Source organism: Xenopus laevis, chromosome 7S, assembly GCF_017654675.1.
Source record: "Xenopus laevis strain J_2021 chromosome 7S, Xenopus_laevis_v10.1, whole genome shotgun sequence".
NCBI lineage: Eukaryota > Metazoa > Chordata > Amphibia > Anura > Pipidae > Xenopus > Xenopus laevis.
In genome coordinates, this window is record NC_054384.1 from 54,122,076 (window position 1) to 54,266,254 (window position 144,179).

At 39.4% G+C, this 144,179-nt stretch overlaps 1 protein-coding gene across 2 annotated transcripts; it reads right to left on the reverse strand.

The window, feature by feature from the left end:
- Positions 1-25,049: 25,049 nt before the first annotated feature.
- clmp.S (CXADR-like membrane protein S homeolog) lies at positions 25,050-91,228 on the reverse strand. Of its 2 annotated transcripts, XM_041571266.1 has the most exons (8): positions 91,058-91,228; positions 90,810-90,959; positions 49,246-49,403; positions 39,771-39,966; positions 38,082-38,249; positions 36,819-36,935; positions 27,899-28,040; positions 25,050-25,909 (listed from the first exon to the last, which is right to left on the reverse strand). In XM_041571266.1, the coding sequence occupies exons 2-8, from the start codon at positions 90,835-90,837 to the stop codon at positions 25,720-25,722; spliced, it is 999 nt and encodes a 332-aa protein (XP_041427200.1). In that variant the 5' UTR covers positions 90,838-90,959; positions 91,058-91,228; the 3' UTR covers positions 25,050-25,719. The 2 variants fall into 2 exon arrangements, with proteins under 2 accessions (XP_041427200.1, XP_041427199.1); XM_041571265.1 differs by having other exon boundaries at positions 90,810-91,228.
- Between the last annotated feature and the right edge of the window lie 52,951 nt (positions 91,229-144,179).

A 144,179-nucleotide genomic window follows, 5' to 3' on the forward strand; every position in this document is an offset into this window, starting at 1 on the left:
CTAGAGACGATAATATTATCAATATTTAGACAAAATGTGAACAAGCTCACACAGCTCGATGGCGGGTTGAAGAAAACAGTGTGTAAATAATGCCTACAAGGTCAACGTATACACTACTACAGCGGTGGATACGGATTACGTAAAATATATGAATGCTGCTTGAAAAAAAGTAACTCAAGTGGTTTTTCTAGAGACGATAATATTATCAATATTTAGACAAAATGTGAACAAGCTCACACAGCTCGATGGCGGGTTGAAGAAAACACTGTGCAAATAATGCCTACAAGGTCAACGTATACACTACTACAGCGGTGGATACGGATTACGTAAAATATATGAATGCTGCTTGAAAAAAAGTAACTCAAGTGGTTTTTCTAGAGACGATAATATTATCAATATTTAGACAAAATGTGAACAAGCTCACACAGCTCGATGGCGGGTTGAAGAAAACAGTGTGCAAATAATGCCTACAAGGTCAACGTATACACTACTACAGCGGTGGATACGGATTACGTAAAATATATGAATGCTGCTTGAAAAAAAGTAACTCAAGTGGTTTTTCTAGAGACGATAATATTATCAATATTTAGACAAAATGTGAACAAGCTCACACAGCTCGATGGCGGGTTGAAGAAAACAGTGTGCAAATAATGCCTACAAGGTCAACGTATACACTACTACAGCGGTGGATACGGATTACGTAAAATATATGAATGCTGCTTGAAAAAAAGTAACTCAAGTGGTTTTTCTAGAGACGATAATATTATCAATATTTAGACAAAATGTGAACAAGCTCACACAGCTCGATGGCGGGTTGAAGAAAACAGTGTGCAAATAATGCCTACAAGGTCAACGTATACACTACTACAGCGGTGGATACGGATTACGTAAAATATATGAATGCTGCTTGAAAAAAAGTAACTCAAGTGGTTTTTCTAGAGACGATAATATTATCAATATTTAGACAAAATGTGAACAAGCTCACACAGCTCGATGGCGGGTTGAAGAAAACACTGTGCAAATAATGCCTACAAGGCCAACGTATACACTACTACAGCGGTGGATACGGATTACGTAAAATATATGAATGCTGCTTGAAAAAAGTGACTCCGGTGTTTTTTCTGGAGACGGTAATATTATGGATATTTAGACAGAATGGGAACAAGGTCACACAGCTCGATGGCGGGTTGAAGAAAACAGTGTGCAAATAATGCCTACAAGGCCAACGTATACACTACTACAGCGGTGGATACGGATTACGTAAAATATATGAATGCTGCTTGAAAAAAGTGACTCCGGTGTTTTTCTGGAGACGGTAATATTATGGATATTTAGACAGAATGGGAACAAGGTCACACAGCTCGATGGCGGGTTGAAGAAAACAGTGTGCAAATAATGCCTACAAGGCCAACGTATACACTACTACAGCGGTGGATACGGATTACGTAAAATATATGAATGCTGCTTGAAAAAAGTGACTCCGGTGTTTTTTCTGGAGACGGTAATATTATGGATATTTAGACAGAATGGGAACAAGGTCACACAGCTCGATGGCGGGTTGAAGAAAACAGTGTGCAAATAATGCCTACAAGGCCAACGTATACACTACTACAGCGGTGGATACGGATTACGTAAAATATATTATGGCTGCTTGAAAAAAGTGACTCCGGTGTTTTTTCTGGAGACGGTAATATTATGGATATTTAGACAGAATGTGAACAAGGTCACACAGCTCGATGGCGGGTTGAAGAAAACAGTGTGCAAATAATGCCTACAGGGCAAATAATGCCTAAAAGGTCAACTTATACACTACTACAGCGGTAGTAAAATAAAAAAAAGTAAAATAAAAAAAAATGAATATTAAAAAAAAAAAATTAAAGTTGGTGCTGCTGAACTACTAGGAGCAGCAGATTAGCACACCAGTCCCACTCCCCAACACTGCTAGACTAATAGCACTGGGCTCTTATAGTAGTAGTAGTAGTAGTAGTAGTAAAACAACAAAAAAATAAATAAAAGCAGTCCTTACAAGGACTACTGTTATTGCAGCAGTCAGCAGATGAGATCAGAAGCAGGACAGCTGCCCACTGCAGCTACATACAGAGCACTGCAGTAGAAGGTAGATTACTAGCCAGCAAAGCTACCTAAGCTTAAATGTCCCTCAAACCCCTGCAGACTTCTGTCCCTCCAATAACAGAGCAGTATCAAAACGATTACTAGCCAGCAAACTTTCAACTGTCCCTGAAATCACTAACAGGCAGCAGCTCTCTCCCTACACTATCTCTTCAGCACACACAGGCAGAGTGAAAAAACGCTGCAGGGCTTCGGTTTTTATAGGGAAGGGGAGTGGTCCAGGGGAGAGCTTCCTGATTGGCTGCCATGTACCTGCTGGTCTGGGGTGAGAGGGCAAAAAAAAGCGCCAACAATGGCGAACCCAAAATGGCGAACGTCGCGCGACGTTCGCGAACTTCCGGCGAGCGCGAACACCCGATGTTCGCGCGAACAAGTTCGCCGGCGAACAGTTCGCGACATCTCTACTGGACACGTGCACCGCCAGAATCATTAAGAGGTTAAACAGTGGGTGAGTGCTGACTAAATAACTTATTTAGCCATCTCATCAATTTATTAAGTCTATTTAAATCAGCTGCCTTCAGTTGACTTCCCCAGCATACCAAAAACACAACACCAGCTACCACTGAATGATAAAACATTAGCATCATTTCCTTGCAAACATTGAATGATCTTAATCTTCTAAGGAAGAAACCTACTCATGCCCTTCTTATATAGTACCTCAGTGTTTTTGGCCCAGTTCAACCTATTATCAATAAAAATACCCAGGTATTTATATTCCTCTACCATATCCACAACAACCCCATTTATACAGATTGGTTATAGATCAGTTCTCAACTTTGTAAAATCTACTACGACTCCCTAGTTTTGGGCACATTTAAGGGGCAGATTTATTAAGGGTCGAATATTGAATTAGAATTTGAATTAGAATTTTCAAATATTTTTTGGTGTCTGTAGTCACACATTCAAATTTTATCACACCTCGACCATGGATTTGTACGATTCAAATACGATTTTAATTTTTGGGTCAGAACTATTCAATCTAATATTAGACATGTGATTTTTTTCTTAAACAACCTCCCAGTCGAATTGTGAGTAAAAACTTACATGAATTAGAAATTTGGCCTTTGATAAATGGGCCTCTATATGTAGACCGTTTGCAGCACCCCACAAAACTATCAATTACACTTCTATATTCAGCATCCTGTTCCCCCCTGATACTGGCCACAATTACAGAGTAGTCTGAAAACTTTTGTAGGTGACATAATTGTGAAGAGTACCTAAAATCAGAAGTAAATAGTGTAAACAGTAAAAGAGATAAAACTGTCCCCTGTGGTACACCCATACTTCAAAGTACAGAATCAGACATAATACCTGATTTTCTTACATATTGGGGCCTACTGGTTAGATAATTAATAATCCAGGCCACTAAGTGAGCATCAACCTTCATTTGTAAAAGTTTAGGCCCAAGCAAAGCAGGATGTAAGGTGTTAAAAGCACTTGATAAATCAAAGAACATAATCCAAACATCTAATCCAAACAAACTATTTAACAAGAAGATAGTGTGTTCTCTACCCAATATGAGATTGGTAAGCAAACTGCAAAGGATCAAGGGATGACTCCACTACCTTCCTAAGCTGTTTTAAAGATATTCGCTACAATACTTTCATGACATGAAATGTCAGTGCTGTAGGTCTATGGTCATTAAGGGTATTAGGGTGCTTGCACTTTGGTACAGGAATCAGGCATGATGTCTTCCAAAGAACAGGGACAGTCATACTAGTCAAACTCAAACTAAATAAAAAATAAAATACTTCACTCAATTGGGTAGCACAGCCCTTTTATGCCCTATGAAAAAAGCCATCAGGTCCTGCAAACTTTGCAGGACAGCTCTATAAAGTTCCCTCCTAACTTTATCCCTAGAAATATTAATAACTATGCCCTCATTAAAATTATACTTTTCTAACGGAGGACATTCAGAAACATTATCAGCCTCAAACCTATTGAAAAACTGATTTATCTCATTAACCTTTTCAATTTCACATTCAACTTTCTGTTCACTCATCTTTCCATAGCCATTGATAGCATTCATACCCCACACCTCCTTGACATTCCTTTGCTGGAGTTTCATCTCAAGCTTCCTTCTGTACATTTCTTTCCCCTCCTTAATTTTAACCTTTAAATCCATCTGAACATTCCTTATCGCTTCCCTATCAACCCGACAAAAAAACCCTTTTTTCCTATTCAATAACACCTTAATATATGGTTACGCAAAGTTTATCATTAGAGAAACAGTGTACTTTCTAAGTAGGGATTACAGAGTCTACAAAAAACGTGGTGTGTCCCTAGAACACTTATCTTATTTCCAGGAGACTACTTGGTATTGGTATTGAGAACTGAGCAATTTATGACACATAGCCACGGAAAATAGTACACCATAATATCCCATTTAGGACCTGCATCACAGTAACTGATACAGTGGAGTCTAAACAAACTCCAATAATGGATAGAAGGGATAGGTGTCAACAGTAAAGGATAACGAAGTGTTATCACCTAATGTGTTTGTGTTTCATTCACATCCCTGAGTTTTATTTATTAGCACTAAAAATCATGGATTATGCTAATTACATTAAACCACATAAAAACATAATCACCATGACAAACATTCATAGAAAACATTGCTTAAACATTGTTAAAGCTGTTAAGGTCAGGTAGAAGTAAATGGGATTTGTCTTTTTCTAATTGTAAAATCTTTGTTTAATATAGTAATGGGATCTGTTATCTGGAAACCCATTATAAAGAAAGCTCAGAATTACAGAAATACTGTTTCCCATAGACTTCATTTTATCAAAATAATCCACATTTTAAAAGATTATTTCCCCTTTCTCTGTAATAATAAAACAGTACCTTGTACTTGATCCAGACTAAGATATAATTAATCCTTCTTAGAGCAAACACATTTGGTTGGGTGTTTTTCATTTCTACATGATTTTTTAGTAGACTTAAAATATGAAGATCCAAATCTGGAAAAAAAAGTCTGGAAACCCCAAGTCCCAAGCATGGATAACAGGTCCCAGACCTGTACAAGCTTTTGACACTATCAGAAGGGACATTACACTACTCAACCCCCCTAGACTTCCACCACCCTCCCTCCACACTCCCCAATCTCTCCTGTGCTCCTTCACCCCTGTCACTGATGAGGAAGTCTCCAAGCTTTTCGCCTCTTCTCACCTTACCACCTGCCCGCTTGATCCAATTCCCTCAAAACTTCTCCGCAATACCAATCCTTGTCTAATAAAAGCCTTAACTTACCTATTTAATCTTTCGCTCTCAACTGGGCTGTTTCCTGCTCAACTAAAACATGCTCTTGTCACCCCCATTCTGAAAAAACCCTCTCTTGATCCCTCCAATCTTGACAACCTCCGACCTATCTCTCTGCTACCTTTCATCTCTAAACTACTTGAGCGCCTAGTCTACAACCGTCTAACCTCATTCCTCTCTGACAATAACCTTCTGGACCCCCTACAATCTAGTTTTAAGCCACAACACTCCACAGAAACTGCCCTGACTCGACTAACTAATGACCTTTTAACCGCTAAAGCCAACAATAATTTCTCACTACTAATACTGCTTGATCTCTCAGCCGCATTTGACACTGTAGATCACCATCTCCTCCTCCAGTCCCTCCATTCGCTTGGCCTTCGTGACACAGCCCTGTCCTGGTTCTCTTCTTACATCACCAATCGTTCCTTCAGTGTCTCCTACAATGGAGTATCATCTTCTTCCCTACCAGGCTCTGTCCTGGGGCCATTACTATTCTCCCTCTATACTTCCTCCCTCTGCAAATTAATCAACCCGTATGGTTTCCACTACCACCTATATGCTGACGATACTCAGATCTATCTCTCATCTCCTGATCTCAACCCAGAACTCCTAACTCGCGTCTCCTCCTGCCTGTCCGCTATCTCTACCTGGATGTCGCAACGCTACTTTAAATTAAACCTCTCCAAAACTGAAATGGTGCTCTTTCCTCCAACTAACACCAGTAACATCCTGGAAGTATCCATCATAGTTAACAATTCCACTACCACCCCCTCTCCCCAGGCCCAGTGCCTTGGGGTTATCCTAGATTCTGCCCTGTCATTCACTCCTCATATCCAGTCACTTATTAAATCATGTCACTTCCACCTAAAGAACATATCCAAAATAAGATAATTTATCACCCAAGATGCTGCCAAAATTCTTATTCACTCTCTCGTCATATCACGTCTAGACTATTGTAACTCTCTTTTAACTGGCCTTTCCCTCCAGAGACTGTCACCTCTCCAGTCCATAATGAACACTGCTGTGAGGCTCATACACCTCAGCAACCGCTCCTCCTCTGCCTCGGCATTCTGTCAATCCCTGCACTGGCTTCCGTTACCTTTCAGAATCAAATTCAAATTAATGACACTGACTTTCAAAGCACCTCATAACTCTGCCCCACCCTACATCTCTGAACTCATCTCTATATACTCACCCAACCGCTTACTATGCTCCTCTACTGACCTGCTACTCAACTCTTCTCACATTACCTCCTCACATGCTCGCATTCAAGACTTTGCAAGGGCTGCACCCCTCCTCTGGAACTCTCTCCCACGGTCTGTCTGACTTTCTCCCAACCTGTCTGCTTTCAAGAAATCTCTTAAAACGCACTTATTTCGAGAAGCATACCCTCACTCTGCTTAACTACCAAATGCAACACCACATACAGTAGCACATTTCTCACCCACTTAATTCGACCTTGCCCACTCCCACACCTTGTGTATTACTCCCTTCCCTTTAGAGTGTATGCCTATGCATAGGGCCTTCCTCACCTTTTTTGTACCTGTATTGACTGTGATGTATGTAACTCCATATGTTCTATGTATATAATTCATGTCATTTAGTTGTATAATCACATTTACTTTACAGTGCTACACAATATGTTGGCGCTATATAAATACGTGTTAATAATAATAATTAATAATTAGAGATTTTTGGTTTTTTTTCCATTTGTATCTGCATGAATATTAGCTCTGCATTTTTATTTAATCATGCTTTTTAAATTAGGCTGTTTGTGGTTTCAAAAACCTCTAAAACCACTAAAATGAGAATGAAAGTGTAAGCAAGACAGCATCCAGTATCAAAATCCCTCCACACAGTGTTGGACTGGGATGCCACGGGCCCATTACAAAACCTTAGACCATGGGCCCACTTTCCAAACTATTATTTATCCTCTCTTCACTCAACCTCTTTATTCTCCCAGTCTTTTATATCTACTTACTATATTCTTCCATTATTAAGAATTAGTTTCCCATTAGGAAATAGGGGATGACCATGAAATATGCTAAATGATTAGAAGCAAAAGGGCCCAATGACACCTGGGCCCACTGGGAGTTTTCCTGGTATCCCAGTGAGCCAGTCCGACACTGCCTCCACATATGACGAGAGGACAGTTTAACATCTTGCTAGTATATCACATCTACCTCAGAATAAACAAGGTTCCAGGGCCTGATGGCATACACCCCTGGGTTCTAAGAGAGCTTAGTTCAGTTTTAGACCAGCCCCTATTTCTGATTTTCTCAGATTTGCTTTCATCTGGTATGGTACCTATGGATTGGAGAAAAGCCGATGTCATTCCAATATTTAAAAAAGGATTACGATCTCAGCCTGGCAATTATAGGCCAGTACGTTTGACATCTGTGGTGGGCAAAGTATTTGAAGGCTTGCTAATGGATCACATTCAAAATGTTGTCCTAGTGAATGGCATTATGAGCAGCAATCAGCATGGCTTTATAAAGGATAGGTCATGTCAGACAAATTTGATTGCTTTTAATGATGAGGTAAGTAAGATGGTGGACAGTGGGGGGGGGCAGTAGATGTGATCTATTTGGATTTTGCCAAAGTGTTTGATACTGTGCCCCACAAATGACTTCTTTCTAAACTAAGGTCTGTTGAGCTTAATGAAGTTGTTTGCACACGGATAGGAAACTGGATACAGGATAGGGTGGTTGTTAATGGTACATTCTCTGCTTTGAGTAAGGTTCTTAGCGGGGTCCCTCAGGGCTCGGTATTGGGTCCACTTTTATTTAACTTGTTCATTAATGATTTAGGGGAGGGTATTGTAAGTAATGTATCTGTCCAGCCTAATTTATTCCATCCAGGATGCGGCATCCTTTTTACGGGATATTGACAAACTGGCAATCTGGGCAGCTAAGTGGCAAATGAGATTCAATGTTGATAAATGTAAAGTCATGCACCTGGGATGTAAAAATAATCAAGCCACTTATATCCTTAATGGGAGTGCACTAGGCAAATACATTATGGACAGTGTCGGACTGGGGCACCTGGGGCCCACCAGAGAACCTGATCTGAAGGGCCCCTCGATACTCACGAGAGCCTACAAGGGGAAAAAAAGGAAACACATACCAAAATGAACATTTTTCTTTCCCTGATAACGTCAGGGTCCAATCTGCCTGCCTGTCATTGAATAACTTTTTTTTCACACCAAACAGTCTTACTTACACCAAGCAACTGAATGATTTCACAATTGTGCAAAAAGAATATGTTATATTTAAAAACACAGAACTGTAATTTGATGATGCAAAAAATCAGTAGCAAGCATGCAATTGCCCAAATAAATGTATATTTAATATATACAAGTTTCGGCATAAACGGATTGCATTAATAAATAAACATACATTGTAAGCTCATTGGGGCAGAGACTTGTGGGAATGTGATAGGGACCTTAGATTGTAAGCTCATTGGGGCAGAGACTTGTGGGAATGTGATAGGGACCTTAGATTGTAAGCTCCAATGGGGCAGGTAATGATGGGAATGTGATAGGGCCTTCTGATAGTAAGTTCCATTGGGGCAGAGACTTGTGGGAAAGTGATAGGGACCTTAGATTGTAAGCTCCAAAGGGGCAGGGAGTGATGGGATTGTGATAGGGCCTTCTGATAGTAAGCTCCACTGGGGAAGGGACTAGTAGGAATGTGATAGGGACCTTAGATTGTAAGCTCACTGAGGCAGGAACGGATGTGAATAAGATGGGGACTTTAGATTGTAAGCTCAATGGGCAGGGACTGATGAAAAGGTGATAACACCTGGTATGCAAAATCCACACAACTGAAGCTTGAAAAGCAGCCCATGTGCAAATAAAGTAAGAAAACTACACATATTTTTTAAACACCAGTACTCCGTAAGCTTTATGAATTGCATTCAATTTAATTAAGTGATAATTAATTGATTAAAAATTCATGTTATACTGCATTAATCAAGTAAAAAAATCATTGAGAATTAAATTTATTTTATCATTTTTATTTTAAGCATTCCCACCCAAGTCCCAGTAAAATAATTCATATCACAGCTTCAACCAGAGATAGACAGTTAAAGCAACTACTGGAAAAGATTGGAGAATGGAGATGGTCAGCTTATGGGTGTAATTAAGGCCAACATAATTCATAGACCTTGCCCCCCCCAGGGTGATTAAGGCCGACATAGTCCATGTGTGTCCCTTCAACCCCCCCCCCCTAAATCTTTTGCTCACCAGCACTGTCTGTAGCTAGGCTGGCAGAGGAGACAGGGAGAAGAGAAGACTACAATAATCACTAATCACTTATCGTTATCAGCACAAGTTACTTGCCCAGGCAGCGAAAACGAATGCAGCCAGCCAGGATCCACCCCCCACCGCACCAGCAGTACCGATCCACCTCCCTCTCTGACGCGTCACGCACCTCTCTCTTCCCCCACGTGAAGGATGCCAGCCAGTCCGTGTAACATCATCAGGCACAGACGGCCCATTGAACTGCGCACTGTCGCACATCAAAATCATATGCAGGCGCATCGCACGACACAACGCCCCGGAGCACGGGCACAGCAGAGGGTCTCAGGGAGCAGCTTTGCTTCTTTGGTACTAGTAGCCAGCCCAGGTGGAGTACCGGCAGCGCTGACGCTGAGGGGCCCATTGCTGTAGAAATAGTAAATGCAAAACTAGAGCGCAAAACCGGAGCGCTGGCAAAAAATAGATATTAGAGTGTGGTCGGACTCGTGGGGGCCCACAAGGACTGGGGCCCACCGGGATTTTTCCCGGTGTCCCGGTGGGCCAGTCCGACACTGATTATGGAAAAGGACCTTGGAGTCCTTGTAGATGATAAACTTGGCTGTAGCAAGCAATGCCAGTCAGCAGCATCAAGGGCTACTAAGGTCTTGAGCTGTATTAAAAGGGGCATAAAAAAAGGCCCCATCTAGAATATGCAGTACAGTTTTGGTCTCCAGTGTTCAAACATGACAACTGAATTAGAGAGGGTACAGAGAAGGGCACCTAAGCTGGTAAAATGTATGGAAATCTTAGCTATGAGGAATGACTGGCTAAATTGGGGATGTTCACGCTGGAGAAGAGTCGCTTAAGGGGTGATATGATAACTATGTATAAATCTTCAGATGGGGTTTTTTTTGCCTTATTCTTCAACTAGCAGTTAGGCAGGTTTCAAAAAGTTAAAAGGTTGAACTTGATGGACGTGTGTCTTTTTCCAACCTAACTTACTAAGTTACTATGTTACTATGTAACTGCAGTACAGTCTGCAGCAGTCTTGCCCATAAGTCTAGAAAAGTATATATGAAATAGAAAAGAAAGACAGCAGGAAATCAGTAGTACATACACAAGCCACAATGTCACCATATTATAAACACATAGGAAGTCACAAGTAAGAATACAAAATTACAAATAAATAAAAAAGGAGTTGCTAATATTGCCCTCTAGAGGGCAACACAATCCAGGATATAGATCCTATGTCATTTCATGTGCAGCAAAGTTTGGACATTTTTCTTAATTACTATTTGTTTTGTCCTACAGGTATATAGCACCACATATGTATACAGTGTATATATGTGACCTCTCATACCCTTACCTATATGTCACCACAATTTTGATACATTTTTTCAGGAACCTGTATTAGGGTTTCATTTTGTGCATTGGAATCAATCATCACTTTACAGTCCAAGTAGAAACCCTAAAATGCTGATTGGGCCCGCTGTCCAGCTTCTGATTTCTTAGTTCTATTCTGTGCAGGTAAAACCTGATCCAATAGTAAACAGATAATCCAGAAATTTGGCTCTTAAAGTTACAGGAGCAGCATTTTGACACCCCTGGTAACTAGTAGTTTCTCAATTTGCCTCATTGGTGCAGCGCCCCTGGATATGTGCTTGCACTAAGAAATGTGGAGAAGCTCCTGAGCAGAGCTGTCACAGCACGTTAGAATTCACATACCTGGCAGAAAGGGTAGCGATATAGTTTGATCTTTCATACTACTTGGGCCCACAAAAAGGAGATAGGCAAAAATAAAAAGGACATTATTGACTGGCTGGGAATTTTCGAATCAGCAAAGGTGTTGTACATTTGTGTGTGCCATCTGGAGAACTGGTCAGAAAATTATCTGGTAGAATATAGTGGAGTGGGGATTATATGTATGCCTAATTTGACACTCTCAATAATGTTCTCTTAGCATTTTAGATAAAAAATTCAAATACGAATTTGTACACTCTAAAAATATATTTACAAAGAACTCATTACGAGAAAATAGTGCATGCCAATGAATTTCAATCCCCCAGGGGGGGTTCATCAGGGACAAAAAATGTTAAGAAATAGGCAGGAGCAATTTAGAGATTTACTGACAAACGGAGGGAAGCAGCTGTTTTCCTCAGGCCACTTGCTAAATATTGTTTACTGTCAATCACCTGACATGGACTTGATATCAACTACTTACCTCTGGAAAATTATTTCTCCTGCTTAGAAATTTAAAATTGCTTGGACAGCAATTTGGGACACAGCTAAAAAAACATCTATATGTGCAGTCTCTAGTGAAAGAGCTTATGAAATCAAATATCGCTGGTACTATACCCCATCACGCATTAGTAAAATTAGTGGTAATCCGGATCATTTAAACTGCTTTAGAGGATGTGGAGACAGGGGATCTTTCTTGCACACCTGGTAGCTCAAACATTCTGGAAAATGGTAGCGACTCTGCTCTCTGAGGTTTTGCTTTGCTCTATACAAGCAACACCACAAATATTCCTATTAGGAATGAAGATTAGAGACATACACTCTTCACAATCTCACAAATTCTTACAGCAGCATGGTCTCTATTAGCAGCAAATTGGAAAAAAACAAATATCCCAGGGCGACAAGCATTGATATTGAAGGTAAACTGGATCAGAGCAATGGAATCCATAAGGAACAGACTTCATGACAGAAGCTACGAGGGGGAACTGGATGCAGGTCCGGACTGAGAATTAAAATAGGCCCTGGCATTTCAGGTACACAGAGGCCCAATCAGCCCACATAGAGGCCTAAACAGCCCCCACCAGCCCACTAAATACTGACTTTCTATGGCACCTTATAGCAGCCCCTCTGGCATTTGCCAGAACCCACAAATTGCCAGTCCTGGCCTGCTGGAGTGGTATCTGTGGGTCCAGCACCTGGATGATTTGCAGGCTAGAGGTACCATTTGTTGAGCATGAGATGTTACAATCTTTTCCTTAGTTAGAACCTGATAACTATACCACTTTCTTTCCCTTTCCTTTTTCTCTTTTCTTTACCTGATTCTTTCTTCTCTCTTTTATTTAAACCCCCCATAATGACCAATGACACAAAATATGCTGAATCAAGAATATTGGGATAAAAGGAGTTTCACTCCATCATAGATAGATAGCAAAGTATGAATAATATGTTTTGATACTGATTGATGTTAAAAACAGACTACTGTTTTGTAAACTATACCTACCAAGTTCGTGTTTGCTCCATTTGTTGACAATATTCTTTTCTCTGTCTATTTGAAAATTAATAAAAATTTTGAATTACAAAAATAAATTGAAATTTACTGACAAAAGCAAGTTTAGAAAGGATGTCTACAGTGAAACCTAAATTTTACATACCCTGATTTTAAGTTTCCCCACATTTTACATGAAATTAAAGTGAGAGGTTTAAAGGAGAAGGAAAGCTCCAAGACAGTTTATTGCCAACAGATTAGCCACAATAGAGCAAGCTAGAATGCTATTCTGCAGAATGCTTTACCATACCTGAGTAAACAGCGCTAGACACTGTCTCTGTAATGGAAGATGGTGAACTTACCCCACGAGATGTCCAAGATGGCGACCTCCTGCTCCACCATGCGGTTCTTCCTGGTCGCAATATGACTGCGTCCGAAACGAGTCGCCCCCGGATTGGTCGCCGGCGACGGAATGGACGCCGGCGTCAGAATGTGCGCCGGCGTCAAGACGCTAACGTGAGGACGCCGGCGTCGGCGTCATAACGCCATTGCGTCAAGTTTGGCGCCAAAATTGGACTATTTATTCCTGACTGCCCTTTACCTCCTTGCCCAATTATAGGTCTATCTTGCATAGTTCCTGGGTGTGATTTACTGCTTTCTGATTATCTGTGTACCGACTTCTTGCCTGTTTTACGACTCTGATCCTTGCTGCCTGTATTTGACCATTTGCCTGTTTACGACCATCCTCTTGATAAATCCTTTTGTACCGCGAACTTGGTGTTATTGCCTCCTCCTTGGTCCACACTACAACAGAGCCTTCGGGCCCTGACAGTATAATTGGGCCATGGACCCCTCGGAGGAGCCTCAAGTTCCAACTGATGTCGGCAGAGCCGTTCGTGGATTGGCTTCTCGCATGCACTCCTATGAAGCCCAGCAAACCCACTTCGGCCAGGCACTAGAAGCAATCTTGGAGAAATTATCTGCTTTATCTCCTGTGGCTCCAGTTCCTATGCCAGTTCCTGCAACCCCGCTCCAGGTTTCCGAGCCTCGCATCCCTGCACCTCCTCTCTACAGCGGTGATCCGGAATCATGCCGTGGTTTCATCAACCAGTGTGAAATCCAATTCACCCTGCTTCCAGGTCAGTTTGTCTCGGAGCGAGCAAAGGTGGGCTATATTATCACCCGCCTGCAAGGGAAAGCTCTGGAGTGGGCTTCTCCTCTTTGGGAGAAGGAGGATCCGGTAATCGATGATGCCAGGGCCTTCATCCGGGACCTTCGCACAGTATTTGATGCTCCTGGTCGGGCTACTTCTGCCTCTGCCCGTTTATTCCAGCTGCAGCAAGGGACTCGTTCAGTTCCTGAATATGCCATTGAGTTCCGAACTCTCGTAGCAGAAACTTTATGGAATAATGATGGATACCATGCGGCCTTTTACAACGGTCTGGCGATGCGCATCAAGAACGATCTCGTATCCCGTGAGATTCCACCTCGATGGGAGGACCTTGTTGCGTTGGCTATGAAGGTTGACACCCGACAGAGCGAGTTTCAAGTCGAACTTGACAGGGATCGTGCTAGGAAGTTTTCCAGGTTCCAACCCACCCTGGCTCCACGCTTCCAAAGACCCCTACTCCCCAGTCCGGCTTCTAATCTTCTTCCTCCTCCTCCTGTGGCACCTGCTACTTCTTCTTTGCCATCTGAAGAACCAATGCAGATCGGTCGGGCTCGCCTTTCCGAACAGGAGAAGCTCCGGAGAAGGGCTGCTGGGTTATGCCTCTACTGTGGGGGAAAAGCTCATTTCGCCCAAGAATGCCCAGTGAAGCCGGGAAACTCCAAAACCTAGGTAAGCTTGGGGAGACTTACCTGGGTGGAATTTGTTCTTCTCCCCATTCCTCTGCTCAACGTTTTCTCCTCCCTGTTCAAATCCAGTTCGGCTCCAAGAAGATTTCTTCTCAGGCATTCCTCGATTCTGGTGCTGCAGGCAACTTCATGGATCGTGCCTTTGCTGATAACCATGTCATTCCGCTTCTACCTTTGGCAACCCCTCTTCGAGTCCTGGCGATTGATGATCGTCCCCTTTCTTCTGCCATCATCTCGCAGTCTACTCAGGAACTTTCCTTCAAGGTGGGCACTTTGCATTTGGAAAGACTGTCTTTTCTCCTTATTGATTGCCCTTCAACTCCTGTGGTCCTGGGACTGCCTTGGCTATGTGTTCATAATCCAGTTATTGACTGGTCCATCTCACAAATTTCCCGTTGGAGTCCATTTTGTGTACACAACTGTTTGCCTGCTGCTCCTGTCATCAAAGTTTCTTCAGTGTCTTCGAATTCTTCTCTTCCTCCTGTGTACCAAGCCTTTTCCGATGTCTTTGATAAGAAGTCCGCTGAGACTCTCCCACCTCATCGTCCCTATGATTGTCCTATCGAACTTTTACCCGGCTCAATGCCTCCTCGAGGCCGCACTTATCCGCTTTCTCCCTCCGAAACTTCTGCTATGAAGTCCTATATCCAGGAGAATCTTCAAAGAGGTTTTATTCGTCCTTCTACCTCCCCTGCTGGAGCAGGATTCTTCTTTGTTGAGAAGAAAGACGGATATTTGCGGCCCTGCATTGACTACAGGGGGTTAAATAAAATCACCCTAAAGAACAGATATCCCCTTCCTCTCATCTCTGAACTTTTTGATCAGCTCAAGGGGGCTAGTTTCTTTACCAAGTTGGATCTACGTGGGGCCTACAATCTCATTCGGATTCGCGAGGGAGATGAATGGAAGACCGCTTTTAATACTCGTGATGGCCATTACGAGTATCTCGTCATGCCTTTCGGCCTTTGCAATGCTCATGCGGTCTTCCAAGAATTAGTTAATGACATTTTTCGTGATCTTTTGGGACAGTGTGTGGTCGTGTACTTAGACGACATTCTTATTTTTTCCAAAAACCTTTTTGATCATCGTTGTCAAGTGCGTGAAGTTCTTTCCAGATTGAGGAAAAACAATCTCTTCGCCAAGCTGGAAAAATGCACCTTCGAAGTATCTTCTATTCCTTTTCTTGGCTACATCATTTCTCCTCAAGGTTTTAAGATGGATCCCGCCAAAGTTTCTGCAATTTTGGATTGGCCTCTTCCTACGAGCGTTAAGGCAGTCCAGAGGTTTATCGGCTTCGCCAACTATTATAGACAATTTATCAAAAACTTCTCTTCCAAGATCCATCCAATTCTGGCCTTGATCCGTAAAGGGAGTAAACCTCAATTCTGGCCTCCTCTAGCTCTCGAAGCCTTCAAGACCCTCAAGGAAGCCTTTTCTTCTGCTCCTATTCTTCGACACCCTGAACCCTTACAACCCTTCTTCATTGAAGTCGATGCCTCCGATGTGGGAGCCGGAGCAGTTCTATCCCAAAGATCTTCCTCTGACGGGAAACTCCACCCGTGTGCTTTTTTCTCTAAAAAATTTTCTTCCCCTGAGCAGAACTACGATGTGGGCAATCGGGAGTTACTTGCCGTTAAGTTGGCCTTGGAAGAATGGAGACATTTGCTTGAGGGTTCTTCTATTCCAGTGACTATCTTCACCGACCACAAGAACCTTGAGTTTATTCAATCCCTCAAGCGCCTCAATCCCCGGCAAGCCAGGTGGGCACTTTTCTTCTCTCGTTTTAATTTTATTATCACCTTTCGTCCTGGCTCCAGAAACAGGAAGGCTGACGCTCTGTCCAGAAGCTTTGCCCCTGAAGATTCCTGTCCTGAAGATCCTGTACCCATTGTACCCTCTACCAAGATTATCGCCGCCATATTTCCCTCCTGTGCTTCTCAGTTACTTTCTGCCCAGTCTTCGGCTCCTGCAGAGACTCCTCTTGGTGTTGCCTTTGTCCCTCCGGAATTTCATCATGACATTTTATCCCAAGCTCACAGTTCCAAACAGGCTGGCCATCCAGGGATTAAGAAGACAACCGAACTCTTGTCTCGTTTGCTCTGGTGGCCGTCCATTCTCCCCCCAAGGGTTTACTCTTGCCACTTCCCATTCCATCTCGACCTTGGACTCACTTGGCGATGGATTTCATTGTCGATCTCCCTGTTTCATCTGGCCACACTGTCATCTGGGTGGTGATCGACAGATTCAGCAAAATGGCTCACTTCACGCCCCTCCGGAAACTGCCTTCTGCTCCTGAACTCTCTGAACTTTTCATCAAACATATATTCCGTCTTCATGGGTTTCCTTCCGAGATTGTGTCCGATCGGGGGTCCCAGTTTATTTCCAAGTTCTGGAGGTCTCTTTGCAAAGCCCTTAACATTTCTCTTCAATTTTCTTCCGCCTACCACCCACAGTCGAATGGAGCCGCTGAACGGGTCAATCAGGCCTTGGAACAGTTTCTTCGTTGTCATGTGTCCTTGTGCCAGGATGATTGGTCGGATCTTCTTCCCTGGGCTGAATTTGCCCACAACAATGCCCTGCATTCTTCTTCCCAGAACTCTCCTTTCTTCTGTGTTTATGGTCTCAATCCTTTGGCATTTTCTCAGGATCTTCTTCTTACCAATGTACCTACGGCCAATGACCAAGCTGCTCACATGTTGGCTATTTGGCATGCCACTGCGGCAAACTTGGAGAAGAGTTCCCTGGTGCAGAAAAAGTTTGCTGACAAGAGAAGGATTTCTTCCCCTCCATACAGTCCTGGTGATAAAGTTTTTCTTTCCACACGCAACATTCGTCTCAAGATTCCTACACCTTGGTCTTAAATTCATCGGCCCCTTCCCTATCATCGAAATCATCAACCCTGTGGCTGTTCGTCTTCAACTCCCTCCTGAACTGCGGATACCCAATGTTTTTCATGTTTCCCTGCTTAAACCTGCTATGTCTTGTCCTTCTTCTTCTTCTTCCCCAGCTCCTGTTTTGGTTGACGATCATATGGAATTTGAAGTCAAAAGAATCCTGGACTCTCGTATTTCCCGGGGCATTCTTCAATATCTTATTGAGTGGAAGGGGTTCGGTCCTGAGGAGTGTTCTTGGGTGAGAAGTTCCGACGTCCATGCACCTGTCCTGGTTCGTAAGTTCCACAGACTCTTTCCTTCTTCCCCTAGCCTCGGTGGTCCTGAGGCCCCCCCTAAGGAGGGGGGTACTGTAATGGAAGATGGTGAACTTACCCCACGAGATGTCCAAGATGGCGACCTCCTGCTCCACCATGCGGTTCTTCCTGGTCGCAATATGACTGCGTCCGAAACGAGTCGCCCCCGGATTGGTCGCCGGCGACGGAATGGACGCCGGCGTCAGAATGTGCGCCGGCGTCAAGACGCTAACGTGAGGACGCCGGCGTCGGCGTCATGACGCCATTGCGTCAAGTTTGGCGCCAAAATTGGACTATTTATTCCTGACTGCCCTTTACCTCCTTGCCCAATTATAGGTCTATCTTGCATAGTTCCTGGGTGTGATTTACTGCTTTCTGATTATCTGTGTACCGACTTCTTGCCTGTTTTACGACTCTGATCCTTGCTGCCTGTATTTGACCATTTGCCTGTTTACGACCATCCTCTTGATAAATCCTTTTGTACCGCGAACTTGGTGTTATTGCCTCCTCCTTGGTCCACACTACAACAGAGCCTTCGGGCCCTGACAGTCTCTCATTGCAACATTAGTGCTGCAATGCTTAACCATTGTCATTTACACAGTAAATATTGTATTTCAAAGTAAATATGACTCATGTGCTTATATCTTTTAACTACTTGAAGAATACATTGCTTTAGCACATTTACCTGGTCCCTGAACAACATAAATGGGGGTTCTACTGTATTTAGTTATTTATTCTTTATGATCAGCTTGCAGTTTAGCAATAGCCTCTGTTTAAATTGTATACATCCTAATACATTTAAGACCACTAAACAGTGTGATTGTTAAGTTAAGTTTCATCCATGTAAATCATGTTTTTAAGGATATTTATTTGAAAGTTTGATCAGTGTGAGTTCCCCAACAGGTAGCACTGGGCCAGACCAGCCAGGCACCCTTGGCATCATGGCCGGTCACGGCGCCCAATAAGCACGAATCGCAGTGTGCACTGAACAGTCCCACACAGCTGGCAGAGTAAGGATAGAGGGGACGAGACTAGAGGTAGGACTCAGAGAAGGTATGTGCCTGGCGCCTCCCAGCACGTGCCTACTCTGCCTACCCATAGTTCTTTCCCTGCCAATAGGGCTTGGGCTTTTAAGAAAAGAAAACAGCATGATAAAACCATGAAAATGCATAAACCAAAATAAAAAATTGTATGTTTATTACACCTGCCATTCAGAGACTATTATATTTTTCTACATGATGAAGCTGTACAAAATAAGGTATACAGACATACCTACAAGCTTCAGTTGAAGGGAAAATTTCTCTCAAAAGACTGCAATGGGGAAATCAAACCTTATCAAATAAATTAGGCTTAAATGAACAATGACACAATTGTAAAGTATGAGTAATAAGAGGAAACAGTTTACAGAATGATGTGCAGTGTAGCTTATATAAATTTATATGTAGTCTGCATGCATTATTTTTGGGTTCAGAGAGATACACAAATGTGTCTGTACATCAAGCCCTACACTTTGCATTACATTTGAGCAAAATTTCCTTTAAAATGCATCATTTGAACAAATCACCTCCAAATATCCAGTGCTTTACTGGATCACAAGTCACATGTAGCCAAAAACTAAGAATTTGCTTGAATCTACATCTCGTAACCTTGATTCAGTGCCCTTCTAATATTTTTATATATCTATGAATGAAATCATAAGTATTTTTTGGTCATGCATGCTCTTAGATATTGCATGGAGAACAACAAAACAGATTCAGATCTGGCCGCAGCTAAATATTTTCCTCCCTTACTCTCCTTGTGATGTCACTGATGTTCACTGGCTATTTCTATTTATATACTGCACCACAGATGCAAATATGACTTTAGTGTGATGTTTGTAAATAAAATGTTGTACAGCCAAGGACAGTTAAAGGACTAGAAATAGAAAAGCAATAAAAAAAACACATTTCCTGCATAAATATGTAAATATTTTAAACCAGTGATGTGCCTATTCTTACAGGTTAAAGGGATCCTGTCATCGGAAAACATGTTTTTTTCAAAATGCATCAGTTAATAGTGCTATTCCAGCAGAATTCTGCACAGTGTCGGACTGGGGCACCTGGGGCCCACCAGAGAACCTGATCTGAAGGGCCCCTCGATACTCACGAGAGCCTACAAGGGGAAAAAAAGGAAACACATACCAAAATGAACATTTTTCTTTCCCTGATAACGTCAGGGTCCAATCTGCCTGCCTGTCATTGAATAACTTTTTTTTCACACCAAACAGTCTTACTTACACCAAGCAACTGAATGATTTCACAATTGTGCAAAAAGAATATGTTATATTTAAAAACACAGAACTGTAATTTGATGATGCAAAAAATCAGTAGCAAGCATGCAATTGCCCAAATAAATGTATATTTAATATATACAAGTTTCGGCATAAACGGATTGCATTAATAAATAAACATACATTGTAAGCTCATTGGGGCAGAGACTTGTGGGAATGTGATAGGGACCTTAGATTGTAAGCTCATTGGGGCAGAGACTTGTGGGAATGTGATAGGGACCTTAGATTGTAAGCTCCAATGGGGCAGGTAATGATGGGAATGTGATAGGGCCTTCTGATAGTAAGTTCCATTGGGGCAGAGACTTGTGGGAAAGTGATAGGGACCTTAGATTGTAAGCTCCAAAGGGGCAGGGAGTGATGGGATTGTGATAGGGCCTTCTGATAGTAAGCTCCACTGGGGAAGGGACTAGTAGGAATGTGATAGGGACCTTAGATTGTAAGCTCACTGAGGCAGGAACGGATGTGAATAAGATGGGGACTTTAGATTGTAAGCTCAATGGGCAGGGACTGATGAAAAGGTGATAACACCTGGTATGCAAAATCCACACAACTGAAGCTTGAAAAGCAGCCCATGTGCAAATAAAGTAAGAAAACTACACATATTTTTTAAACACCAGTACTCCGTAAGCTTTATGAATTGCATTCAATTTAATTAAGTGATAATTAATTGATTAAAAATTCATGTTATACTGCATTAATCAAGTAAAAAAATCATTGAGAATTAAATTTATTTTATCATTTTTATTTTAAGCATTCCCACCCAAGTCCCAGTAAAATAATTCATATCACAGCTTCAACCAGAGATAGACAGTTAAAGCAACTACTGGAAAAGATTGGAGAATGGAGATGGTCAGCTTATGGGTGTAATTAAGGCCAACATAATTCATAGACCTTGCCCCCCCCAGGGTGATTAAGGCCGACATAGTCCATGTGTGTCCCTTCAACCCCCCCCCCCTAAATCTTTTGCTCACCAGCACTGTCTGTAGCTAGGCTGGCAGAGGAGACAGGGAGAAGAGAAGACTACAATAATCACTAATCACTTATCGTTATCAGCACAAGTTACTTGCCCAGGCAGCGAAAACGAATGCAGCCAGCCAGGATCCACCCCCCACCGCACCAGCAGTACCGATCCACCTCCCTCTCTGACGCGTCACGCACCTCTCTCTTCCCCCACGTGAAGGATGCCAGCCAGTCCGTGTAACATCATCAGGCACAGACGGCCCATTGAACTGCGCACTGTCGCACATCAAAATCATATGCAGGCGCATCGCACGACACAACGCCCCGGAGCACGGGCACAGCAGAGGGTCTCAGGGAGCAGCTTTGCTTCTTTGGTACTAGTAGCCAGCCCAGGTGGAGTACCGGCAGCGCTGACGCTGAGGGGCCCATTGCTGTAGAAATAGTAAATGCAAAACTAGAGCGCAAAACCGGAGCGCTGGCAAAAAATAGATATTAGAGTGTGGTCGGACTCGTGGGGGCCCACAAGGACTGGGGCCCACCGGGATTTTTCCCGGTGTCCCGGTGGGCCAGTCCGACACTGATTCTGCACTGAAATCGATTTCTCAAAAGAGCAAACTGATTTTTTTATATTCAATTTTGAAATCTGACATGGGGCTAGACATTTTGTCAATTTCCCAGCTGCCCCCAGTCATGTGACTTGTGCCTGCACATTAGGAGAGAAATGCTTTCTGGCAGGCTGCTATTTTTCCTTCTCAATGTAACTGAATGTGTCTCAGTGAGACATGGGTTTTTACTATTGAGTGTTGTTCTTATATCTACCTTATATCTACCAGGCAGCTGTTATCTTGTGTTAGGGAGCTGCTATCTGGTTACCTTCCCATTGTTCTTATGTTTGGCTGCTGAGGGGAAAAATGGAGGGGGTGATATCACTCACAGTAAAGAGTGATTGAAGTTTATCAGAGCACAAGTCACATGACTTGGGGCAGCCGGGAAATTGATAAATTGACAATATGTCTAGCTCCATGTCAGATTTCAAAATTGAATATAAAAAAATCTGTTTGCTCTTTTGAGAAATTGATTTCAGTGCAGAATTCTGAAGGAGCAGCACTATTAACTGATTAATTTTGAAAAATTTTTTTTTCTCTATGACAGTATCCCTTTAAACACAGGGTATTTGGAAAAGATCTAAACAGGAAAATAAAATGCACACTGGTGATCTGGTCTCTCTTTATATTGCTGAACTTAAAAATTCAAATGAATTTTTAATTCTGTATCTATTTTTTGTAATAGTAATATTGAACTTGTTTGATGCAGTATATTGATGCAGGGATGACATTTGCCACTTTATAGGTCACTGATTGGGACTCACCTTGAGTATGCAGTTCAGTTTGACCCCCTCCCCCAGTTCCTAAGAATGATATTAATGAGTTGGGGAGAGAGTGCAGAGAAACACAACTAAACTGATTAGAGGGATGGAAGAATTAAATTATGAGGAAAGACTATCAAGGTGCTTTCTCTGGGGAAAAGGAGCTTGTGAGGTGACAGGATTACACTTTACAAGTACATTAGCAGACATCATAGACACATAGTAAGGGTTTTTTTTTTCAAAGAACCAGAGGTAGCCCCTTTAGATTGTAGAACAGGGACTCACAACCATTTTTACCCATGAGTCACATTCAAATATAAAAAAGTTGGATAGAAACAAAAGCACATGCAAAAAGTTCCTGGGGGTGCCAGTTATGGGTTGTGTATATATATATAAAGGTTATGATAAAGGTTCCCAGGAGGAACCGAAACGTTGGACACAATGCTGTGTTGAAATAAAATACACTTTGCTTTTCTACAAATGAGTGTGCTGATCCTTGTATCACCTATATATATATATATATATATATATATATATATATATATATATATATATATATATATATTTTTTTTTTACTTTGTAGATATCCTGCACATTTATCAAAAAATGGACTCTCACACCGTCGTTTTTATTCTTTAACACCGGATGTTCAGACACTTTGATTGTAAAGTAGTAAGTTCACTATATGCATATGAAATGCACTTTGAGTAATAGGATATGGAAGGTGTTAATTGATACCGTAATGCCATTGGCTTGTTTATGTATGAAAATTTTGTTGTCACTAATTGCACCTAAAGCTTTTTTTGTATGTTGGGTATTTAAGCCCACACCAAACACTTGCACAAAATCCTTGATAAAGGTCCAAACGTGGACCGAAACGTTGGTATGCACAGTGGAATAAATGATTATTGACCAGTAATATTGGAGTGCTTATCTTCCTTATCGCTATATATATATATATATATATATATATATATATATATATATATATATATATATATATATATATATATATATATTTAATCGTTTGAACTTTGGTCATTTTTCAACCCAAATTAACTATGTAAATATATATTAACTATGCTTGTTTCATTTGAAAACTTTGCGTAAACAGTAGTGCATTAGTGCATAACTTATTTCCCATTTAACAGGACTTGTGCCACCAGGGGTTGTTGCTGGCATCACAAAGTCCCGGAGACTGCACCTCCTTTCTAACTTGACACATAACTTAGGGTTGAGAAGGACTGCTATGTGCCTCCCCCTGTCTGCCTATTTTTATTGTAGCATGGCCTAATGCAGGCTGCACTAGATTCAAACAGGTCTCTGTACTCTTCTATTCGCAAAATGCCTCACACAATGTACAAAGTACAAAAAAGGGGTGATTGTGGCCTATTTTGCACTTTGCATACTGTGTGGTGCATTATAAATAACCCCTCTTGTCACTTTTTAGTAACATAAGGGAATATTTTCCATTCTGCCTTCTTCCAGTCATAGGATTCTTGCTATCTCTATCGACACAATGCTTATCTCTAGGCAGCGTACCCCTTTGTTTAATAGGGCTTGTGCTTGACACACTTTTTGCTTATTGTTTTAATCACAATCTATGTCAGTAAATATGTGCCAGTAAATAACAGAACAGTATTACAACGTAATTTTACTGGGGGACCAGTGAGTGAGGCAGGGGCCCAGATAAGTCCTGCCACCCTGCCTATCAGCACTTGCTATGATCTGCACCCATATCTTCCCCGGGCCCTCCTTATCACCCTCTCTGCACCTATGCTTGCCTGTAGCTGTCAGCACAGGAATATGAGGGTTCAAGGGGAAGCCCTACAGCAAACCCTTGGCCCTTTCATAGTGGCAGGTTCTCATAGTTGCATAGTTGCATTGGGTCTCATAGTTGCATAGTTGTAATTTTACTGGGGGACCAAATGAGGCAAGGGTCCAGACTCCAGATGAGTCCTGCCATCAGCACTTGCTATGATCTGCACCCATATCTTCCCTGGTCTCCTTATTGCCCTCTCCACACCTATGCCTGCCTGCAGCAGTCAGCATTATGGATATATGATCAGGGTCAAAACAACCATTACACAAGACATAACACAGGATTTCACTTTAGCTTAAAAATTGATTTACTGCACTGATGTCTGCAGATGTATTAAAGTTTAGTTGAGGTGTAGCAAACAAATCCATTGAAGTTTAAAATACATGAATATAAATCTCTTATGTGACGAAAATAACATTGCTATGAGGCAATAATCAATTACTAAGTTAGTCTGTTGGGGCTGTTTTGTTAAGTTTAATGCCAGGATTACTAAAAAATGTGGCACTTAAATAGCCTTATGTGCCATTACCATTAAAGTATGACTTTTTTTTAATATTAATTTCTTCCTGCCTAAAATATACACTTGTAAAGTGTAGACAGTGAATATTTAGTTTAGTGCCATATTCTGCAACTGGGGTTGTATGGTCAGTTGTCGGATATCAAGAGAGTAGATATTTAAATACATTTTTTTATTAAAAATAGGTTTTCTTGTAGGTAAATATGGATCAGGTAATAGGATCTGAACCACATCTGTCAGCTGTCCTAGAAATTTGGTATGATTTGTAATCCCAAATTCTTGAGGATATAAAATACACACACATATATAAACATGATAATAAGCATAAAAATGTCCCTTCTTAAAATAAATTGTATTGTAATATCAACTTGTACTTTTATTATAAAATAAGACTTTTTGTGGTTTCCCTTATAAAGCAATTCACATTGATTCCATCCCAATGCTTTATCAAGTTGTTGCATCTCTGAAGGCAAATTGTTCAAATATCAGAATGCATTAAAAGCATTGTAGTTATTATTCACATTCCACTTTGTAATCTTATCTAGGTTCTCCATAAATACATCCTATTATTGAAAGAACATAGGTGTAACTGTTTAGTATTGTCTCCAATATATGTAATACTGTAGAGCTCCAAATTGTAAAAAGATTTAAAATCTAAGTGAAAGATTATGTAAAGTCAACCAGCCTACTCAAAAGTTTCTCTTTTTTTAAATAATGTGCATGTCCACAATATTTCCGTAAATCACATCCAGGTTGGAAGAGAAAATGGCTTTATTTTGTTGCTTTAAAAAGTTTATTTCTTTTTCTTGTAGCCCAACCAATTCTTGCTATATCTTCTCTAGACAATGATGTATTTGCTCGCCATGGAGTGTTTCCTGTGTGGAATGAGTCCTTTGACTCCGAGAGGCACTGTTTGTTGTAGACCTGGTAGATGAAGAACCTGATTGAGAGCTTCTGGAGTCTGAGGAAGATGATCCAGGCTTCACAAGTCGAGCTTTTGGGGCTTCAGCATCTTCCCTGTATGAGAATAACAATAAAGCTTACAAAATATAATAAACTTGCAAAACTTTCTAATTAGGTAGTTATAGTGATATTTCATTTGTATTTCAGTATAAAGGGACGTCACTTTCATTATTTTACTGACTTTTATTCATGTTACTATGAGTTACTTTTCATCAGTGTATATTTTACAAACCATTCTATAACTTTAATTTAGCAGGGCTAAAAAGGTTCAATATACCAATAATCAGCCCTTCCTGCATTCTAGATAAGCAGAAATGCATTGGACAGGTTGCTTCCATATACGATGGCACAGTCAGCACTGTGCCTGTCAATAAATGCTGGGGGCCACACAGTGTCTATCATGAAATGCTGGGGCCCATGATGTGCATGCCAAGAAATACTTTGTTTTGTCGAAGGAGCTGAGTTTATGACCTTTTGTTTGTCTGAGGACCAAGATGAGGTTTGCAACTTGCTGGTTGCTGGGGTAATGATCAATAGCAACAATATGACAAACAGACTTTCAGTGCCACCGCCACCATGTTCCCCTGTTTAGTGGATTAGCCCATGCATTCCATGGCATGGATTTGTGGTTGTCTAAAAATCAAATACTGAGTAGAAGCTGAGAAATTACCACTGGTGAATTCCTACAGGGGGTGTGCTGAAACAGGATTAGTCTGTTGGGGCTGTTTTGGTAAGTTTAATGCCAGAGCTATCCTAATTCAAACAATGTGAGTATGCATTTAACACAATCACATTATTATATTATATTTGGGAATGCTCCATATAATAATAAATAATTATACACATAGAAAATAGAAAGATAGAAACTATAGAGACTTACGCCCATAGTAAAAGGAATATTTATAAATATCTATCAATGCAGAATTAAATTGAGGGGTTGAGCCATCCAACTCAGGTGCTGAATCTTGCTGAATCTCAAGTCAAAAGGGAGAAGCGAAACTTCCCTCTGGTGAACTGTGCCCAAGTAACAATTCTTGAGGACTGCATAAAGCCCATGCATTTAATACAGTTACACTAATGTATCTTGATACATGTTGATCTTCCCACTATGGAGGCCAGTTTAAAAGGAGTGGCAACCAATTGCTTGCGCTTATTGAAAAAAGGTGATAAGTTTCCTTATTGAAAATAACTGGAAGAGATCACAATATCAATCATTTAAAACATGGGGCTAAGCAGAGGGTTTTCACTTTAATTTAAAAAAAAAAATCTAAATATTTTACATGCTTCAGTTTTGTCTTGCTCATCTTGGTTTCTGAAAAAAAATCATGTTTTAAGTGCACAGCATAATGTGCTAAAACCCAATTATTTCATAGAAATGACTGGTAAATAAAAGGTCAGGAGGAGAGTTTCCAGTTTTCTTTTAGCAGTTTCTAGTATGAATGAGTTAAAAGAGGTTACAGTGTTTTTCTTAGTTTGCCATAGAGTTGCATAAAAAAATGCCTGCAGCTTACCACCATTTTACCTAGGCGAATTGATAGAATTTTTAAAGAAGGGAGAGCACACGGCAAGTTGTGCGCTATACTATCACTCCATTATTGTTACTAGAATTTTGAAATACTTGCAAGATGATTGCCATATAGGATACATTGTTTTCTCCTGGAAAATGGGAAAGAATTTTGGGAAACTAAGCCTGATCATTAAAGGATAAATACCTTAAAAAAATTTAAAAATTGTACAAATTGGATTTTTAAAACTTTGTTTTCAGTCTTTTCCCACACCAGATTTTTTTTAAGTAAATTTATAGAAAAATGTAGAAAATGTGCACAGGAGTTTGGTAAAAGAGGTTTTAAGAAAATAGTGAGAAATGTTTGAATTTAAGTAAAGAACCACCTATATGTTGAGTTTTAAGTATCCTATAATATCCTTTTTTTTAACTCAAAATTGAAAAAGAAAATATGATGTGACATTTGAAAAAACTTGCTTCTATATGTTTGCATTCTTTTAAAACAGCTTTTCTATGCAAATGTTTTTTCTGTCATTTACCTAATTTCATTAAAGAATTCTTCCTCTTCTCTTTTCTTGAACTCTTTTTTGCGAAACAGCAGCCAGACTGTAAGGAAAATAAGGAACACACCAACCACTACTCCACAGGTGATACCTGCTAGAATTCCTGTGTTGCTCGCTCCTGCCCAACATAAGCAAAAACCAATGTGATTAGCATACTCTCCGTGGAGATTGATTGTGCCTTTACTTACAGTATATCAATTATACAGTTGAAAAAGATGTTCCATTTGTAAGCTTAGTTGTTGCTGAAATGTAATGAAAGGTGCACAGCTTGCTCTAGCAACCTATAACAACCAATTAGATGTTTCCTACCAGGAAAACTCCCGATGAGCCCAGGTGTCAATAGGCCTCTTGCTTCTAACCATTTAGCCTATTTCATGGTCATTCCCTATGTCTTTATGTAAAAAAAATGCTTAATAATGAAGAATATAGTAAGTAGTTATAAAAGACTAGGAGAATAAAGAGGTTGAGTGAGGAGAGGAGGAATAATAATTTGGAACGGTGGTCCATGGTCTAAGGTTTTCTGGTGGGCCCCTGGCATCCCATTCTAACTTGCTACCTGCTAAAGCTATGGGTTTCTAAATCTGGAACAAAGTTTGCACTAATTATAGGCTCTTTCCCCATGTGTGGTGCAGGTGCAATCTGAGTTCGGTGGTCTGATTTAGAACCCCGCCACTTGTGTGATACTTGCACACAGTAATAACCTATTGGATACCAACTCTTGATTCACACCTGCAGTATACATTAACTTTGGGCCAAGTGCTAATGAACCAAAGGCTATTTTGTGTAAAAGTGGGATCAAAGGAAATTGCCAATTTGGATTGCAGACAACCTGCAAATGATAGTGTGAAGCAAACCCAATTTTTTTGTTTTACTGAATACCAAAATAAAGTGATATTTTATTTGATTGTATAACCACAATTACTGATGTCTTTTATAGTTGTCATTTATTTAGCATTTAGACCTGTCAAATTATATGATTAGATTAAAGCTCAACAGCTAAATATCAGAGCCTATGATTAAGGCACTGTGTATATCAGGCCACTAATCATCAAGAATTGCCAATACATTTGGTACAGATTGTATAATTATGCAACCAATGAACCCATAATCATACCTCTTTCATGTATCCTGAAAGATGGGGAATTACCTAAATATAACCTAGGAGATTGATATATTTATATTGTTACATGTTTATTTTGATATATTTAAATTGTTATATGTTTAGTTTGCGGCCGGACAGGTTTTAAAGTGGATACATTTTATTGAACAATAAAAGCGTATACCTTCAGATTAACTTGGTCTCCAAACACACCTTTAATTAATCTTCATTTTATCTTGCTGAGTAGTTTTTGTTCTGCCCTTTATTATATTCTTTAAAAGGACACCAAATGTTTTGAAAGATGAATATATAAGGGTAGAACTACATGGGCGATTTGGGTCTGATCTGATGCCATGCAACGAATCGCTGGTGTCAAGTCGGATGCGCTGGAAATAAGGTAAGAAATAGAAATGTCAGATGGTGTCGCAGCATTCATCCTTCACGACAGGACTGTCGGATGCAGACGCTGCATGCTGTGTCTGCATTCGACAGTTGTGTAGTGCCGGATGAACGCTGTGACACCATCTGATATTGCGGATCCGCCAAAGTCGGACATGTAGCTCTACCCTTATACTAAAGAAGTTTAATTAAAACTGGTCTCTGAAGTAAAGTTGCATACATCTTTATGCTGTTACTTATTTGTGTAATCTAGGAACCCTGAATGCACCTCAGCTACTATTAGGGCAAATCAATTCATTAAAGGAATATATTTCACTCTTCTTTGCTTTTTACCTCTCATCACCAAGCTGCCCCTGGCTACACACTAAAAGAAAGTGCTCTTTCCAAGCCCTGAAATTAACCAGTTCCAACACCTGTACTGGCTTAAAACCTGAGTTTAATTTCACATTCTGGGTGAGATATACCTACCCTGCCACAGTAGCTATACTAAACATGCTGGGTAGTGCAATAGGCCTTACCTAAAGCTTCTCTTCGTTGCTCCAACCTATGCAGGGAAAACTTTACTGGAGGCATTCACTGTACTGCCCCATCCAGTCCATGATCTAAATTATGTTGCATTTGAGATCAGTATCTGCCTTTCACTTTTAAGTCTCTGTATATTGCTCTGACTCTTGACAATGACTCTTGCCAATCTGAAAGGAGAACTGACTTCTATTTAATTGTTTTAACAGTAAGAAACAGAACAGAAAGAGATAAATAAATATCCTTTTAATTTGAATTAAAAGTAACCATACAAACATTTAGGGGCAGATTTATCAAGGGTCGAATTTCGAAGTTAAAAAACTTATAAATTCGTCCATCAAATTGGCCAAATTCGATAGTCGAACTTTTCTTTTTGAATTTTTTGGCCTTTTTCGGTCGATGTAAAAAACTTAGACTTTTTAAAACTTAGTCAAATGTTGGCTCTAGGTTCTAGGAGGTCCCCATATGCTAACATAGCAATTCAGCAGGTTTAAAGTGGCAAAGTGTCGAAGTTTTTTAAAGAGACAGTACTTCGATTTTCGAATGGTCGAATACGGTCGAATATTTTTTCAAAGTATTTTCAATTCGAATCGAAGTCGAATTTGGCCTATTCGATGGTCGAAGTACCCAAAAAAAACTTCAAAATTCGAAGTTTTTTAATTCGAAAATTCACTTCGACCTTTGATAAATCTGCCCCCCAAACTTTGTAGTTTTAGAGTGACATCTCATTTAGGCTAGGGCCAGGGACACCTCATTTAGGCTATTTTCTTAAATCCACAGGCCAATTTCAACATGAGCAGTATCAGCTCCAGTGCACCACACTTTTCAGATTTTGGCTCAAAACAAAATCTTGCATCTGTTTGCTAAGTGTCAAGGCCGCCGGGAGCATGAAGGGACGCGTCCGCTCCCGGCGGCGAAGAATCCAAGATGGGGGCGCCCAGTCGTCCCACGTGGGCGCTGGGACACCAGCGCCGCAACGCCGACGCATGCGCAAACAGGACGCCAGTGACGCCACTATGGCGCCAAATTCAACTATAAAAGGGCGCCCAGGACACCAGAAGGGCGCCCAAGAATAGGTTCTGCTACCTTGAACCTGGGTTTCTGTTATTATTAACATGTATTTATATAGCGCCAACATTTTGCGTAGCACTGTAAAGTAAATGTGATTATACAACTACATCACATGAATTACATACATAGAATATATGGAGTAACAAACATCACAATCAATACAGTTATCCTGTTATCCTGATTCCTGCTCCTGCCTTGGTTTTGACCCCTTGCCTGGACTCTTGTTATTTGAGCCTGATCTGCCTGCCATTGAACTCTTGCCTGGACTTTGACCTTGTATTTTGCTTAACCCTTTGGATACCACGACCTTGCACCCTCAAGAGGGCTTCCTCCTTGATCCTGACTACCTCCCTGGAGGGAGCTCCCGGCTCCTTGACATTATTCTTGGGCCATGGATCCCACTGAGGAAGCTCAGCCAGATTTCGGCAGGGCCTTTCGAGGTCTGCATACTCGCATGGAGGCGTACGAAGCTCGGCAAAATTATGTTGGACACACGCTGGAGTCAATTCTAGAAAAATTATCTATGCTGACGCCGACTACTCCAACGCCGACAACGCCCACGCTAGTTGTTGCCGATATGGCTACACAGTCCTCCACTTCTGGTCCACGTATTCCTGCACCGCCTCTCTACAGTGGCGACCCTCAAGCCTGTCGTGGTTTTGTGAATCAGTGCCAGATTCGGTTCGCCCTACAACCTGCAGAATTTAACTCTGAGTGAGCAAAGGTTGGTTTCGTGATCACCCGTCTGGCGGGGAAAGCGCTTGAATGGGCATCTCCACACTGGGAGAAGGAGTCTCTTCTAATTGATGATGCTAAAGCCTTCCTGAAAGAATTCCGGACTGTGTTCGATGATCCCCGGTCGAGTGGCGACCGCTGCTTCTCGTCTGTTCCAGATCCGCCAAGGGAATCGTAGTGTAGCGGAATATGCCATTGAATTCCGTACTCTCGCTGCTGAGACTCGTTGGAACAATGATGCCTATCATGCTGCCTTCTACAATGGTCTCTCTCTTCGCCTCAAAGATGACCTGGTCTCCCGTGAATTACCCACGCAGGTTGAAGACCTCATTGCTTTGTCGGTCAAGGTGGACACCCGTCAGAGAGAACATCAAGCTGATAGGGACCGAGTCAAGAAGTTTCAACCCATGCTGGCTCCTCGCTTTCAAAGACCCCTATTACCTCCTACCCCCCAGCAGCCTTCTGTTATTCCTCTGGAGGAACCTATGCAAGTCGGAAGAGCTCGTCTCTCTGATCAGGAGAAACTCCGGAGACGTACGGCTGGACTTTGTCTCTACTGTGGGGGTCAATCTCATTTTGCCAACTCCTGTCCAGTGAAGCCTCAGAGTTCCCCTCTTCAAGGTAACCTTGGAAAGACTCATGTAGGGGGTATTACTCCGAAGTCACACGAAAACTCTCACAGGTTTCTTCTGCCTTTACAGAACCGTCTGTCCTCTAAGACCATTGTTGACTCAGCTTTTATTGACTCTGGAGCTGCCGGAAATTTCATGGACGCTCTCTTTGCCAAGCATATGAATGTTCCCTTGTTTCCTTTGACTCCTCCACTTCGAGTAACCGCTATTGATGACCGACCCCTTGAATCCGAGTTTATCTCTATGACGACTGGGGAATTGCCTGTGCAGGTTGGGACTTTACATAAAGAAAAGTTATCGTTACTGATTATTTCCTGTCCTTCTGTTCCAGTCGTCTTGGGGCTTCCCTGGTTACGCCTGCATAACCCTATCATTGATTGGTCCTCGGGGCAGGTTTCCCGTTGGAGTCCATACTGCCAACAGCACTGCCTTCCTGCTGAACCCATCCAGAGGGTGAATATTTCTACATCTGATTTGAAGACGCTTCCCTCCTTTTACAAGGAATTCTCTGATGTCTTCTGTAAAAAGTCTGCAGAATTTCTCCCTCCTCATCGTCTCTACGATTGTCCGGTTGATCTCCTGCCTGGAACCATGCCTCCTAGAGGTCGCACTTATCCTCTCTCCCCAGGCGAGACCGCTGCCATGAAAGAATATATCCAAGAAAATCTCCAGCGGGGGTTTATTCGCCCTTCTACTTCTCCTGCAGGGGCTGGATTCTTCTTCATAGAGAAGAAGGATGGAGGCCTACATCCTTGTATTGACTACTGGGGACTTAATAAAATCACAGTTAAGAACCGGTATCCATTGCCTCTGATTGCAGAACTTTTCAACCAACTGAAGGGGGCTAAAATCTTTACTAAGTTGGATCTCCGTGGGGCGTATAATCTTGTCCGCATCCGTGAGGGTGACGAATGGAAGACAGCATTCAACACTCGTGATGGGCACTATGAATACCTCGTGGTGCCCTTTGGTCTCTGCAATGCCCCCGCTGTCTTCCAAGAATTTGTGAATGACATTTTCCGGGATCTCTTGGGAAAGTTTGTGGTCGTGTACCTTGATGACATCCTGATTTTCTCCAAGGACCTTGCAAGCCATCGCTCCCAAGTGAAGGAAGTACTCTCTCGTTTGAGGAAGAACTCCCTCTTTGCCAAATTGGAGAAATGCGTGTTTGAAGTGTCCAAGATTCCTTTTCTGGGCTATATCATCTCCCCAGAGGGTTTCGAGATGGATCCTGTGAAAGTGTCTGCTATCCAAGAGTGGCCTCTCCCGCTGAGCACCAAGGCAATCCAGAGATTCATTGGTTTTGCCAATTACTACCGGCAATTCATTAAGGGGTTCTCTTCCCGTATTGCACCTATTCTGGCCCTCATCCGAAAAGGGGGTAAACCCAGCTCATGGCCCCCACCTGCTATTGAAGCTTTTCAATCCTTGAAGGATGCCTTCACTTCTGCTTCGGTTCTCCGCCATCCTGATCCGGAGTCACCTTTCTTCATCGAGGTGGATGCTTCTGAAGTTGGAGGTGGAGCTATCCTGTCCCAAAGACATTCCTCTGATGGAAAGTTGCACCCATGTGCGTTTTTCTCTAAGAAGTTCTCTCCTGCCGAACAAAATTATGACGTAGGGAATCGAGAACTCTTGGCCGTCAAGCTTGCCTTAGAAGAGTGGCGTCACCTCCTTGAAGGTTCCTTGATTCCAGTCACGATCTACACAGATCATAAGAATCTTGAGTTCATTCAATCTCTCAAGAGGCTGAATCCCAGACAAGCAAGGTGGGCTCTCTTCTTCTCTCGATTTAACTTTGTCTTGACTTATCGCCCAGGCTCCAAGAATCGGAAAGCCGATGCTCTGTCCCGAAGTTTCACTCCGGTGGATCGTTCTCCTGAAAGACAAGAGCCAATTATCCCTCCTGTCAAGATCATTTCTTCTTTGTACCCCCAATTTGCTGATCAAATCCTGGCCGGTCAATCTTCTGCCCCTCCTGATACCCCCATTGGGAATGGCATTTGTACCTTCTGAACTTCGTCTGCCTATCCTGCAACAGACTCATAGCTCCAAGCAAGCTGGACATCCTGGTCCTGCTAAGACTCTTGAACTATTACGGCGTCTAGTCTGGTGGCCGACTATTCGTAAAGATGTCAAAGACTTTGTTGCTGCTTGTACTGTTTGTGCCACTTCCAAGCCTAGCCATTCTCGCCCTAGTGGGTTACTACAGCCATTGCCTGTCCCCTCTCGTCCATGGACTCATTTGGCAATGGACTTCATAGTCGAACTTCCTCCCTCCAGTGGGAACACTGTCATCTGGGTTGTCATTGATCGCTTTAGCAAGATGGCCCACTTCATCCCGTTACGGAAGCTTCCATCTGCGGTGGAATTGTCTCAATTGTTCATTCAATTCATTTTCCGTCTGCATGGATTCCCAGCGGAGATAGTCTCTGACAGAGGTTCCCAGTTCACAGCTAAGTTTTGGCATTCCTTATGCAAGGATTTGGGTATTGCTCTCCAGTTCTCTTCTGCCTATCACCCCCAAACTAATGGGGCAGCTGAACGGGTGAATCAAGCCTTAGAACAATTCCTGAGGAATCATGTCTCCTTATGCCAAGGTGATTGGTCTGACCTTCTCCCGTGGGCAGAATTTGCCCATAACAACGCCTGTCATTCATCCACTGGAAGATCTCCATTCATGTCTGTGTATGGCCAACATCCTCAAGCCTTTCCGCAAGACTTTGTTTTGTCTGATGTCCCAGCCGCTGATGACCATGCGGCCCATATGTCCGCTATTTGGGCTGCAACCAAGTCTAATTTGGAGAAAAGTGCTCTTGTGCACAAGACCTTCGCTGATCGAAGACGTAGACCCTCTCCTCCCTACAAGGTTGGTGAAAAAGTCTGGTTGTCTTCCAGGTGCCATCTCCTAAATTGGGTCCAAAGTTTGTGGGTCCATTCTCCATCTCAGAAGTGATCAATCCTGTGGCTGTCAGACTTCTGCTTCCCCCTTGAGATGCGAATTCCCAACGTGTTTCATGTCTCCTTGGTGAAACCCGCTACTTCCAACCGCTTTTCTATGTCCAGTCTCACCCTCCTACTATCTCTGTGGATGGTCAACAAGAATATGAGGTGGAAAGGATCCTTGACTCCAGAATCTCCAGGGGCTCTCTTCAATATCTCATCAAGTGGAAGGGCTTTGGCCCTGAAGAATGCTCCTGGGAAGGACACTCTGATGTTCATGCTCCTCGTCTGGTTAGGGATTTCCATTCCAAGTTTCCCCAGAAGCCAAGTCCTGGTGGTCCTGAGGCCCCCCGTGAGGGGGGGGGTACTGTCAAGGCCGCCGGGAGCATGAAGGGACGCGTCCGCTCCCGGCGGCGAAGAATCCAAGATGGCGGCGCCCAGTTGTCCCACGTGGGCGCTGGGACGCCAGCGCCGCAACGCCGACGCATGCGCAAACACGCCGGCGCAAGCACGCCGGCGTAAGGACGCCAGTGACGTCACTATGGCGCCAAATTCAACTATAAAAGGGCACCCAGGACACCAGAAGGGCGCCCAAGAATAGGTTCTGCTACCTTGAACCTGGGTTTCTGTTATCCTGTTATCCTGATTCCTGCTCCTGCCTTGGTTTTGACCCCTTGCCTGGACTCTTGTTATTTGATCCTGATCTGCCTGCCATTGAACTCTTGCCTGGACTTTGACCTTGTATTTTGCTTAACCCTTTGGATACCACGACCTTGCACCCTCAAGAGGGCTTCCTCCTTGATCCTGACTACCTCCCTGGAGGGAGCTCCTGGCTCCCTGACACTAAGATCCAGTCACAAACAGAGTAAGGATGATACTGCATGTGGTAGGGGCTGACATCTCTCTGTGGATTTCAGCAGGCTTATTTTGTCCCCCGTTTGGTCCTACACATAAGAAGTATATGTTCACCTCTAGTAAGATGTAGTAATGTCAGTTACATTTCACAGTTGTACTTAAAGGAGAGAGAAAGTTTAAAACTAAGTAAGCCTTATTAGAAATCTCCACCTAAATATACCAGTAAACCCTCAAAATAATGCTGCTCTGAGTCCTCTCAAAGAAACACAGAATTTCTTTCCTTCTATTGTGTACACATGGGCTTCTGTATCAGACTTCCTGCCTTCAGCTTAAACCTCCTTGCCCTGGGCGTGAGCATGCTCAGTTTGCTCCTCTTCCTCCCCCCCTTCCTTCTCTGCTGTAATCTGAGCCCAGAGCTATAAGTGAGCAGAGAGAGACTCAGGAAGTGATGTCACACCAAGCTAATATGACACCTGCTATCCTAAACAAACAGAGAGCTTCTAGAGTTTTTTTACTCAGGTATGGTAAAGCATGCTACAGAATAAATATAGCATTCTAGCTTGCACAATTGCAGCTAATCTATTGTCAATAAAACGCCTCCCTAGCTTTCCTTCTCCTTTAAAGCAATTTGTTTACTCACTCTGCACAGTTACATGTACATCACAGATCCGCATCCCTACTTCATTAAACACCTTGCATCGATAGGATCCATTGTCTGTCTTACTTAAATTATGAAACAGCAGTTGGTTTTCTGGTCCTGGTAGAAAAATAAGACAATGCATAAAGAAAATGTTCAGTACAATAAACAAAGAAATGATTTCTACAGTCTTCTTCAGTAGTCTGGAACTATCTGAACAATTGTCTATGGCAAAAGCAACTTTCTTTTTTATGAATAAATTCCAAGGCACAGAGAAATAGTAAAACTCTAAGAGACACAAATAAGGTAGGGTTGGTCCAAATGCCTTAGATCCTACTCCTATAGAAGCGTTTTTCAGGTTTTTCTTGTGAATTCAAATGAGAAACAAATAAACTTGCAGTAGTAGGAAAGAGATGTTAGATCTGAAACACTGAAAGCTCAATGGTGCCAAGGCCTGAGGGAAGTCCACAAAAGTCCTCAGTCTAGTTTAGTATTTTTCATTTTATTACCTAATTGTTGACAACTTGGAAGGAGCTATTGAAAGCAATGCCACATTTCACATAATTATGTACAGTAGTAAGAGAAAATGTGGACTAGGTATTGGAACTCATGTTATTGGCAGACATTACAATGCCAAAACCAGACATACAGTAGATAAAAGAAGCAACTCTACAACTATTTTAAGAAAAGGTGTGGGGGGGGCAAGTTAAAGAAAATATATTTTTATACATTTATTGCTGCTTTGAAATTCAAATCCAATTAACTTAACTTACCATACATCTTTATAAAAAAAAGTGTTGTCAGACAGCTGGGCACAGAGGACACGACTGCAGCAGCAGCAGGCCTATTTGACATTGTTTCTTCTCATGGCAAATTAGACAGCATTTCTGGAAAAAGCCTTTATTGTATTAGCGCTGGTAAAACACCTAACACGTTTTGGGATTATCTCCTTTAGTCATAGGCTATGACTAAAGGAGAGATTCCCGAAACGCGTTAGGTGTTTTATAATAAAGCCTTTTTCCAGAAGTGCCGTCCAATACATTGAATTTGCCATGTTGATACAGTGGCGACACTGAGGACTGTGCATCTGGCTGAAAGCAAGTGGTGAGTTGGAGCGGTCTCTTATGATTTGCGATTTACTGACATTGTTTCTTCTCACCCTCATTAATGTTGAAATTTGCACTGATGTGTGTTACATTATAGCATTTTATGAATAAGCTCTCCCAGAAACTTACAGTACACACTCATACATATACACTTTCTCACCGATGCGTGTTGTACTCTGCACAGGCCTTTCTACATCATCTTTGAGATTCACCCGGAACCAGCGGTAGTTCAAGGGTTTTGTGCCAGCCGATGACTTGCAATGCAAGGTCAAATTTTTCCCCTCAAGTTGTTCTCCTTCTGAACTACATGCTGGTTCTGAAGGCTTAACTAAAAGCAAAAAAAATATCATTAGAAAATAGGCCTTGAAGGCTTAACTAAATGCAAATAAAATATAATTATATATCAGGCCATAGATTGTAAACACACAAATTTATGTATTACATTTTTGTTTCTATTTGGAAAAATCAATATGAAGTAATACAGTTTACCCATTTATACACAAGCTTTCTTGATTGCTTTGCTGCTTTGTCATAAATCAGACTGTTATTTTGATTTTTAATTGCTTTTTGTGTGTTTAAATAGACCCTTTTATCAAACAAAGGGATTTTATTTGTGTCTTAAAAACATTTAGAGGGAAAGCAATATGGTATTGCATATTAAGGGCAATATCACAATCCTTATGAACTGGCATTCAGCGTGAACATGGACAAAGGAAGGTAATTTTAGACATTTTTATGCCACGTGTTTGGGCTAAGAAAACGGGGCAAAACATCCATAAATGCCACATCAGAAACATAAGTTTCCGTCTGAGCACTGCCATTTTAGGTGGAAGAAGAAGGCATCCAATACAGTAAATTAGCTGTGTTTCCCCTCTTATTAAAAATGAGTTGTGTTGGATAACATTCATTTATACATGAGATGAGGAAATATACTGTATATAGATTTTTATATATACAGTATATAGTATATATTTGTAACCTCAAATGGATCCGATTCCCCTAACAGTAGTCTGCTATTTTCCTGTGTGCATTATTAAAAGTAGAAGGAAACATCCCCAGCAGTTCTCTATAGAATCTGGAGACAAGTTTAAAGGGATACTGTCATGGGAAAAAAAAAATCAAAATGAATCAGTTAATAGTGTTGCTCCAGCAGAATTCTGCACTGAAATCCATTTCTCAAAAGAGCAAACAGATTTTTTTATATTCAATTTTGAAATCTGACATGGGGCTAGACATATTGTCAATTTCCCAGCTGCCCCAAGTCATGTGACTTGTGCTTTGATGAACTTCAATCACTCTTTACTGCTGTACTGCAAGTTAGAGTGATATCACCCCCTCCCTTTTTCCCCCCAGCAGCCAAACAAAAGAACAATGGGAAGGTAACCAGATAACAGCTCCCTAACACAAGATAACATCTGCCTGGTAGACCTAAAAACAGCACTCAATAGTAAAAACCCATGTCCCACTGAGACACATTCAGTTACATTGAGAAAGAAAAACAGCAGCCTGCCAGACAGCATTTCTCTCCTAAAGTGCAGGCACAAGTAACATGACTGGGGGCAGCTGGGAAATTGACAAAATGTCTAGCCCCATGTCAGATTTCAAAATTGAATATAAAAAAATCTGTTTGCTCTTTTGAGAAATGGATTTCAGTGCAGAATTCTGCTGGAGTAGCACTATTAACTGATGCATTTGAAAAAAGCATGTTTTCCGATGACAGGATCCCTTTAAGTTTTGATAGGTTTGAAAGTGGGGGTGGTATATTCTATATGACAAAAGATTGACGGTAGGTGTTGAAGGAAGGAGGTATGAGTAGGTATGAGGTTATAATCTTATAATGTGTACTCACCTAAAACAATTACTGTAATGAAACTCCACTGATACTGTCCTGCATTTTTGACTTTGCAAATGTACTGTCCCGCATCACTGGGCTGCAGAGATCTGATGAAAAGTGAAGCATCTCCTTCTAGATATTTGGATACAAAGCTGTAACGTCCCTTGTGGTTTTCAGTATTGTACACCTGTCCTCCGCTGTAACTGAGCAACTACATGGAGATAAAAAAAAAACTTTGAATACTTATTTTCCAAAACAAGTAACACTAGGAAATGAAAATGCCATAAAAACACAACTTATTATATATATATGTTATGTTACATGATACATGGGCAGGCACATTTATCAAGGGTCAAATTTCGAATTTGTGAGTTTTTTTTAAATGCCCTTAAGTTCAATTGAATTCAAAATTCAACTGGAGGAAAGTTATTAAAAAAATTTGAATTTTTAAAACCCAGATGAATTGTACTGATCCAAAAAATCGAATTGAATTTGATTTGAATTATACAAAACTCGATTAGATTTTTTTTAGTTATTGTTCTGTGTACATAGCAAAAGTATATTCATATACTATGTGTAAGGTACCTGTAACTGCAGCGTGTTCTCGGCGTCTGCCGTCCGCGCGTGCATCTTTGCGCGGGCGCGCGTCCGTTCATTCGGACGCGCGCGCGTCGCGATGGAACGGGCGCGTTAACGTTACGTTTTGGCGCCAAACTTGTCCCTGTAAATAGACGTAAGCAAGAGCAAACAGTGCTTGGTGATTTTCCCTTGCTTGTACTCGTTTTTGTGTCTCCTGATTACTCTTGGATTTGCTTTTCTTGTTACCGACCTCGGCCTGACTTTGGACTTCGATTCTCTTCTGCCTGCCTACCGACCCTCTGCCTGATTATCGATTCGACTATCTTCTGCCTGCCTCTGACCTCGGCCTGTCCCTGACTACGTATTACTTGCTGCGTGCCTACTGACCCTTTGCCTGATATTCGACCACGCTTTTGTAACTTGCACTCGTCACATCGTGTCAAACCCTGCGAGCTGTACACTAACAGCAGTTTTTACTGCTCTTCCTACTTTAGTCTCCAAAAGAGCCTGACAGAATCACCAAGCCAAGATGGAGCCTTCGGAAGAGCTGCCTACCCTGGTCGACTTGTCCCAACAAATTGCTTCACTCACTCAGGTGGTGAGAGAACTCCGGGGAGATTATCTGCATGTGCAGTAGTAGTTGCAAGGTTTACAGATGTCTGCGATTCCTCCAGCCGCTTCCACTTCTGGGCAGTCGGTAGCTGCCGCCGGAGAAGCGGCTTCTTCCTCTTCTTCCCATGAACCCAAAGTAGCTATGCCTGACAAGTTTTCTGGAGACCGAAAGACTTTTAGAACCTTCATTAATAGTTGCCGTCTTTTGTTCACGTTGAAACCACAGTCTCATGCTACTGATCAAGTCCGGGTTGGAGTGATGATTTCTCTGCTTCAGGGGCAGCCTCAAGCATGGGCTCATCGCCTATTGGAGCAAAATAGTCCTCTCTTAGCAACGACGGATTCCTTTATTCAGGCTCTGTCTAAGATTTATGAGGACCCTCACCAAGTAGAAACAGCCGAGGCAACCCTACGAAACCTTCGTCAGCTCCGTCGCCCAGTAGAGGAGTATGTGGCCGAGTTTCATTGTTGGGCCCCAGATACCCTCTGGAATGATAGAGCCCTTCGACATCAATTTCGTTTGGGACTTTCCGACACCCTGAGGGATGAGCTGGCAAGGGTTGGTCTGCCCTCTTCGCTGGAAGGAGTGATTTCCCTCGCTGTTCAGATTGACCAAAGGCTCAGGGAGAGGCGCCAAGAAAGAGGTGTCAGCTCTTCTACTCCGGAATGGGTGTTTCCTACTGCTCCTCCTCCAGTCTTCCCAGTCTCTTCTTCTTCTGACCCAGAACCCATGCAACTCGGTGTGGTTCGTAAGGCACTTTCGGTGGAAGAGAGACTTCGGCGCAGACGCCTAAATCTATGCTTATACTGTGGCCTGGCGGGGCATTTGCTTAAGAATTGTCCCACACGACCTGATGGTAAAGTTCCTTCGTCCCAAATGTACAAGTTGCCTTGCATTACATCACTGCAATCTTATATTCTACTTCACCTTTCGTTTCAGTGGAACCAAAGAAGAGTTGAAGTGGATGCCGTGGTGGACTTGGGAGCCTGTGGTTGCTTTATCAATCAGGCCTTCGCAAGTCTTCATCTAATTCCGCTCATTCCAAAGGTCCAGCCAGTTCCTGTCAAGATGGCGGATGGAAATTTTGTTTCTTCAGGACCTGTGTCCTTGGAGACCCCTCATATTTTGACTTTTTCTGTTTAGGGGCATTTTGAGTTATTAAAATTTGATGTTATGGAAAATCTTCTCTTCCCTGTCATTCTTGGAATTCCTTGGTTAAGAAGTCACAATCCCTGTATTGATTGGCAGTCTGGGACACTTATTTTCAATTCTAACTACTGCCGTGAAAATTGTCTTCCGTCCTCGCAAGTTTTAGGCCTTACCAGTGTCGATGATGAAATTCTTCAGTTGGTCCCTCGTGTTTATCACGATTTTTAAGACGTCTTCAGCAAGAAAGCAGCAAATTCTCTTCCTCCTCACAGGAGTTACGATTGTCCTATTGATTTACTCCCCGGTGCAGCCATTCCTTTTGGAAGAATTTATCCTTTATCTGAACCTGAGCTGGCTACTTTAAAGGATTACATCGATGAAAACCTTGCTAAGGGTTTTATTCAACATTCCACTTCCCCAGCTGGAGCAGGCATCTTCTTCGTTGAGAAAAAAGATCATTCTTTAAGACCATGCATCGACTTCCGAGAACTCAATAAAGTGACTGTCAAGAATCGTTACCCTTTACCCCTCATTCCTGATCTTTTTCAAAGACTTTGTCGTGCTAAGATCTTTTCAAAGTTTGATCTCAGAGGAGCCTATAATTTGGTTCGTATTTGTGAGGGAGATGAGTGGAAGACCGCTTTCCGTTCTCGTTATGGTCACTTTGAATATACCGTTATGCCGTTTGGTCTCTGCAACGCCCCTGCCACTTTTCAACACTTTGTCAACGACATCTTTCATGATTTGTTGGACCAATTCGTCATTGTTTATCTAGATGATATTTTAATTTTTTCTAATTCTTTGGAGGAACACCGTCTTCATGTGAAGGAAGTGTTATTGCGCCTCAGACAACATCTACTGTATGCCAAGGCCTCCAAATGTGAGTTCGAGAAAACCAGCATTGAATTTTTGGGCTTTTTAGTATCCGGTCAAGGTTTCAAAATGGATTCCAAGAAAGTAGAGGCAGTTGTTAACTGCCCCCCTCCTGTGGATCGTAAGGGTGTTCAACGCTTTGTAGGATTTGCCAATTTTTACAGAAGATTTATTAAAGGTTTTTCTGCTATTATCAAGCCTCTCACCGATCTTACAGGCAATAAGATTAAATTTTTTTGGTCTCCTGCTGCCCAACAAGCCTTTGAATGCTTAAAGAAGCTGTTTGTCTCTGCCCCTATTCTCGTTCATGCTGATGTATCCAAACCTTTTATTCTTGAAGTCGATGCCTCGGAGGTGGCCATTGGAGCAATTCTTTCTCAACGCACAGGTCTTAAGGATATTTTACACCCAGTAGCCTTCTTTTCTAAAAAATTGTCTCCTACTGAAAGGAATTATGACGTAGGGGATCGTGAACTGTTAGCCATTAAAGGGGCCTTGGAAGAATGGCGACATCTTTTGGAGGGGGCTCATTTTTACTGACCATCATAACTTGGAATATTTACGCACAGCAAAAAGATTAAATCCTCGTCAGGCAAGATGGGCACTTTTCTTCTCCCGTTTTCAGTTTCATATCACATATAAGCCAGGTTCTAAAAATATGAAGGCGGATGCTCTTTCCAGAATTTTTCCTGTAGAAAAGAATGATTTGGTGCCAGACACGATTCTTCAGCCTGGGCATTTTTTACTTTTACAATCTTCTTTTATTGAAAGTTTAAGAAATATTCCTCAGTCTCTAACAGATTATCCTGGGGTTAATGACTTGTCTCTTCAAGATAATCTTCTTTTACGAAACAATAAGCTGGTTGTCCCTCCTAATCTTCGTCTAGAGGCTCTTAAACTTATTCATGACCATCCATTGGCTGGACATTCTGGAATTCGAAGATCTTTAAATTTGGCAAGACGATTTTTTTGGTGGCCTTCTTTAGTAAAGGAATGTGTCTCTTTTGTACGTTCCTGTGAGTCCTGTGCTAGGTCTAAACCATCTTGCAACAAACCTGTAGGGTTACTTCGCCCATTACCATTACCTGAGAGACTGTGGAGTTCTATTTCGATGGATTTCATTGTGGAACTTCCTCCTTCTAACAATTATAACACTATTTTTGTGGTAGTAGATCGTCTCACTAAAATGGCTCACTTTATCCCTCTTCTTCGGTTACCTTCTGCAGCAGTTACCGCAGAGGTGTTTATTAAAGAGATCGTGAGGTTACATGGTCTGCCCAAAGAAGTTGTCTCCGATCGAGGGTCACAGTTTACTTCAAGGTTTTGGACTGCTTTATGTAAGTCTCTAGGTATTTAATTATCCCGGTCTTCTGCCTATCATCCACAGACTAACGGTCAAACCAAAAGAACCAATCAAACTCTAGAACAATATATTCGCACTTTTCTTCATGTCTCCAAGATAATTGGTTTTCACTTCTTCCCTGTGCAGAGTTCTGTTATAACAACTCAATACATTCTTCCACGGGTCAAACACCATTTTTCTCTAACGTGGGTTTCCATCCTATTATAAACAAGGGAAAGTTGTGCTCACCACTAGTTTTTAAAATCATTAGGCGGGGGTGCAATGAGGGTGTGACCACAAAATACATATAGACAAATACAAGATTCCTCTGCACTCAACCCATTATCAATATATTTAAGACAGAGACATTTTGTGCATACTGCTACTGAAAAATGCCTTACCCTTTAAACAAAACAGGGATTGTTTGTCCATATATTGCAATATATTTAAGCTGGCCAACTACGTCAAAGTCATCCCATATCTGGCCAGTCCTATGCTCAATTTTCATTTGATTCATTAAGAATTCTATGGTTTCATTATACATTTTATAAAAGGGACGAATACGTTTTACCTGCAACTTACTAACTGCTTTCAAAGTAAAACTCCCAAACTTGGCTGCCCTTTTATTAGACACCAGTGGGATCACCTGACTATAGTTGGAGGGGGTGGGAGCTACAACATGGAGCTGGTCACTGCTCTTGTAGAACTATAACAAACAAGGGAAAGTTGTGCTCACCACTAGTTTTTAAAATCATTAGGCGGGGGTGCAATGAGGGTGTGACCACAAAATACATATAGACAAATACAAGATTCCTCTGCACTCAACCCATTATCAATATATTTAAGACAGAGACATTTTGTGCATACTGCTACTGAAAAATGCCTTACCCTTTAAACAAAACAGGGATTGTTTGTCCATATATTGCAATATATTTAAGCTGGCCAACTACGTCAAAGTCATCCCATATCTGGCCAGTCCTATGCTCAATTTTCATTTGATTCATTAAGAATTCTATGGTTTCATTATACATTTTATAAAAGGGACGAATGCGTTTTACCTGCAACTTACTAGCTGCTTTCAAAGTAAAACTCCCAAACTTGGCTGCCCTTTTATTAGACACCAGTGGGATCACCTGACTATAGTTGGAGGGGGTGGGAGCTACAACATGGAGCTGGTCACTGTAATCTTGTATTTGTCTATATGTATTTTGTGGTCACACCCTCATTGCACCCCCGCCTAATGATTTTAAAAACTAGTGGTGAGCACAACTTTCCCTTGTTTGTTATAGTTCTACAAGAGCAGTGACCAGCTCCATGTTGTAGCTCCCACCCCCTCCAACTATAGTCAGGTGATCCCACTGGTGTCTAATAAAAGGGCAGCCAAGTTTGGGAGTTTTACTTTGAAAGCAGCTAGTAAGTTGCAGGTAAAACGCATTCGTCCCTTTTATAAAATGTATAATGAAACCATAGAATTCTTAATGAATCAAATGAAAATTGAGCATAGGACTGGCCAGATATGGGATGACTTTGACGTAGTTGGCCAGCTTAAATATATTGCAATATATGGACAAACAATCCCTGTTTTGTTTAAAGGGTAAGGCATTTTTCAGTAGCAGTATGCACAAAATGTCTCTGTCTTAAATATATTGATAATGGGTTGAGTGCAGAGGAATCTTGTATTTGTCTATATGTATTTTGTGGTCACACCCTCATTGCACCCCCGCCTAATGATTTTAAAAACTAGTGGTGAGCACAACTTTCCCTTGTTTGTTATAGTTCTACAAGAGCAGTGACCAGCTCCATGTTGTAGCTCCCACCCCCTCCAACTATAGTCAGGTGATCCCACTGGTGTCTAATAAAAGGGCAGCCAAGTTTGGGAGTTTTACTTTGAAAGCAGCTAGTAAGTTGCAGGTAAAACGCATTCGTCCCTTTTATAAAATGTATAATGAAACCATAGAATTCTTAATGAATCAAATGAAAATTGAGCATAGGACTGGCCAGATATGGGATGACTTTGACGTAGTTGGCCAGCTTAAATATATTGCAATATATGGACAAACAATCCCTGTTTTGTTTAAAGGGTAAGGCATTTTTCAGTAGCAGTATGCACAAAATGTCTCTGTCTTAAATATATTGATAATGGGTTGAGTGCAGAGGAATCTTGTATTTGTCTATATGTATTTTGTGGTCACACCCTCATTGCACCCCCGCCTAATGATTTTAAAAACTAGTGGTGAGCACAACTTTCCCTTGTTTGTTATAGTTCTACAAGAGCAGTGACCAGCTCCATGTTGTAGCTCCCACCCCCTCCAACTATAGTCAGGTGATCCCACTGGTGTCTAATAAAAGGGCAGCCAAGTTTGGGAGTTTTACTTTGAAAGCAGCTAGTAAGTTGCAGGTAAAACGCATTCGTCCCTTTTATAAAATGTATAATGAAACCATAGAATTCTTAATGAATCAAATGAAAATTGAGCATAGGACTGGCCAGATATGGGATGACTTTGACGTAGTTGGCCAGCTTAAATATATTGCAATATATGGACAAACAATCCCTGTTTTGTTTAAAGGGTAAGGCATTTTTCAGTAGCAGTATGCACAAAATGTCTCTGTCTTAAATATATTGATAATGGGTTGAGTGCAGAGGAATCTTGTATTTGTCTATATGTATTTTGTGGTCACACCCTCATTGCACCCCCGCCTAATGATTTTAAAAACTAGTGGTGAGCACAACTTTCCCTTGTTTGTTATAGTCTTCCATCCTATTATGTTTCCTGATATCTTGCCTGAAATAACTCTTCCTTCGCTTCAGGATCGCTTGGAATTTCTAAAACAGAACTCTGAGACCTTGAAGACACACATCAGCAAGGCCCAACTGAATTTTAAGATGTTCGCAGATCGAAGACGAGGAAAGGATCCTGAATTACGGTGGGTGATAAAGTTTGGCTTTCTACCTTGAATCTACGCCTTTCTAACCCTTCCAAGAAGCTGGCTCCAAAATTTCTGGGACCCTTTTCTGTTAAAAGAGTTGTCAATCCTGTTTCGTTTGAACTTGATTTACCAAAATCCTTGAAGATTTATCCTGTGTTCCATTCTGCGTTACTCAAGGTTTTTTTTCCAAATACTTTTCCTGGTCGTATTCCTCCTCCTCCTCCTGTGGTTTCTTGTCAAGGTGAAGCAGAATTTGAAGTTGAGAAGATCCTGGATTCAAGGCTTCGGGGCAGGATATTACAATACCTTGTCAAGTGGAAGGGATTTCCTAACGAAGAAAACTCCTGGGAACCAGAGGAGAATGTTCATGCTCCGAGGTTGGTGTCAGCTTTCCATAGGAGTCATCCAGAGAAGCCTGCTAAAGACGTCCTGAGGCCGCCCCTCAGGGGGGAGCAATGTAAGGTACCTGTAACTGCAGCGTGTTCGCGGCGTCTGCCGTCCGCGCGGGCGTCTTTGCGCGGGCGCGCGTCAGTTCATTCGGAGGCGCGCGCGTCGCGATGGACGCGGGCGCGTTAACGCTGCGTCGTTCCGTTTTGGCGCCAAACTTGTCCCTGTAAATAGACGTCAGCAAGAGCAAACAGTGCTTGGTGATTTTCCCTTGCTTGTACTCGTTTTTGTGTCTCCTGATTACTCTTGGATTTGCTTTTCTTGTTACCGACCTCGGCCTGACTTTGGACTTCGATTCTCTTCTGCCTGCCTACCAACCCTCTGCCTGATTATCGATTCGACTCTCTTCTGCCTGCCTCTGACCTCGGCCTGTCCCTGACTACGTATTACTTGCTGCCTGCCTACTGACCCTTTGCCTGATATTCGACCACGCTTTTGTAACTTGCACTCGTCTCATCGTGTCAAACCCTGTACACTAACAGCAGTTTTTACTGCTCTTCCTACTTTAGTCTCCAAAAGAGCCTGACACTATGCTAGGAGCCTTCCCAATGACACAGAAGGTTTCTTGGCTTTGGAACAGGCTAGTAAAAAACAGATTGTGAGTCCCATCCCAGTATTGTGTGGGTAATAAGGGATGGAAAATGCTTGCCATTAAAAGAGGTACTTTGGTATCAACCACCACCATGTTAAAGTTAGAGGATATTCATTTTACCTTCTTTACAACTACAAATGTTTATAATTTGTTGTTTTGCATTTTAATATAGCAATTCATGTTCTCTGTTCATAACAATTGCGTACTGCTGTGCTGCTATTGCTCATGAGATGTGCAGGTTACTTTGGGTATCATTTACCAACAGTGAGCAAATTCACACCTAGGCAACCAAGCTTTTTCGGCTAGCTGCAGGTAGAACAAGGAAAGCAAAAGTTTAGTTGTCATAGGTGCAAATTAGTACAATGTTGATAAGCCTCAAAATGTTTTCAGAACTCAGTAGGACTTAACTTATAATTAGGTTATTTGGTAGATGTAATTTTTACCCTTGGAACCTGAAGTTGCTTGGTATATATTATGTCCTTATGTGGATTTTGCCAAATAAAAACAACTCTTGGGGTAATAAAAGTTAAAAAGTTTGAAATTGATTTAGTTACCCATAACAATCAATCAGATGTTTGCTTTAAAATAAATGACTCGTAAATTCTACATTCTGATTGGTTGCTGTGGGTTACCAGACCAGGATCAAACTTTACAACGTTTATAATGTTACTTCGTAAGAACGGGGTAATGTTTTACACAAATCAAGTGATTTAACAGCAGACAATTAACAGCAGACAAGAAAAAAATAACAACAGTTTAAGGATCTTCATTGTACATCACTGCCTTGAGGGCATGGGAATATAATTAATTAATGGTATATATAATTAACATGGGATGGATAAAAAATAGCAAGAACTAAATGAAAAAATATAGTTTGTTCTTACAACTTGCTTTCCATGATTAGAAATGTTTGACGATAAAAAATATGTAAGCAACAACTAAATGAAAAAATGTAGTTTGTTCTTACAACTTGCTTTCCATGATCAGAAATGTTTGACATCCACTCAATGTCCAAGCTCTGAGTCCCAAGTTGTGCGAGGCTATGGCGGCATGGTAGTGTCACATTCTCATCTGCTACAAGCTTGATTTCTGTCTTAGCTAATGCTCCTAAGACATACCATATACCTAAACAAGAGATATGAATATTAAAATTATAAAAAATCAAACACTAATTCCATAATTGTATTTAAATAGCACTGGGGGAAACCAGAAGAGCTAATTAACTGCAGCACTGAGAATAGCATTTTCATTGGAAAATCCACATTTCTATATTTATTTTTTCATTGTATGAATGCTATAGATTACAAGTTTCCAATGGTTAGTAGAACACACACTTACTGAAAAGTTCAAGGCTTCTGTGACCTCTCAGTCAAAACACATTAGCCCCACAGATATAACAAAGGCACAAAATGCCATGACAATATAGTTGGGAAACAGAGACCCAAAGGAGCCCTGAGATGAACACTTGCATTTGAGGAGTTGTTACTTACAGGGTTGGCATAGTGCAGTAACATGGGGTGTACCCCTCCTGGGAGGGGTGTGTAGCCAGAGTAAGGGAGCCACAGTATTTACCTGTCAAGGGGCCATACTGAAAACCCAGTTAAACACAGCATATTTGTAATCCATTCTGTACTGCCATTTCTTGAATTCTTGAAATAGCAATGTACTCCATCTACTACAGGGTCCCTACCGTGTTGGGGAGAAGAGAGATAATCTTATTTAACTCTGATGAAGGGAGGTGCAAACCCCTGAAACGTTGTTCTGTACTTGGAGTGGTAAACGTAGCTAAAATAAAGGATTATTTGCACAGCAAGAAGTGGTGAAGTGCTTGCCTTTCCTGTGGTATAGCTGCAGCCACAAAAAGCACTGAAATGCAAACATATTCACTCAGAGACATTTCCCCCAGGCCTATGACAGAGCTCAGAGTGAGACATTTGTTGAATTTTTGTTGTGTTGGCTGCAACATGATGTAAGTATTAACTGATGGCTATCTGTACCTTTGCTTACTTTCACATTTAACCCAACCCTTCAAAATGAAGGCATGCGCAGTGAACGTTAGTTTAACAAAGATTCTGTGATCGTTCTATCCACAGACCGATTTCATCATTTTAAGATGAAAATATTTAAACCTGTCAGATTATTTTTTGGTAGATGTTGTGGATCGATTGTAAATTTTACAATTGCTTGCACCCCATCAGAAACAGACAATTTTATTTTATTGTCCTCAAATAGTCTGTTTCACCTACAAAAATGAACAGTGCTTCAGGCTAGATGAAATATATTACAGTGTATTTAGAATGATTATGGAAATGTCATGCCTAGAGTGAAAGAAAGGTGGAAATATAATTACTGTAAATCTGCTTCAGAGAAGATTTTAACAGCATTATAATCCATAGAACATTATAAATCATGATTTCTGAAATATACTGTATCTGAAGCACTGCAGGTCAGTCTCTTAGCAAAACAATGTTCCAAAAGCATTTTCTGTTGTTTAAATAGCAGTTCTAACCATTGATACTGTTCGCTGCCATTTATGCCTCAGTAGTGCTGTAATAGATGAAAGCAAAAGGATTAGTTGAGAACAAAGACCACAAAATTGGGGAAGGAAATCATAAATGTGTGCTAGTGAAATGAGAAAGTACAGTGATTAAGATTATTTTACTTAATTTTTTTTTAAATCAGAAAGTGCCTGCAGAAATTGGTATTCCTCAAATGTATAAGCTGATGGCTCTTGAATGTAAGATTTTTGACTGTGGTCTCTTTCTTAAGTCCTGGTTTACCTATGAATTTCACACTGTTATACAGCTAGAAATACCTATTATATTAATAAGCAGAAGGTGATCTGGGACAGGCTTTATAAATGTTTATATATTGTATGTATTATACAGTACATACTAATGTAATAATATACATAGTTCATTTACAATGCTCTTATACTTAATGCAGCAGCAATATGAGTGGAATTGAGGCAAAACAATAAACAATTTAGACTAAATAAAACAACAGAGAACTCGAATTAGGAAAGATTGATACATAAATAATAGTTTTTAGGTTTTGGGGTGACTTTTCAATTTAACAAGTGCATTGGAGGAATTAGGGGTTTACATTTCTAGTACAAATAATAATGCCATGATCTGATTAAGAAATAATACATTTTTATGAATTGAGAACAATTTACCTTGTGACAAATATGTACTTGACAATGTTAATTATCCACAAAGTATATATTTTATATGGTTCATTACAGCAACAGGCCTCTGTGCTACATTTTGGAGCAAATAGACCAGTGGCATTTTCTTGAATAAAATGCTTACTACATTTAACAGCACTATATTCAAACAGGGTAGGCAGACTTGTAGGTGTATCTTCTCCCACCCACTAACCATTTGCCAACTTGTGTTGAATTGCACAAGTTAGGGACACGTTATTCCACAGCCCACACTGGGGCCTTTTTTTAAATACCTGCCCTATTGTAGATGGTATAGACAAGGTTTGCATGTGCCCCCTATATGGTCTGCACCTCATCTCATCTTTTTTTATCTGGCACTAGGTGCAGACTGCAGCCACACCAGGGGAAGACTTGCTTACTGACTGAACACTAAGGCTATGGGCACACAGGCTGAAGGCTCCAGCTATTCTCAACCTGCATATTTTTGCAGGCTAAGAGAAGTGTTTTTGCTCCTTGTCCCCTGCTCTCTCTTATCCTGCAAAAATGCGCAGGTTGAGAATAGCTGGAGCCTTTAGTATGCATGCACACAGCCTAAGAAGTCTAACTCAAACACTTGTTAATAAATATATACAATGTAAAAAACAGACATTTTTAAAGTGGACCCTACGCAGGGTATCCCAAACCCAGAACAAACCCCAAGGTTCCGGTCTCGGCCCACTCTTCGGCTGTAGCAGCCGCCTTTGGCTTCGGGTGGAGCCCTCCTCGACTCAGATGCCGCCAGTGATGTCACATTCGGGAACGTCTGGATATAGCCGGAAACTGTAGAGCGCGAAACCCGGAAAAATCGCATTTACCAAACCAGCTTCGAAAAGGACGGACGCAGCAGGCGTTTCAGCAGAGGGTGCAGCGGGAGTTTCCACTGCACCCCCACTAGACCACCAGGCAAGTTTCTCCCAGGACCAGTTTTAAAGTGTAAGGAAAAACCCAAAGATATGTGATCCAATCCCTACTTAGGATAGGAGTTTAGGATCTGATATCTGACCATGCTACCCTCCTCCGTGGTTCCAATCTTATCTGCAAGTTAAAAAAATCTTCCAAAGAAATCTGTTTCATAATTTATAATGGTGATAGTGCTAGGCCTTTTTATAAATTCACAAGAAACATTATAAAGTTGTGTGTTCAGCTGAAGTTCCACTTTGGTTTATGTTATCTCTGCCAACACTTACTATACTCTTGCCAAGTTTATAAAAAGGAAAACTACATCCTTCTGTTCAGTTGGCAAAAAGTATAAAACGTAACCTTTTCACTACCTGGTGTTCAGTTCTAACTTGTTGACATCTCTTGGATTATAGCAGTTTTTTTGGAACCAATTAAAGTTTTTAGTAATAGTTCATCCATCTATTTATTCAAATTTTTTTTGCAGATTTACAATATATGATGTCTTCAACAAGCTCAGCATTCACAAACAGAGATTCTGACATAGATTTTAGAAACCACCCAGGCCTCAAATCAGATGGAGTAATCAAAAGTTCTTCTCTACCCAATAAAACTAGGGATGTGTCATCAATGCAGGAGGATCTGGACTAGTTGGAAGTTTGGGTGGCTGAGTGGCAATTGCTGATGTAAATTTGTACACTTGGGATTTAAAAATACAGTAATTGAAACTGTTAATGGGAGTAAGTTAGAGTAAATGTTTGTTCATCTTCATAATTTGTTTATATAATACCAGGAAGTTATGCAGCACTTTATAATAACCTGGGGTCTCACAATAATTTAAAATAGCTAACATGTTAATGATGAGAAAGACCTAGGGGTACTGACAGAAAATAGCAAGCAATATGAGTCAGAATTGTAAGGAATGGCCAGAAGTATATACAGTATTAGTAGAAGTAGAGGTTAACTCTTCCCATTTACAAGCCCCATCTAGAATATGCAGATGAGTTTTGGTCTCCAATTCACAATTTGCATTACTAGAATAATAAAACTCCAGAGAAGGGTGGCAAAGAGTGTATGGAAAGTCTCAATTATTAAGGAAAAGAAAAGGATGGGCAAGTTGGGATTGTTTATTATGGAGCAAAGTTGTGTACGGTCTGGTGTAGTAACTATTATAAAAATATAATATTTCTGATAGTTGGTTTATTATCCAGTAGATCCTTCCAGAGGCATCTACTGAGATTTTTGTAAAGACTATTTTATCTCAAGATGTGCAAAAGGTTTTTTTTTACAGCTGTGAAGTCATGGAATTGTCTCTCTAAAGTGACTGTACTGGCAGACACATTAGACAGCTTCAATGAATGGTCTGATGCCTTTTTAGCAAATGCTAAAATATGGTGATACAGAAATGAACACATATAAAATCGATCCAAAGTTTTGCAGGTTTCAGTTGGATACAATGGTTGAACATGATGGATGCATGTGTATTTATATTGTCACATAATTATTTACCCAGTTTTGTACTATTTTCTTGCAAAGACAAAATTAAACTAGAGGGAAAGGGTGTTATATGAGCTAGACACTGAATCTCATTTTTTTATTGGTAAATCATAGTTTTATATTGTGAAAGCTTAACTACATGTCATTCTTTACAAAACATAATCTTATCCTAGCAGCACAGAATATAATCTTTCCAAACTCTATGGGGCCGATTCACTAACTTGGAGTGAAGGATTCGAAGTAAAAAAACTTCGAATTTCGAAGTATTTTTTGGGCTACTTCGACCATCGAATGGGCTACTACGACCTTCGACTATGACTTCGAATCGAAGGATTCAAACTAAAAATCGTTCGACCATTCGATAGTCGAAGTACTGTCTCTTTAAGAAAAAACTTCGACCCCCTAGTTCGCCATCTAAAAGCTACCGAACTCAATGTTAGCCTATGGGGAAGGTTATTCCTTCGATCGTTGGATTAAAATCCTTTGAATCGTTCGATTCGAAGGATTTTATCGTTCGATCGAAGCAATAATCCTTTGATCGTTCAATCGCACTATTTGCGCTAAAATACTTCGACTTCGATATTCGAAGTCGAAGGATTTTAATTCCCAGTCGAATATCGAGGGTTAATTAACCCTCGATATTCGACCCTTAGTGAATCAGCCCCTATGTGAATGTTCTATAAGAAATTTCTTAAGTGAAACACTGCACATTTAAAGTGCTACTACTCCCTCAAACTTAACAGCATAATTTAACAGTGAATACCTAAGCTGGCATAGATATATAGTATCTCTTATCACAGGTGAATTACAGTGTATTGTCCAAGTATGGAATCCGTTACCCAGAAACCTGTTATCCAGAGAGCTCCAAATTAAGGAAAGACCATCTCCCATAGGCTCCATTTTATCCAAATCCAAATTAATTTAAATAATTCAATTAATTAATTTAATTTAATTAATTTAAAAAATATTTCCTTTTCTCTGTAATAATAAAACAGCAACTTCTACTTGAACCAAACTAAGATATAATTAATCTTTTTTGGAAGCAGACCCAGCCTATTGGGGTTATTTAATTTTTACATGACTTAAGGCATGAATATCCAAATTATGGAAAGATCCATTATCCTGAAAGCCCCAGGTCAGAGCATTCTGGATAACAGATCCCATACCTGTACCTAATAACTTTTTCGACACACATGGACCAACAGGCCATAAAACTTTATGGTCTCTTTTGATAGGATAGTGAACATGGTAGCCTTATGGAGGGTTAAAAGAAACCCGATGAACCAATAACAGCAAAGCAAACCAGCATTACTTTCATATATTTACTTTGTATAAAACAAATGGAAAATAAATATACATTTATCTCTTAGTATTTCCACAAGGCAAATACTATGGGGAAATAAGAAATGTTAGGTGTGTCCCTTTAAAAATTTTCTTTCTTAATGTTAATGCATTTGTGCGGCATATTTTGAGCTGATTGAAACCAACCACGCTTATAATTATGTTTTGGTCTTCTTGTATTTCACGCAAACCATAGACTGCAACCAGAACTGCAATATTTTTACTGGTAAGGAGTAAATATATATATAAAAATGTTTTAATTAATTTATACAGTGGCAGCAAGTACACAATGGGGCCGATTCACTAAGCTCGAGTGAAGGATTCGAATGAAAAATACTTCGAATTTCGAAGTATTTTTTGGGTACTTCGACCATCGAATGGGCTACTTCGACCTTCGACTACGACCTTCGACTTCGATTCGAACGATTCGAACGAAAAATCGTTCGACTATTCGACCATTCGATAGTCTAAGTACTTTCCCTTTAAAAAAAACTTCGACCCCCTACTTCGGCAGATAAAACCTACCGAAGTCAATGTTAGCCTATGGGGAAGGTCCCCATAGGCTTGCTAAACTTTTTTTGATCGAAGGATTTTCCTTCGATCGTTGGATTAAAATCCTTCGAATCGTTCGATTCGAAGGATTTAATCCTTCGATCGATCGAACGAACGTTTAGCGCTAAATCCTTCGACTTCGATATTCGAAGTCGAAGGATTTCAATTCGAGGGTCGAATTTCGAAGTATTTTTTACTTCGAAATTCGACCCTTAGTGAATCTGCCCCAATGTGTTATAGTAATTTTATAACAGACAAGACTTAACAGAATATACAATGTAACACTAAAGGGCACATCTACTAACAATCAAATTTGTATTTTTTTCCACAAATCTCAAACCATTTGTTGTTTTTCCTAAGATTTATTAAATGTAATAACCATGAAAATCTTTAATGCAAACCTTTGCCAAGTAAAGTTGTCAAGGTCCTATAGAAGCCAATGGGAGGTGTGCTGATCTTATTGGACCACTTTTAATCAATTCTCACTTTTAGAGGTTTTTCTAAATTTTTAGAGGTTTTAGAGGTACAGTATTCGCATTTTTTTTAGCTCATCATTCAGTGCTTTTTTCTGTCTGCACTTTTTATATCAGATCTTTTAATAAATTTCATCACATTCATAGTTTTAGAGAGGTTTTGAGAGGTTAGTTGTGGTTTCAAAAAACACTAAAATAAGAACATTGTTCAATAATCTTCAAAGATTAGAGAGGGAAACCTATAGATTACATTAACATTTACTGTATATTTCTTTAATTAATAAAAACAGTGCATATTCATATCTGAAGCATCCTGCTCTAGCATTATTTAAATTTATACTCATTTAAACCCAACCCCCCATTTTTACAGGTCCTGCCCTTCTTTGTCAATCAATATGGGAGTTCTCACCAATCAATGCACCTATTTTGATATTATTCCATCCCTGTTCAATGTCCCTTTGGCGTGTATGACTTGTTCTTTGTCTTTTGACCTACCACCCTTGCTGCCTGCCCTCACCTTTCAAATGTATCTCTGCTATGCTTGTCTATGGCCAACCTTGATCTCAGCCTGATTTTCAACGTTTGCTTTTTGTCTCAGCTTCCAGTTCTTTCTCTGTGCATCAACAGGGTACACATTGTGTGTAGTCTTCAAAACATGGGATCCCACAAAATGTGTTGGTGTACAAAAAGCAGTACCATTCCCCTCTGCCAACACAATGGTCCAATCTATTGTTCTTTGTTTTTCTGGGTTGAAAATTTGACAGGAGAAGTATCTGTCTACTGGCTCCTACTTCACCTGTTTAGGAAAAAAACAATAAATCCAAAGAGCAGAGCTGCGGGGCTGAGTACAAACCAGCATACTACATTCTGAACTGCTTAGTTGTTTAGCACTGCAGTACACATATAGCATGTTAATTTGTTGAGCCCATTCTGCTTGACCCATCAGTAAGATCAATGCTTTTAAATGGGGGCATTTACAAGAAATGTATAAACAGGTGCCTGCAGCTTATTCATCCTTTTATAATTGAACATATATACAATAGAATAAACCATCAGCCATTATCACTGAACACTTTAAAATATGTATTATGAAGATTGAGTTAAATCAGTGTTGTTGTTATTTTTAAAAGTTACTAGCAGTGGTACAATTCTAGGTATTGCAGGAATGCAAAAACAAAAAGGCCCTGGACCCAGGAGGGCCCCATGTGCACATTTAATTTGATTCTTTAACACAGAAGTGTAGTGTTAAGAGGTCAATTCACAATCTCAAATGTAGAGGCTGAGGTATAAGGGTGAATAGAGGAGGAAGTATTAGGAAACTAGCTGGCTGGCACTGGCTTCCACTACCTCTCAGAATTAAATTCAAATTAATGACCCTGACATTCAAAGAACTTCATAACTCTGCCCCTCCCTACATCTCTGAACTCATCTCTATATACTCAACCAACCGCTTACTACGTTCCTCTACTGACCTGCTACTCAACTCTTCTCTCATTACCTCCTCACATGCTCGCATTCAAGACTTTGCAAGGGCTGCACCCCTTCTCTGGAAATCTCTCCCACTGTCTGTCCGACTTTCTCCCAACCTTTCTGCTTTCAAGAAATCTCTTAAAACTCACTTCTTTTTAGAAGCCTACCCTCACTCTGCTTAACTACCAAACGCAACACCACATACAGTACCACATTTCTCACCCACTTAATTCGATCTTGCCCACTCCCACACCTTGTGTATTGCTCCCTTCCCTTTAGAGTGTAAGCTCTTTCTGTATAGGGTATTCCTCACCTTTTGTACCGGTATTGATTGTAATGTACGTAACTCCATATGTTCTATGTATAATTCATGTGATTTAGTTGTATAATCACATTTACTTTACAGTGCTACGCAAAATGTTGGCGCTATATAAATACATGTTAATAATAATAATAATAACTAGTAGTCACTGGGGAAATATGTGACTGAATTAATAGTAACGTATAGATTACAAGATCGCATCAGGGACACTGGGGACAAATGTGAAATGTTACCACTACTCGACCCCTTTAAAGCATCTAGATATTATTTCTATAGTGATCTTCACTGTAAATGTATGAAAGAGACAAGTACATTGAGTCATTTATTATTTTCCCAACAGACAAGAAATATTTTCTTGTAATACACCTTTTACAGTATATAAACCTATGGAATATAAAAACATAAAGGATAAATAGAAGCATCTGAACTCATTTCAGATGTCACTGAATATTTAGTTCATATTCATTATGGATTAGGGACTTGCAAAGCCACATAAAAATAAATTATCGTTTGCTGTAGGAGGTGTATATTTTTTGTTATGGGTGTTATAAAATAGTTTTAAAAAGCCTCCAAAGATCTTGGCTATTTTAAATTCAGTATGTGTAGTGAACTAAGGATCCTAGTTAGGAAAATATGAGAAACTAATTAATCCTTACAGTCTATAGTAAGGTTGCATGAATTCATGGTAATTTTGCTTTATTAATCCTTCTCATAACCTTGGTATTTACTTCTCTTAAGTAACTTTCTCCCTGTTGGCTACAATCCTTATTGCATTTTTTTATAAATTACTGGTTATGTTACAGGGCTACTTTCAATTTACCAGCCACTAGTTTTAGCAAAAAAAAAACAAAAACAGCGATATATTCCCTCTGCCAAACCTTAATTTATATTACGTGAAAATATTCTTTAAGATGATTTTCTTTGTGTAGAGATCACTTGTCCTAAGGTTTATTTTCAAGACCCAGCAGCACCAAATAAGATATGTACAGTATGTACAGATGTGCTTAAATAACTCTATTCATAGACTAGCCATTAACACTGGAACAAAGGAAACGTAAATATTTCCAGTGGAAAATTACCATCCATTTGATAACCAACTGCAAGCCATTGTCAAAAGACTGCATGATTTAATGATGTGCATTGTTTTATGCTCTGTTCTGTAGATTACTAGTCACTGCATTCCCTTGTCACTTGTGGAAAGATTGCCATTATTACATGCAAAAGCTACATGAATATATCTATATATCTTTATACAAAGTTTTATGTGGGGGTGGGAGAAAATTACTGCACCTTTTAGTAAAATAAATTAGGTTGCAGACATTCTAAAGCTTTTCCAGTTTCAGAAGAGGGAACCTGTAGTATTTTTCAGCCCAGGGGCGATACTGCCCCCTGCTTCGTTCTGCAGCCCCCTCACCACGGCCCTCACCTTTTCAGTGCCGGAGGGGTTGGGGGTTCCACGTCGCTATTGCAGGGAGTGCATTGCGCTCTCTGGACTAGAAGAGTCGAATTTCCGGTTTGAAAAACAGAAATTCAGCTCTTAAAGTTACCAGGAGCAGCATTTTTGCCGCCCCTGGGAACCAGGGGGCGCTACCACCTGAGGCAAGTTACTCAACTCGCCTCATTGGTGGAGCGCCCCTGTTTCAGCCTAAGGCTGGTTGGATTTAAAGCCACTAACATGACTGTATCTTATATAGCAAGCACCAGTAAGGTCCTTGCTACACCAGCCAATAATAACTCTGGTAGACAAGCCTCTTGGACAGTGATCCCCAACCAGTCGATCATGTTGCTCGACAACCCCTTGGATGTTGCTTCCAGTGGCCTCAAATCAAGTGCTTATTTCTGAATTCCTGGCTTGGATGCAAGTTTTGGTTGCATAAAAATAGATCCAAACAAAGCATCCAGTAGGCTGCCATAGGCTAATGCACAAGTCGCTGCGATGAATCATGGAAACATTTTAGGTATGGCGATGAGTTTCCGCAATTTATTTCACGAGTCACAGCGACGTCTTCATGAAAGGTGAAAGATGGCTCATTGGAAAGCCAAGTACTAGTACCTAGAGCAAACAAACTGTCCAAAATATATCAGTATAGGCTCAAACAATCTCATTTGTGATCACCATCATATGATAAATTAAAGTGGGCAATAATTTTATAATCATTATGAGCCACCTGCCTGGTTTGATCTCTTAGCTACTTAAATTATTGAATCAAACATTGTATAGGGCAATTAAGCTACAAATGAGTGTAGCAAAACTTGCCACATGGCACAAAACAAAAAACTGCATTTTTCTTTATGTATACTAAAGTTATTTATATAGTGGCATTGTCTACTTCACATACAAGACATAATAGTTTAAATATACAAACATTTCAGTGGGATTGATGCACAGTTACAGTTGCATAGTTAGGAGACATCGAGGCAGGTGAGGTGAGATGTTAAGAATAACTGATTTAGTTGTTAAGGTCCTGTTAGTTACGATTATCATGGTAAGTGTATTATGAAAAATGGAAAACCAGTAGTTAGTGAGTGATCAAGTTGCTGAGGGCTTAGATCATACACTTAAAAAGAAAGGTAGGTTTTAAGAATTTATGAGTGAGGAGGACAGACCATGTTTTTTTAAATGAGAACAAAAACCTTTAAGTTAATTATATGTAGGTAGCCAGTGCATGGACTGGCAGAAAGGGGCAGCAGCAGTGTACATGTTGGATTAGAATGGGATCAGTTTAGACAGAGGAATGCCACAGAGCAGTGTGTTACAGTAATCTATACGGTTTGGATGTGAATTTTAGCTGTCTGTTGTGTGAGGGAGAGCAGTTTTCCTAAGGTGAAGGCAGCCTGATTTTCTAAACATTTACATGTGTGAAATGACTGAAAGGGCAGAGTTAAAAGTGACTTCTAGGCAGTTTGGGCAATATAGTTGTTTTCAACACTGAAAGCTATGTCCGGCAGAGGATCAGAAGCAGAAGGTCTGAAGATAAAAAGTTAATCTTTGGTCATATTATTTGTCTAGAATATATCTAGAATTTTGAAGTAGTACAGGAGGCCAGGTAATATAAGAAGCACTAGGTTGAATATAAATATATGAAACTACTTAACTACCCATGCTAGTATTGTGGATTTCATCCTAAGTTGAGGTCCCAAGAAGTTCTGTTAAAACTGTCTAGAAAAATGAAATTGAAATAAGAGGGCATTGTACTGTGAGCCATCAAATGCATCACATCTTTGTCACAAACATAGATAAAAACTATGTAATTGCCATTGTCATACACAGGCAGATTTCAGCTGCAAATTTAAAATGTAGTCCCTTTAGATCAAGCGGGCATCTTATCTGCCCATGTATGGGTCCTCTCTGATAGATATCTGACTGGAAATCGCCCACATAATAATTGGACATGTTCAAATATCCATCGTACTAGTTATTCTATCAACCCATTTGACCCAGAATGTAGGTAGGTGGCCAGATCAGGCAAAGATCTTAATGTATATGGCCAGCTTAAGGAGTTTATTGCCCTGGAAACCTGTCTTGAAATGTACCTGAGAGTTGCTTTCCATTCAAGTTGCTTGGTGATTTTGTGCTTTTTTTTAGCCAGTTTAAAAGCATTCGATACAAGTGGCCCCCTCTGAAATGAGCCTACATCTGAAGCGATCACAAGACTGCAGCACTTTATATACAAATAGTCACAATGGAATCTGTCCTGAAGAATTCACAAAACCATGTTAAAATTGGCATTTTTGTAGCAACTTATGTGCAAAATATGAGTTTTTTTTGTAATAAAATTTTTCAAAACCTGTTGCGAACTAATGGTTGAACCATTTGTTCAAAATTAATTAGTACTTGTCATGTTCTAAACCATTTATTTCTGCCCCTATCAAAGTAGAAGTGGGAACAAATTGAGAAGCCATTGCAATTTTTTTTCTTCAGAATAATTATAGATAATTAGTTTTTCTTTCCCTAAGGAAAATTGACTTCCTACATTTAAGCAAGGCTGTGTTTTGGGACAGCTGCTTCTCATCAGTCTTCTTTGAAATTCTTTTGAAGAAGAAAGGTCAGCTACTCCCATGAGCTGAGCCAATCCCCAGTGCGTGCAGCCTGCTGCCAGCTTGCAGCCAGACACGTGAGTTTATCTCCCAAAGGAACAAAATACTTATATTGAAAACAATGATTACTCAAACTGCCCATCAAATTGAGACAGGCAAAGGGAAACATGGATTCTTTATATGTTCCTCTAAGAGGAAAAAATTTAACTAAATCAGTGTGTCCTTGTGACTGCCAGAAAACACAATCCTTCTTGCATTTATAGTCAGACTGTCTGGTAACTCCTCCTAGAAGGTGTCAGCACAAACAATCCAAATATTTCCAGGACGCTGCCAAATGTGGAAATGCTTGTTTAAGCCTTGGGGGAATTTAGACTGCAATACAGAATGATTTGGCACCAGAAGTATTTTTTCTCTGATTCAGACTGTTGGGTGGAACACTGAATTATTGCTTGTACTCAGCAAGGGTGATTTCATTGAGTGCTTTTTCCATTTCTGGATTTGACCCTTTGATGTCCAAACTTGTAATAAACACTTGTGCATTTTTCTCTTCATCTCTTACTTAATTGCTTCTTAAAGTAACATGCTAAATACAAACACAAAATTAATGTTCAATGGGAAGTGTAATATCCTATCCATCTGCACCATGGCACACAGTAAGGACACAGCTGGAATGCGACCTTCCTACTCCATGTTCTGCACCTCGCTCTGGATTTTTAATCCAATGCAAGATGCAGGTTGGGCACTTGGCATTATGCAGCACCCCTTGCCTTTTGATGCAGGGTAGTACACTTATACTGTATTGTTTTTAATATTTGTGTAAACATTTATAAGGGGTTATTTTTATAAGAGATATGAGAAAAATATTATTGGAACATTGATATTAGGATACAGGAAAAACATAAAGGGGTTGTTTTGCCTCCATTAATACATTTGCTATATGCTGTTGTGCTGCTCAGGTTTGTAAAAATGTCGTTCCCATCACTGCTACCATGATGTTCATGAAGGAGTGGAAGGGAGAGTCATATAGGTATCCCTACCTGTTACCTGACTTGCTTGCCATTCAGACATGCAAGTTAGGAAGTGCCAATGTGATTTATGCCCTTAAAGCAAGTGCTTAGTGAATGGACATAAATAGGTTTGAATTAGTGTGCCCTTAGTGCTACTGTACTTGTATCCAGAACATTGTTAATTGACCCCTATGGACTTAGTGGCCATGAGAATAAGCTATATACCCGAGTCCTTTTTAAAAATTATATCCTAATTTTTGCCTTTTCCACCTCCTTTTTGTCTCCTAACTCTAGCCACTATCCCTACTTTTTTTCATACCATTTAGAGGCATAAATACTGGCATATCATCAAATCATGTCTAAAAACCCTATATAAATAATAATAATAATAATAATGGGGAAAAATAGGTATGGGGTCTATTATCCAAAAATCTGTTACTCAAAAAGCTCTAAAATACAGGAACGCCAATAACATTTATTTTAAACAAGTAATTTTTGTGAATGAACTGATCTAAAAACAGTAATGCAAGGTAAAACAACTTCCCTCACTACATAACTGTGAACACAATTTGCTCAAGGGGAGCTTATATCTAATTATTTACTGATACATTTGCTCACCTAATTTCTGCCCCAGATATTTTCAGAAAAGCCTTTATTGAAGCAACTGGGACACATACTATCCCCACTGAGATAAATTGTGGGTGACTGTGACTTAAAAATGGGATATACAGTACACTAGAACTGAAACATTCCAGAATGCTTTGATAGATTTGATTCTTTATCACATGCAAGACAAATTGAGTAGGACAATACAAATACAAAATAATGGTAGTGAATTTTAATGCTGCTCAAAATTATCTCCTTCCAGCAGTTGAGGATTAAGCTTGCTAAATTAGCTTGGCCTTTAAAATAACATGTGCTATGACATGATTAGATATTTTACTGGGTGACTAAATATCACATCCCTGTTTCTGAATACTGTAAAAAATAGGTCCAAAGCTACAATAATTTTTCATTTTGCATCTATTAGCATGTCTAGCATTTTTACTAAAGATTAACAAGGACTCACATTGGGTATTGTAGTAAAACATTATTGATCTATATAAGGCTTTTTATTGTAATTATACATTGTATTATACATTTTACAAAGGTAGCCTCATTGTGAAATTCCTAGTCTCCACAAATGTAAACATATAAGTATACATACAGGCTGATTGTTTGTTATAGGTTCAATAGGAGCAACATTTGTGCCTGTTATCACATACTGTATCTCCTTATATTGATATAAATATTGCTGTAATCTAAATCGATTGTCTGTATTAGCATAAGCACATACCAAACCAATGTACAGTTATCAGAGTCAAGGGGCATGTGCAATTAGCTGATGATGTCCTTCCATCTGATTTCCATGTCAATATCAACATTTCCACTCTTCCTGTAATAATTCTAAGTACTGCCTTTGGCAGTATTGTGTAGTGAGTGGTGTTTTTTAGTAACCTGGGTATTATATAGCTCTAAAATACTATAAAAAAGGCAAATTACTGAATCCAATGCTTATCAGTGCTACTATAATGGAAATATGCTCCATATTTATATGGCAGTGCTATCCAATTGGTGGCCCTCGGGCCGCATCTTGCCTGCGACCCCACCATGTGTGGCCTCCATGTTAAAGTCTGCCTGCTGTGATTCATTTCCTTGTGTTAGATATAAAAGGTCAGTACTGATATTATCTTGCATTGTTTAACCTCAAATTCAGACAGTAATAGCCTGCATTGTTCACACATGTAATCCCCCTGTATTGTTCACACCTGTTACACCTCTATTGTTCACACCCCTAAAGCCCTGTACTGTCCACACCTCAGACCCAGACTGAAAGTGCTACATTGTTCACCTGTTCACACAGGTCCTGATAAATTTCCCTGTCTCCTGCACTATTCTGCCTTCTCTAAACTCCCTGTGTGTGCCATAATATGCCTTCCCTATGCCCTGTGGGTGTGCCGTACTCTGCTTTCCCTATGCTCCCTATATGTGCCATACTCTGGCTGCCCTATGCTCCCTATGTGTGCCATACTCTGGCTGCCCTGTGCTTCCTGTGCGTGTCATACTCTGCTTGCCCTATGCTCCCTGGGTGTGCCATACTCCCCTACTCTATACCCTGTGGGACATGAGCCTGGTAGGGTTTGTTCTGGGGGTTTGGTAGCATTTGGCAATTGTTTTTAGGGGCCCCTAAGTTGTTTAATCATGTGCTGGGGGTGCTGTGTTATCCACAGGGGAGGAGGCAGCATATAGATTTAAGGGTATGTTATGTGTATGGTATATTTATGGGTTTGACTTAAAATTTTCATATATGAGTGATGAGTGATATGTGAACTCCAACCATTTTTTTTTTGGTGTGTTACCACCATTAATATTGACATGGTCATAACAGTTCTTGAGATTACATGTGTGTGGTTTAAATGGGTGTGGTTTACCTAATCATGTGCTGGGGGGTGCTGTGTTATCCACAGGCGAAGAGGTGTGTGGTTTAAATGGGTGTGATAGGGGAGTAGTCAACACTGGGTTCCATTATAGGCCCTCCACCATGCAAGCCAGAAGAATGCCGGCCCTTGGTACCACAGAAGTTGGACAGCGCTGCTCTATGGGGTCTATTTATCATTCTGTGTAAAAAAGTGGAGTAAAACATTACCGGTGATGTTGCTCACAGCAACCAATTAGGTCTTTGCTTTTGTTTTGTAGCTGTTGCAACCCAAGTGCTGATTGGTTGCTAAGGGGCAATATCACCGGTAATGTGTTACTCCACTTAGGCCCCTATGTGAAAGATAACTTCTATAGCCATACAAGCCACATGCAAGTGGTACCTCAGCAAGAATTGGCAAGCTATTTATCTGAAGAGTAAGCCACATCACGGATTGTCACTTCTGCAACAGGCAAATCCAGTTGTGTATTTCATAATCTTTGCTTTACATAAGGCTTTTGTTGGATGCTTTCGTAGACTGAACTGAACTGAATAAACAATGAAGTAAGAAAACACGCTGGGTAGAAAATTAATTATATTATTAAAAGCAATGAAAGACCACATTTAATTCTGACATATCTTGTCATGTTGCAGGCTAAAGAAATCCTTGACACATATATTTTGGAATTAGAAAAGCAAAAACTGCAGAAAATCAAATCTCTGTAAGAAGCCTGTAAGCAAAGTTGTGTAACATCCTGGCAAATAATATTAAAATTTAGGATGACTGAATCACACACTAAAAAGTTCAACCCTATAAAGCTGCTACACAAATCTCTATATAAATGATGATGATGATTAAATTGATCAATGCCAATAAAGTTACGGCATATCATTACCCTGCCAGATGGCATACACCCCCGGGTTTTAAGAGAGCTTAGTTCAGTTTTAGACCGGCCCCTATTTCAGATTTTCTTGGATTCACTTTCATCTGTAATGGTACCTATGGATTGGAGAAAAGCTAATGTCATTCCAATAATTAAAAAGGGATTACGATCTCAGCCAGTAAGCTTGACATCTGTGGTGGGAAAATTATTTGAAGGCTTGTTAAGGGATCACATTTAAAATGTTGTCCTAGTGAACAATTATGAGCAGCAATCAGCATGAATTTATGAAGGATAGGTCAAGTCAGAAATATTTGATTGCTTTTTATGATGAGGTAAGTAAGATGCTGGACAGTGGGTGAGCAGTAAATGTCATCTATATGAATTCAGTGTTTGCAGATGACACAAAAGTATGCAGCCCAATAAATTCCATCCAGGATGCAGCATCCTTGCAACGGGAACTTGAAAAACTGGCAATCTGGGCAGCTAAGTGGCAAATGAGATTCAATGTTGATAAATGTAAAGAGATGCACCTGGGATGTAAAATATCCAAGCCACTTAAACACTTAATGGGACTTCACTAGGCAAATTGATAATGGTAAAGCACCTTGCAGTCCTTGTAGATAATAAATGTGGCTGTAGCAAGCAATGCCAGTCAGCGGTATCAAGGACAAATAAGGACTTGAGCTGTATTAGAAGGGGCACTGATTAATGGCAGGAAGGGGTCATTCTTCCACTGTATAGAGCACTGATAAGGCCCCATCTAGAATATGCCGTACAGTTTTGGTCTCCAGTGCTCAAACAGGACATTATTGAATTATTGAAAGACTTGCCCAAATATGTATAAATATATAAGGGGATCATATTATAATCTCTCTAATGCTTTATTTACCAGTAGGTCTTTCCAGCTGACACAAGGTCACACATTCTGATTAGAAGAAAAGAAGTTCCTAAATATTCTGAAGAGGTTTTTTACATTGAGAGCTGTGAAGATGTGGAATTCTCTCCCTGAATCAGTTTTACAGGCTGATACATTAGATAGCTTTAAGAAGGGGTTGGATGGCTTTTTAGCAAGTGAGGGAATACAGAGTTATGGAAGATAGCTCATAGTGCAAGTTCATCCAGGGACTAGTCTGATTGCCATTTTGGAGTCAGGAAGGATTTTTTTCCCCCTCTGAGGCAAATTGGAGAGGCTTCAAATGGGGTTTTCGCCTTCTTTTGGATCAACTAGCAGTTAGGCAGGTTCAACTTGATGGACATGTGTCTTTTTTCAACCTAACTTACTATTTTACTATGCTGCTTACCCTTTCAAATACTGACTGATTTGCCAACACTATACCCTGTGTTGTAAGCAAAGCAGCTCAGCAGAGTGTTGTGCGGAATGTGCAATATGAACTTGACTGCCTTTCTGGGTATGGGTTATGGCTTCACGTCTTTGGAGATAATTACTTGGTGTGTTTTTACCACTACATAGATGATTGTGTAGGAATTTGAGATGGGAATGATGTAACTTTGAGATGGGAATGATGTAACTTTATCATCCTTTGTAAGAAACTGTAACGCTATGATGGATTATATTTCTTTCACGTATTCTAGAAGCTCTCTGTTTGTTTAGGATAGCAGCTGCCATATAAGCTTGGTGTGCCATCACTTCCTGCCTGAGTCTCTCCCTGCTCACTCATAGCTCTGGGCTCAGATTATAGCAGAGAGGAGAGGAAGGAGGAGGGAAAAGGGAGGAGGAGCAGGAGAGAGGAACAAACTGAGCATGCTCAAGCCCTAGTCCTGAAGGTTTAAGATGAAAACAGGAAGTCTGATACAGAAGCCCATGTGTACACAATAGAAGGAAAGAAATGTGGTGTTTCTTCTGACAGAGGACTCAGAGCTGCATTACTATGAGGGTTTACTGGTGTATTTATAGAGTCCTTTCTGAAGTTTTTTACTAAAGTTTAGTCTTTCCTTTTCCTTTAAGGTATAAAGATACAAATTACAGAAAGATCTATTATCCCAAAAGCCCCAGGTTCTCAAAATTTTGGATAACAGGTGCTATATCTGTATATAAGAAAATCCTATTCAATTGTTGGTCCTTAAGGACTATGGTTGGCATCTGCTTTATTATCAAGTCATTTTCTGGCTATTTTTCATTTTGTAGGTGGCTTACCCTTTTAGTTTCACCTATTTATTCTTTTCAAGTCTCTTTTCTTTCTCTGTAAGAAATAAGTTTTACATAAGCATCAAAACTAGCAGAAATAAATTGGTTAGCCAAGATTTGCAGCCTGGAGTCAGCTTTCTGGTTGCTTGCTACATAATCCATCACACACAAAGTCATTTTAATGTCACTGCTTTGCTAATGTCAGTGCCTCTGATTCACTTTTCCTGCACAGATTTTAAACATTCATATCCCAAAGGACATTTTAGGGTTCTTCAGGAAAAGAGACTTGATGAACAAATGTATATTATTTCTCTAGAAAACCTGAACCTCCTTGGGGATAATAAAAAAAAAATCAATAGAGGATTTCCTTTACTGCTTTATCTTCTGTGTTTTACCTTAGGCTATCTACCTACAGGTGCTGGACTTGCCACTTTTGAGTGATGCATTTCTGGGGGCTACACAATAAAAAATTGGTCCCATAAAGCATTATTTCTCTGTACCCACAAGAGTATAAAGTTAATCTGAATGCAAACAGATTCATACCTCCCAACTGTCCCTTTTTCGGAGGGACAGTCCCTCTTTTGACAGCTCAACCCGCAGTCCCTCATTTGTACTGGAAAGTCCCTCTTTTCTCTGCACTGAACAGCCAGAAAAAGAAACAAAGTTTCTCACTTAATTGGCTTTTAGCAGAGAGCCCAGAACAGGTAACAGGTGCAAATAAGATACTTTGTAACAATTTTGAGACACAAAAACACAGTTTAGATAAGGAGAAATATTTTCAAACTTTCATAACCTGCCAAATTTTGTAAAACAAACATGGTAATTAGGGGGTGTGGTCACAGAAAGGGGTGTGGTTAAAAATTGCTGCGCTAAGTGGGGGAAAAAATTTTTTGTCCCTCTTTTTACTTCCAAAATGTTGGGAGGTATGCAGATACTGGTGTTGACAAATAGGCTGCACACTTAATCATAGTATTAAAGGCAATGCATTAGCACAAATGTAAGTTAAAAGGGGGCGGCACTCTATAGAATTAAACTCACTTGTCCTCATACACAATTATTGATGTAGTAACAATGTACTATAACATTAGATAATTCACCTAATGGTTAATCACTATTACAATTGTTTGTTAGAGTAAAAGTGAATCTGTGTTCAATCTGTGAAGCAGACCTTCTGGTCTCAGGGGGCCTGGGGAACAGGGGTCCAGACAGTGGGTTCGGTTTCCTCTATGGCATTAAAATCCCCCCCCCTGCCACTGTTCTTCTCTAAATTGTTGCACATGCCTGCATGAGGATCCTCGGGGGCATGGGGTTGGGTGCAGGCAAATTTATGTATGCAGGGCCTCTTTGGCAGGGTTGGTGCATGGCATGCTCTTGTTACACTACTTACCATATAAAACAACTGGCATAACAAAAACCCAATAAATCCAATACACAAAAAAAACAACAATGCTTGGGTATATGTATAAATTAGTGTGAGTATGTCAGTGTTAACATATAATTGCTGGTTAGTTGCTGATATTTATAGAAGTATACATTTCTTGTATGTTATATATAAAACTATACAACATAAAGAAATGCATCTAATTTTACTACTACAATACATCATAAAATAAAAACTGTGGTGCTCCGCACCCAACCGGCTGAATTAAGCAACATTTAGCAGAGAATTCCTCCATAATCACCATACAAAGGGAGTCTTCAAACTGTGAGCATCCTCTGACCGGCAGCATGGGCCCACCGTCTGCGAAAAAGAAGCAGCAGATACAAACACCACCGATGTTCCAACGGCGTGCAATGGAGCATTAACAGCTGCCCTCTTTGTCACCATGCGCAGAACACAGCTCAGACTCTGAGCCGCAGGTAACTAACGCTGATACACAAAAGTACAAAAGCTATTCAAAACTTACAGTAGCAGTTACGGAGTTCTCGCACCAAATTAGAGAATTAGGTGACAGGGTAGACTGGCTGTAATATACTGCAGATGCCCGTGAGGCAGCCCTCCAGGAGGACTAAAAACATATTGCCAGGCCCAAATTGCGCAGCTGGAGAACAAGGTAGAAGACCTAGAAAACAGATCATGGAGGTGTAATCTGAGGGTAAGGGGAGTGCCTGAAACAGTTTAATTTAATTGGGAGGGAGAGCAACAGATAATCACCACCCCAGAACTAGAAATGGCAATATTATAACCTGCAGCATCACCCTCAGTGAGAGATAGCTGATCACCATCTGCCTCGCCTCGGCCGGACCCCGAGTGGACCACCATAACCTCTAGACAACTGACATGTCAATCTCCATGTCAGGGGGCCTATCAACTCCCAGCGGGAGTAGTCAGGACCTAGGAGGAAGCTTATAGGGATAAAAGTCCAAAATCAAAGTACAAAAAGGGTTCAGGCAAAATCGTATCCAAGTCCAGGCAAGAGTTCAAAAGGCAGGCAGATAAACAGCAAAGTAGATAATCAGGCAGGGTCAAAGACCAGAACATTCAGCAGGAATTATAGCACACACACAGGAATATTCCAAACAAATGCTATACTCGGGCATTGAACCCATGACCCTGAAGGGATCTAACTTTCAATTTCGCGCCATGCGCGTGACGTCATCCGCCGGTGTCAAGACACCGTTTAATTCCTTGTTTTTTGTTTTTTTAGAGGCTGGGTTATACTGCATGTTTTAAACTGCTTTATGATAATGTTGGTAAACAGCTTGTCTGGGGATTTGAGGTCCTCTACCCCAAAATAAAAAATAAGCTAACCATTATCCCATGTGATAATGTCGATTAAAATCATATCACATAATGTGCAGGGCCTCAAATAAGAGACGAGTAGCATTTGATATTCCAGATATAATATGCCTCCAAGAGACACACTTTACCCAGAAGTCTTACCCTAAATTTTTACACAAGCAATATAATACTCACTACTTTGCTTCCACTACAAGTAAACATAGAGGAGTGCCCAAATTTATTCATAAAAACTTTCCCTTTATAACTACTAGTACGAGCATAGATACTAATGGCCAATTCATTATACTTCAGGGCACACTATATGACTAAAAACACACTATTATCTCCACATATGCTCCAGTTACCGCCCCATTACCCTTTTTTGAAACAATGATTAACCATTTACCAACCCCAACTAGGCTCATATGGGCAGGAGACTTTAACTTACCTTTAATCAAGTGTTCGATAGATCATTGACTGTTCTCCTCTAACGATATATAAAAATTATGAAACAAGTGGACCAACTTCTTTATACATACAATCTTACGGATTCTTGGATAGAAGTTAACGGGCCTAAAAGGGATCACACTTTCTACTCCCACAAACATAGCTCTTACTCCAGAATCAACTACATTTTAGTAAACTCCCCTGATGCTAATCGCTGATTGACTCAAAACACATATCATGCGCCTGGTCTGATCACGATATTGTGCTGACTACATTTAATTTACAGGTCTCTACACTTACAGCCCTAGCTGGAAGCTGAATGAAATCTTATTAGTAGACCCTAAATGTGTAGGGAAACAAAACATTTCTTAGAAGAAAACAACCCACCAGATACATCAATAAACTGGGTTTGGGTAGCACATAAAGCCTTTATTAGAGGGTGCCTGATAAAATATGCCTCGAAAAAAAAAGAAAGAGAGAATGCAACTACAACGGCATCTAGAATCTGAGCTAGCCACATTAGAGCATACAAACAGACTTTCTAGGCCTTCTGCACTAGTGGAGGAAACAAGACAAAAACTACATGCATGCCAAATCGAGCAAACCGAAAGAGCTATTTGCAAAACGAAACAGGTTATACAGGTTTGCAAACAAGCCCGACAGAATGTTAGCTAATTTACTTAAGGCAGAATCACGTCAAGGCCAGGTCCATAAAATCAGATTAGCCAACGGACACATCTCCTCCAACCCAGACAAAATAGCTGAGACATTTACAAACAGCACTTATACACCTCTAACCCCCCTGGAAAACCAGGGGAGCTAGACACATTTTTAAAAAAAATATGCTCCAAAACATTGTTCAGAGGAAATGAAGCAGATTATGAATCAGGATATAACCTATGAATATATAGATTATACTGTTAAACACCTGAAATCAGGTAAAGCAACTGGACCTGATGGGTTCTCCTCATTATACTATAAAAAACTATCCACACAACTCATCCCACAACTTTCCAACACATTACTAGAGGAAAATCTACCTCCAGAAATGAATGCAGCTAGAATTACAATAATTCCGAAACCTAATAAAGATGTCTTAAATTCTAAGAATTATAGGCCAGTATCATTACTTAACCTAGATATCAAAATCCTAGCTACCATACTGGCTAATCAGCTAAACAGAATCTTAACAACAATGATACACAAGGACCAGATAGTTTTTATTCCTACCCGTCAAGCACCAGATAACATCAGGAGAACTTGAAATATCATAGCATATGTCAATAAACATAAAATTCCAACATGCCTATTGGCGCTAGATATCGAAAACGTTTTTCACACACTTAACTGGATGTATCTATTTTCCCTTATAGTAACAGCGGGATTAGGAGCTAACCTTTCTAACACACTGAAAGCTTACTACCAGTGCCCACAAGCCTGGCTGAACCTCCCCTTAACAAAACTCTCTGGCACTATCAGAATTCAAAGGGGTACACGTCCCTGGCCATGGAGCCCTTGCGATTAGGGACAATACTGACATCAAGGGCCTAATTATTTGAGGTAAAGAATACAAACTTTCATTATTTGCTGATGATTTACTTATGCATGTAACTAACACCCTTACATCCTTACCTAACCCGGTAAATTTACTGTCATACTTTGCAAAACTGTCTGGCTTGAAAATTAATCCTACCTTGCAACATCTCTAAACCTTTGATTAAACTGATAGAGCTGAACTTTGGATTTTGCATAAGGAACAAATTCTTGCAATACCTTGAAGTCAAAGTAACTTCTTCACTTTCCACCCTATACAAGATTAACTACCCTCCATTAATACAGCTTTTAACTCAAAAGCTTTTACTATGGGATAAACATCAGATCTCTTGGATTGGCAGAATACACTGCGTAAAAATAGTGCTACTACCAAAAATGTTGTATTTGTTCCAGACTTTACCCACTTCTATACTTCTATACCCCTATCTTACCAACCAAGTTCTGTGGCTACCGAAAATTTCTTTACAGATCTTTAAGGACCCATCTCCAATCACAATCGACATGCTACTTTTATGGCAAAGAAACTGCAAGAGACATCATTGGCCTCCTTTCCCTCCCTCTTAAGCCCAGTGATAATAAACCTGACTTTACACCGGGAACTTCTCGGTGGCATTTGCTTGGTGGTTAAGTAATGGGGCGATCGCAATGCCAACAATACGTTTCGGGGCACATCTGATGAAGGGGTACGCCCCCGAAACGCTGTATTGTTGGCTTGAACATTAAACACAGGAAGAATCCCTTAAGCATTCTACGTGTGCTGGAGTTGATTGCCTTTACTAAATTGTGGAGGGGCCATCCTCCTATACCCCAAGCTCCGTGTATAATCAAGTGGAGAGGCCAGGCATGCAGGTGCAATTTACTGCCTACGTGTGCTGGAGTTGATTGCTATACGAAACGGAACACACACACACTGGCAGCAATTCAAATACAGTGGAAGGCAGGGTGCAAAGTACATACGTTTTTTGGATTGCATCAATGTTTCCACTTTTCTGTCTGCCTTCCACTACGTAAATGACCGATATTGTGTTTAAGTCAAGACACAGTGGGGCAAATTTACTAAAGGGTGAAGTGACTAACGCTAGCAAAAATTCGCCAGCGTGACGTCTTTTCGGAACTTCGCCAATTTACTAACCTTTGCTGGCATAACTTCGCTAGCGAAGGAGACTCTAGCGGTACTTCGCTCCCTAACGCCAGGCGAGTTTGCGCTCTGGCGAATGGACGTAACTACTCCAATTCACTAAGATGCAGACTTTACTGAACTTTACCTCTTGCACCAGACTTGCCTTTGCCACCTCAGACCAGGCGAAGTGCAATAGAGTAGATAGGAGTTCCTAAAAAAATATTTGAAAATTTTTCTAAGTCCCAAACAACACTGGTGATAGGCTGCAAAAGAACGTAATTTTTTTTTGGGGTAACCGGCTTCCCCCCTACATTTCCTAACATATGGCACATAAACTATACACTGGGCTCATGTGTAGGGCAATATAAAAACTCTTTTTTCTTTTATTAAGGTTTCCCGGGCTTGTGTAGTGTAATGTATTTGCTGCAACATATACGTCCATTGAACTTTAACTTCCCGCCGTATGCAAATTAGGCAACGCTAGCGCAATTTTGCTTCAATTGGCGCAGTTATGCTAGCCAACTACGCCAGCGTTAGGTGCCCTGGACGCAACTTCAGATTTTAGTGAATTAGCGCTGTCCTGGTGAATCTACGTATGGCGAACTGTTGCGCTGTGAGCAAAGCCGTCGCTAGCGAATTTTCGGAGGTTGGTGAATTTGCCCCAGTGAGTATGGTTAATATGTCTCTTTCATTTAATTACAGTGTGATTGTGCTTCTCAGTGTTTACCTGTTTATGTTAATATATAAACGTGTTTGTTTGTGTATGTAAATTAATATGGGACCATTAATATGTTAATGCTCTTTTGTTGCCCTTTTGCTAGCCCATGTGATGTTACGCCATGCAACATCACATATTGGAAAAAATTAGCATCAGTGCTTAAAATTGGTAAGGGGCATGCAAACCATGGATATTTCTCAACAGAATGAGTACAAAGAAGGCAGGTAGGCCTGGTGCAATAAAAATATATGTTTAAAGCTATACATGTATTTATATATAATAATTAGAATATGTTACAGTGATTTTAAGAGAAAAACATAGATCATTTTTTTGTGTTAGCTTTAAATAAAAACTAAGGGGTCGATTCATCAAGAGTCGAATATCGAGGGTTAATTAACCCTCGATATTCGACTAGGAACTAAAATCCTTCGACTTCGAATATTGAAGTCGAAGGATTTAGCGCAAATGCTGCGATCGAACGATCGAAGGATTATTCCTTCGATCGAACGATTAAATCCTTCGAATCGAACGATTCGAAGGATTTTAATCCAACGATCGAAGGAATATCCTTCGATCAAAAAACTTAGGCAAGCCTATGGGGACCTTCCCCATAGGCTAACATTGACTTCGGTAGCTTTTAGCTGCCGAAGTAGGGGGTCGAAGTTTTTTTTAAAGAGGCAGTACTTCGACTATCGAATGGTCGAATAGTCGAACGATTTTTAGTTCGAATCCTTCGATTCGAAGTCGTAGTCGAAGGTCGAAGTAGCCCATTTGATGGTCGAAGTAGCCCAAAAAACACTTCGAAATTCGAAGTTTTTTTACTTCGAATCCTTCACTCGAGCTTGATGAATCGGCCCCTAAATGTCACAGCTTTGAATCTGCCAACATCAAAATGAAGTATTTCAGTAGTTTAGTATGGTATTAAAGAATCCCCACAATTACTCTGTCACCGGAGAGCAACACAATGGCTGTGCTGAAAAAGTTCTATTGTTATTCAAATCCTTTTATTCTAGAGGAACAATACAACAGTTGAGCAGGACCTTGGTGTTTCTTCCTCTGTCTACAATATTGCTTGTAGGACAGAGGTGAAAAATTACAGTTACTAGCTAGGCTTTAGGTTATGGCACAGAATTCATAATGCACAGAGGTTGGGTCAGTGGCTTAACTACCATACAGAGGGCCCAGACTTCTGGGCTACTTCTGTGATTTAAACTACAAAGCCGACTGTAAATAAGCAACTGGGTGACAGTGTGTGTGGGGTGCGGTTTGGAATGGCAGCTGGGAGATTAAGGTGAGTGCCCAGAGTGGGAATCCTGGTCTATTCAATTTAAGACACTGGGTTGGGCATACAACAGCACAGCATAACATATCTGTCTGGTATGAAACTGAAAGAGTGATTATGTAAATTTGATGGTGAGACATAAGTAAAGGAAGTTAAGGAAAGGAAAGGAAGTTAATGCAAGTGACATAACTAAGCACTGATTATAATTCATGTCATCACTAAGCACCATTTATAAGGAACATATTTTTGTGCAGGTTTATAGTTCTGGTTTATTCTAATTATTTTTTTTTTTTTTTAAAAATAATGTGCTCCAAATGTACTCTGAGTAGTATGGATAAAGACATGTACCAAGTACTGTACCAAGGAATAATATGAAACACAGTAAGAAGTCTGAAACACAGAGTAAGAACAGAGAAAATGCTTTGAGGCAGCAGTTACATGGCATTTGCAATGAGTCATGTGCCTCAGAGCAGAAAACATTTGACACATAAAACCCAAGCCTGCAACATCTGCACAAAATACACTTGCCAAATATCCATAACCCAACCAGATGAGCTATAGACTTTCCTCTGATTAGGTCAGCCCAACTGTTCTTTTACTGCCTGTCCTGTGCATTTCTAAAAAAAATCAAAAGCATTTGTTTACACCATGCAATGCAATTCAAAACCAGTTCCAAAAGTTAGATGGGGTTGGATGTGCAATAACTTGCCCTAACATCTCTGAGAACCCTCAAGGAACTATGATTTCTATGCCACTAGTCAGATCAAAAAAACATTACATCTTTCACAAAAAAATTGAATCATACAGAGCCACATCAGTATAATTTGGTCCTTTAAAGAATGAATATGGAAAATGTAAAAATGTATATAAAACTATTCATTGCAGTAGATGTACAGTATGAAAGCAAAAGACAGATCGCATGATCATTCAAAGAAATGCTGAAGATTAGTGCAATAGCAGGATAAAAAAATTTAATGGGAAAAAAGTCAACACCAGAAATAGGTTATTGAATTGCAAGCTGAAAAGTCCAAATACATTCAATATTGCCACATATTGCCATTCACTTAAATGTGGAATACAAATGAAAAGTGATTATAAGTGCTTAATCAAAGGAAAAGGCCCTGGGCTGGTGACAGACTAGAACACAACCTAAAAATATTTGCTATAGAATAGTTAACATTCGCAAATTTATAGCTATATAGGCCTTCATTTGGAAATTGTGGGAAATTTTCAGGTACAGTTAAAAGCAGCATAAAGGACTAATCTTGTTGTTGCAATTTTAAATTGCTAGCAGCTCCAGTTTTAGTGGCAGTACACCCAATTGTCCATATAAAGCAGGCTTTAATGCTTGCCTTGCAGAAAACATTGAGTTAAACAGTTTTGAGCTAAATGTTTTTAGGCATTGTTTATACAGGGCTGCAAGTTGAAGAGTTCCTATAAATGGCAATTAAGAGAGATATAAACAAGAACTGAAAGACACAGACCAGCATATTCTGTAAATAATGTGACGTGAGCCATCAGACACATTCTTCCTTCGGCTGGCTGTTATGTATACAAAAGCTGAACATGAATTCTTTGGTTAAATTATATTACCACAGTTAAGTTCACAATTAAGCATAGTATTGAACTGGAATATGTAAGTGAAATATCAAATAACATTTTATATTCAAAAATAAAATATAACACTGAAAAAATAGGTCCTTAAATAAAGTGTATCTATATACTGTGCACCAAAGGGGAATGGCAGAATCCTGTCGCTAAAACTATACGCATGGAAGCTCTCATTCTTAAGGTATTCGTCTAGCACACACTGTCTACACCCCACTTTCCCTTGGAGCAGGTTAAAAGATAAGCATTTGGGGGTTAGACTTTGGATGGTGGACAGATTTGTTGGTGGCAACGGAAATGCCAAAATCTACACTGAAACCATGCCCACAGCTCCGTTTTGGAATGGTTTGTATCGTATATAACTTTACTTTAAGTAAAATATCATAAGCACAAAAAAACATAATGCAAATATAGGTATGGGACTTGTTATCCAGAATGCTCAAGACCTGCGGTTTTCTGGATAACGGATCTTTCCACAATTTGGATCTTCATACCTTAAGTCTACTTGAAAATCATGTAAACATTAAATAAGCCCAATAAACTGGTTTTGTTTCCAATAAGGATTGATTAACCTTAGTTTGGATCAAGTACAAGGTACTGTTTTATTATTACACAGAACAGGGAAATCATTTAAAAAATGTATTTGCATAAATGGAGTCTATGGGAGATGGGCTTTCTGTAATTCAGAGCTTTCTGGATAATGACTTTCCAGATAACAGATCCCATACATGTAATAACTTTTTTAAAACAAGTTATTATTTAATAAAATGTAATTATTTAATAAAATGTTTGTGTTTAACAGCTGATCCGGCTCTGAAAATATCGTCTCATTTTGTTTCTGTCTGTAATCAGATCTTATAGCTCAAAAGCTTATGGCTGCCTTGTATCACTTGATGCCATTTATTGCTTTATTCTTTTTCAACATTAGTTAGCTGTGGAGCAGAGGACTTCTTGATGTAAAAGACAAGCAGATAACTTAAGATCATCTTCCTTTGTTTATTTTCAGTAGGAAACATGATGGGATTGAGAGTTTTGCTTATGCAAGCTTTTTGGGTGGCAGAGCAGCTGGATCTAAAGGGATATCATAGGTAAATCTGGTCATGTACTTATCTAATTTTTATGAAAAAACTTGTGGAGCAGGCACTCAAAATGAAGGCATTCTTTCACCAGGCAATTTAAAAAAGTAGAAAAGTTTATTATGTTCACGTGTTCAGGCTGTACATGTGAAAATAGTAAACTTTTCTACTTTCTGAAATTGCCTGGTGGAAGAATGCCTTAATTTTGAGTGCCTACTCCACAAGTTTTTTTGGTCTAGCCGCTCCCTGTACTGAGGGCTCAGGGTGGTGCACCAGGGCCTCTTCCTCTATGTGGTGAGTTATCTTTTACTTGTTTGGTACCCTTGATTCATTCATTCTATCTAATTTTTATCCCATCAACATATTTTAAATGTTTCCTTGTTAATGACTCATTTTAATGTGAAGCGTGTATTATATTCCACGTACTGTATAGCATTCACCCAAACTAGTAGGTGTTAAAAAAAGAAATATGTTGTTAAAAATGTATTAAAATTGACAATGCAAAATGCTTTGCCCCATCCACTTTCTCTTTCTTCATTTTGCAGTTTTTATTCCATTATAACGATTTAGTAATTTCCACATAAGATTTTTTTACCCACACAATTCACATTTAACTACAGTACTTCTGACAACTCCATATATGTCTATATAGTCATACATTGCTTTAAAAGCTGCATTAATGCTTTTACCTTTTTGGTTCCATCTATAAGATAAAACCTCAGCAGGTTATTTGTCAGCCCAGTGTCAGCACTACTCAACTCTTCAGAGCGCGAAACACCACAAGAAATTAGAGTTCGGGTAACACAGATGCTTGCTACATTCTCTGTCACATATTTCTTAATTACAGTTTTGAGTAAATATAGATACTCATCCAATCCCTCTGAAACCTGCTGTAGACCCCAAACCATTAACCTAATGTATGACAGTTCAACCACTGCAGAATTACAGATGTGAAACTTTCCATTGCAGTTATCTGCTTATCCTTGTGCTCATAACATTTTATTCTACAATGTATTTTTTTTCCCTGGAATGCAATTTCAGATTGTGCTTCCAATTTACAAAGCTGTTACTGGCCTGTGTGCTTGTATCTAGTGTTTATTTTGTGCATTAGACACCAGCTCTCCCATAAAAAAGTGCCTGTTTTTATGTGGCTATTATTTTTCTCAGTTGACCTTCTACTGTTGTCATAGAAACAAATATCAATACCCCATTCACCTCTTCGACAGTGCACCCAATCACAACATGGGTCAAAATTATTAGGCCTGCATTTGAAAGGAATAAGAAAATATAACATAGACATTTGTGGTTTACTGAACTATGGAAAAAAATGAAGTGTCCCTAATTTTCCCCGAGAACCATAAACCTGGAAAGCATTCCTTGATGTATATGCAGATGCAATACCTCTTTCTACGCAGGATTCATTTATCCTGCAAAAGCTGTTGTGTTTAATTGTGAAGTTTCTTTATTAATTTCATTGGTTAATCGACTGGAATAGGACTCAAGTACACTTAAGGGCATATTTATTATGCTGTGTAAAAAACAGTGGGAAAATACACCACACATCACCATGATTCACCATGTAAAAGACATATAAAGTTTTTACACATTTTTTCTTATGTGACTTCTGCCAGAAGCATGGTGTTCGCATGATGTAAAGTTACACACACCTTGATAAATTCACCATTTATTTTACACCATTTCTTTGTCAAATCTCATTTTACACAGCATAATAAATATTTATTATTCTACATGCTGAGATTGCCCCATTGTGTTATAGCCAGGATTGGACTGGGCCACGGGATACCAGGAAAAAATATGATGGGCCCCCAGACCTCGTGGGCCCTGCTCACTGCTTCTGGCAGAGCTCTTTGTACTTTCCTGACCTACCCCACATGAAGTTAAAGACCACACTCTGGCGTAAGGGGGAGAGGGGGGACAGAAGGCTCAGGGGCATTTGTGGTGGGGGCCCGTGCGGGTGGTTGGGTTAACTAAGATAGCATAAATGAATGTTGATGGAAAAACAATCCAACTTTTTTTTAAAAATTTTCCAATGTTTTTAGTATCTGGCATGGCATTCAATATTAAAAAGAACCCTTATCCAGAAAATCCCAGACCCCAAGTATTCTGGGGGAAAGGTCCTATATCATATGCTTTCTTAACTCCATTGTTATTTACTGTATGACTAAGGAACCAGTGGAAGTTGTTAGGGAAGTTATTGTGTTTATGTCTGTTAATGGGAACTAACAAATAATTAATATTAATTGATACATTTGTCACTACCAACTGCTAGACAAATGCCATATAACAAGCATCAGGCCTGGATTTATGGCTAGAATTCTGGCCCTGACAAGCATGTTTGCAGAAAACATACAATTCCAACTGTAAAGAAGGAGTTATCATTATTAAGCACATTGCAATCACATAATTAAAGGGGGCATATGCAGTTCCAAAGTATCCTATTTTAACCAACATTTCAGCTGTTGTGATGGACGTACTTCTGCTCGGTGATAATGCAGTGGCGTGTGCTTGATGTTAACTAAGCTAACATAAATCCATGTTGATGGAAAAACAATCCAACTTTTTTTTAAATGTTCCAATGTTTTTAGACAACATATTTAATAAAGCTTTGTTTGCAAGTTTAACCCTGCAACAAACACAAACCACAGCCAGGTAATGAACTAAAGGAATTTAAACAGAAATACTGTATACATTTATTAAATGTAGTCCAATATACTCCACAGTTTTTCTTGTTGTTATTATAATAATGATTCAATTTATTGTGGCACTTCTTACTGATTTTGCTTTAAGGAACATTTGTAACCCAGTGCCCAAGTGGAAGGGGGACAGAACATCTTGCAATGGCTATATCCTAATGTGTTCATACTGTTCAATACAATAAATCTGTGTCAAGGGAGTTCCTTAGCAGAGTGCAATAAAAGTGGGATAGTAGATATGTGAACATTACTGTAATTGGGATTACTGGTCCCATGATGGTTCATGCACTGCTTCTGCTACTCCAGTTATCCATGGTTTGCTCTAAAAGTTAGGAATCTTATATGCTATTCTGTGGGGATGCCCTGTCACTCACATTTAGCCTGATGACTCACCAGAAGACCTGAAATTTCATTCCAGTATTCTGAGTCTGGTCTGACTGTTCAGCTCTTAAATGCACATTATGAATCACTAGCAAAAGTGCTTTGACTCAAAAGTTTTCTCATTCTGTCAAAGATATACTCTTGATATAAGGGAATTTGGGCCAGATCAGAACCAAAATGAGAATAGCACCAGTATTGATGTATCATGAGCCATACTGTAGGTTAAAAAATATCTAGGACAGAAAAAAATATTCACACCAAGCTGGGTTTTCAGGTGTATCTGGGAAAGCCAATAAGAATAGTTACCAGTTCTGGCTTCTAAATGGCATTCAGGCTGAGCCCCTGCCACTGCTTTAAGCGCCCCTGGGTACATCTCCAAATTTTGGGAACTGCTGCCTACGGCAAAGGTGATAAGTGTCACAAGCATCAGAAATCTATTGCTTGATAATCTCGACATGTTCATCTATTGTATAAAGGGAAGGCACAACATATAATTTACTGTTTACTGAGATCAGACCCTTTCTGCCATCTAACATAAAGCTTTGTATCATGACCCTTAGTAGGAAATGTTTAATGAAAGTCTTAAATCATGCTTGTCTATCCCAGCACAAAAAGAGCAAATTGCCACTTTGGAGGCTCAAGTTAGAGCACTAGAGCAACAAATTGCAACACTGCGGTCGATTGACAATCTTGAAAGGAGTCTTTTGCTCACTGAGCAGGACCTAGCGGGGTCAGATAGTTTGGGGGGAACAGAACAGCAGCAGGATGTTGAGGCAGCTAGCTGGGTGACAGTTAGAAAATCTAAGGTGGGCAAAAGGAAAATGGAGGCTGATCCGGAGATTATACATCGCAACAAATTTGCCAGATTGTGTGAAGATGATGGGAGTATGAACTCTGGATTGGCAATTCTAGATGGGGCTGATCTCTCTAACAGCCGGGAGACCAGTTTCTCTAGTAGTGGTGGGGGGGAGAGTAGAGTCAGGCCTAAGCAGATTGTGGTTGTAGGGGACTCAATTATTAGGAAAGTGGATAGGGTAATTTGTCGTCCGGATCGCTACAACCGAACAGTTTGCTGTCTACCTGGTGCCAGGGTTCGGCATGTGGTTGATCGGATAGACAAATTATTGGGTGGGGCTGGGCACGACCCAGCTGTCTTAGTGCATATCGGTACTAATGACAAAATAAATGGTAGATGGAAGACCTTAAAGAATGATTTCAGGGATCTAGGCTCTAAGATCAAGGAAAGGTCTTCCAATGTAATCTTTTCTGAAATTTTGCCTGTGCCACGTGCAAGTTTAGGAAAACAGCGGGAGATTAGGGAGCTTAATGCGTGGCTCAAGTCTTGGTGCAGGAAGGAAGGGTTTGGGTTCCTAGAGCACTGGGCTGACTTTTCGTTGGGGTACAACCTATATAGCCGTGACGGTTTGCACCTCAATGGAAGGGGGTCCGCGGTGCTAGGGGAAAGAATGGCTAAGAGGTTGGAGGAGTGTTTAAACTAGGCAAGAGGGGGGTGGGTGAGATAAAGGATTATGGGGAAGCTAGTGTAGACGGGGTAGTGGGGTTAGTAAGGGGTCATGGGGGAGGAGTGAGGGGGGCATACAGTTTACCAGCTAAGGAGGTCCCTCTGTTACAAGGAAAACAGAATAATACAAACTTAACGTATAATTCTTCACTAAGTAATGCACATTTCAAAAGTAAAAGTAGTAACCTCCGCTGTATGCTGGCAAATGCACGGAGTTTGTCAGGTAAAATGGGAGACCTAGAATTAATTGCATGCTCTAAAAATTATGATATAATTGGTATCACTGAGACCTGGTGGGATGAAACATGTGACTGGATTGTGAATTTAAATGGTTACACCCTTTTTAGGAGGGACAGAGGGATTAAAAAGGGTGGAGGAGTGGGTTTGTATGTAAAGCCTGAATTAAAGCCATGCGCTAAAGAAATAAAAATAGCTGGCACTGGTGAGGGTGTAGAATCACTCTGGGTAGAGATTTCGACTGGGCAAAAGGTATCAAAAAGAATTATCATTGGTGTATGCTATAAACCACCTCGTATAAGTGTCGAGTATGAAGCCCAGCTACTCTTGCAGATACAAGCGGCTTCACAGCTGGGTCAAGTTGTTGCTATGGGTGACTTCAATTATCCAGACATTGACTGGGGTAATGGGGTTGCTAAGACAGAAAAAGCTAGTAGGTTTGTAAATATGCTGAATGACAACTTTTTATTCCAGCTCGTTCAAGAACCTACTAGGAATAACTCTCTTTTGGACCTTGTAATAACTAACAATACTGAACTCATCTCTAACATTTGTGTGGGTGAGCATTTAGGGAATAGTGATCATAACATGGTCTCCTTTGAGATTCTGTTGCAGAAGCAATTCTATAAGGGAGTAACTAAAACACTAAATTTCAGACGTGCAAACTTTGACAGTATAAGGGCATCTCTGCAACATATTAAGTGGGAAATGCTTTTCACAGGGTTAAACACAGAACAAAAATGGGAAGTCTTTAAAATGCTGCTTAATAAATATACTTGTCAGTATATTCCACTTGTAAGCAAGGAACGTCGTTGCAAAGCAAAACCTTTTTGGTTCAATAGAAGCGTTGGTGTTGAGGTGGGTAAGAAAAGACGTGCTTTTAAGGCTTTCAAGTTAGCTGGTACAGCCGAAACATTTATAAGGTACAAGGAGGCCAATAAATCATGCAAAGAAGCTATAAGGCAAGCTAAAATTGCTATAGAAAAGGATATTGCAGCAAGCAGTAAAAAAAATCCCAAATTATTTTTTAAATATGTCAATAGTAAAAAAATGAAGCAGGAAGGGGTGGGACCCTTACTATCAGAGGGGGATCAGCTGGTTGATGAAAACAAAATAAAAGCGCAGATTCTGAACTCGTATTTTTCATCTGTTTACACAAATGAAGAACCAGTAAGTGAAGGTTTCCTTCTTAACACTCCCAATTCTAGTAATACAACTAATGATGCATGGTTCACACAAGAAGAAATTCAAAAGAGACTTGAACAGGTTAAGATTAACAAAGGTCCAGGGCCAGATGGTATTCATCCCAGGGTAATTAGCGAGCTTAGCTCTGTGATTGCCAAACCTCTTTACTTAATTTTTCAGGATTCATTGAGATCTGGTATTGTGCCAAGAGACTGGCAAATTGCTAATGTGGTGCCTCTATTCAAAAAAGGATCCCGTTCTCAGCCTCAAAACTATAGGCCAGTTAGTCTGACGTCAGTATTAGGAAAGCTTTTCGAAGGGTTAATAAAGGATAAGATACTGGACTTCATAGCAAATCATAATACTATGAGTTTGTGCCAGCATGGTTTTATGCGTAATAGATCTTGCCAGACTAACTTAATTTCTTTTTACGAGAATGTAAGTAGAGACCTCGATTCTGTAGTGGATGTGATTTACTTAGACTTTGCTAAAGCATTTGATACAGTGCCACACAAAAGGTTACTGGTTAAATTAAGGAATGTTGGCCTGGAACATAGTATTTGTACCTGGATAGCGAACTGGCTAAAAGATAGACTACAAAGAGTGGTGGTAAATGGAACATTTTCTAATTGGACCAGTGTTGTTAGTGGAGTACCGCAGGGCTCTGTACTAGGTCCCTTGCTTTTCAACTTGTTTATTAATGACCTGGAGGTGGGCATTGAAAGTACTGTTTCTATTTTTGCAGATGATACTAAATTGTGCAGAACTATAGGTTCCATGCAGGATGCTGCCACTTTGCAAAGTGATCTGTCTAAACTGGAAAACTGGGCAGCAAACTGGAAAATGAGGTTCAATGTTGATAAATGCAAGGTTATGCACTTTGGCAAAAATAATATAAATGCAAGTTATACACTAAATGGCAATGTGTTGGGAGTTTCCTTAAATGAAAAGGATCTAGGGGTCTTTGTAGATAACACGTTGTCTAATTCTGGGCAGTGTCATTCTGTGGCTACTAAAGCAAATAAAGTTCTGTCTTGCATAAAAAAGGGCATTAACTCAAGGGATGAAAACATAATTATGCCTCTTTATAGGTCCCTGGTAAGGCCTCATCTGGAGTATGCAGTTCAGTTTTGGACTCCAGTCCTTAAGAGGGATATAAATGAGCTGGAGAGAGTGCAGAGACGTGCAACTAAATTGGTTAGAGGGACGGAAGACTTAAATTATGAGGGTAGACTGTCAAGGTTGGGGTTGTTTTCTCTGGAAAAAAGGCGCTTGCGAGGGGACATGATTACACTTTACAAGTACATTAGAGGACATTATAGACAAATGGCAGGGGACCTTTTTACCCATAAAGTGGATCACCGTACCAGAGGCCACCCCTTTAGACTAGAAGAAAAGAACTTTCATTTGAAGCAACGTAGAGGGTTCTTCACAGTCAGGACAGTGAGGTTGTGGAATGCACTGCCGGGTGATGTTGTGATGGCTGATTCAGTTAATGCCTTTAAGAATGGCTTGGATGATTTTTTGGACAGACATAATATTAAAGGCTATTGTGATACTAAACTCTATAGTTAATATAGGTATGGGTATATAGAATTTTAATTAAAAGTAGGGAGGGGTGTGTGTATGGATGCTGGGTTTTCATTTGGAGGGGTTGAACTTGATGGACTTTGTCTTTTTTCAACCCAATTTAACTATGTAACTTAACTATGTAACTCTTGGGAGTGATAGGTGACATTGACAGCTCCTTGCTAGATATAAATGCCATTTTTTGTTATCCTGCTTGGAATCAAGCACTGCTCGTGATCTGTTTCACATGGACGCAAATGCAGTTTTGATGCGTTATGTTTGAGATTCTGTAAACCTAAGGTGACCAAAAGTGACCCCATTTTCAGCAAAGATCCCATTTTCACCAAAGATCTGTGAAACTGAAGATGCCCCTTGTAGTTCCCCATCTTCTTTTCTGCTCATTTACAGCACATGCTCTGTGCAGCTGTTAGTTACACGTGCTTAGGCACTGACTCACTACTGCATATACAGAATATGTATGTCACAATTGAAGGCTGATTAGTAATTATTCAAATGCTCATTACACGGCAGTTCAGAAACCAGTGCATTCTGCATCATAATTCAATAAACAGTCATATAGAAACAGCTTCTAACACATGTGGATCTAATTTTGCGTGGTAATTTGCAACAGTCCCTAAGCTTCAAACAGCTGCCCAGAGCACACTGAGCATGTGAGTGTCACTGACACTCCTAACAAAACCATAGATGGTAACCCCAATAAAGGCCTACTTCTTTACTGTTATAAAGATGCTGCTACAGTAAGTTCAGTGTAAATATGGTATTTCTACCCATATTTGTTTTAAAGGGTTTACTTCTCCTTTAAGGGTGGCCATATGGCTATATCTATATAAATATAGCTTGAAGGTAACTCAACATTAATTCAGACAGTGCTTTTTTCATATACAGTATTCCAGCTAAGAAGCAAAAGTAAACTATATTGAAACAAGTAAATGAAACAATATCTTTATAGTATTGGACCAGGCTTAAACGAGCAGCTATTGTTATACATCATGACAATATAAAATGTAACACACATACAAACAGGAAGAAAAAAAATCATCTTCTAATATTATGCTTGAAGTTTGGAGCAGGCAAACTGTAGATCGTAAAGAAGCCCTGTGGTCCAGCAAGCTCAGTGATATCTGCTACAGGACAACTTTAGCACAGTAACAGATCACTCATATAACATTTTGCGGCTACCCCGTGAAGAATGAAAGTATTTCCAGTGACTGGTGAGGGTCAGTTTAATCTTGCTGTATGCTACTTATGTTTCAGTTAATATTATGTTGTGTGCCTGGCCCCATTAGGGACTAGTTATTAAATGTAACTTGCACACACAGTGGTTGTTTATTACTGGACTGGCCCATCATAACTCAGTCAAAGCTGGATACACAGTAATTATACTGGATACTGGATAGAGTGCCCCTCTGACTAAATGGCTTATACAACAATATTACAGATATGTATTATTATTATTAATAATAACATGGATTTTTAGAGCACCAACATATTTCACAGCGCTGTAAAATTAACCATTGACAGATTAACAAATCCAGCCATAACTGATAATGCACAAACAGTGGTCATTTTGCACACTGATTTAAGTTGTTAAAGGTACTTGCATCCAAAGATGCTCCTTGTATTTTCCTATAGTTGCATTTGGCACTGCTGTTTCTGTCACTCCTCCTCTAATAAATTGCACACAGGTACACTTACTGATGCTTGGGAACCCTGGATCTATAGCCACCTTCAAGCTGTTGGTAATTCTGCTGTGCTCGCCCGCAATGACACTGGAATTATGGTTAGAAATTATGCATTGTGGGTAACAAAGATGTTGAGATCGCAGCTGCACTTCGCACTTGCAATCATACATGAGTGATATAATGTTAATATGGAAACAACCCACACTCTGTGGCATTGTGCAGAGTGTAAAGTGCAATTTCACAATTTTTTCATACACACAGATGTAGTGTTTTCACCCAAAATCCCAGCATAATAGTACTCCCTAGGTGGTGTTGCTCCAGGCACAGTTACATTAGAATATGCACCATTGTCCTTTCACTTTCCAGAGAATCGGGCAAAGTGGCGCTGGATCTAGTGACGCAGGCCAATCTGGGAACCCTGGGGCTTCTGCCACCTTCTAATGTAGTGGAAACTTCAGGGTTGCCTTGCATCAAGGAAAGTGATAGGAGCACCTTTTTACATGAAAACCTTGTATTGCAAAACTGAATGCATCACAATGGAATAAGGCGAGTGAGGGTTTGCATCACAATATTAGCCTAACAGATGTTCATTTAATTTTATTTATATCAGACAATAGTACCTGCAGAATCAATGAAAAAAAACGAAATACCTTTGTGCCTTATAGCAGTGTAGTAGTTAGATAAAAGTTAATGAATGCACCAATTCTTCACTAATGCAAATGCACAATGTTTTAAAACTAACCAAACATAATTAAAACATATTTGTGACTTATGATTAGGCTATGCATTATATTTCTTGCTCTTAAGTCACTGATACAATTCCCCCTAAAAATAATGTATATTAAACCCAGTACAGTAAGGCCCTCTGTATTCTGCTGAATGCTGCCTGCAATTGTAATCCAAGAACAAACTCCAGAGAGATAAATAGCAATTTCCTTCCAGCAGAGTAATTGGCATTTTGATTGGATGTGATACTGCTTGTCATTGAGGCTTTCACACAAAGCTTTAAGATTTCAGCTAAATAAAATTGTAAAAAATGGTGCAATACATGTACCCTATGATTATTTCCTAACTGTGAGTCTTTATATGGATTTTTTTGTCACCATCTTCCTCTCTCGCAAATCCACTTCCTGATGGTTCATGCTATTTTCTCCACACTTAATACAAACTTCATTCCTGCCCTAAAAAGGTCAGGTACTTAAAATTTTATAAGAACTAAAAAAAAATGTCCATTAAATGCAGCTTAGATTTTTCCTGTTCATATCTAATAAATATTGTGACTGATGTGTGAACCATCCCCCCTGCTCCTCTGACATAAGCCAGCATACCTAGTGATACAGGGCACACACAAAGGATCACACGAAGGCAATCACACTAAGATATCCTGACACATTCTCCAGGGTCAGAAATAAAAGCAGAATGCTATTGATTTTTTTCTAGACATTCACATTTTAAGGCAAATCTTATGCCATTTATTCATGCCAACTAAAATCAGGCAATTTATTTTATCCTTCTAAATCATAAGATAATTATTGTTATTGACCAGAGGGCAAACACATTATAGTGTGCTGTTGTGCACATTAAATAATGCCTGCCAAACTTGCTTTTCGGAGTGACTTGTTTTACACGCTGTGTGGCACATCTGTAATTACCAGGCTCCATCTCATTGAAAACACTCATCATTATCCCTTCCTGATGTGATTTCCCTGAGCTGGTGCTGCTTGACCTTGTTTTATATGGTCTTTATTCTGTTTTGAGAGAAACACACTTTGGGACACAGCTACAATGCAAAGGTTTCAATGCAAAATAACAGTTAAGTCTTACAGTACATGTGAATTGTATGCCAATGGTAAAATTTTTACATTTCACAATTAACCCCTATGTCTCCAAGCCCTGGGCATTACGCTTCCTTTCCTGGTTCCCTTCCCTATTTTCTTTTCCTTGCCAGCACTTTTGTTCTCTCCATCCCACCCTCATTCCTCAGCCTGCACTTCACCACATCTGTTTTTCATATTCGGAGCTCTAGGCGTCTGTTCCAAGCAAACAATGGGCTTTAATATGAACCTGGAGAGTATTCCTGCTTAGAAATCAGTCCCACCAGCGGTTACACCTTTCCAGCTTCATTAATTGTCTTTTCTAATTGGCCAGGAATAACAGTAATGGTTTCAGTATGCTCCAGTTTAAGATCCGATTCTGTATTATTAATTTTGCAAACATAACAGTTTTATGCATTTCTCTCTTAGTGCAGGGGCCATAGGGAGGGAAGAAAAAATTTAATGGGCTGGTCTTATCCTTAGTACAGTGATATTATGATATATATGCTATTGTTTAATTTGCCATTTGTTTTGCACCTTAAACACATATAGATAATGACATTAGATAAAATAAATCAAAGCAACTCACCCAGAAAAGATTGGATCAGAGTGTGCATCTTTGTTCATTAATACAGAAGAAGTCCTGGGATAGTTAGATGGGGCAGAATGGAAGGCACAATGCTGAACATTGGTTTCCTGCTGGATTGGCAGTCAGCCCTGCATGGGGAGGCATCACAGTCTGTGGAATGCAAGAAATGTAATTACCTCCATGTGGCTACCCAAGAAGCAACTTTCTTCTGCCTCTGGATTGCTATCCACAACATAACCGATCCCCACCTACAGAAATTAGTTGTACAGGAAGCGTTTCAAAACAAAATAAAGTCTGACTGTGGCATTATTGTGTAAGAGCAGCTACTTATTCCGTCTGTGGAGAGAAAGGAGTGTAGAGAGGGGGAAAAAAAACCCAGAGCACACAACGTTCTCCACATGCAACCTCACAGACCTGCTCCTCCCAGCTATCTGCTGAGATTAGGCAGGGAAAGCATTTGCTGGAAATACTGCTGCTGCTGCAACCCCTGCAGAATAGGACGGAAAGGGGTACACAGTGTGCCCAGACCTATCATATAGAACCAAATCAGTTTCGGCTAAAATCACTTGGTTGGCATTTTATAATTCCTTCCAGATGTGCCTTTAGACTAAATATATTTCAATAGTTTGCTTTATTTAAATCCACAACATCTGTATTGATCTGTTTAATTATAAGACTCTTGAACTTCACTGTTTGCCACAAGCCCATAGTACTTTGTCTATATTAGGATATCATCAAGTGTCAGGATGAAACATCAAGCTCACAAAAAACAAAACAAAAAGCAATCCTAACCTTGAACTCAGATTATGGTGACTGATACAATCTGCTGGTTAACACAGTTTTTAAAATGATGATGATCCCAGATGCTGATGAAGATCTCAAACTACAACTTCCATAATCTTAACCTACTGAGTTAGCAAAATATAATGGTTACAGTTGTATAATGGGACTTTGGACTGCAGGATCACCAGCACTGTGACAGTTTGATACATACAGTACAGTACACCATGAGGGAGGCAACTGCAATTCATATTGCCCCCAAGCTTTTCCAGCTGTTTGACATTAATGCAAAAGTCACAAAATGCACAGCAATTTTTATATTTATATGAATAAGAGAGGTGCCTGGAACTACCATTCTCAGCATCCTATGCTAAATGTTGTAGTAAATGTCACCTTTAAATATTAAGTGAGATGAGTAAACAGTACTGACGAAGTGTATAAATACTGTATAAATATATATTTGTCCTTATGAACATTTGATTGTGTCACTTCAGCTCAGCAGTTAATGTGCTTGTTTGAGTGATCTCCTTCTAGCTTCATTAGTGGTACATTGATAATGAGCAGTGTGTCTTTAAAAGGGTTGAAATGTGTTGAGAAGTTTGGTTCTTTTCCCTTGTAAAGTACCACACCTGGACACCTTGGTAATGCTCCATTAATGCACCAATACTGCGAATAGCAATACAGCATTCGGCAGCTCTAGACAAAAATCTGCCTTTTTCTTTAATACATAATTTTTAATACTCTGACAAAAACATAATTTGAATTTTCTAATTAAGTATTTTACTTTTAATCATTTTCATGGGTTATATAGTTATTTCTCTACCTTACAATCACACATGATTGGATTTCGATATGTAAGCGTTACATGTTATGGCAGATTTCTATGCATAGTGTGCATATAACTTACTTTACTGTCATATGATTTATGACCCTTTGTTTATTACCACATTCTGGGGACCTTGCATCTACAATGCAATCAATTTCAGTTCCAATAATATATATGAACTAGCAAGCAAGAATTGTCATTGTTACCAAACTTTGAGGCTTCTTGTACTACTGCTGATCCTAAGAGTATAAATTGCTTTGGTAATGCTCTGGTATTGCTCTGACCAGAGCTAGCCTTGCCAGTCGAAACCTTAGTCTTCTGCAAATTTAGATCATCAAATCCCTGTCATTTACATTATGTGACTTTACCCAGGCTGCTTCTCTTATACATGAGTGCTGACTGATATTGACTGTTTTACTACAGTATATATACATCTTGACCATACCCTCAAATCATTTTGTTGTCTATAGTTTTTTAAAATTCCCTTAGAGCCACAGAATGCAAAGTACCTAAAAATTTCTGCCACTGTTGAGCTCCACTGTTTCCCAGCATCACTACGTTTACAGCTTGATGATCATTTTAGATATATCTTAAGGGGACATGGTGCCAAGTCTGAGGCTTCTATAGTGGGTTGCATCAATAGGCTCTACAGCCTATTTCTGCCATTGGCAGAAACCAGACAAGGGACAGGGCCAATGATATTTTGGGGTTGGCGCAGTGACACCACTGATGCAGAGTGAACTTTTGTCTGAGTTTCAAATCATTAGAAAAGCCAAGCGTTGGTGGCAACACTATTCCTTGCAAATTGTATAATAATGCTGTGAAGTTTCTAGCCTCAATTAGATGTCATTCTGGAGAAAAGCACTGCATTTTGTGAAAAACATGGCGAATTGTATTAAAAAACTGCTCTATAAAACCATGCTTGGTAAATAAATGTGCCTTGAGATGAAGGGTGGCAAATGGATCACCAAAGATTCTTAATGTGTTTTCTCCATTAGGCTTTGTACTAAACATTAAATTAGCCTGATCTGACCCACAACTTGCATGTGCAATTCAAGATATTCTAATATATACTAATATAAAAGAACAGAAACTTATTGGGCAGTTTACATCCTCTTTTCTGTATATCCCAGATCATAAAGGATGTCTGGTCATCTTTTTCTCTGGGAATGGACAGGTATTTCAGTGCAGATCACACTTCAGTGATTGACTAAAGGATTGCCACCACTGACATTAGATTAAATTATCCCAAATGCCACTATTTATCAAGCTATCAAAATAATTGTTATTCAATGCTCTGATCAGATTAATAAAACAGGCAAAACAAACCGCTAGTATTGTATCATACAAATATAGTGATCTAGGTCCAGTGTGGATGCTACTAAAACATGTCTGTTCTGTAAGTTAGATCATACCTCCCAACATTTTGGAAATAGAAAGAGGGACAAAAAGTTTGAGTGTGGCGAAATTTTTGACCTGCCCTTTGCTCTCTGCCAAAAGCCAATTAAGTTTTAGTAACTTTGTATCTTTTTCTGGCCATTCAGTGCAGGAGATCAATGAGAATGTCAGGACATTTCAGTAACAATCCGTGACTGAGGGTCGAGCTGTCAAAATTGGGACGGTCCCGCGAAAGATGGGACAGTTGGGAGGTATGAGTTAGATGGCTATTCCATGTTCAGCAAAAAGTTGAACAGAAATGATACAGGCTCACATCTGTTTTGTAAGCAGAAGTGATCAAAATACACCCTAAATTTGATTTGCAATAAGTGAAAGCCAGGGTTACAACTTTGACTATTACAAGAGGCATTGTAGGAGGTTGTAGTTAATAGAGTAAGTTCAAAGGAAGGAAAGGTAAGAAAGTGTATAAGTAAGGTATTAGTGCTTGCTTATCCTACATAATATATTCATAAGGAATATCAGTAGTAGCATTAATTTCATATATTTCTGTAGATGAGACAATGATCTGCAAAATAGCTGTAAGGAAAAATTATATACAAAATCATACATGGAAAGAGGAGGATTGAACAATGGTTTGGTTTCTTACAAACCCAGAAAAAGGAGCACAATGCTAAATAATTGCAGGTACAATGCAGGTAAGCAAGCAATCTAGTAAAAGCAATGGAAAAAAGTAAATTCCAGGTTGTTAGGAAGACCTATTATTGACTTTAAAGAGGTACAAGGACAAGGCGCATCATGCAAATGTAGGTTTAAGGTCTGCATATAAACCTTTGCCTATGTATAAACCATAGCAGCATCACAAATATACACTATATTACAGGGAAGTACATAAATGCAAAAATCTTAACCTTAAAAATGCAACCTTATTTGGGTTTCTAGATATCATGGCATACAGGACTGACACATTCAGATACAAAACTGATCCCAATTTGTTATTTAATTTACTGTAATAACCATGATGACCCCTGTAGTTTTTTGGGTTGTTTAGGTCAACTTAGGCCAACATCCAGATTTGACGGTGAGAGAAATATATATATATATATATATATAGTCAAATTCAAGAGTCCTCTGCACTCAACCCATAATCAATATACTGTATTTAAGACAGCGACATTTTGTGCATACTGCTACTAAAAAATGCCTTACCCTTTAAACAAAACAGGGATTGTTTGTCCATATATTGCAATATATTTAAGCTGGCCAACTATGTCAAAGTCATCCCATATCTGGCCAGTCCAATGCTCAATTTTATCTGATTCATTAAGAATTCTATTGCTTCATTATACATTTTACAAAGGGACTAGGTTTTACCTGCAACTTACCTGCAACTTACTTGCTGCTTTCAAAGTAAACCTCCATACTTGGCCTTTTATTAGACACCAGTGGGATCACCTGACTATAGCTGGGAAGGGTGGGAGCTACAACATGGAGCTGGTCACTGCTCCTGTATAAACTATAACAAACAAGGGAAAGTTGTGCTCACCACTATTTTTTAAAACCATTAGGCGGGGGTGCAATGAGGCTGTGACCACAAAATACATATAGTCAAATACAAGAGTCCTCTGCACTCAACCCATTATCAATATATTTAAGACAGCGACATTTTGTGCCTATTGCTACTAAAAAATACCTTACCCTTTAAACAAAACAGGGATTGTTTGTTTTAAAAAATAAAAAGCCATGAATATCCTGTCCATTATATTCTTAAATATGGTGTCATCAGTTATGTCATTTCTGTTACATGACTCACTGAAACTTGGATATTATAATAAATAATGTACGCCCTGTTGTAAAATATGAGGATATTACAATTCACAGCAAAGTTTCATGACCGACCTGTATAAAAGTACTCAGCCTTCCGCCTTGAGTTTGTTTTTCAACATCAAATAGGATTGTTTTGCCTCCAATAATGATTAATTATATCTTAGTTAGGATCAAGTACAAGGTACAGAGAAAAGGAAAACCATTTTTAAAAATGTGAATTCTGTGTTTAAAATTCAGTGTATGGAGATAGCCTTCGCGTAATATGGAGCTTTTTGGCATATTATATAATATTTATATGTATGTATGTAATAATATTATAAGTCAAATCCGCATTCAGTGACCATATAAAGGCATGAGGATTAGTAGTAGAAGATGGCGACTTATTTTTACACATGACCATAGGGCTATAATGCAGTATTTTAATTATTTGATTAAAATTGAGTCTATGAAGATGGCCTTTGCATAATATAGAGCTTTTTTTGAATAATATTATTATTACATTTATATTATAATGTAATAATAATATAAGTCACATCAGCATTCCATGACCATATATAGGCATGAGGGTTAGTAGCAGAAGATGCGACTAATTTTTACACTTGATTGTAGGGAGAAAATGCAGACCATTTTCAGATTTCATGCTGGTTGGAATCTGGAGGGAAAAATACACAGTGGCCTGCAAATTGTTCATACTTTACATCAAGTAAAGTATGAGGGGCATGGTATATTGTTTATGGATGTAATGATGTAGCTCATTGTACTGCCCTATTGAAAGATAATAAACACACGTGCTCCTCCTTTCATTTCACACTCATTTGTATGTCCTGTGATTTGGTTCCAGCCTTTATTGTATTGGGTAATTTAATTTAATCAAAGGATTTGCCTGGAAAATCAGTCAAAGCCATATAAATGACAAAGAATCCTTATGTAATTGTTGATGCTATTTATATCATCTCAGCTTTAAACTAAACATAAAAGTGGGTTAAAATATGTGAAAATAAGTTTATCTACACTATTGTATATAAATCAATATACACACATACACACACACACAAACATACACACACATATATAAAATGAATATATATTTGTGTGTGTGTGTGCCTATATTACCCTGGATACAAACATTTTGGTGATTACATTGAGAGCACTTTCTTTAAATGGTTCACTGGATCTGTGAAAGGGCATAAATCAATGAAAATAATACATTCAATTGCAGAATTTCCCTCTCTCTGGGAAACCAACTAGTATTGAGCTTGTCTCTTTGCATTATGGCTCTGACAGACGAGGACTCTCTGTGCTACTCAGAATAAACACAGCCATCCAGTGACCAGAGAGGCAGAGATCTGGACTTAGTTATTGCCTCTCTTGTTTTTCTTCCTGCTGTCTAATGTCATTCACTTCACCCCTCTTTTCTCCTCCTACACAGCCCTCTTATCATGTTGAGCTCAGCTATTTTACACTGTATGGCATATCTCTGAAATGCAATTTTTTGGATAATGTCACTGCCCTTTATTGTAGGGACATCATTTATTTAAGAGTTGATATTGGGCTGCTGTGAAGTTTGTTAGCCTCTGGTTACAGTGTTCCACGTCTCTTTTCTGTGGATTTCTTTCAGACCTTCTTTTATTTGAATTCCCCTGGAGCAAAAGCCCAGTCTTAATGAAAAATGACAGAAGGAAAAAGCCTTGTTCCAGTTTTATATTAATGAGTACATATACCTATACATATGCTAGCAGAAGTCAGACTTTTATTCATTTCCAGGTATCTGAAATCCCAGAGCGCCAACACATTGGAGTAAAATAATACTCCTTTTCCCTGCATGGCTTTATGGCATCTGTGTTTATCCCTAAGATACATGCTTCTAGATACATAAGCATGTCTCTAACGCAGCAGAACAGTGTAAGGCTCTGAATTCCTACCGCAAAAGCCTCAATATTCCTGCCAAGCCAGATTGAACCTACATTCCTGCTAAGGCCAATCTAAGCGGTGATTTATTTATACTCTCCTCAAAAGATGTGATTTCTGCAAATAAATGTTCTTTCTGCATTAATTCCACACTGTTTCACCTCTCCACTGTATGCAGCTAAACCAATTACTTCCCAGCAGTGGTCAGGGTGTGCAAAGTAAGGTCTCTGGCTAACAGGAGAATATATGTGAGGTCTTATATTTTTCAGATAAAGAAAAACATCATTTTGGAAGCAATTAACTGGTACAATCCATATGTCTTTGGGGCATTTCCAATTTGTAATATTTTGCAAATTATTATTGTAAATACATGTGTCCACATAGATTAAAGCCCTTGCATTTTTGGGTAATAGTTATAAAAGAAATGTTTTGATTTCACCCCAACACAGTTCTATCAATGTAGGATATATAGGACATAGCATCTGATGAAGACTGGAGGACAGGGTGCAAGACTAGGGAGGAGTACTTAAACTAGTTAAAAGGGCACAGTCAAATCACTGAATAGGCGGGATCATTCATAGATAGGAGTGAATTGTGGCTGCGGCTATGCAGTAGTTACAAGTTATAATTTACAACTAGAGCAAGTGCAAGTGCTTAGAATTCTTAGTTTAAAAAAACTTCAATTTTTCAATATTTATTACGCTTCTAAAGTACTAAAAATCCGAAAAAATAAGTATTAAGTTAGAATTTTCTCTAGTTTTCGGCTGTTTGCACTTGTTTTCTTTTGAAAATCTGATAAATTGAGTTTTTCAGGCAACAAGTCGCGCAATTCGAATTGATGTTCAATTTGTTTGCGACTTTTTCTTGCAGCGATTTTATAGAGAATAATTATTGGTTTATTAAGGGCATTTGGGTTTCAGAATTTGGTCAAATTTTCATTTTTAATAAAGTGAGAAAAAGTTGAGATTTAGTAAATGCACCCTTAAAGTATAGAGAAAGACACATTATCAGGGAAACCCCAAGGTCCAAATCATTCTGGATATCAGATCTCATACCTGTATATATAGCCTCTACATTTTATAGGGCAGGCCTTGGGCATTAAAAAGACTATGGGGCAAATTCACTAAGAATCGAAGTTGCGCCAGGTGCAACTTCGCCGCTCTTCGCCGCACTTCGCCAGGCGAATTTTCGCCAGCGCTCCGCAAATTCACTAAAATGCGAAGTTGCGCACAGGGGTAGCGTAAGTTTGCGAAGTTGCGCTAGCATTGTTTCGCTATATAAAGCGAAGTTGCGCTAGCGAAGGCTAATTTGCATACGGCGCGAAATTAAAATTTCAATGGAGGTACACGTATCTGCATTACAAATGCCTAGAAAACCTTCAAATCTGCAAATAAAAATTTTATTTTGCCCTACACATGTGCCCACTGTCTAGGTAAGTTGCCATGATTCAGGAAAAGTAGGGGGGAGGAAGGGGAGCCCCAAAAAATTTTCGATCTTTTTCAGCCTATCAGCCATCATGTAGAAAACACGCCAGCGTTTTTTGGGACTTAGAAAAAATTTTGACTTTTTTTGAAACAATCCCTATCTACTCTATTGCGCTTCGCCAGGTCTGAGGTGGCGAAGGAAGTCTAGCGTAAAAGGTAGCGTTCGCTACACTGCGCAAGTTAGTGAATTTGCGTAGTTTCGTCGCTAGCGAAAATTCGCCTGGCGTAAGGTTGCGAAGTAACACTAGCGAAACTACGCCAGCGTTCGTTAGTGAATTTGCGCAGTAGCGAAAATGGCAAACGCTAGCGAAAAAACGCTAGCGTTCGGCGCTTCGCGCCTTAGTGAATTTGCCCCTATGAGTGTACCTATGAGTAAACACACATTTACTAAAACTTGACTCTATTATTAAAAAAATTATACCAAACCTGAATGCCCCTAATGTACCAATAATTATTCTTGCTAAAATTGGTGCTAGAAAAAGTTCTGATAAAATCGATGGTCAGATCGAATTGTGCGACTTTTTTGAATTGTCGCTCCAAAAACTCAAATTTATCGAGTTTTATTATTGAACAAAAACCATAGCAAATAGCCTGAAGGTAAAAAACATTACAGCTTAGGAGCATAATAGATCTCGAAAAATTAGAGGGTTTTTTCCAGATTTTTTGCCCTTTAAAACACAGGCAGAAAAAATTTTGAGGCTTGATAAATAGGCCCCTTAAAGTAGCCTTATGAATTTTAAAGCAACTTATATATTACTGTAAAGCTTAATGCATCAACCCAAAGGTATAATAATTCATACTCCTGGAGCTCTCCATTCTCTTGCTGATGCCTTTAAAATAAATATTTAAACCCAAAAAAGCAAACCATTCAACTCCTGATTTCCCTGTCATCTGTGTACAAAGCAAACACATAGTAAGCTGCTGCAGTACAGAATAGTACATATGCAAATTGCAACCAGCATTCTGTAGCATTCTATTGGGGGAATGTAATAAAAGTCAGTAACGGAAAAAATATTCATTATACCTCTGTGCGAACAAAGTTGCCTTTGTGTGAATTTAATATAGCTTTTGCGAACCCGGAAACTGTTTAGCGACCACTTCCGATAGTGGAAGAAGGTTTGCGAATTTTATAGTTAGCGCCAGTGCGCAGTGAATGTAATGAAACTAATAAAAAGTTCTTATGTTTGCTCCAAAAGATTACAACACCTTCAAACACAACTTAAAAGTGGGCAATGCGCAATTAAATTCGCAATGCACAATTAAAATTTGCAATGTAAAAACAGTTTAAGGAAGAGTATTACATTAGGAAATTAGACTTTTTATTCTTATTTGTGCTAATTGTTTTGCTCTTTGCAACTTTTATTACATTCCCCCATATATATCTACAATGTGTATTTTACCATAAGCTGATCAGATAGGTTCAATATCAAGGGGAGCATTTTAAAAAGTTTAGTTTTGAAAGGTATGTTATCTTTTTAGTCAATCCCAACTGGAAAGGCTGCCGACAGCAAAGGGTGGCATACGATGAGTAGATTGACCAAAATAGGGGCATTTTGTGTAAAAATAGAAATATTTTAAAGCTATTGCATTATTGTATTATTTACTTAGCTTTAAGACAATAATGGTATCTGCAGACTTTGTGACATTCAACCAATGTCAGTTGAGCAATCAGTGGCTGTAATGTATGGTGTCCCAAAACCCAGAACAAACACCAAGGTCCCAGTTTTGGCTCATGCTTTTGCCTATAACAGCCGGAAGAGTTCTGGGCAGACAAGGGAATGATAACATACAGGGCCGCCATTAGAAGTCACAAGGCCCCGTACAACAAAATGTGCCCACCCACACCACAGTTAAAAGACCACACAGACATCAGTGCTTAAAACGGTAAACTCCTCCACACACGTTATAAAAAGCCATTGATTGTCAGGGCTCCCCTATAAGCTAAAAAAAAAAACTGTGGCGCCAGGGCCCCCCATAAAAGTTTTTTTTAAAAATCAATCATTGGTGGTCAGGGCCCCTGACCTAGTAACTTCGGCAGTACGGGACTTTGTTTTTTTTCGGTGGTTCAAGACTTTAAAAGAGGCGGCACATTTTCGGCGCTGTTAAGGAGGGCCCAACTATTTCAAAAACTAGGCCCGGGCCTGATACACTTGTATGCCCTGTGGCCCCCTGATGGTGGCCCTGATAACATATACAGGAACAATGGGGAACAGGGAACGTCGAGGGTCAGACAGAGGTCAATACCAATCAGGCAGTGCAGTACAGAATCAGGAGTCAGAGACGTAGTTGAGGTCACAGGCCGAGATCAAAACCAACAGTAACGTAGTACAGAATCAGGATCCAAAGGAATGGTCAGGAATAGGCTAAGGTCAGGACAGGCAGCAAACTAGCGAAGGTCAGGGACTGGCAAGGTCAAAAATCAGACTAGAAAGACTGGAAGCACACCCAGGAACTATAGAAAAAGACCTACTCTGGGAAAGGAACAATTGGCTGTGGCCACTTTAAATATCTGAATTACACGGCAAGGGCGAAGATGTCAGAAGTGGAGCGCCTGAATAAAACAGACATGCATATAAGTTGCACGGCAATTCCGGATTCTGCGTGTATGTCAGGAGGCATGCAGTAGAGGAGGCAGTGGGGGCGTCTCCACAGATGAGGCCTCCCAGGTATTATTACAGCGGCCTTATTAATGAGAGTGTTATTTCGCTCTGTAGGAGATCATTAAATAGACACCGAAGGAACCATAAAACACGGGAGAAAAACAGAAGAGGGAATTTTCAATAAAGGAGCTAGCATGAATTATAGAGAGATATAAAGTTTTTCATACATACAGTGATTATAAATTTACAATGGTTTTAAAGATTTTATGCAAATGCTATTGTTATGGAAAGCAGTATATGTGTCCATGCTGTGCTTTATCCTGTGCTTTTTCCTGTGCTTTTGAAACAATGTAGGTAGTTGATTAATAGGCTAATTAATAGACCTGTTTTTGTTAGATATATATTTACTTTCAATATAGAGAACATTTTATTTTTGGATTTACATCTTTTTTAAAATGCTTGGATAAGAGCAGTTTTAAAATTAAAGCAGCCACACAAGAGAGATTAACGTGGAAAGTGGATGGTCTAGTACTCTAGGGGTGGTTCACTTTTGAATTAACCTTTTGTGAGTTATAGAATGACCAATTCTAAGACACTTTTCAACTGGTCTTCATTATTTATTTGTTATAGTTTTTGAATGATTTGCCTTCTTCTTCTGACTCTTTCCAGCTTTCAAATGGGGGTCACTGACCCCATCTACAAAACAAATGCTTTGTAAGGCAAAACATGTATTTTTATTGGTACTTTTTATAACTCATCTTTATATTCATCTCCTCTCCTATTCATATTCCAGTCTCTCATTCAAATCAATGCATGGTTGATAGGATATCTTGGACCCTAGCAACCAGATTGCTGAAATTGTGCACTTGGAATAGATAATGTTTTAAAGTATATCAACATTGTACCAAACATAAGAGATAAGGTATTACTTTTAAAATGTCCACATTATCTCATGAGTCAGTCCAATAAAGCAGTCCAAAGGTAGGGTATCATTCAGTCCCCGAGGGGCAACCGTATCCAGGTGGTGTATCCATCTGGCTTCTCGTTTAAGTAGTGCTAAGTCCTTGGGGCAAATTCACTAACCGGCGAAAATCCGCCAGCGCTGGCTTTGCGCACATTGCAACACTTTGCCAGGCGTAAAGTTGCGCACAGGGCACTGAATGCTGCTGAAGTTGCGCTAGCGAAAAGACGCTCAGCAGTTCGAAGTTACGCTAGCATTGGCTAATTTGCATATGGCGTGCAGTTAAAATACAATGACTGTATATGCTGCAGCAAATACATTACACTACACAAGGCCAGGGAACCTTAATAATAGGTGTTATATTGCCCTACACATGTGCCCACAGTTTAGTTTAGGTGCCATATGTTAGCAAATGTAAAATACTGGCCAGGTGGCAACCCTACTTGTAATTGTAGTTGAGATTTCTCTGGGTCACTGTTGTTGAGTATAGTGTGCAAAAATTGTGAATATGGTATAGCTCTGGTGGTAGCGGGTGGGTGGTCACTAGTAGCATGTAGGATAGTGTTGAGATCTTTCGGTATCCTATAGAGGTTAGTCCCAAGACCATTCTGTGTTTTAAAAATCTGTAAGTCCAGGAACTCAATGTGATGATTTACATGGCTTAGCGACAGTCTTATAGGGGTGTCGAGTGTGTTTAGCTTATTGGAGAAGTCTAGCAATGACCCGAGTCACCCTTCCATATAAGCAATAAATAACCAATGTAGCAAAGGTATGCGATTATGTTATCCCAGCACTGACAACAATATTGCCTTGTTCGTATTGTAGCATAAATAGATTTGCATAAGAGGGCGCTAGGGCACTGCCGAATGTTTGCAGATAAAATGTATTTTCAAACTTAAAATAGTTCCTTTTTTTTTTTTATATTTAAAATCAATAGCAGTGCATTTCATGAGATCTGATGGTAATGCTACCATGGTCAATAACAACAGAGAAGCAATGGCCAGGGTCCACAAAGCCAGCATCAGTAAGTGGTTTAATAGCTCAAATTTAAGGCAGGGATCAATGCCTTTTGATACCTGGGGCTACATATGTATTTTCAGACGTTATGAAGGCATGACTAACACCATTTGGAAATACAATTTTTTATTTAATACATTAGTTGATTCACAACAGAACAATTTAACAAAGCCCCTCAAGCTATTCAACATTGTGTTGCAAAATTAATTCTGTTCCAGTTTAAAGAGTGGATTGAATTTTTAAAGGCAGCACAAAATATTTGTTCTAATTTATACATTTATCAAACGTGAAGGCTCTGTTGATTACCAACATGATGGTTAAGGAGGCCCCTGAACCTAAGGCCTGACTACAGCCAGCATAATGCAGTGCGTACTGCTATACATATTACAAAGATATTTGATTATGCTAAAGCGGGTCAGATTTTGTTAAAGCAGGAGTGTGTTGTTTGCAGCATTTTAAGTTGAGAAACAAATGGAGAAATCATTATATATATATATATATATATATATATATGGAATGTTTGAAGCTGCAGTACAAAACTGGTACAGAATAGGGGTTTAGTAAAATATTAAATTATATTGCCCCCTCCCCACATATCCGGGTCATTCTGGGGCAGTCCCATGACTTTTGCAGAACTTGAACTTTTTGTTGCACTAAAAAAATATTTCTATTGCAATGAAAGATGAATGGTTCTCCTCACTGTTCTAATGCAGAAGAACCTATAATAAAAAGTAAGTCAAAGAAAACAGCTGTGGAAATGTGGTTACCAATATCAATTGTCCCAAAAGGATACATACAAATTACATTGTTGCCAAAATCCATCCAAACTTCAGATTGTTCAAGCCTTTTAAGTGATATGGAAAGTCTTTTTGATTCAAGACTTAACCAGGAACCTCCAGTTGGGATAACACTAACACTCTGAAATGTAGGAGGGTTGAAATAATGTGCCTGGTCATAATCGAACCAGAACATTCCTGAACATTTGGTATTTCAATGTGTATTAATGTAATTGACCAAACTATTTTTCTCATAAGTCGTAATGATAAACCTATTTATACACATAATCATACATTTGTACCTGAGGGACAAAATTATATATATTTGTCTATATCTATCTAAATCTATCTTATCGCCTGATTGGAGTGCCACAATGTTTGGAAGTTTAGGAAATTTGCTAGACATAGCAAGCAATCATGATTTTAGCAGCTTGTTAAGCTATAAATGTTTAAGTTTTTCAGAAAGCATAGTGCTACATTTACTTAGTGTAAAAATATGTCAGCTAAAAACAACAAGTGATGCTTTTATAAGACCTGCTAAAATGTTACTTCATGAAGCACATCGTAAACTCTATGAAGTATTAAAATCTTCAATGACTTAGCTTTGGTTTTTACAAAATATCTTCTAACATACATTTTTCCATAAAAAAAGCGGTGGGGTTATTTACATGTTTATGGTCACATATAAATCTCAATCTTAATCTCAAACTCTCTCTCTCTCTCTCTCTCTCTCTCTCTCTCTCTCTCTCTCTCTCTCTCTATGTATATATTTATTTAGAGAGAAATATCTAGATAGTGTTCAATATTATTGTATTGTTTTCTCAGGCTTTAAGTTGTTCTGTAATTCTAGATTGGAGAATGTTGATATTTTAAAGGAATTCTAGATTGGAGAATGATGATATTTTAAAGGTTATTATCTGCTAAGCTAATTGGAGAACAAAATACTAAACACCACCAGATTGACAAAAACAAAACAGCGAATGTCCCTTTAGGGGATATCAAGTACCTAACTGTCCTGACAACTTCAGACAACAACAGCTCTAGCTGGACATACATTTGCACATCCTATAATGTGCAAACTGCAGTTAGATATGATAATTACAAGTATCAAGAAACTGCTATGGGGCAGTAGGAAGAATGTGAGAGATGTCTTCTCTTGCTTATTAAACATTTAAGATAAAGGCTAGATTCTATTAAGTGGTATGAATACTGTTGTCATTCTGTATGGAAAATATATCCAGTTTTGCAGTCTGCAGCTGTAAGTATCACTAAAATTTGCACGTGTCACTCACATTTAGCAAGTATATGTATAAAAATTTTAATTATAATGACACTAAAATATTGCTCTTTAAAAAATAACGGAACATTAAAAACCTAGAGGCTAAATTTGTAAAATGTTTCCATTAATGATTTGCATGATGGAGAAGCAAAGGTTAAAACTAAGTAAGCTTTCTAAGTCAAGAGAAATGCCACATTTCTTTCTATTGTGTACACATGGGCTTCTGTACAAGTCTTCCTTCTTTCATCTTAAACCTCCAGGACATAGGCTTGAGCATGTTCAGTTTGCTCCTTTCTCCCTTTTCCCCCTCCCCTCCCTGAGAAAGTTCAGAGCTATGAGAGAGCAGGGAGAGACTCAGGCAGAAAGTTATGTCACAAATGTTTGGAGTAGTTGGTTACATAGACTGGGCCTCCTACACACCCAGTGATACAACATATAAGATTATAGCACTGTTACAGCATCAATGCATCATGATTGCTGTGCTTTACTGAGCACAAAAACTTACCTTTGGGTCATGTTAATGATTTTTTGTTAATAGATCTGCTTAAGTTGTTACGCCTGACAAAACTTGACTTTACATTTTCAACCTGTCAGTTAGAATCTCTTGCACTAATTGACTATTGCCAGGGCTGGATTTACATAGCAGAGCCCCTAGGCCAGATGCCGTTCGTCGACCTGTCCCCTAACCTTCATTCTGCACTTGCTCACATTTTCATCATCAATTTCAGAGCACTGGGGATTAACGCACAGTAAAATTTAAAAACTAAACTATCATATCTCCTGTGCATCCCCAGTGCTCCCTAACCAGTGTGGATGTGTAGAAGGTAGATCTCAGGTGCAACAAACACACATACACAGTAGCATTTTGTACACACCCATTCCACCCCTTACTTAACAATGTCCATTCAGGGATGGTATGTAAATTGTAACTTGTAACAATGTTCAGCTTTAGTATCCACATGTGATTAAGGGGAAATCAAAAAACTCAGTGTCCTTAAAGTCTTTAAAAACTAAGTGTAGAAAAATGTCCATTAGAAACACTGTATCTTAATGTGCAGGAAATCCATAACCTGTTGGAAACAAACCTGGTGGTACTACCCATCAATCTACCACACATTTATACACTAATGTTACTTGAAAAGGGAAAAAACACACATTTAAAATTAATCAGAACAAGAAGTTAAAATTCTTACCCTCGATTTGCAGTTATTGGAGCAATTCATTTTTATAAATTGTATATTCAAAATATTTTCAATATTCACATTCAAGGTCTGCAAAGTAAGAAATAAATTATTATTATCACAGGTATGGTTTCAAACTCCAAGAAGCTGAGAAAAAGCTTTAATCTCTTGTCAGCATTTAATAATACTAATGTTTCAGAAAAAAAAACAATATGTGGGCCACTTTTTAATCAATCCCATGTATGGCCAGCAGCTTGTACCATTTTTATAATTTGACCATGGATGTTATTGTTATGCTATGCCATGGAAATTCCATTAAAAACTTCCGAACCTGTCACTCACATAGTAATGTGGGGTTGCCTCACATTACTAATATTAAACAGTGAAGATATTAACTATCATCTACATTTATACATAATGAGCAAAATAATAAGCGTACGTTAAATTATTATGTGATTACATCACATTGTACTGAATTTCATACAAAGCAAATTAAAATGAAGATATCCTTTAAAAGCACATCCTAGACTATGCAAACGATTATCATTCTATTGAATATTCCTGTACTATGAGCAAGTTATAATGATGGTGACAATGTTGAATTTTTAAATTAATTTGTACTTTTTTGTACATTACATTATAATCTTTTTTGCACAAAATACAACATTTCCTCTTTTTATGTCAGGCCTACCACAGCAAACTGAATATTAGCCATCTAGCAAATGACTTACTGTTTTTAACCATTAAGTTACTTATCCAGACTCTTACCATATGTATTATTACAATCAGCAATTTGTATTGAATTTTATTGAGTATACCTTTCTACTAAATTAAAATTAACATTTTAGTCTGGTCTTATGGAATGGCTAAAATGATTAATTAAAAGACATGTCAAAGGGGCTGTACCTCTCCAATCCATAGATGATTGCTGAGGGGTCAGACAATAATGAATTATTTTATCTACATTTCATTTTTTTAAAAATATTCTTTGAATTCTACAGATAAACTCTTCTTTACAAAGAGTTCTTTCTGTGCATTGTGAAGAACTGAGCTATTTTGGAAGGTAACAAATTATGCAAATATATAAATTTTACTCTTCCAGATAAGACATGACCACTCTCAAAACATAAATCCTTGCTAACAGCAACCCATAATATTGTAGGATTAGTTGTGAGATTTTGCAATTTCTCTAGTATTTATTTGTGCCTTCCCACATTTTAAAGTGTTAAAGAATGTGTGAGGGCTTTATAATTAAAATAAAAAAGCTTTTAGTGATGAGTGAATCTGTCCGTTTCACTTTGCTGAAAAATTAGCGAAACAAGGCAAAAAATCACATTGAAGTCAACGGACGGACAATTTTTTATGCGAGCAACAATTTTTTCTCACTCCACATGCATTAAAGTCAATCGGTGTTTTTTTCTTATGGTGACTTTTTTTTCTTGGCTACAATTTTGTTGTGGTGAAATTTTCTGCTGCAAATTTTTGCCTCAGTTTTGCAAAAAAATTTGCAGGTGCCATGAACCCATGACTGGTGTATAAATTCGCTCATCACTACCCTTTATATGTAGACTAGAATTGTATACGGTAAATGGACAAGCTCCTTCTTCATTAATTTGTAAAATGTAACCTTAGCAAACACTGTTCTGAGATTGCTGGGTGCACATCATGCTACACATATCAATTGTAGCCCTTTCCAAACATAGATAAATCTTCAGCTACTTCACCAGAAGATGGAGTGACCTAGCCTGAATCATTCTTCCACCTCACTACCTGCTTGCTTGACCTGATAACCTTATATTTTGTTTGTTTTCTGTCTGCATCCCTAAACACCAAATCAAACTAATTTATTCAGTCTTTGCCTCACCACTGGTACATCTCATTCTGTATATAAGCATGCAATGATAGTACTCATTAAAACATAGCTCACTTTTTACCCTACGTGCCACTTTAACAGCCACATTGTCTTCCCCTTATCCTTGTTGCTAAGCTTATTATGCAGATTAAATACAACCATCAGCAGAATTAAATGAGATATGGGCCCAAATTGGCTATTAACAATGATATAACTAGAAACATGGTATTTAGAAAACAATCACATATAATTTTAAACGAAGGCAGTAACCAATCAGTGACTTGAGGAGGGGGGCACTTGCTTTTGAATCTGACCTGCATGCTAAGGATCAATTGAAAACTCACTGAAGAGTTATGTCCCATGTGGCCCCCCTTACAGTTTCTGACTAACTAAGGGGCATATTTATTATGCTGTTTAAAAAAACAATGGGATAATATATCACACATCATCACATTTTGTCATGTAAAAAACATGTATATGTACTTCCGCGGGAAGCAATATAAAATACAAAATCTGGCGTTCTCATGTAAAATCTTCGGAAAGTAAGCACCATATAGGCACATGCACAGTTGAAGCAATCTTCTGGTTCCTGACAACTGCGCATGCACCAAAAGTGGCGAAGATAGCCGAAGATCCGGAAGAAGAACCGAAGATTACCGAAGAGAAGAAGATGGCATCCGTGAGCTCCGCTGCGCTTACTCTGCAACGAGGGGTAATTACAGGATTAGGGGCAATTACTGGAGTTATCACCTGTGCGGGCGTGAGTAGGGAGGGTGTACTATGTAGGGTAGGTGGTAGTGGGTTTTATTATATGGGGGTTTAGTTCTCCTTTAAGAGGTTATATAAAACTCCCCTTTTTCGCACTTTACTCAAAAAAAAAAAAATTCTACCAAACAGCCAAATGCCCTTAATGTGCCAATAATTATTTGATCTAAAATCTGTGTAAGAAAAAGTTGTCACAAAATCGATTTGATGCCAAAGTGTCTTTTTCAGATTATCGAACGAAAACCAGCGCAAACAGCCCAAAACTTTCGAGAACCTTGAAGGCATAACATGTTCCAAAGTTAAAGGAAACATTGACTTTTACATGATTTTGACAGGTTTTAGCTGGAGTATTTTCAGATTTGAATTGTTAGCAGCTTCAGGGTAAATAAATCTAGAAAAACGTGTGTTTTTTCCCCTTTAAAACTCAACTAAAAACATGGAATTTTAGTAAATAGTGGGTGACCCCCAGCGTGTCCTGTACACTAGCAACTGGGCAATACCTGTTGCTGGTATGTTTTTATGGTATTTTGTTATACAGGTTAACCTGGGGGTTTTAAAAAAAAACAAAAAAAAAAACATAAAACAAACCACTTGTATTAATTGAGCCAAAATGCAGAAGAAAACATTTTCAAGAGATTAGGTAATCAAAGTGGTTTCTCTTTAACCATTACAATGTTCAATTTCACTCGCAGGGATCATTTCTAATGGCTAATAATGCAAAAACTGAAAATCAATGTACATTGCAAAAGTGCTAAAAATAAGTATTCTGAGTAAGTTTACATCAATTCATGTTTGAGTTTAAATCTCCTTTAAAGGGAAACTAAAGTCTAAAATAGAATAATGCTAGAAATGCTGTATTTTGTATTCTAAACATAAACATGAACTTACTGCACAAGAAGCCTAAAACAAATGATTTATGCTTTCAAAGATGGCCACAGGGGGTCACCATCTTGTAACTGTGTTAAACCATCCTTGCAAGACCAAGACCATGCACATTCTCAGAGTGGTCTGGGCTGCTGTTGGGAGGCAAAGTTTAGGGGTCGTAGTATAGTTACTTAGTTACATAGTTAAATCGGGTTGAAAAAAGACAAAGTTCATCAAGTTCAACCCCTCCAAATGACAACCCAGTCAATTATCATAACAGCATAAGTCAAATAATATCTGGCAGAAGCCGATACAGCAAGACTGATTAATAATGAGAATATGCAGACTGCACTGGGTACTGTGTTGTCATGTAATCTAATGTGGATTAAATAGTTTTCAATTGTTTAATACAAACTTTCTCCAACTCTGCAGAACCAGTGGCTGCAGCCATATAATAAATGAGAATCCCAGTTTATCTGTTTAAATCTGACTCCATGATCTTTGTCCCTGCCACTGGAGTTAGAAACATTAAAGGGGATGTAAAGGCTAAAATAAAATCCCATTTTTACTTTATAAACTGAAAAAGAAATCTATCCCCAATAAAAATTTGTAGCCGTTTTTACAAGAAACCGAATTTATGCAGTGAAATTCTCCCTTCATTTACTTGCTGCTGATAGAAATCTCTACACTGTGGCCGGCTGCTCTACAGGAAAACAAACAAAGCTGATGGAGCTCTGGGAAGTAAGGTAGGGGGGGCTTCCCCTGCTGTTTGAAAGTATGATTGTTTCCCTGCCAGGGACTGTCTGAAGTTTCCTATCCACAGCAGTCAGAGCAAGTAAAACGAAGGGGGAATTTCACTTCATACAGTCAGGTTTCTTATAAAAATGGTAGACATTTTTTAATTAAAGTACCGTATATACTCGAGTATAAGCCAAGTTTTTCAGCCCCCAAAATATGCTGAAAATCTCTACCTCGGCTTATACTCGGATCAAGCGCAAAAACGGTCGCCGGCGTCTAAGAATAGTCGCCGGCGTCCAAGAATAGTTGCCGGTGTCCAAGAATAGTCTCCAAGAATATTCGCCGGCGTCCAAGAATAGTCCTCCAATGGGAGCAGAAACCCTCAATTTTTTGATTGAAACTTACCAGAAGCTGCTGCATTTCTCACCCTCGGTTTATACTCGAGTCAATAAGCTTTCCCAGTTTTTGGAGGTAAAATGAGGTACCTCGGCTTATACTCGGGACGGCTTATACTCGAGTATATACGGTATATTGGAGATAGATTTCTTTTTCATTAAAGAAAGTAAAAATGGGATTTTATTTTTTTGCCTTTACGTCCCCTTTAATAGTTTCATAGAATATACTATTAAACAAAGTAGAAGGCAATTAGACACACTTGCTGCTCATAATATTTCTATTTGCAAAATCTATAGGGAAATCAAAAGTGAAGGTATTTGTGCAACACAGCTATTTTAAAATGTCCTCACATGTAAACAAGCAGAATTGTTTGCCCACATAGTATAATATATGTTTTAGTTTAGCCAAGTATGTCAAACATATTTCTTGTCCAGCCTTGGGGATAATTAATCAAAGACTGAACTGGGGAATCCAGTTGCATCTCTTTATGGATTTATCAAACATTTCCTGTGTGTTAGAAAGGAGTGGTACAATTGTTTTCTACATTGGAATGAATAATTTAAGTAATATAAAAATTCTTAAATCTAAAACCATTGGTAGAATCCACAGAAGAACGATTTATTCTTTATTTAAATAATTTACAATTCTAGAAAATATTTACTCTTCCAGCTCACTTTTCTCACTGTCAAATGATTGCCATATCTAATGGACACCTGTACTTAAAATGCTACATCATTGTATACTTGAGGTAGCTATTGTTGATATGCAGCTATTGCCAACTTAAATGTGTTTTTTCCTGATCTATGTTTACAGTGAAAATATGATTATGCTGTAAAGATTAGTTTAAGTGAGAAATTTGTGTTTGAATTATTGTAATTATTAGGACATTTGGACAACATTTGAAGTGTTTTTTAGGGAAACTCACGTAGATACAGGAATGCAGAATGCCTCTTTTGGTTTAAATTTGAAAATTCCTCATAGTACAATTTTTCTACCCCACAAAGTCACAGGAAGCTAGAACGTGACACAATAACCATGATCTTTCACTTCCTTTGGCCCTTTATAAGACACATATGGTTTTGGCTTCAGCTGCCCCACTCGAAACCTGGCATAAGGTGTGGCTCTTAAATACTGAAGTACAAGGTCTATAGGTGCCATTTAGAAGTTGTTGCTTGGAGTCTGACAGCCAGCATTTGGCAGATTACAGCTGTGCCCCTGTGTGTGTTGTATTATTGTATTCACTTTCCAATTTCTTTTCTCATTCCAGTGTAAAATCTAATATAAAATATATAAATTGAATGAAGCACATTACAAAAAAGAGTTTTGCCCAAAACATATTGGGGCAGATTCACAAAGTGAAGTGGCCATCACTAGTGAAAATTTGCCAGAAATCCAATCCGCTGGGACATCGCCAATTCACTAACAGGCGCACATGACAATTCGCTAGTGAAAGAGACCGTCGCTAGCGCTCATTCTGACTCTATAGCAAGGCGACTTTTCACTAAAGTGCGGCTTTTACTGAATGTTACCTCTTTCGCCAGAGTTTCCTCGCCACCTTAAACCAGGTGAACTGCTGAAATTAAGCTACATCTTCCTCAATCTGATGGCAGTGACATCATATCTGGTATGCCAGGAAAGTCATAAAAATTATAATAAAAAAAAAACACTGGCGACTTTTCTTTTTTTTTAAGTGGGATTGCCTTCAAAAGTTCGAACTATAAGATTTTTGTGTGAACACTTTTGAGGGGCCTGCCACATATATTCTAGGGTGGGCCACATGTCTATTGTATTAGATGAGCTTTTATGTCTTTATTAAGCTCCCTTGGACATTTGTAATAAAAAGTGACCACTTCAAGCATTTCCACCAACATCTCTAAAAAAAGACATGTATCCCACTTTTATGTGCCTCCCCTATTCTAATTGACCTAAGCATAAGGCTACTAGAGAATTTTCGCTAGGCACAAAGGAACACTAGTGAATCATCCCTATGAAATACTCGCACTGAAGAAGTATCTATAATGAAAAGTTGCCAGCGTTCGGCACCCAGGACGCAATGCCTTTTAATGAATTTGCCCAATTATGCTAATAAAGAGCAAGAGGCAGATTTATTAAGGTTTGAATGGTAAATTCGAATTTAAATTTTCACATTTTTTTTCCGTCAATGCTCACAAATTTGAATTTAAAAGCACCAACCGAAATGTAAATCTGAATGTGAGATGTATCACACCTTGGCAATGGAAATAGCGCTAATTTGAATATTCGCCACCTGCCAAATTCATTTTCAAGTCAATGGCAGAGGTCCGTTCACTCATTTGAAGATGTTAATAGCCTTCCTGACATTCAAGTTTTTTTGAATCGAGTTTCATTCAAATTCGATTCAAATTTTCAGGGCAGTAACATTCTTTCAAATTTTAGACGTTTAAGTTTTTTCTTAAATGAGATAACATTCAAGTTTTGAGTACATTCCAATTTATTAGCGTAAAAGAAAATTCACATAAATTCGAAATGTGAACTTTGATAAATCTGGCCCTAAAGGTTGCAGCTTGGTTCTGCAGTGTCACTGTTATTCTAATTCTCTACTTGTTTTGTATACGATTCTTGTTCTCCCGCTGTTTCCTTTTTTTGACATGCACTAGTTATGTTAAGCACTATAAACTTATAAATTGGTAGAAAGTTTAAAATTTAATCTACCATATCCATTCTTATTGGAGATTGTTTCTAATGAAAGGAAACAACTGCACTTCAACCTGTGAGACAGGTGGAGAGAGACAAAATACAATTAGCACTCACTAATTCATCACTTAAAACAAATCCATACCATAAAGGTAGAGAAATAATACACATAGACAGAGGCATTAATTAACACAGATTCTGCTCATTGCTCTGCAAGCTGTAACCACAAAACTGAGTAACAATAAGATATTTAGTGGGAGTGCAGGGCTGCTTAAATTATCCATTTAGGGGGAAGCATTAGATTAAAAGGTTCATAGCAAAAAACAATAAATAATGTGAATGAAAACATTTGGGAAAAAGTATTTCCTTAAAGGAAACAAAATTTGGTCACAGTTTCAGCTCACGCTGAATCGCAAGGATCTAAGGGTAAGACACTTTTCTGCCTTTTTGAATTTGATGACAATGAAAGCGTTAGCTGTTTTTAGTCAGCCTCTGCTGTAGCTGCTTTTTCTCCACACTAAATACAAAGTGGCAGGTGGCAGATGTGAGAATCTCCAGCACACACACAATGCTATGACAACAGTGGAAATTTTAAACCTGGAAACTCTTGTCTGAAAAACACTTACGAAGTATAAGCAGTAACAGGGGAAACAGAACACTGCCATCTAATGCTAATCTAATGATTTACCTTTAAGTTTGCAGGAGATGTGCAATAGATTAATAGCAGTTCACATAATATGGCACAAGTATATCACATACAGTTAGGTCCATAAATCTTTGTTCAGAGACTTTTTTCTAATTTTGGTTCTGTACATTACCACAATGAATTTTAAATGAAACAACTCAGATGCAGTTAAAATGCAGACTTTCAGCTTTAATGCAGTGGGTTGAACAAAAAAACTGCATAAAATGTGAGGAACTAAAGCCTTTTTTTACACAATCACTTCATTTCAGGGGCTCAAAAGTAATTGGACAAATTAAAAAACTGAAAATAAAATGTTCATTTCTAATACTTGGTTGAAAACCCTTTACTAGCAGTTCACAGAATATGCCACAAGTATATCTATCACATACTGTAGGACATTTTGATATGGAAAATTTCACACAAACTGGTATGGTAACCATGAACATACCAGCAGGTCCTGGGTACCAGTAATTCATTATTATATCATCCTTACACAATACACATTACACTGTGCTTTATGGAGATTATACATCATTCACATATGTCCCTCGACCGGGTTACAAAATATTAATTGTTCATAGTGAAAATTATCCATGTTTGCAGGGCCAAGCAGGCAGCTACCCTCAGTTTTCCTAGCTTCAACTTGATGATATCGATTGAAATGGTCGTTTTTGTTTATGGACAAATCGTATATTTAAATGATCGTTTCAATATAAATTGGTCCTACAATAACGAAAAGATCTTATAAAAACTTTTAAAGGGGGAAAACAAGTATTTTGTAGAAAAAAATTGAATTTTCAATTTATTAAACCCCGATGGTGTTAAAAGACTGAATAGAAAAGTACTCCAACTTAGCCCTGCAGATGGCAGATGGCAGACATCCCTTTGGCAATTTGAAGAAATCCTGATCTGTGTTGAGTTTCGTTAAATAATCCGAAGATTTTGTGGTTTCGGGCCTCAAATCGAAAAAAAGTCACAGGTTTTAGGCGTCAAATGGGAAAAAGTCTCAGTTGTTGGAGACAAAAGTATTTTCCCACACAAGAAATTTTCGTGAAAATGTATTGATAAATAGGAGGGAAAAGTCTGTGTGGATTTGGTCGGGGTGCTTTTCAGGAAGTAGTGAGAACATTTTGGATTTTGATAAAAAAAAACCTTAATGTCTATGGCCACTTATGTTACAAAGCAGCATGTATGGAAACAATAGCTTCCTGAATAGTGATTAAGTGCTCAAATTTGCATCAATTTGAAATTTGCTGTTTTGTTTGAAAGCAAGCCTCATTGTGGGTTATTGAATCTGTTTATATAATCAGTTTTTTTAGTGGCACATGGAGAAAAACATCCTCACAAATAATGAGCTTTCCTAAGACCCAACTTACCTGTGAACATTATTCATATGAATATGAAATGTTTTTTAGCAGCACATGGAATCATTTTTCTCCCCTCTTTCTCAATTCTCCATTTTTAAAATAGGGCTACATGAGCTTACCCAGAAGTACACTGATGTTAATGCCATACTTTTCTTAGGCTAAAAGAACAGTTTTGCTTTTGTTTTTTTTTTAAACTCTACAGTCTTTTGCATTCTTTTTTATAATCGTTTGCTTGATTAAATTCCTCATGTTTGTATGTGTCTTTTACTATCTTGTTTTTTTCTGTGCTGTAACAGCTGCAGTAATTCTTAGATTTTAGATTGATTCATTTCATTGCTGTTTCAGTGGAGTAACTAGATGTAACCGTGCTCCACAGGAAATTAATTTTAGGGCCGCAAACATATGCAGAGGTTGTCTTGTTTCACCAATATATTTTGAAATTCCTCATTAATTAGGGTCTCAAGGGGCCGCAGCCGCAGGGTCTGCTTCCTCTATAGTTACACCTCTGCAATGAGTACAGCAGGAGGAGGGAATGCCAAAACACCTGGCTGTATGATGCATAGAGTTTGATACCAGTTTTCCTGGAAATTAAATCTCTCTACCCCTCATTTCACTTGTCATAGTTGTTAGTCTCTCCCATTTTTCATAGTGGTTATTTTCTTTCACATGTCCTGTGATTGAGGTTAAAACTGTTGGTACTTTGCTTTCTTTTTTTTTAATGTTTGCACACTGAGACCTACATTTCCAAAGAAAAATTGTTCTATATAGTGCAGGTTTCCTGCCTTCAGATGGACCTATACACAGTATACCTTCTGCAAATACTATAAACGCTTGTACAGTAAATCGTAGCTGAGAAAATGTACTGTACAATTTTGTGAATTGTTACTCACACTACAGTCACTGAATGATTCATTAGCATACCTAGGAATAGAATAAATGAGCTAAGGTTAATAGCCTATTTAGCTGAAGAGCCATTACTGATTCATTCACATGTAAGGTGATACGATGGTAATAACTTTAATGCCCACTTTAAATACTAGCCTTGTTGCCGTTCTGCTTACGAGATTGAATAATCGATAGCTCAGTCTTACGTGAGCTTGCAGATTTCTTTCAGACAGAGGAGAAACTGGACACAGACACCATGATTCTCTTGATTCAAGAACTTTATTAACACTTCTGTATTAGCAGTCACATGACACTGTATCAGTATGAAATTTGTATGTAACACACCCATTAATACCCATCTTAACAGCCAGCATAGCAATTAAAAATTAAAGCAATAATTATTTGCAACCCATGGGTAATATCCAGATATCTACGGAAAGGCCTTCATGCACTTGGGGGTGCCAAATGTTAGTCACCCTCATGTGATTGTATTGACTTACCTGAAAGCCCGGGCCGGTGCTCCTATCAGCAGAAAACTGCACTGGCCCAGGTTTATACCAGGGAGCACCACAGAGCAATCCCCTTACGTCTTCCTCTTTCCTTCGCATGACTGTGCATGAGCAGTCATTAATAGCTAATATATGCTATTTACTACAGAGTTGAAATGCATCCTGTTAAACCAGAGAGCACAGTTTTTATGAGTTAAAAACTCTGCCCAGTTTTCAGCATTGTGGAAACTGGGTCAAATTATATCCACTGCTTCCAAACAATGCATTAACTCCACCCCTGACATCATCATCTCATCATTGGCCCACCCCTTTGGCTGGTTTTAACTGCTAGTAAAGGTGGCAACTCTTTGTTCAGTAGAACCCCCATTTTGTGTTTTTAAGAGACCCCCAAAATGGTGTAAGATTGAGAAAAATGTAAAATGAGAGAAATGCACTAAAGCATATTAAACTTTAAGAGGCAGATTTATCAAGGGTCAAATTATGAAGTGGAAAATACTTCAAAATTCGACCATCAAATAGAATCCTCCTCCAGTCAGGGGATTTTATTCATCATACGATTGTATTCTGATCGTAGTGCGATCATACGATCGTACTCCGATCGTATTTCGAATCGTACGATTCGAACGATTTTATGTATTATGAGTGATGAAGTGTGATGAACTGTAGTTGACTGCACTAAATTAGTAAATAATTAAAATGTAATATTTTATTATTTTTACATGGAACTTAAAATGTCAATAATAAAAAAAGCCACTATGTTTGACAAGGAACAGTAACCCAAAGAAAGCAATAATATGTTTGCTTGTAAACAGGTGACTAGTAAATGCTACTAGCTGATTGGTTGATAATAATATTTGACCTCATCATTAATCTGCTTGTAAACAGATACCATTAAGTTTGGAAGTTGGAGAGAATTAAAATTTTAATAGAAAATCCACAATTAAGAAAAAACTGTAACAATAATGGTGCTTTTAAGGTTCCAACATTTTTAAGTATTTAAGTAGTAGACATATATTGATAGAGAGTTGTAGTCCATTAACTGTGTTTTCAAGGCCCAAAATGCTTTAAGTATATTAGTATCAAAAATATCATGGTTCATTAAAACAGTGATAAAATGTTTGATAAAAATTATATCAAGAAGGTAGAATTATAAAATAATGCATTTCCCCCAGTCTACAAAATAGAAGTACGTGCACTGCTTGCATTGTTGTGGTACAAATGGCTTCAAAGAAATAAATCCAATTAGTGGCAACAATCTAGGGGCCCATTTACTTAGCTCGAGTGAAGGAATAGAAGAAAAAATACTTCGAATTTCGAATGGTCGAATATAGCTACTTCGACCATCAAATGGGCTACTTCGACCTTCAACTACGACTTCGACTTCGAATCGAACGATTCAAATTAAAAATCGTTCGACTATTCGACCATTCGATAGTCGAAGTACTGTCTCTTTAAAAAATACTTCGACCCCCTAGTTTGCCACCTAAAACCTACCGAGGCCAATGTTAGCCTATGGGGAATGTCCCCATAGGCTTCCTTAGCATTTTCTGATCGAAGGATTTAATCGAATCGAACGATTATTCCTTCGATCGTTCGATCGTAGGATTAGCACTAAATCCTTCGAACTTCGATATTCGAAGTAGAAGGATTTCCATTTGGCAGTCGAATATCGAGGGTTAATTAACCCTCGATATTCGACCCTATGGAAATTTGCCCCCTAGTGTAAAGTTCAAATCCCAAATTGGAATATTTTTGCATAAATAATGTAAAAAAGCAATCTACTTAAATCTACTTAAATTTTGCCAAGCTTTTGTAGGTGGCACATACACATTTTCTTTCTAAACTAAGGTTGGTGAGTTATGATAGTGTTATTTGTACATGGCTATAGAACTGACTACAGACAGTAGCTGTCAGTGGTGTGCCGCAGGGTTCTGTCCACTTTTATTTCATCTGTTCATTAATGGCTTGGAGAAGGTCATACAAAATATGCATGACAACCAAATCCATTCTGAGTGTATCCTTGTGAAAGGAGATTATTTATATAGATAATGGTCCTCATAATAATAATAATAATAATAATAAAAAATGGGAACCTAGACAAATTAGTGATCTGAGCATCTAAGATGCAAATGAGATTTAACATTGATAAATGGATGGAGACCACTACAGAAGTCCTCTAGATGAACTATAAGTTTAGGTTGGTATAGGTTAAATTTGGCATGCCATCCCTGAATTCCTCCAGAGAGAATCTTCCCTCAGTCTATTCAGAAATAAACTCAAAAACTCAAAAATTCACTTATTACTACCTAAAAGATGACCTCTTGGAGCACATATTATAAAGTCCTGAAGATAAAGATCTGTTTCGTGCAATAATCTGAGGATTTTGTGGTTTTCGGGCAAAAATCCAAATAATCATACTTTTCACCCGAAAAATTTGTACAATTTTCATGCTTTTATCGAGTTTTTTCCCGCATAGGAAATTTCTGGTAAATGTATTGATAAGCAAGGGTAAATAGCCCGTGCGGATTTGGTTAGATTATATTTCAGAGAGATAGATTCGGACATTGATAAATAATCCCCTTAAAGACCATATAGCAATTTGTATATGAAAACGTAAGTAAACATTTCTTCTGCTACAGAATTATGGATTCACAATAATTTAGTCAGGGAAAAGGGTTTACTGTTACCCACAGATTTATTTTGTATTTTTAGCTCAAGCTAATTAAATTTATCTGGTACTATACTGTATGACAATTTCCTTAGGAGCCAGTAATCAGTGAGTTGCTGGCCAGATGCCTTTATTTATTCAATATATTTTATGGATAGCAGCTTATTAAATTGCCTATAGCAATATTTTATATCAGTGACCATGAGTTGACATGTGATAAATTAGAAATAGTATTGTCAAGGTCTGTACACAATGAAAATGTTTTTTTCCCTATTAAATCTCCCTCGCTAGTGCTGGGACATGGCATTCTTATAAGGAAAGACTGGGTTCCGTTCCTCTGTCAATAACTGATTACATGAGGTTTGTTCCATGTCTGTTTACTCAGGTAAGATTTAGATCATGGTACAGAAATCAAAAAGTGTCTTTTGTTTTGTTTTCAGCCCTTGGTTTTTTTTTTAACAGTTGATAGCAAAATTAGATCATGGTTTTAGTTGCCGTAGCTGTAGTTCAGCTGTAGACTGGGCCAGAATCTAAACAACTGTGGTCTGTAGAATCTGTCAATCTGCAGGTGTTTATGATTAACATTGTTTAGATCAGTACAGCTGTTTTATTCTATTTATTGTAAACTGAGATTTCATTTTGTTTAATTTTTATGCTTGGATATTACCATTATAATTTTTACTTTATTTATCAAATGTCCATTTTAGAGCACTGTGAATTTTTTTAAACTCTAGTAAATTTGATTTTATTCACAATTCGAACGGCATGTTATAAATGAAAAAATTTGAACGCCTAAAATTCGATCGAATAGTCCTGACCTGAAAAGTCGAATAGAATTCAAATTTAATTTGCGTCAAATTTTTTTAGATTTTTTCTTCTCCCATTCATTCAGTAATTTTCGCAGGGAAACTTGGCAAAAATTTGGCTCATCACTACTAGAGATGTCGCGAACTGTTCGCCGGCGAACTTGTTCGCGCGAACATCGGGTGTTCGCGCTCGCCGGAAGTTCGCGAACGTCGCGCGACGTTCGCCATTTTGGGTTCGCCATTGTTGGCGCTTTTTTTTGCCCTCTCACCCCAGACCAGCAGGTACATGGCAGCCAATCAGGAAGCTCTCCCCTGGACCACTCCCCTTCCCTATAAAAACCGAAGCCCTGCAGCGTTTTTTCACTCTGCCTGTGTGTGCTGAAGAGATAGTGTAGGGAGAGAGCTGCTGCCTGTTAGTGATTTCAGGGACAGTTGAAAGTTTGCTGGCTAGTAATCGTTTTGATACTGCTCTGTTATTGGAGGGACAGAAGTCTGCAGGGGTTTGAGGGACATTTAAGCTTAGGTAGCTTTGCTGGCTAGTAATCTACCTTCTACTGCAGTGCTCTGTATGTAGCTGCTGTGGGCAGCTGTCCTGCTTCTGATCTCATCTGCTGACTGCTGCAATAACAGTAGTCCTTGTAAGGACTGCTTTTATTTATTTTTTTGTTGTTTTACTACTACTACTACTACTACTATAAGAGCCCAGTGCTATTAGTCTAGCAGTGTTGGGGAGTGGGACTGGTGTGCTAATCTGCTGCTCCTAGTAGTTCAGCAGCACCAACTTTAATTTTTTTTTTTAATATTCATTTTTTTTTATTTTACTTTTTTTTATTTTACTACCGCTGTAGTAGTGTATAAGTTGACCTTTTAGGCATTATTTGCCCTGTAGGCATTTTTTGCCCAGTGTGTTATTCAACCAACTGCCATCTAGCTGTGTGACCTTGTTCACATTCTGTCTAAATATCCATAATATTACCGTCTCCAGAAAAAACACCGGAGTGACTTTTTTCAAGCAGCCATAATATATTTTACGTAATCCGTATCCACCGCTGTAGTAGTGTATACGTTGACCTTGTAGGCATTATTTGCACAGTGTTTTCTTCAACCCGCCATCTAGCTGTGTGAGCTTGTTCACATTTTGTCTAAATATTGATAATATTATCGTCTCTAGAAAAACCACTTGAGTTACTTTTTTTCAAGCAGCATTCATATATTTTACGTAATCCGTATCCACCGCTGTAGTAGTGTATACGTTGACCTTGTAGGCATTATTTGCACACTGTTTTCTTCAACCCGCCATCTAGCTGTGTGAGCTTGTTCACATTTTGTCTAAATATTGATAATATTATCGTCTCTAGAAAAACCACTTGAGTTACTTTTTTTCAAGCAGCATTCATATATTTTACGTAATCCGTATCCACCGCTGTAGTAGTGTATACGTTGACCTTGTAGGCATTATTTGCACACTGTTTTCTTCAACCCGCCATCTAGCTGTGTGAGCTTGTTCACATTTTGTCTAAATATTGATAATATTATCGTCTCTAGAAAAACCACTTGAGTTACTTTTTTTCAAGCAGCATTCATATATTTTACGTAATCCGTATCCACCGCTGTAGTAGTGTATACGTTGACCTTGTAGGCATTATTTGCACACTGTTTTCTTCAACCCGCCATCTAGCTGTGTGAGCTTGTTCACATTTTGTCTAAATATTGATAATATTATCGTCTCTAGAAAAACCACTTGAGTTACTTTTTTTCAAGCAGCATTCATATATTTTACGTAATCCGTATCCACCGCTGTAGTAGTGTATATGTTGACCTTGTAGGCATTATTTGCACACTGTTTTCTTCAACCCGCCATCTAGCTGTGTGAGCTTGTTCACATTTTGTCTAAATATTGATAATATTATCGTCTCTAGAAAAACCACTTGAGTTACTTTTTTCAAGCAGCATTCATATATTTTACGTAATCCGTATCCACCGCTGTAGTAGTGTATACGTTGACCTTGTAGGCATTATTTGCACAGTGTTTTCTTCAACCCGCCATCTAGCTGTGTGAGCTTGTTCACATTTTGTCTAAATATTGATAATATTATCGTCTCTAGAAAAACCACTTGAGTTACTTTTTTCAAGCAGCATTCATATATTTTACGTAATCCGTATCCACCGCTGTAGTAGTGTATACGTTGACCTTGTAGGCATTATTTGCACACTGTTTTCTTCAACCCGCCATCTAGCTGTGTGAGCTTGTTCACATTTTGTCTAAATATTGATAATATTATCGTCTCTAGAAAAACCACTTGAGTTACTTTTTTTCAAGCAGCATTCATATATTTTACGTAATCCGTATCCACCACTGTAGTAGTGTATACGTTGACCTTGTAGGCATTATTTGCACACTGTTTTCTTCAAACTGCCATCTAGCTGTGTGTATTATCGTTTCCAGAAAAACCAACTGAGTTTTGTTGTTGTTGTTTTTTTAAAAATAATGCCAGGCAAAGGCAGGCCGCCACGCAGAGGCCGTGCTAGGGGCCATGCTGCTATGCAATCCTGTGGCCCTAGCAAATTGCCCAGTTTTAAAAAGCCAATGACCCTGAACTCCCAAAATGCTGAAGAGGTAGTTGACTGGCTTACACAGCACACCCCATCCTCTACCGTTTCTAACTTTACCACAACATCCTCCTCATCCTCCACTGCTATGGCCACCCCACGTAACACTTCCTCCACCACCGGTGCCCCTTCTTCACTGGAGTCAGAGGAGTTATTTTCCCATGAGTTTCTTGAACTGAGTAATGCGCAACCATTATTGCCAGAAGAAGATGAAGGAGATGAGGACCTTACACCAGATTTAATTCTGGCAGAGAACACGATAGAGATGGACATAATGAGTGATGAGGAGGAGGTCCCCGCTGCTGCTTCCTTCTGTGATGTGTCAGAAGAAATTGATGCATCTGAGGAGAATGATGATGAGGAGATTGATGTTTTGTGGGTGCCTAGTAGAAGAGAGCAAGAGGAGGGTAGTTCAGATGGAGAGACGGAGAGTCAGAGAGGCAGTAGGAGAATAAGACTTAGAAGAAGCAGGGAGGACAGCCCGCAGGGATCAGTAGGGCAACAACATGTATCGGCACCTGTGTTCAGCCGGCCAACGCACCCGCCATTGCCGCCAATGCCGCCAACTTCTACTGTTACCGCCAGATCGCACACTTCCAAAAAGTCAGCAGTGTGGGATTTTTTTAATGTGTGTGCCTCTGACAAAAGCATTGTAATTTGCAATGAGTGCAGTCAGAAACTGAGCCTTGGTAAGCCCAACAGCCACATAGGTACAACTTCTATGCGAAGGCACATGAGCGGCAAGCACAAAGCACTTTGGGAGCAACACCTCAAAGGCAACAGGCAAACTAAAAGCCACACTCCTTCTGGTCCAGCATCTTACTGCTCTACCTCTGCTCTCCTTGACCCGTCTGAACCACCCTCCACTCCGCCTTCCACCTTGACCACCTGTTCCCATTCCCAGTCATCTGCCACCAGCCAAGTTTCTGTGAAGGCCATGTTTGAGCGTAAGAAGCCAATGTCTGACTGTCACCCCCTTGCCCGGCGTCTGACAGCTGGCTTGTCTGGACTCTTAGCCCGCCAGCTTTTACCATACCAGCTGGTGGACTCTGAGGCCTTCCGCAAATTTGTAGCAATTGGGACACCGCAGTGGAAGGTACCCAGCCGCAATTTTTTTTCTAAAAAGGGAATACCACACCTGTACCAACATGTGCAGAGCCAAGTTACCGCATCTCTGTCACTTAGTGTTGGGCCAAAGGTCCATATGACTACTGACGCATGGTCCTCCAAGCATGGTCAGGGCAGGTATGTCACCTACACTGCCCACTGGGTGAACTTGGTAATGGCTGGGAAGCAGGGAATGGGTAGCTCAACAACAACAGTGGAGTTGGTGTCACCGCCACGGATTGCACGCGGTTCTGCCACCACCTCTACTCCTCCATCGCTCTCTACCTCGTCTTCTTCCTCTTCTTCTTCTTACTCTGCTGCTGGGTCCTCCTTCTCCTCCTCCACACCTGTGCACCCCCAGCTCCCCCTAGGCTATTCGACGTGCCAGGTACGCCGTTGTCACGCTGTCTTGGGGATGACGTGCCTGGAAAGCAAAAACCATACCGGATCTGTACTCCTGTCATCTCTGCAGTCACAGGCCGATCGTGGCTGACCCCACACCAACTGCAGATCGGAAAAAGTGGTGTGTGACAATGGAAGCAATCTGTTGGCAGCGTTGAGACTGGGCAATTTAACACATGTGCCCTGCATGGCACATGTGTTAAATTTAATAGTCCAACGTTTTGTCTCCAAGTACCCAGGATTCCAGGACGTTCTCACCCAGTCCAGAAAGGTGTCGGCCCATTTCAGACGTTCCTACACAGCCATGGCACGCCTTGCTGACATTCAGCAGCGCTACAACATGCCAGTCAGGCGTTTGATTTCTGACAGCCAGACTCGCTGGAATTCAACGCTCCTTATGTTGGAACGTCTGCTGCAACAACAAAGGGCCGTCAACGAGTACCTTTTTGAACTGGGTGGTAGGACTGGATCTGCAGAGCTGGGGATTTTTTTCCCCCGTTACTGGGTGCTTATGCGCGATGCCTGCAGGCTCATGCGACCTTTTGAAGAGGTGACAAATATGGTCAGTCGCACCGAAGGCACCATCAGCGACCTAATACCCTTCGCTTTCTTCCTGGAGCGTGCCGTGCGACGAGTGACAGATGAGGCTGTAGACCAGCGTGACGAGGAGCTGGAAGCGCACGATTTCTGGTCGGAATCACCAGAACGAACCCAGGCACCTGCTGCAACGCAGGGAGAGGTGCCAGAAGTGGAGTCAGAGGAGGAAGGTGGCTTTGTGGAGGAGGAGGAGGAGGACCAACAGGAGCAGGCTTCCCAGGGGGCTAGTGGTGACCTTTTGGGGACCCCTGGTCTTGTACGTGGCTGGGGGGAGGAGACCGTGGATGATGCAGTCCTTGATAATGAGGAAGCGGAGATGGATAGCTCTGCATCCAACCTTGTGAGAATGGGGTCTTTCATGCTGTCATGCCTGTTGAAGGACCCCCGTATCAAGAGGCTTAAGGAGAAGGACCTGTACTGGGTCGCAACGCTACTAGACCCTCGGTACAAGCATAAAGTGTCAGAAATGTTACCAACATACCACAAGTCCGAAAAGATGCGGCATTTACAAACCAGCCTGCAAAACATGTTGTACAATGCTTTTAAGGGTGATGTCACTTCAGGAACTCATCAACATTCCAGGGGCAGAGGTGCCAGTAATCCTGCCACGAGCGCACCTGCAAGGACAAAGCCCTTTGGCCAGTCTGTAACGTCAGACATGCAAATGTTTTTCTGTCCAAGGCAGCGCCACAACCCTTCTGGATCCACCCTCAAAGAACGCCTCGACCGGCAGGTAGCGGACTACCTGGCATTAACTGCAGATATCGACACTCTGAGGAGCGATGAACCCCTGGACTACTGGGTGTGCAGGCTTGATCTGTGGCCAGAGCTGTCACAATTTGCCATGAACCTCTTGTCTTGCCCAGCCTCAAGTGTGCTCTCAGAAAGGACCTTCAGTGCAGCAGGAGGGATTGTAACTGAGAAGAGAACTCGCCTAGGTCACAAAAGTGTCGATTACCTGACCTTTATTAAAATGAATGAGGGGTGGATCTCGGAGGGTTACTGCACGCCGGAAGACTTGTTCTGACTTCTATGCAGCTGTCCTTCTCTTCAAGCCTCATGACTCCACACACAGCTGTCCTTTAGCGTCCTCCTCCCTCCGCCACCGTTACAAACTAGGGTGCAAACCCTACTGGTTTAATTTTTTCTGGCCTCTGTGCTTCAGTGGCTGCAACCAAAAAAACTGGGCAAACAATGTCTACAAGGTCAACGTATGGCAAAAAATGACTATTTTCAGCATTTATATGGCATATTTTTTCTGGCAACTGTGCTTCAGTGGCTGCGACCAAAAAATGCATATTTTCTGCATTTATATGGCATAATTTTTCTGGCCTCTGTGCTTCAGTGGCTGCAACCAAAAAAATTTATATTTTCAGCATTTATATGGCATAATTTTTCTGGCCTCTGTGCTTCAGTGGCTGCAACCAAAAAAATTTATATTTTCAGCATTTATATGGCATAATTTTCTGGCAACTGTGCTTCAGTGGCTGCGACCAAAAAAATGACTATTTTCAGCATTTATATGGCATATTTTTTCTGGCCTCTGTGCTTCAGTGGCTGCGGCCAAAAAAAACTGGGCAAACAATGCCTACAAGGTCAACGACGTTGACCTTGTAGGCATTGTTTGCCCAGTTTTTTTGGCCGCAGCCACTGAAGCACAGAGGCCAGAAAAAATATGCCATATAAATGCTGAAAATAGTCATTTTTTGCCATACGTTGACTCAACGTATATGGCAAAAAATGACTATTTTCAGCATTTATATGGCATATTTTTTCTGGCAACTGTGCTTCAGTGGCTGCGACCAAAAAAACTGGGCAAACAATGCCTACAAGGTCAACGTATGGCAAAAAATGACTATTTTCAGCATTTATATGGCATATTTTTTCTGGCAACTGTGCTTCAGTGGCTGCAACCAAAAAAATTTATATTTTCAGCATTTATATGGCATAATTTTTCTGGCAACTGTGCTTCAGTGGCTGCGACCAAAAAAATGACTATTTTCAGCATTTATATGGCATATTTTTTCTGGCCTCTGTGCTTCAGTGGCTGCGGCCAAAAAAACTGGGCAAACAATGCCTACAAGGGTTGACCTTGTAGGCATTGTTTGCCCAGTTTTTTGGCCGCAGCCACTGAAGCACAGAGGCCAGAAAAAATATGCCATATAAATGCTGAAAATAGTCATTTTTTGCCATACGTTGACTCAACGTACATGGCAAAAAATGACTATTTTCAGCATTTATATGGCATATTTTTTCTGGCAACTGTGCTTCAGTGGCTGCGACCAAAAAAACTGGGCAAACAATGCCTACAAGGTCAACGTATGGCAAAAAATGACTATTTTCAGCATTTATATGGCATATTTTTTCTGGCAACTGTGCTTCAGTGGCTGCAACCAAAAAAACTGGGCAAACAATGTCTACAAGGTCAACGTATGGCGAAAAATTACTATTTTCAGCATTTATATGGCATATTTTTTCTGGCAACTGTGCTTCAGTGGCTGCGTCCAAAAAAACTGGGCAAACAATGCCTACAAGGTCAACGTATGGCAGTTGTTTAAAGAGAACAGTAGATTACTAGCCAGCAAAGCTACCTAAGCTAAAATGTCCCTCAAATCCCTGCAGACTTCTGTCCCTCCAATACAGAGCAGTATCAAGCAGATTACTAGCCAGCAAACTTACTATCATCTGTCCCTGAAATCACTAACAGCTCTCCCCCTACACTATCTCTTCCAAGCACACACAGGCAGATTTTTCAGATACATTTTTGCCCTTGATCCCCCTCTGGCATGCCACTGTCCAGGTCGTTGCACCCTTTAAACAACTTTAAAATCATTTTTCTGGCCAGAAATGTCTTTTTTAGATGTTAAAGTCCGCCTTCCCATTGAAGTCTATGGGGTTCGCGAACCGTTCGCGAACCGCTCGCGTTTTTGCGCAAGTTCGCGAATATGTTCGCGAACTTTTTTTCCGACGTTCGCTACATCCCTAATCACTACTATTAACATCTTCAAATAGTTCAAAAAGGACCTCTGCCATCTGCAGGTTTTAGGTTCGAGCTAGTGTGTTTTGACCATAAACAAATTTGAAAATACGAATTCAAATTTACCATTCAAACCTTAGTAAATATGGTATACGTAGAGTATACTCTTAATATACTTTAATATCAAAACTGATATTAAAGGATATATAGCTAAACATGTTTATAAGGCAAGACATTATTATACTCCCCTGTTCTTACATATTTACAGTATACATGCAAGTGAATTATTGCACTCCTTGGCATACTTTGAGAAGATGTAACAAAAAAGCTTTCATTTCAATTAACTGTATCTTAAAATGTCTATGGTACACAGTACTTACTGTACCTACGTGCTCCTGTCCTGTATATTTGTAGGGAGAATGCATTTATTTTGCTGATAAATGGTATATCAGTAGAATCAGAGGATGTCTTAACTAGAACCAGAAAATGTTGAGGATATTAGAACAAGTGAATTCTCACTTCTTACTGAAAAAGGGTTGCTTTTAAGAAACAAACAGAATTTGTTCTTCCAACACTGAGGAATTCAGTTTCCTGATTTGTGCTTTCATAAGCTACAGTTTTGCTTTTCTATATTCTAACTGATGTTAGTACCCCCTTCAGCTGATTTGAACACAACCTTGTCTCTTGAGCTTGAACTCAGAAGAATGGACAGGTAACAACATAACAGCTCTTCTTGACACTGAAAGAAACTTAGGGACATATTTATTATGCTGTGTAAAATGAAATTCACCCCAAAAAAAGTATAAATAGCTGTGTAAAATAAATGGCAAATCTTTCAAGATGTGTTTTATTTTACGCCTTGTGAACTCCAGATTTATCGCCATTATTTTACACTGGTTTAGACCTTTGTCTGTAAGTTCTGGTGGAAGTTGCATTAAAAAAATTATGCCATTTTTACATAGTAATGCCTGACTATGTGTGGCATATTATTTTGCTGGTTTTTTACACCACTCAATAATCTGGCCCTTAATTTGTCTATAGTGTTGTGATATAACCAACACATCCAGTGCTTCCCCCCATTCACTTTAAGGGCTATTGCACATACTGTAGGGGTGTTTTACTGCTATCCAAGAAAAACAGCAATAGTTAAAATACCTTTGTCTGTCACTTTGACTTCTGATATCACATGTGAAACACTGTTGTTGATGCCCGCATGAGCATTTTTTTTCAGTCGAAACCCGCCTTTCACTGCGCCAGGGTACTTTTCATTTAATGTTATCAGTGGCATTAAGTAGGCTGCTTGAAGACAAGTGGCCCTGTGTGCAATAGCCCTAATGAAAACCTAATACATCTAAAATAATGCTGTAATGTGTGTTTTCGAACAGAGAACCGCCTGCTTTTGCTGTTTCCAGCAGTTCCAATTTACATCAATAAGAAGGGGCATGGCTGGTTTTGCTCATTATTCTGCCATCTTAAAAATGTGCGATTTAAGAACCACCCTATGTGCCTTTAGCATATCTGGATGAATTTAGACACTAAAAGCCATGTATATATACTTTTAAATAGTGATACAGTGGCTTCCAAGAACCATATTCTAAATGCATTAAGCAGAGTGTACTGATACCCCCAAAACATTATATGCAATAAGAGACAGGAGTAGGTTTCAGTAAGGGTCAAAATTATCTCAGCAATTGTCTGTGCTGCTTAATTTGCACCTATTTGCAAACCTAGTGGCAGATGTGATTAGCGCAAAGCAGGATAGTCGGACTCTTTTGGTGTCGGAGTACTCAATAATGCTATTTTAACAGTTTAACAGACTAAGGACAGATAAACTAATTAGGTAAGGCAGTGTGGCTCTGCTGGTTTTGGTAGCAAAAGAAGCTGCTGAACATACTTAAAGGAGAACTAATGGGCAAACATGTTTTGCATTATGTTTTGGGCTTCTGTGCCAGCCCAATGGAACCACAGGCATTTAGCAGTAATCTGTGCCTCCAAAGATTATTCTGTAGTTTGCCATCTGTCTGGTTTTGATCCAGACAGCCCGATTTTCAGAAGGGCTACTGGGGTCTAAACTTCCTGCCTGGTTTTCTAAATTAGGAAAAATGGGCAAGACCTAATTTTCTGCTTTATGCACACTGAGCATGTGCATGTCACAGACACCCCTAACAAAATCCAAGATGAGAACCTCCTATGACAGCTATGAAGACCTGGATCATTACTGGTGTAGAGAAGCAGAGCTTTTAGGATGGTTCATTAAGGTCAGTAAGTAAACAGCAGCTTATTTATATAAATGATAGTAGTGTTTCTGTAGCAAATACGCTGATTTTAGTAATGCAGGGCAACAGTACATTATATTTTAATTAGTTTAAATACTTTAATTACTTTTTTTTGGTGTTACTATTCCTTTAAGATCTGGGCACATTGCATTGAGAAGTTAAATGGTTATCTATTATTGAGAGAGAGAGAGAGAAAATAGGAACCAAGTACAACAGTTGAAGAAATATTATTGTTTGGGGTTTAACTGGCATCTAACATATAAAGGTTTTTTGTGTAGATGGATATGGATGGATGTTTTGTGGAGAAATTGTTAAAGGTGGCAGTACAAGAGGAGTCTTGATGGTTACTATTTCAAGAGGTCACAATGTATCAATCTCTTTCTTATCAGTTGGCAATGAACATGCCAGTGGGGAATGACCCTGCAGTAGGTAGTGGAGGTTTTGATTGGTTCTACAAGTAGCAAGCATCACATTAAATGGTGTGCCATAGCAATAGATTGCATACATCAGTCATTGTAGAAAATTAAGCAAATATTGCTGCTCTCAGAGAATGCTTATCAGAGAGAATATTAATAACTACTCTATATACCAGATATTAATAACAAGATGTGTGTGCTCTTCATTGCACCAATGCAATAGGTACCATTCATATGCAATGGCATATTACTCCAGAGTAAAACTGAACCTGTTTTGTGAATCCCTAGTGTTAGATACTGTTGGCCTATATTACAGGAACAACTATTGAAGCTACAAATTTATCACACTATGTGAAACCCATGGAGAAGGGGTTATGAATGGAGCTATTTAAAGGAAACAAATAACAGCTCTTGGGTTGTTTTGACTAAGACCGTGCTACTTTTTCCAAGGAGCACAGTTGTTAGATCGCAAGCAAGTAATAGTGCAATTCACATGTGATTAGCTAGTTTTTCCGATTTTACACTATTGTTTATCAGATATCTGATTTTGCAAGTCTGTCCTTTTCTTTCCAGTATTTGTGAACTTTAATAACAATTATGTGGAAAGCAAGGGCATATTGTGTCAGATGAAATGGTAAATGGAAAACAGTGCAAAATCTTGCCCCACTAAAAGTAATGTATCCAGAGAGGATTAAACATGAGTACATAAGAGGATCATTTACAGGAAAAGGGGAAACAGACACGGCAATGTAGGAATGAGTTGAGAGGGGGCTGGTGGAGAAGCCAGGTGACTGATGACTTCCTTGCTGCAGTATTAGTTATGCAGATTATATGAAACTCTATTCAGTTTGCTGTTTCTCATTATTCAAGGCAGGGTGTTGGATAAGAATGCTTTTATATTCATATAATACACAAAAGCTATGAATATCCTGTAAATGATATTCTTATAAACGGTGAGTTCTGATGTCATCAGTTATAAACGGTGAGTTCTGATGTCATTTCTGTCACATGACTCACTGAAACTTGTGTATTATAATAAATAAAGTACCCCCAGTTGCAAAATATGAGGATATTAGAAGTTACCTCGGAGTTCCATGACCTGTATAAAAACACTCGGCCTTCGGCCTCGTGTTTTTATATTGTCATGAAACTCCTCGGTAACTTATAATATCTTTATATTTTACAAAAGGGGGTACTTTATTCACTATATAACTCTAGTGTTACCCTTCAGGAGAGAGGTGAAAGTAACTCAAGGAGAAACAGGAGAATATATTACAAAGGAGAATAGAAAGTGAATATAACACATCTTATTAATGGATATACATAGTGAAATGCAAATAAGGAGGAAAGCAATAGCTGGCCATTGTGTAATGCCACAGTTTTGTGTTCTGTTAAAAGCAAGAACATGGTTTGAATATCACTCATTCCAATGTAATTTTGCACCCCTTCGCACTCCAGTACTTGTGCTTATGACAACCATATTGTTATTATTCTTAATTTATGTATCCTATATATATTGTGCACCTATTTACTGAAATGAAGCTCTTAAAGGTACTTCTTGTGTATAGTTGAGCTTGGCACTACCCAGTCCTTCAGAGTGCAGTTATGCCTATTTTGATGCATTGCCTGCAACTGCATCAGTCCCAATGCCCCTTTGAAACCACAACTACGATGTAATTCTGGGGAAAACACTGCATTTTGGGAAAAAAATTGGGATTGTGCTTGAAAATGCACTTTCCTCGCTGCACTTGCAGATTTAAATGAGCCTAAGGGGGGTATTTATCAAGGGTCGAATTTGAGGGGTTAAAACCCTCGAATTCGACCATCGAATCGAAATCCTTTCGAATTCGAAATTTAGAGATTTAGCTCTAAAATAAGCATTCGATCTATCGAATAAAAATCGTTCGATCGAATGATTAAATCGTTTGAATCAAACGATTTGAACGATTTTCAGCGATTTTCTTTTAATGCCAAAATGCTTGTAGAAGGTCCCCATAGGCTTATAATGCAATTTGGTAGGTTTAACTTGGTGAAGTATTGAACTCGAAGGATTTTTAAAGAGACAGTACTTCGATTATCGGATGGTCGAATAGTCAAACGATTTTTTATTCGAATCGTTCCAATCGAAGTCGAAGTCCAATTCAATAGTCGAAGTAGCCTATTCGATGGTCGAAGTATCCAAAAATTTACTTTGAAATTCAAACTTTTTGAAATTCGAATATTCACCCGAGGCTAAGTAAATCTGCCCCTTAATGTTCTCTAAGTTCAGTACTAGTTAGACCTTTCACACATCAGTTTATGCTTGCATCTTTATGGTAATGGTCACATACAAGCAATTTTTTTAGCTTAGTTATATGACTTAAGACCATGTGGAATCATTTTCTGTTGGTCAGTTACTTAGACCCGGGGAAGAAGTGCAAGAGTGCACATCTTCAATGGGTATTGCTATGCTTTGCACTTCACACCTGGCAAAATATACGGAGTGAGGTGCAGAACATCTACCACCATTCTTCAACTTGCTTGTTTCAGTGACATGCAATTTATGGGGCTGGAGGCAAGGCTTACGCCAACCTCTCATGAATGCAGTGCTGCAGAATGCAGGCCAGAGACACTCCATTGTGCTCATTCAGGGCGCACTTCTTTCCTGTGTTTGTCTGCACCCTGCACCTCACATTGAAAATCCAGAAAGAACCATAATTGATGCATTTGAATAGTGTGTGTTGTGTCCAAAACACATAAAATCACCTACCACTCCTTCCCATAACAAAGCATGTTTTTTTCAGTGGTGACGTTTCCATCTGCCTGCTGAAATATCTTCAGAGCTATAGGCTTTCTTCTTCTTCTTACCACACTATGAGGGTGACTGCTCTTCTGGAGATAAATTAACAGCCCCTCAATCTCAGTTTACACCCCACCTCAGGTGCATAATTAGGCAAATAATATGGAGTTACTGAGAGAAAAGCCACTGAAGCAGTGCTAGATGCTGCAAATGTGTTTATTTCTACAACATAGTAACATAGTAAGTAAGGTTGAAAAAAGACACACGTCCATCAAGTCCAACCTTTTTTTTTTTTTTTAAACCTGCATGTTGATCCTGAGGAAGGCAAAAACCCCATCTGAAGCCTCACCAATTTGCCTCATAGGGGGAAAAAATTCCTTCCCAACTCCAAAATGGCAATCGGACTAGTCCCTGGATCAACTTGTACTATGAGCTATCTCCCATAGCTATCTAATGTATCAGCGTGCACAACTGATTCAGGGAGAGAATTCCACATTTTCACAGCTCTCACTGTAAAAAACCCCTTCCGAATATTTAGGCGGTACCTCTTTTCTTCTAATCAGAATGGGTGACCTTGTGTCAGCTGGAAGGACCTACTGGTAAATAAAGCATTAGAGAGATTATTAAATGATCCCCTTATATATTTATACATAGTTATCATATCACCTCTTAAGCGCCTCTTCTTCAGCGTGAACATCCCCAATTTGGCCAGTCTTTCCTCATAGCTAAGATTTTCAATACCTTTCACCAGCTTAGTTGCCCTTCTCTGTACACTCTCTAATACAATAATGTCCTGTTTGAGTGATGGAGACCAAAACTGAACGGCATATTCTAGATGGGGCCTTACAAGTGCTCTATACAGTGGAAGAATGACATGTTTTGGGCTCAGGGCTCTTTATCAAGTGTAACATAAAAAAGTGAAAGTACATACATTGATACATAGGTGTGAGAAGCCCGTCCACAAGGGGGGTTCCAATTAGTCCATTATTTCCTCTGTGCCTTTACCCAGTGAGGGAGTGAAAAAGTCCAATGTGGGTGTATAGATTAAAGGACCAGTAACATCAAAAAAAAATGTAAAAAAATTCGTTAGTACACATCAAAAAATAAACACCAACACAAATTATACTTTAAAATCACAAAGCCTTTATTAAGAAATAACTTACAGAAACTGCACTTCCTGTCCTGTACAGAAACGGCGAAAAGGCGACCATCGATCCTGCTGAGCTTGATTTCTCCTCCTGGCTACTCATGGATGTGATGCAGTGAGTGCCCGGGCCCCCTTCCTCCTCCTATACGATGGATGATGTCACTGATGAAGAGAAGCGGCAGCCAGCACAGGGGGGAGTAGTTATGCGCTGCCTGGGGCCTAATGAGACCACTGCGGGCACAATATTTAATGGTTTCTTAGTCCCGCTCCTGCTCTGTTAATCCCCCGAAACGTTGATGTTTGGTGGCTGAATAAAAGGGGATAATCCCCGACTGCACTAATTGGTGTGTGTGCGGATCCGTTTCTTTTACACATTGGCTACCTGAACCAATAACACCTGAAAAGAAACCTCTTTTTTACTTTAAAGGAGAAATATTTAACATTTCTATCTCTCATGTGCTTTTCTACTTATTTAGCGATATAAATGTATTTGCCCATCTTACCGGTTAGTAGTATTCTAATAATCTTTGACAAACTAGTTATCTGCAAAAGGAAACAAAAATAGCATCAGTTATGTGGCAAGAGCATTGTTACAATAAACAAAGTTGCATTGATCAATATACATTGTTACAATGAACATTTATTGCAATAAAATTTGCTACAATTAGCATTTCACACTCCAGCTATCATTTATACCTAGTGGCTGTATTTAATCCAGAAAGATTCTCTCTGTAATAGATATTGTCTCATATCTCCTTCCCTTAGTGGGGACTGAATAACTTCCAGTATCATCCATTTCAGTTGTGTTTGGTTATGATTAGCTGTATTAAAATGTCTGGATACAGTTGTGTCAGTGGGGGAACCTTGTTTAAAGTTGCAAATGTTTCCCCGATGCTCTTTACTCCTGGTTTTGATGCTTCTGCTTGTCTGGCCTACGTACACTTTACTACACAGGCATTTTAGTAAATATATAACATTTTTTGTCTCACATGTAGCATAATGTTTAATTTTTATTGGGGTGCCCTGTGTCGGATGTCGCACTAGCTCCCATTTTATGATAGAAGTACAACAGATACATCTCATACATGCAAATATGCCTGATTTGGGTTTGCCTAGGAACCTTTGGGTACCTGGTCATTTTGGGGGGTACACTTCTGCAGGGCATAAGGTATCACTTATCGTTTTACCTTTGGTGTAACTAAATAGGGGGGAATTATTGATCTCTTGTTTCAGTATTCTGTCCTGCATGATAAAGCGCAAAATTTACTAACCTCCGAAAATTCGCCAGCGACGGCTTCGCTCACATGGCAACACTTCGTTAGGCGTAGATTCGCCAGGACAACGCTAATTCGCTAAAATCTGAAGTTGTGTCCAGGGCGCCGTACGCTGGTGAAGTTGGGCTAGCGTTACTGTTCCAAGCGAAGTGAAGTTGCGCTAGTGTTGCCTAATTTGCATACGGCGGAAGTTAAAGTTCAATGGATGTATATGTTGTAGCAACACAAGCCCGGGAAACCTTAATAAAATAAATTGTTATATTGCCCTACACATGAGCCCAGTGTATAGTTTATGTGCCATATGTTAGGGAATGTAGGGGGGAGGGGGAAGCCGGTTACCCCCCAAAAAATTTACTCTATATTTCAGCCTATCGCCCTGAAAAAGGAAAAGACACTAGCGTTTTTTGGGACTTGATCAGAGGTGGGGAAGGCAAGTTTAGCATAAGAGGTAACGTTCAGTAAAATCCACATCTTGGATTTGCATAGTTACATACATTCAATGGAGGTGCACACCGTCAGTTGTTTATCTTTGATTAGAAGGCTGTTAGTATGTAATTCCCCTGGATACTCCGTCCTGATATCCATAAATCATGTAACTGTGTCAGAGAAGATGGGAAAACATACAGCAGGCAGAATAACTGCTAATAAGCTTCTATTTTGTGTCCACGTGACATGTTACGGGCTGCAAAGGCCCTTTCTCAAGTGTGTACAGGTGAGTGAAAACAGAACATTTAAAGGTCAACACCAGAATTCCACACCCAGTTTAGCATAAGAGGTAACGTTCATTAAAATCCACATCTTAGTGAATTTGCGTAGTTACATACATTTGCCAGATAGTAAATTTGCCAGGCGTTAGGGAACGAAGTACTGCTAGAGTCTATCTCCTTCGCTAGCGAAGTTACAACCTTGACCGTTAGTAAATCGGCAAAGTACTGAAATGATGTCACGCTGGTGAATTTTTGCCCCTGTTAGTCACTTCGTCCTTTAGTAAATTTGCCCCCATGCCTTTGATTTGTTTGCTCTGGGAACAAAATTGGCTAACAAATGGTAGACATTTTTTTTTATTTGTCCCTTTCAGTTTGTATTTCAAAAGTTCCTCTCTGTTCATTTCTTTTGCTGCTTTTGCGCTCTTATCAATCTCAATTTTACTGAGTTTGGAACCTCGAATTAAGGGTATTTGCTGCTTGTGTAAAGCTAGCTTCATTGGAGGAAATCCTTCTCGTTCTTATGAATTGCCCCTTAGGGATAGCTTGAACTACACTTTGTGGATGGAAACATTATTTTGGCCTGTTTCTTTTCTATACAGGCTGGTACTGTTGTTACCATTTTTAAGCTAATGGTCACATCCAGGAAATTGATGCTATTCCCCCCTACTTCTGTAGTAAATTTTATGGTTGGGTGGGCTTTATTGGCTCTGTTGATCATTTCTGCAAACTCTATCAATGGGCCTTCCCACAGTACAAGTATGTTGTCCACAAATCTATGGTAGCTGATTATATACTTTTTAAAGGGGCTTTCCAAGAACACTTTCTTTTCTATTTGGTGCACAAAAATGTTGGCAAAATTTTTTTTTATACTAATAATTATACAGTGTATATCTAATGCATATGTATCACTATTACATACAAGAAATCCCATTATCCTGTGAATGTGTATTACACACGTAAGGGCTTGTTTTAATGGGTTCCACTGCAGAGGTGCACAGGACAAGTTAGTTAAGTTGCATTCCTTCCTGCTCTCCCCTTACCTAAATTAATGAAAAAGGAGGAAATATCAATATGTAGGTACTTTTTTGTGTATTTGTGTGAACAATAATTCTGACATGAGGATACTTTGTACTGAAACATTTCTATTACTATATTGTGCATGAAATTATTACCACTCCAGAGACATTTGCTTTAACCTGCTTGAAAAAAGGCATGAGATTGTACTTTGGTAACTAAGGTCAAACTTTTTAAAGTGTTGTGAGCAGCTCTGGAAGAGGAAGGTAAAAGGACTTTTCCCCCAGGAGCCCTGATCTTCACTTTAGGAGATCGTGGTTGAAGTGATCTCTCTCTCTCTCTCTCTCTCACCCTCTCTCTCTCTCTCTCTCTCTCTTTAACCGGCAGCTATAGCAAAATATAGTATACATCTATTGGTCAAAGCTAGTATTGCATGCTGCTTAAAAAAAGAAACTGCGATAAATGCGACAAGGCAACTTAAGACAATGCACTTGTTGCTGCTTATCTACCGTTATCGTGCGTTAAATGTACAAAAAAGTGCTTTCATCTGTAGGTCCATAGTTGAAAGTAAATGGGTTCCACTGGATTCCTCCCATTTAAAACCCCCTAGCTGCCTTTACAGAGTGATTGTGAGCCAGCAACGCTGTGAGAGAGTCAAAGGACCTGTATTGATTCTAGGTCCTCAAATATTCAGAAACTTGAATGAGACTCTCTATCAACAGGATTCATTCCCCCAGCTGACCTTCATCCTACAGAAGCATATCTTTATCTGTACCTGTGGCATAATTTTTGTTGCACATGCAGCAAGATATTGACATTCCATTCCATATCTAGCTTTGTGTATAAATCAGGAAGCATTATTCACATTATTAGCTGCCCCTCTCTCTAACTTACATTTGTGTCTCTGGCATCTGCTTCATGGGAATGCAAATGGAAATTTAGCATCCATTTCTGTAGCTATCCCTCAATCACACCAACTGTTCAGAGTTATTCCTCATTATCAGCCCCTGTAGTCTGTATTTACCTCATTCTCACATCCTCCTCTCAATTTTGAATCAATGGTGCAGGATTATTCCTCCTACATTTATCCCACTTAAGGGCTAAACTCCACAAGTTCTTTTGTCGAATGGTGTTGGATTGACAGATTGACAAAACAGATACGACTAGTCAGATGTAGTTACATGGTTTAAAATATAACAGGCAGAGGCTGATGCTGCCCCCCCTGCCACTCAATGCTTAAAGGAGTGGCAGGGGAGGGCAGCATCGATGGTTCAATGAGCACAATAATGCTCTTTGCACTAGCGGAGCTGAATTCAGCTCTTACAGTTTCAAGAGGCGGCTTCATGTTGCCCCATGTAACTGCCCACTCTCTGCCACCTGAGGCAAGGATCTCACCTTGCCTCATGGCAGGAGCAGCCCTGATAATAGGACTGATACAAACATCTGATCCTTATTTGACAAGATAAAAACTTATGGTGTTGAAAAGCTTTTTTTTATTGAAATACATTGACTGTCGGATGTATTTTTTTTTTTTCTGAATTGAATTCAATCTCAGATTGAATTTCTTCCATGAGTTTTCATGTGATAAATGTTTATCTCATTGAATAGAATCTGGTCCTCTGATTCAACATTACACTACAGTTGTGGGGATAAGATTTTGTAGCATCCTACAAAATCTTGTGCTGTTGTGCGGCGTTGAATGGCAAGATCAGATACAATCTGACCCACAAAATCTAATCAAAATCTCCTATGTAATTTGACCCATACATTGCCCTGAAGCAAGGCTAAGCCATCTTCTGTGGCAAAATGGTCCCTTCTAGTACCACAGCTGTTTTAAATATGATTGGCTGAGAAGTCTGTGTTCAGTGAGCTTTCATATTCCTTAAGCACCAGTTGAGGAGGAACTGGAAATTGCTTTTAATACTGATACTCAAGCCCAAAAATCTTTGACTGCATATGATTCCATGACAACCACAAACATCCATAAATTGAATTAAACATTTCAACGTATAACACTCTCACAATGTTTTGGTAGTATATTCTTAGGGAAGGTACATTTTTATCTAAGGATTAAAACTACCAACTACTTTAGTCATTGCGTTCAGTAATCAGTACGATCAGACTTATCCCATCGCCCGACCTGCCACTAGCCATTCAGATCAAAGTCTTACCAGTCAGATCAAATAAAGTAGTTAAAGAACAGATCAGCCGATGTTCTGCCCCTGACAGTAATCGTACGATATCTATGTCCGACAAAGCTAGTGACAGTCTCCCACTGAAAATCGTACGATCAGCAATACACGCAGAGATATTATCGTCAGCCAACAGAAATTTTCTGACCTGTCTGATCAACCAAACGACTGATCTCCGCTGGACGAAAAACATCGGGACCATAAACGGTCCAAAAATCGCTTGAATGCTCGATTCGTACGATTGGATCTTTGCGTCTATGGCCAGCTTTATAGACTGCCAGATATTTAGCTTGTTTTCAGATTTCTTTCTTTCCAGAACATTGTTTTTTTCTACTTATAGCTATGAAATAAAGAAAATATTTATTAGATTGTGTGTGAATAAAGACAGTCCTCAGTGCTAGAGGTGCAAAACATGTCTTTTAGGAATACTTTTTATAGCCACCCCCACAAGTGCTCAAGCTCTTTGCATCTTGTTTTTACTGATTTCTTCTGACAGGCCCTCAGGTCTCTGCCAGAGGAGCTACTTTCCCAGCAGACCTGTCTAGAATATTCATCTTCTGCAGGGCAATGTCATTTTAAACTATCTGTGCCATTGAACACTCTTAGCTCTGTCTGTGCCATCAGCATCTTAACCTAACAGAGTTTTTCATTAATCGGTTATATAATTCTCAGCTTAGAGAGAGAGAGATACACCAAAGTATCTGGTAACTATACAAAGACTGGTAAAAATTTTGAATGCAAAATTGTATTATTATTATGTATTATTGTATTAAAATGCTATATCAGTGAGTATAAATGATATTGATCTGCTAATCATTCATATGCTTTCTTTTTATATCTCATGTTCAGCATTTTTTTTCTTCTTTATAAAAAAATCTACTGATATAAGACCTTTATACAGAATATGGTGAAAATCAGTTTTGTAGGAGTGCGGAAATATGCCAAAAATGATATCCCTCTTCACACTGCACCCAGAGTAATGGTTCTTAGAGAGAGTGAAGGATGGAACTTGTGATGATTGAATCTGTCCAGGTTCACTAAACTGAAAAAGTTGCAAATGCATTGAAATCAATAGGAGTCAATTTTTTTTTTACAGGCAATTTTTTACCCGTGTGACAATTTTTTCTCACTCAAAATGCATAAAAGTCAATGGCCAAATTTTTCTTGTATCGACTTTTTTGTCTCTACGACAATCTTGTCTTGGCAACTTTTTTGTCGTGCCAACATTTTCCTGGCAGATTTTTGATGCAATTTAACAGAAAAATTTGAGATGCCGAAATGCGGATTTTTGCCTCTAATCCATGCCTGATGAAAAATGTGCTCATCACTATATGGAACCTATTGCTTTAGCTTTATCCTTGGTAGGTTTGGACACTGTGTAGGGATATATACATACACATGGCCATCATCAGAGCTCACAGACTAAATACTTTTTTGTTGACACAGTCTTTTCAATTAAAACTTGGTCCTCAGCTTTCTGTTTAACAAGGTGCCTTAGGTGGTGGACCCTGCCTACTAATGAGGGCCCATATTTAATTATTAAAAAAGTTTACCTATGTAAATCGTGTCTGGCTTCACTAACATTTGCCCAGGCCATGTCCTTGAGTGGCTTAACATGCCCATGGCTTGCCTAAACCTTGATCATTGTCAGCTAAATCCAACCACTATTATGGTCCACAATTTTAGGATTTATCTGCCCATCAATCTCTCTTTCTATATATACTGTATAACATAACAAACAAAATGAAAAAAGTAAAATAATGATTGGCAGTATATGTTGCTAATGTAACTTTAACTCAACTTTAAGTTATTGAAAAGAAATTAAGTCATTGTTATTAGTGGAGTCATAAGGGTTATGATTGCTTAACTGTATTTTGATAACAGTTAGATTTATCACTTTTCACGGTTTCGTGGGGAAAAAGACGAGGCTCACAAAAAAAGCATGTGGTACCGTGTTAGCCAGTAGCAAAAATAACAAATAAAAAAACAAACAAATACAAAAAGTATTGTAGAAGTGATACCTATATTGACTTGAGATATTCTCTTGTATGTATGCATTTCAATATTTTCATGCAAATTTTAATAAATCAGCCCCTAGGGATATGGCACATGGGGAGATTTGTCCCCTTTGGTGATTCACAGGTTTGGAGGTAGGCACTAAACATGAATTACCAAGTCAAGGCAATTGCTGTTACAGGGAATTGAGGGGATATTTGGAGAAATTTATTGTTGCCGCCAGAGCTGTTAAAGGAAAGGTTCACCTTCAGAACATAGTTCTACATTTGAATAGTTCCAGTCAGAAGAAATATTCTTGTAATTTATCTTTATTATTTTAAATGGCTAGTTTTGAAGCTACAGACCATATACGCTGTGGATCACTGCTGCTAAAAGTCTTTCTCCACTGCTCTATGTGGCCTCTCTGCCAAGTCCTGGGCTGGGAAATCCCCTACAGAGAGCTAAGAGCACAAAAGATAGACATTTAGCAGGGCTGATCCATGGCTTATCAAGTTTGTAGCTTCAAAACCGAACATTTAAAATAATAAAGATGATTTTAAAAAATGTTTTTTTTCTCAAAGGGGCTATTCAAATGTAGAATATATTCTTAGGTGAGCACCCCCTTTTATCTGAACAGGAAACAAAACACACAGAGAATTATGGGATTGCCCTAAGGGCACAACAAGGGGCAGCAGTGTTATATTGCTCCATTTATTAAAAAGTTAAAACTTCAGCCACTATTTAATTGGGTTCCCTATTTAATGGGATGGTAAAAAGCAGATGTGAGTTTGTAGTGCTTGTCTTTGTGGGCATATACTACCCAATGCGGAGCAACATCAATTGTAGTTCTTGTCACTGATTGATGTGGGACTAGCTAAATCTTACACATTAAGATCTCTCTCATAGTTGGGACATACATAGTGCCCCGTGGTTCCACAGTTCCAGCAGCATGGGGGCCTGCCAGGGCCTCAAAGAGAAATCGTCTCCATACTCAACGATAACTCAATACAAACAAATTTCATTGCAGCCTTTCTGTCCTGTCTGATACAGACACATGTGTTCCATCAAACTTTGGTATATAAGCCATGGTAGGGGTCAGAGATAATAGGGCAGCCACCACTGCCAAGATTCCACTTGCAGAGCCTTCCATCCTGTTGACTAATGGAAAATTATTTACAGAGATTACACTGTTATTCAGTTTTCAATTCTCTTTATTCTCCTGTCCTCTCACAGCTTATTTTCCTGTCTAGTCACTTTTGAGCCACACTTCCCACTTCCTCTTCCTTTTCTATCTCCTTTCCTGCAAACAAAACCTTATTAATGCATAGACGAAAGAGACATAACACTTTGCATTATTGACTGCACATTAATCACCAACAGGCCCTTGCATACTCCTGCTAATGCAATCTGGATAAGTATTCTAGATTTATAGAATGCATTTATTCACAAGCTGAGAATCAGCCCTATGTGGCATTAGCCTTAAAGGAGAACTAAACCCCCTCAGCCACAAGTCCCCACTGACTTCCCTCCGCTGCCCCCGCCTCCCCCCTGCACAGTGCCTCACCAGAATATGTGTCCCCTTTAGGAATACTTACCCGCTTATGCAGAACAGCGCAGCGGAGCACAGGGGCACCA

What these genes read in the sequence shown, in the direction of transcription:
- clmp.S (XM_041571266.1), bottom strand. Translation starts at nt 90,837, where the DNA reads ATGCACACTCTGATCCAATCTTTTCTGG. An exon ending in GCAGAGTACAACACGCATCG is followed by an intron (nt 36,936 to 38,081) that starts GTGAGAAAGTGT and finishes TTTTTCTACCAG; the next exon opens with GACCAGAAAACCAACTGCTG. An exon ending in GAATTCTTTAATGAAATTAG is followed by an intron (nt 25,910 to 27,898) that starts GTAAATGACAGA and finishes ATTCTCATACAG; the next exon opens with GGAAGATGCTGAAGCCCCAA.